Below are 144,179 nucleotides of genomic sequence, written 5' to 3' on the forward strand. Positions count from 1 at the left end.
CATGTATGTATTCATTCAATTAATATGTTGATTTATTATGATGATGCGTGAATACAGTTTATTTAGTAACAAAGCAGATATTTATGACTACCTTGTAATTAGTTTGGCTTGTTATAAAAATCATGAATAATATTGGATCTTAAAAAGCAATATGAATGGATCCAAACAAAATAATAATCAGCTATTACAGGGGTTTTATACTACAGTGAAACTCGAATTGTTTCATGTTAAACCCTATGTGTATGTGAGCCATACACAACTGATAAGGGCTTGTTACATGACCTCTGGGTGGCACAAGAGGCTCAAACAGTGACTCATCTCACACACACACATACACATACAAACAGACACACACACACACACACACTCACACACACACACACACACACACACACACACACACACACACACACACACACACACACACACACACACACACACACACATATACATTTATATATATCCCTAACCCTAAATATTTGTTAATGTTTACATACAATACATACAATACTTACTATAATGTAACTTAATGAAACAAGGAACATTTCTTTTTGATGGGGTTTTGTAAGTATTAAGACTGGACACTGCAGTGATCCACAATAATTGTTTAGAATATTTGATAATTAACACAGTAACCATCTTAGTTTATATAGAATTTTAGTATTCAGCCTTGACTGCCGCTACTTTGTGGATGCACCATGATTGTGCAAGGTCGTTAACTTACAGTACAGAAACATTGACAGACAGATCAATCTTGGGATGCAATGTATTAAATAAACACCAGGAAGTGCTGTTCTAATTACCAATATCCCTATTTGAAATAACTGAAATTGCAACAGTGATATGTCTTTATGATCCATTTTATCAAAGCAAGTCACAGCAGCATTAACATGTCCATTATTTACTGAAATTAATGCATGTGATAAGAGGGTTAAATCATGAGCTTCTCTGTTTGTGACCAAAACAACCACCTCTGAAATACAAACTGTAGTCCATTAAAAAGTCGAATTTCTCTGCAAAAATTCCCCCTTCTATTTACTATGTGATTCTATCCACAGAATGTATAGATACAGTATTTTAGATTAACACTGACAGCAAATGTGAACGACTCTGAGGTAAATAAATAAATAAGAGGACTGTATTCACAATGGTATTATGAGACAGATTTGTAAAACATTATTCAGTTACCAAAAGGCATTCTGAGAAAATTTATTAAGAGGCCCTTGTTCAGAGGCAGAACCCAAATAATATTTTTTTGTCAACATGACTCATTAGGAGCTGGATAAACCAATGTTACATTTTACTGCCAAAGATCCTCCTGGTACTCCTGTTTCATGGCAAATCCTCCATTTATATAAGAAATATTTAGGGATATTTTTTTTTTCATTTACCTTTTTATATATAATGATACTATGTTTGCCATAGTAAAAGTAAAATATGGGCCTTTTTTTCAGAACCAGGTGTCAGGGATTGCCTCCCATCTTCCAACTGGGTGCAATAAAATGGTATTAATAGGATGTGCATTGGCTGTATCTAGTTTGACTGTCAGGGACATAAAATAATTTAGACATGAAATTACCACCAAAATGTTTAAGGATTACAGCTAAAAAGAGTTGGCATTCTTGTTTTTTATTTCTATCAATCCTTCACAGTGTGACATACATTATCTCAAGAATATATAATATAATAATAACTATGCGTTCATGTGCGATCTAGACCGGTTCTAGTATTTCCAACTTTCCAACTGCCATGAAGGCGGCTACAGAGAGAGAGAGAGAGAGAGAGAGAGAGAGAGAGACAGAGAGAGAGAGACAGAGAGAGAGATCCAGTTGGCGTCCAGTTAGCGTCCACATTGAGACCTGACGTTAAACGCTGCCTTTGAGCGACAGATTAAAGCTACATTCGATCATTTGATATGAGTGTGTTTGAAACGACTTAGATATGTGTCACTAGCTCGCTAGCTTAAGCAGCACAAACGGAATCTTCAGATGGGAGTTAGTGTGTAAACGCTGGTGAACCATCACGGTCAAATAAAACGCGCCTGTCCTCTGCTGAGCTGAAACACCAGCTCCTGGCCCCGGTGACGGCAGGAGAGAGGAGTGCAGCCAAGAGTCAAGATGAAATTCACAGAGCATCTCTCTGCTCACATCACTCCGGAGTGGAGGAAGCAGTACATACAGTATGAGGTAAGTTAGCTTCATGTTAAAGCCGCTCTCTGATTGCTACTAGCTAGCTGACTAGCTACAGGATGTGGATTTCCACTTTCTCACCGGTTATTTGTGTTCAGAATCATATAGGCATTTTGTTTAGGCGGTGACTTCCTTGTATTTCGCTGCTCTAATAACGACGAAACGAGCTGATTCAATTGTTACGGCCGCAAACCAAGCAGCAGTTAGCCCTGTACTACTGCGTTAGCTAACACGGTGTTAGCTAGGTTTGTGTTTTGGCTCTGCAGGTGCGAATTCGGTTACATCCAGCAGGGGCCTGCAGAGTCCTGTGTTCCCCCCCCCCCCCCCCCCCCCCCCCATGCGTTTACCAGACAAAAGGTAATCAATCAATCAATCAAATTTTATTTGTATAGCCCATATTCACAAATAACAATTTGTCTCATTGGGCTTTAACATGGTGAGACATCAAACCCTTTTAACAGGGTAAAAATACGTGGAAACCTCAGAGAGAGCCACATGTGAGGGATCCCTCTCCGAGGGACAAGTGCAATAGATGTCAAGTGTAGGAAAACATCATCATAAAGTTTTTTTTTTTCTTCATTGTTTTTATTGCAGTTTTTTGTTTCCATTCAACAAACAAACAGTGTCTACAAAACAAATCAACAGAAAAATTTACATGACAGCTCTTACATTACATGTCATTTAGCTGACGCTTTTGTCCAAAGCGACTTACATTTTTAGTACACAACATTTCTGAGGGGCCATTTTAGGGGTTCAGTATCTTGCCAAGGACACTTAGGCATGCAGATGGGAAAGAGTGGGATTCGAACCAGCAACCTTCTTGTTGCAGAACACCAGCTCTAAGGCCACGCTCTACCCATGAGGGATGAACATATGGCATGATACAAGAGGTGGTGAATCTCACAGTACCCAAATGTCGTTCAAGTCCACAGCAGTCCCTTTAATAGGGTGGAGGAAAGGTCTGGACCGATATAGTCCAAAAATGGGCGCAACACTCTGTAGAACTGATCTACACTGTGATGTATGACGTTAGTAAGATATTCTAAAGGGATCAGTTCAAAAATTCTTTTGCGCCAACCACAGACAGAAGGGACCTTGTCACTGACCCACTGCAAAATAATATTGTTCCTAGCTGCAAACGTTAAAATATTATACAATCTTTTGTTGACTGCTGTTTTCAAAGAGTCACCTGGGAGACCTAGAATCAGGGATATGGGGTCCATTCCTATATTAATAGGAAAAATTCTCTCTGTTTCACTTATAGCTTCAACCCAATATCTTTGAAGTTTATGACAAGACCAGAAACAATGAGTTAAAGTTCCCACATCAGTTTTACACTTGAGACAAGGAGGGGAGAGAGAGCGGTTGAAGAAATGCCTGCGGTGAGGGGAAATATGTAATCTGTGTAAAATCTTAAGTTGTATTGTTTTTGTCCGAGTGCAAAATTAAATCTTTTTTGCAAAAGACCAAATGGTATCCCACTTGTCTTCATCTATGGTCACAGACAACTCCCTCTCCCACACACCTCTGACCCCCTCCGCACCAGTAGTAGAAAACCATTAAGTACATGGTAAAATGAGCTCAGAGACACTTTCAATTGTTGATGAAACAGAATCCTCTCAACAGCAGATATTTCAGGGTGATCAATAAGGGTTGTGCTATGAGTGATATAATGCTGTATTTGCAAAAAGCGAAAGAAATCTTGTTTGGACAATTTGTATTTGTTAGTAAGCTGTTCAAATGACATAAGCTTATCATCTGACAATAGGTCACTGAGGGATTTAATATTCTTATTAGACCATTGTCGAAAACCAGGGTCCGAAGAACCTGGGGGAAAAGCAGGATTATTAATTACTGGGGTGAAAACGGATGTTATATTTGATCTTCCCTCAAGACGGCGGACAAGCCGCCATCCTTTTAGAGTGTTGATTGTTACAGGGTTTGCACAGAAAGCTTTGATTTCTTTAAAAGTTTAAACAAATAATTAGGGATGCACCGATATGGAAATTCTTGGCCGATACCGATACTGATATTTAAAATAACAATCTGGCCGATACGATACCGATATTTGTTTATTTTCTTTTTGTTGTTATTCATTCACCCTTTTGTGCCAGAAAAATAATTAAATAATTATTTAAAAAGCACTATTTAAAAAAATGTCAGCCCTTCATCAATCTTATCTTTTAATGAGCACAAGTTGAATCAGGTTTATGAAACAATCTTTGATTTAACTAAACTTTATTTAACAGAGACATATTATGCCCATTTTACCGCAAGTTGAAATGGTTCTTTGGGATCTTAATGAAATGTCTAACATATTTTGGTCAAAATACCACAAGGATAATTTAAAACATCACCTTTTTACCCTGTCTAAAACAGCCCTGTTAAAGTATCATTATAGAGAATGCTCTTCTCATTGATTTACGGTAGCAGTATTGCCCGTTTATTAGAGGTGTTACGGCTTCTGTGTGTATGACGTATGTTGTCAGTTCCCTTGTTACCTGTGCATGAGACGGATGAATAGAGCCGATGCACATGAGAATAAAGTACTTAAACAGACGCTACGCTCATACTTTTTACGCCAAGTTACACTGCGTGAGTCAAGATAACTTAACAAGCCCTCCTCAGTTTTACCTGTTTTTAGTGTTGGGCAGAAATCACATCGCGTCAACACCCACCGTAGCCCTTCGCGATGCTTGTTTTAATTAAACAGTCGGATTCCCCTGGTCCGCACCAGTTCTCAGTCAGCTGCTAGGCGCCATTCGAGGCGCACCGCAGGGTGCCCCCCCCCCCTCCGCTCGAACAGAGGGTTCCCCCAGCGGTTGCCGTAGCTGAGGTGATCCGCGAGAAGGGCCCGACACGTGTCCAGAGGAGCCGCCGCTGACCGCGTTTCCAGTCCCCTCCAACGGCCCGCCTTCCGCACCGGCGATTGACACCGCCCCACGGTCCAAGAGAAAGAAAGCCCCCGTACCAGTGACGCCGTGAGGTGCCACCGGATGAGGACCTCCCGGTGCCGCACACTGAGCCTCCGGCGGCGCGGAGAGGAGGGCGATGGAGCGACTGCTCCCCCAGCCGCGGCACGTGCCCAGCGGTTTTACCACAAATATGAACATCGGCCAATGATATCGGTGAAAGTCAACTTTATTACCGATAAGCCGATATCAGTAAACGAGGCGAATATCGGCCGCTACCGATGTTCGGCTGATAAATCGGTGCATCCCTACAAATAATAGATCACTTAGCCTGCACCGAGATAATGCTGTCTCAATATCCATCCAGATTGAAGTTTTACCCTTAACCCAGTCGTTTACAAATCTTAAATGGGCACAAAGTTGGTAAATTTTAATATTAGGTAAGTCCAGGCCACCCATTGAACTTGGTAGATGTAATACTGCCATCTTAAGTCTCGGTCTACGCTTGTTCCAATTAAAAGAGCTGAGCCACCCATTTATATCCTTCAACACCCTTTTAGAAAACAAAACAGGAATCATTTGGATAGGATACAATAACCTAGGCAACACATTAATTTTGACCAGGGCAATGCGTCCTAGCCAGGAAACAGGAAGTGACATCCATCGCTCTAGGTCCTGCTTAATTTTACAAAATAAGGGTGCAAAGTTGGCTTTATATAATTGATCAAAGGATGGTGTGATGAAGATTCCTAAGTACACAAACCCATTGGGAGACCATTTGAAAGGAAATTAAGGTACAGTAGTTGGTATTGTTGAAAGGGTACCAAGGGGCATAGCCTCTGATTTAGCCAGGTTGATCTTATAACCAGAAAAACAACTGAATCTGTCAATCACATCAATAAGACCTGGTACAGATGTTTCAGGGTCGGTCAGAAGAATTAGAACATCATGGTTATTTTGTGACACATCTGTCAAATCTCTAAAGTGCGTATTATGGGTGTCACCCTTATGGCCTCTGCAAGTGGCTCTATGGCCAAAGCGAATAAGAGGGGCGATAGAGGGCAGCCCTGCATCACCCCTCTGTGAGTATTGAAGTTTTCAGACCTGAGTCCATTAGTCGAGACTGCCGCCTGTGGTCTAGTATAAATAATCTTGACCCATTTTATAAAGTTCTCCCCCAAACCAAATTTACCCAGTGTATACAGTAGGAAAGACCATTCAATTCGGTCAAATGCTTTCTCTGCATCGAGAGAAAGCACCAGACCATTAATAGACTCCTGTTTAAAAGCTATAATAACATTCAACAAACGTCTAACATTGGTAGCTGAATTCCGACCCCTTACAAAACCTGTCTGATCTTCCTTTACCAGTATAGGTAAAAGATTTTCCAAACGAGAGGCCAAGATTTTAGAGAGCAGCTTCCTATCCACATTTAGGAGGGCTATGGGCCTGTAGGATCCGCAAGAGTCAGAACACTTCCCCTTCTTTAAAATTAAGGATATATTGGCCTCCTTCAGTGTCCGTGGAAATTCTCCTGTAGTGAAGGAGTGATTGAACATATCAAGAAGAGGAGCTACAAGAATATTTTGGAACTGTTTATAAAATTCACAACAGAAGCCGTCAGGTCCTGGTGACTTTCCATTTTGTAATTTATTAATAGCTTTAAGCACTTCAGGTTTAGTTATGGAACTATTAAGGGCAGCCTTACGCTCTTCTGACAAATTTGGCAACTCCAATTGAGCAAAGAAATTGTCCATCAGTTGCTCTCCCTCTGGAGCTTGTTCGGAACAGTGTAGGTTTTTTTAAAAATCTTAAAACTAGGGATGGGCATAATTAATCGACGATCGATTAATTGATCATTAAGAATTCCCTCGATGAAATAATTTTTTCATCGAGGAATTCGCTAATTACACATTTGACCACGGGGGGCAGTGTTTGAAAAAAACGCCACAGTCCTACTCAGTTACCTGCGACTGGCTGCGAGTTACCGTGTAGATCCATTTCTGAAGTAAACATGAAGTGGTCACGGCGAAGTGTTGCATGGGACCATTTTGAGTTAAAAAATGACTTGGTTCACTGCCAACACGGCGAAGCTATCCCAGAGGCTGGGGGAGACAAGGAGCCTGCGTTGTCTGACACGGACAAGGGGAGCGCAAACACCGGAGCCGCGGCCAGGCTAGCCAAGTCAGCACGGAGCTACCTGTGTATTACTGCGACGTTAGTCCCCTCAGAGCGAGTTTTTCGGCGGCTTGACTGATGGTCACCAGGCTGCGGTCGCGTCTGACCCCAGAGCATGGTATCATGCTCATCTTTCTCAACACAAATCCGTAGGCTGGTGCTGAAGTTGTATGTGAGTTACTGGTTATTTTTATGAAGCTTTCTCGACTCAGTACCTTGTTTGATAGTTTTGAGTTACATTTGGCAAAACCTGTCAGACCTAAGTATTATATATTTGTAGTTGTTGTTTAACATTACGTTTTTTTATATTATTATTATTTTATTTTGGAGGGAAAAAAACGAGGGTCAGTTGTGTTTAGTAGCACCGGCTTCTAGCTGTCGGCTCCGCTGCTTAAGACTACGGCAGCGCATATTTCGTTCATCTTGTAATAAAGATCTCAATGAGGAAACACGCGTTTTTTTCCCACTGCATTTTAATGTAGCTTATAAATAGTGAATTTTTTAACTTGAAAATATTAATGATTAATCGAAAATTCGTCATTAACTCTCCCGACGATCGACGAAGACAATTTAATCGAACGCCCATCCCTACTTAAAACAGTTATTTATCAGTTTATTTTCGTATACCTTATGGCCATCTTTATCAGATACAGCTGCAATAGTTTGGGACTCTGCACGCTTCTTAACATAATAGGCCAGACTTTTGCCTGATTTATCTCCGTGCTCATAAAACCTCTGTCTAGTATATTTCATTTTGTTATATGCATCCCTGGTAAGAAGGCAATTTAGAGCTGTCTGATTGCCATGATTTCTTGCCACAATGGTGGTGATGGAGAAGCAATATGCTTTTTCTTTATCCGTCAATTCACTCTCTAAAGATTTTTGTTTCTCCTGTCTTTGGCGCCTTTTTGTTGCAGAGTACGAAATAATTAAACCTCTGGCATAAGCTTTGCATGTTTCGCATAAGACGGAGGCATTGCTGGCCGATGAAGTGTTGATTTCCAGAAATGCTTTAAGTTCAGTAGAGAAGTTGGAAGTAAATTCCTCATCTTTAAGAATAATGGTATTAAGTCTCCAGTGATGAGACTGATGTAACGCTGTTTTGAGATTAAAGTCCATAATTACTCTTGCGTGGTCGGAAATAATTATACTGGTTTTGTCGCATGATAAAACTGAATATAAGTCAGTTCTTGGCAGAAAAAAATAATCAATCCTGGTTTGACACTTATGTGGGGCAGAGAAAAATGTATATTGTTTATCAGAGGGGTGGGTGCATCAATAAGCCCAAACTCCTCACATAGAGCATGGAGCGTGTTGGCCTGAGGAGAGGGGGGTGCGTTACTATGTGAAAATTTGTCAATAAGCGGATTTAATATAAAATTTAAATCACCGCCAACAATAACAGTGGAATTAGAAAGGAATGGAGCCAAAAAAGTCCAAAAACATTTTGGTAAGGAAGGTGACTGGGTGGGCAGGTGGAAAGTAGACGTTCATCATTACAATATTTTGACCTTGCAAAATTCCTTTGATTATCACATAGCGACCATTAACATCCTTAACACAGTCAGATACTATAAAAGGTAGGTTTTTCCTAATCAACACTGCTACTCCCCTACTTCTTGTTGTAAAGGATGAGAAAAATACTTTTCCGAATGGCCCTTGTTGCAACTTTAAATGCTCTGTGTCATCAAGATGCGTCTCTTGTAACATAGCAACATCTATATCATCCTTCTTTCGACATGTAATTATTTTTCTCCGCTTAATAGGGCTGTGGACACCCCGTACGTTCCAGGTACATACTCGCAGCTTATTCATTATTGGTATTATTCATGTATCATACAAAGCATATTGAGCCAAGAGATCCACCACACACTGGGTAAGAGAAAAATAAGCAAATAAAGAAAGAAAAAACAAAGAGCTGTACAACAAAACATTCAAAAATAGAAATTTGGCAACGACCCTACTAAACATGTAGGGAAAAACCGTCCTCCTGCCTGCGGCTGAGAGTCGACAGGTGTGACATGCGCTTGACACGCGCCTATTCATAGACATAAACACACTACTGTACGTCAAGAACACGGCGAAGTAGAACATTTCACCTAGTTGATTATAAGCAGCAGTAGGAAAGGAAAGGGGCATAGTCACACACGCCTGAATTTGGCAGATACTCACATATGACACAGTCCTGGCGCAATGTTAAAGAAAAGGAATAGTCCGGTGGTTACAGAGATTTAGGGCAGCGATTCCACGAAAGTCGCAGCTGCCTCCGGCATGCCAAATCTCTTCACCACACCGTTGACAGACAGCCTCAGCGTGGCGGGGTATAGGAGGGCAAACTCCACGTTCTTCCTCCTCAGACAGCCCTTCACCTCATCAAAAGCCTTGCGTTTCCTGGCCACCGCCGCCGAGTAATCATTGAAGAAGGTTACTCTGATCCGGTCCGCTGGCTGGTTCGGCTCCGCACCAAGGCGCCGGGCTGCAGCCATCACTCGTTGTTTATCAGCGAAGTTGTGAAGTTTCATGATGATGGGTCTGGCGCGCTGGTGAGTGCCCGGCCTCGGTGCTAGGGAGCGGTGAGCGCGGTCCAACTTGATCTTCCCGGATTTAGTTGTGAGATTGAGATAGGAGGGGAGCCATGTCTCCATGAAAGTGACCGGATCCTTTCCCTCCGTGCCTTCGGGCAGCCCAACCAGACGAAGGTTACATCTTCGGCTGCGGTTCTCCAAATCATCTATGTAATCTGCCATGTCGGTTATTTGTTTCTCGAGTTTTGTCACTTTGGCCTGCAACACGTCCGTTGTGTCTTCCACGCCGGAGATCCGTGTCTCGGCATCACCGACCCGCTTTGCCAAAGCCTGGATCTGAGATGTTTGTTCGCGTATAGCAGCGAGCACAGTGTTAACTTTAACATCCAATGGCTTTTTAATGTTGTCCGTTATCTTGCTCAAAGCCAGAAGAATACTTGAGTTAACAGCGCTCCCGGGTTCCTCGACCTCGGCAGCCGCTTCCACCTCTTTAGCATCTTCAGGCTCACCCGCAGCAGGCTCCATAGCGTCGCTAGCATGCTCCTCAAAAGCAGTATTTTTCTTGGGTTGGACTGAGGCATTCTCAGAAAATATTCATCCAGGCTCATTATAGACCTACTCCTACGCTCGCTTATAACCCTTCACCAGGTGAACACGTATTTTAGACGGATATTTCAGTGAACCTCACCTGAGCTCAACAGGCGAGGTGTTCACACTACGACGCCATCTTGCCCTTAAGATAAAGGTTTTAGCAGCAAGGATGAGGGTAAACATTTTGAAGGATAACTTCAATACTATATGTTAAGCAGTCCTGCTGCAATCATATCTATGGTCAGCAGCCAGCAAGATCATGATCCACCATCAAGATCGGATGCCACTATAGTCCACAGTCATTGTCCACTGCCGCCAGTTAGGATCCATCATCAGCTGCCAGCTTGGTCTTGGTCCACCACCATTATCTGACGCCAACGCGACAAAGGATCCGCCATTCCCACTACAATCAGCCGGCACGACATAGAATAATAAGGAACAGGGACCCCGGGGAAGGGGTCAAGTCAGAAACACGTATTCCATCATTTTATTTTATTGCCCAAGTAAGTTTGCACAAACAGGGAATTTGACTCGGTAAAGTGGCTGTCAGTGTGCTTACACAGAATACACATCACAAAACAAAACGATACAAACAGTCCGAACAGTGCGACGGTCTAAGAAAAGAAGTGCAGGTGTGCGTATTACAATTATACAGTGAGGGTGAAATAAGTACACATGATTATAATTTATAATTTCGGGGGTAACTGTAGTGGTTTTTATAAAGATCAAGGGTTATTGCACAGTGCCACAGTGGGTTGGCTGTTCAGAAGTGAGACGGCGAGGGGGTATCAATGATGTGATACGAATTACTTTGATGTGATAAGGATGGAGAAGAGGAAGGAGAAGCTAGAAAGAGAAGCTCCATGTGTCATGAATTCCCTTTGCACCATCACGTGTTTTTGCCTTGTAATCAATGATACAATGATAGAGGCCAAACTTGAGGGTACACTGAGGCTCAAGGTAAATCTGACTGGCTACTGGTTTGTATGGCGGTACTATGAAGGCCATGTGGCCCATTCAGCAGATCAGACATCAGTACCTCTATGCCTTTTCGAACTAAACGCTTCCTATTTTAGAACAAAGGTTAAGTTACGCTCTGCCGCACTTATTGATGCATTCCGCCAGTTGATGTTATCAACCTTCTAGACCTATAGCAGCATAACTAAGTGCAGGTCTAAGACAAGCCTGGACCAGCTCTAACTATAAGCTTTATCAAAAATGAAGGTTTTAAGCCTACTCTTAAATGTACAAATTATTCCACAGGAGATGGGCTTGATGGCTTAAAGCTCTGGCTCCTACTCTACTTTAAGATAATTTAGGGACGACAAGTAAGCCTGAATTCTGGGAACAGAGTGCTCTAGTGGGTTGATAGGGTACTAACAGCTCTTTAAGGTAAAATGGCGCCATATTATTACGGGCCTTGAAGGTGAGGAGGAGAATTTTAGATTTTTCTAGATTTAACCGGAAGCCAGTGTAGTGACGCTAATACTGGAGAAATGTGCTATCTTTTCTTGGTTCTCTTCAGGACACGTGCTGCAGAGTTTTGGACAAGCTGCAGAGTCTTTAACGACTTACTGCTGGAGCCTGATAATAATGAATTACAATAATCCAGTCTTGATGTAACAAAGGCGTGGACTAGTTTTTTTGTATCTTTTTGCAAAAGGACATGACTGATTTTTGAGATTGAGATTACGCAAGTGGAAAAAGGCCGTCCTAGAAATTGTTTTGTGAGAATTAAAGGACAAATCCGGATCAAAGATCACTCAAGTTCCTGACTGTTTCAGTGGAAGCTAGGGCAATATCGTCTAGCGCAGCTATATCGTTAGATAATGTATCTCTAAGGTGTTTCGGGCAAAGTATTATAACCTCTATTTTATCTGAGTTTAATAAGAGAAAATTGCGGGTGATCCTGGTTTGTATGTCCTTGAGACATGCTCGAAGTTTAGTTAATTGATTTCCTTGTTCAGGTTTTATTGACAAGTATAACTGGGTGTCATCCGCATAGCAATGGACATTTACCGATTGTGTCCTGATAATGCTTCCTAGTGGAAGCATATATAATGAGAATAAAATTGGGCCGAGCACAGAGCCCTGTGGAACACCATGGTTAACTTTGGTGCGCACTGATGACTCGTCATTAATTTGCACGAATTGGGAGCGATCAGAAAAATAAGATTTAAACCAGTTTAGGGCAGTTCCTTTAATGTTAATAAACTGTTTTAGTCTCTGTAATAAAATGTGATGATCAATTGTATCGAATGCTGCACTGAGATCTAACAGAACGAGGACAGACATAAATCCCTGATCTGAAGCTATTAGAAGGTCATTAGTGACTTTTGCCGAGGCTGTCTCTGTGCTGTGATTGGCTCTGAACCCAGACTGAAAGTCCTCATATATAATTTTTCTGTAGAAACGCACAAAGCTGATTGGATACAACTTTTTCTAAGATTTTAGACAGGAAGGGGAGATTAGATATTGGTCTGTAATTGGCTAAAACCTCTGGGTCTAGGGTGGTTGTTTTGAGAAGGGGTTTTATTACTGCTTATTTAAAGAACTGTGGTACATATTTTGATGATAATGACAGATTGATTGTATTAAGTAATGAACTATCAATTAGGGGCAGAATTTCTTTAAGTAATTTTGTTGGAATCAGATCTAAGATACAGGTAATGGTTTAGAACCTGAGATTATTTTGGTAAATTGATCACGGGTGATCAGAGAGAAGCTGTCTAAATAAGGGGTAGGATTCTCAGCCGTTTCTGAGATCTCTGTTGTTGGTAGGGTTATAGTGCCAATTGAGGGAAGGAGATGGTTGATTTTATTTCTAATAGTTACAATTTTATCATTAAAAAAGGTCATAGAGATATTGCTATTTAGGGATCGAGTAATACTGGGTTCGGTGGAGGTGTGACTCTCTGTCAGCCTGGCTACAGTGCTGAAGAGAAACCTGGGGTTGTTTTTATTCTCTTCTATTAGTTTTGAATAGTAGGCGGCTCTTGCTTTGTGGAGAGCCTTTTATCTCCAGTCTAGGAGATTTTCAACACTGTTGCTGGAGCACAACTTCCTTTCTATTTTTCTTGATACTTGTTTTAACTCATGTGTCTTGGAATTATACCACGGAGCTAATTTACTATGTTTGAAATGTTTCTTTTTTAGAGGCGTTATTGAGTCTAATAAGGTGGTCGATCTCAATGGAGCTCGGGTTTTTAAGGAATTTGTTGTTTATATCGACGGTTAATACGGGTTTAAATGCAATCGGAATTATTTCCTTAAATTTAGCTACAGCACTAACAGGTAGACCTCTAGAAAATTAGTTTTTTTATTAGTTGCATATATTCAGACAATGAAAAATTGAAGGTTATTAAATTATGGTCAGATTGTGCGGAAATTCATCATCGTCATTAAGAATTCATTCGATAAAAAATCCAAGCCTAATGAATAATCGTTCTAGTCCCGCGCATTATGAGAACAACATCTTCCGATATCTTGCACGAGCGCGAGTTCCTACAGCAGATGAGTGTAACGGGTGGGGGGAGTAGATTCATTTAGACTGACATATTCATTCAGGATGCAGCCACGTCTCAGTGAGGGACAATAAATCTATGTTGTAATCTGAGACTAGTTCATTAACTAAAATAGCCTTTAATGACAGTGATCTAATGTTTAAAAGACCACATTTAAAAGTCTTAGTTTCCTGCGTTGCTTCAGAGGTTGTGTTAATTAGTATTAGATTATTGTGTGGAATTCTTGCTCTGTTATTGTTTAATTTAATCGGGCGGTGGACAGACACAATCTCTATGGGGTTGTGTGTAGGGCTGGGCGATATGGAAAAAAATGTTATCACGATATGTTTTTCCATATTGATCGATCTCGATTCTTATCACGATATGTAGTTTTTGCAGATGCTGCCAGTGTGAGGGGCATCCTGAAGCTTGAAGAAACAAGAGATTCACTGAAACTTTACAATAAAGTTTATTAACATAAAAAAAAATGAATATGCCTTCCAATAACGAGCACAAAATGTTTTTGTGAAGGTCTTCATGCTTCCTTTGATCAAGAGAGCATCAGGGACCATAACTAGCAAAAGAAAATTCAGAGCAGCGCTCTTAGCTCATACAGTCGTATATGCTTAGTGCAAACTAAGTGACTGGTCCCTTTTCACTATATTTAGCATTTTTTGATTTAGTAAACAACTTTTAAAAAAACAAGTAAACATGTGGGTTAGACCCTCTGACACATTCAAGTGCTAAACTGTGAGCTCGTACCTGGGGTCTAACACTTTGATCAGTTTCCTGAAGCCGTCCCTCTCCACTGTGCTCAGGGGCATCATATCTTTAGCTAAGCAATAAGTATTAGCGCTCGTTATATTTTTGCCCCGCTTCGATTGTTTTTAATATGGGGCAATGGCTGCAAAACACGACTGGATGGACTGTTGTTTTGCTAACAGAACAGAATCGCTCCCGTTAGCGATGCTAACGGGAGACGTAGTGGTCTTGCCTGTCTCTTTGTTTGGTGTCGTGAAAACTTGAGCCCGCAGAGTCAAACTCTCTGTGTAATCACTGGGATGGTGCCGTCTCAGGTGATTGAAAAGGTTTGTGGCGTTTCCCGTCCTGGCTGGTACCGACCGCCGGCATATTTTGCAGACCGGCTTCGTCTGCTCCTCGTCATTTTTGCCGTATCCAAACCACGTCCACACACCTGACGTCGCGTTACCCTTTTTTTCGACAATGTCTTCGGTTTCGGGTGATGTAGTGATGTCGCTTTCACATTCGGCATTATTTTCGCTGTCCCCGACTTCAGTTTCACTCCTTTTTTCTCATTTTTCCAACTTCGTTCTCTCTTTTTCTCTCTCTCGCAACTGCAGCTACTTTCACGATGGGAAGTGGGCGTGTCGTGTCCTACCTGCAGACGGCAGACAGCAGACTCCGACACTGTTGTTGCGCTTACTTTTGCCACGTGAGATCGAATACATGTCACAATGAGATAATCGAAATCGATCAACATTTTATCGCGATCCCGAATCGAGATCGAAAAATCGCCCAGCCCTAGTTGTGTGACTGATCGAGAGGGAGCGCAGAGAAGTGTTTAGCACTGCAGCTCTGCTTCCTGGTCCCAACTCTGGGTTGTCATGTAATAGACTGAGTAATATTCCTAGATTAGAGAGATGCTCCATCCCAAGTGGGATTAATGCCGTCTCTCCTAACAAGACCAGGTTTCCTCCAAAAAGTTCACCAATTATCTACAAAGCCCACACCGTTTACAGGACACCTACTCGACAGCCAGCGGTTAAAAGACAACATGCGGCTAAACATGTTATCCCCTGTTGTGTGTTATTCAGCTGACTTATCATTTATTGAGCTGGTTAATCTTTGCACCCTCCCCCCCCTCCCCCGACTGTCCTCAAAAGCAGATTCAGCTCCCATCATGCAGGGTCAGGGTGGAGGGGGTCAATGAGGGGTGCTGTCAACTCAGTCTTCAACCTTTGATCCATTAATGCCATTAGAGCTTTATGATGCTTTAATTCTTACTTCAAATTACAGTGATCAGGGTTGTGTACTGGGATTGCGCTGTGTATGTTTCTGATCCTAAGAGAAGCCATATACTGAAGGCATATATCCAGCTTAAAAGGGTAAACAATAGCTGTTACACTGCTGGTCTGTGTGATGGACTCATTTCATTATCACTAATCAATCTGCAATCAGTCCACATGAATCAGTAATGATCATTAACTTAAAAAGCACACATAGTCAGTTGGGAAAGAGGCCATGAGGGTGAACTATCACTGAACAACACCAGCATTATATCTGCAAGGGCAGGTGAATTGAGTCAGTTCAATGGCATTTTCCCAGTTTGAAACCACTATCAAATCTGTGCATCATTCCTTCTTTTCGTATTCAATTAGAAAACCAAAATCAGAAAAAAAAAATTCAAGTAATTATTTCGTTTTTTATATATGGATCTGATACCAAAAAAAACATAATAAAAAATACGTATGACAGTAAATTGACAGTAAATTAAAACTAGTCTGATGACGGCGCTCAGATAATTTCTTCAGGCGTTATGTTAATCTAAATGGTTACTTTCTTGCTTGAAATAAATGGCTTTTGCGGTCCAGCCAAATATAGTCAAGATAGGCAGGACATTAATGAATTCAAATTGATATATATATATATAAGATCATGTCTTTTTCGCTGAAGGTCATGCTTAACACATCTTTTAACACTCATTTCAGAGCATTGTTGGCTGTTTTGTGCCAGTTCACAACATCAAATAACATCAAAAAAAATAAATCTTTATTGGATTGGACCAAAGCACAGTAGCTGTGCTTCTTGGTAAACCTGGGCAGCAGTCGTAACACTGATAGAAAGGCAACATTACAAAAGAAAACCCAAACGACTCATCTTAGAGCCTTAACAGACATGTTCAATGTCTTTAACCTAACCATGTAAATTAGTAGTAACTGAGATAGAGGCAATGTTGAAACTTTTTGCCTTAAATACTGGAGTTTAAATTAACCAAACAACACTTGGACGTATTTGTGGATAATCAGAAGCAACGCTCTAATTGTCCCTGTAAACTAATGTTACATCAATGATTGTCAACTTTAAGATCTGTGATGAATATTAATCTCTCATATATTCCATAACGACACAGTTGAAATCAGTAGCAGTTGAACCATTTGTGGATAATAACGTTTTGAGCTAATTGTTGTACGGCTTATTTATTTGAAACCTAATGACATACTTCATAAAAGTCATGTTAGTCAGCTTTACCTGTTTCTAAAGTGAAGCCACACTTCTGACAGTTTATCGCTGCTCATCTTAGCAGCGTTAGCCATGCATGCTAGGTCTAAACAAATGGACAGGCTGTTGCATTGTGTGTGACCGAGTCACGTATTGGCAGATACATACGGCGTCCCTGCAGTTTAGGAACCGATAAGCAGTACGAAAACTGTATATTTTTTTACGGGAACCCTGTACTTGGCATTTTGGATTCGGTCCATTTGGAACCTTTGAAAGGTAACATTCTGATCTTCCCTACCCAACAGTCAGAATAACTATAAGTGCTACTGGCATTGAGTAATAGCAGTTGGCACACAGTGAGGTAGAAGGTTTTTATTTTCGCCTGAATATTTTTGGTAAACAGATGCCTGCTGCTGACTATAGCTGGGACTTATGAGCTGGAAAACCCAATGGGACCCTAGCATGAAGCCTTGACTAGCTCAAGTTCAAATTTGAACACAATACCAAAGAAAATGAATATTTTACAGATGTTTTACTAAGGGCATGTCTTGGCGTTTTCCAAAAAGGCCATTTGGAGGCTCCAAAAGACCCTTGGTACCCATGGTAACCAAATAGGCTAAAAAGGCTACTTTTACACTAAAAATCATACTTTTATATAAAGGAGACAAAACTGGTCATATGGTTAAAAATTTATTCAAATATACATCTTTCGTATTTTTGGATACATGCCAGCCATTGTAGCAGTCACGACCGGGGACGAAACACAAAGGCACACCGCAGGAGGAGGCTTGTGGAGGTCTTTGTAGTGCCCTATCAGGATGTCACCACCCATGCACATCGATGGATCTATATGGGAAAAGAAAAATAAGTCGGAGCAATTAGAAAAGCCTTACAGATGCGGTACTTATCTATTCATGATAATTAACATAAATAATACTTAGCTTTCACATGCTTTGGCAACATGAGAGCCATTGTAGCAGTCACCCATGCACCTTGATGGACCTATATGGGAAAAGAAAAATAAGTCGGAGCAATTAAAAAAGCCGTACAGATGCAGTAAATATCTATTCATGATAATAAACATAAATAATACTTACATTTCACAGGTTTTTGGCAACATGCCAGGCATTGTAGCAGTCGCGACTGGGTAAAAAACACAGAGGCACATCGCAGGCGGGGCACTTCGTTGGTGTCTTTGCATGGCACAGCCTGCACTTCAGCCGACCATTGGTGCTGTGCCCAGAGATATAAACCATCCTGTGGTGTGTTGTGACTAGAGCAGGAGGTGGTACGGTTCTGGCTGTGGTGGGAGATCCCGCCTCTGCCAGCTCCATGATGAGGGTCTCTCTGAAAGTCTTCTGGGCCATAGGTAACTTTCCTCTACCTCGTGCAAGGTCTTTTTGGAGGAGAAAGGCATTCACTATCCCGATGTCCATGAAGTGATAGAAGAACGTCTTGTACCACCTCATCGTCTTGTGGAGGACTTTGTAATACCCTATCAGGGCGTCAGAGAGGTCCACTCCACCCATACACCTGGTTGGACAGAAAAACACAAGATTGAGAAAAATATACTAAAACTATGAAGCACACAAATTATTACATTTCAAAGGGCATAAAACATCGGTAAATATATAATATGTACCTGTTGTATTCCTTCACTGCTGGTGGAACCGGGATGTTCTTCAATGACCACTGCCCATCTGCACCTTTGACTCTCCTCTGCACTGTCTCCTCTGCATGTGCCGTGTGGAGTGTTGAGCACATGGAGACGTCCCTCGTGTCTCGCCACTGGACAAAGAGGAGGGAGTCCTTCCTGATCCAACGGATACTGCCACGGGGAGACTTCGAGACCAGAGCGTTGACTTTGCTTTTTGGGAAACCAATTCTGTTTGTGCGGATGGTTCCACACGCCCAAATCCTCTTCTGAAGGAGGTCGCGGAAAAGGATGGGACTTGTATAAAAATTGTCCACAAAGAGCTTGTAGCCCGATCCCAGCAATGGTGTGTCAATGAGCTTCATAACAGAATCGTAACTCAGCCCCTTGCCAGTAACTCCCTGTAACTTCCCCTGATAGACAAAAAAGTCCCATGTATAACCGTTCCTGGAGTCCGCCAGAACGAAGAGTTTGTAACCCCAGCGAACAGGTTTGTTCCTCATGTACTGTTTCAGTCCAATGCGGGCTTTGGAGGCAACCATGCGCTCATTGATGGAAATATCTTGGCTCGGGTGATAATTCCTTTTGCAGGCGTTTCTTATGTCCTCGTAGATCGGTTTGATTTTGCAGAGTCGGTTGAAGTCTGCTGTGCCTCTGTTCTTCTCGTTAGCAGCATCCGCCAGCAAGCTACTGAGGTGAAGTGCCCGGGAGATTCTGAGGAACTTCCTACCACTCATTACATGTCTCGGGAATGGCAAATTGTACAGTTGGCTCTGTCGCCAATAGTCGTTAAGTCCACAGCATTTTACAATACCCATGTAAATAACCATGGACATGAATGAATACATGTCGTGTATTGTCAAAGCAATCCATGGTTTGGTGGGTGTGGAGTAGTTCTTCGAGCCAAAGTCATTTGTGTTATCAAGGACTGTCATTAAAATCGAGTTGGTAAAATACAGTTGAAAAAGCTGCAGGACTGTGTACGTCGCTGTAGAGATGAGCTGGGGTCCTGGTGTACGTGTGGGTCTGAAGGTGGGCTGTGGTGGTGTCACATCTGCATCATCAACATCATTCCGTCTCTCTCCAGATGGGATGGCTGACACACCGGCTTGACTTCGGCTGCTGCCGCTTCTCCCTCTCGCCCTACCTCTCCCTCCTCTGCCTCCTCTGCCTCGTGGTCTTCTCCTGCTGGCAGAACCTCTCTGAGGAGTTGGGGGATTGGACTCCTCTCCTTAGGAACTGTCCGGCTGCTCCACTCTACGTGGCCGCTTGCTGGCTGGACACGATGTAACCGGCTCCCAAGCTGTATCTGAATCAGATGATTGCCTATTTTGTGAAAATAAAGAAATAACGCTCATTTACAAATCTAGATAAAACTTGTATACATTCTACACAAACACACACCTTCCCCCACATCTAAATACCACACCTATTTACATTCCAATCGTAAAACAAAGAACACACAACTACCCCACACCTATATGCATAACTGTTCACATTACAATCGACATACAAAGGCAAACTCATCCCGCCCTAATCTATTAGCACATTGCAATCGTCAAACAAAGACAACATCATCTCTCGCACATCTAAATCCACACCTTTTACTAATCAACAGTAAATCCTAAAAACTTTAGGATTTACTGGTTTTAGGATTTACTGTTGATTATTAAACCCACACACACACACAGTAATTTATAAGTTATATATTATAATAAAATACGTACTTGTCAAGAGTAATGTCTCGTCCTTCCTGAAACATGGCCTCTGCCCCGGAGTCAAACGACTGGTCGCTGTCTTCATCTGATACATCATCATCAGACTTGTCACTTGCACGCCGATAACACAGATCCCTGGCTTCTTCGGTCGTGAAGTTTCGTTTCTCTCAACGTTTCACCATACCGAGCTTCAAAACGCTCCAAAGCAAGACTGGATTCTGCGCACGGATCTCACAGCAACGCTCTCTGACTTTTACGCACGGGTCTCAAATGCACCGCTCACTTACCGTACTTTTACGCACAGAGATGAGATGCTCTGGAACCAGGTGTTCGCTGTTGTGCAGTGACTTGCTGTGTGTTGTTATTTATCTATCAGGTCGCGGAGGACAGGTAGGTGCTGGAAAATGTAATTGGCTAAACGATAAGTCAGTCATAACAACAGTCGATTGCAGTTGGCTGAGTCTGTAAACGTCAGAGGAAGGGCGCGCACTGTCTGTAAACGAGGGCTCTCGTTGGCTTTTGCCGGCTATGGACAACCCCTGCCTTCTCCAATTGGGTCGAATGAGCTGTCCATCTAAAGGTCATAGTGCCGACACCATTTTGAAATCCAGAGAGCTGCTTTGTTTACCTTCTAATAGAAGTTAGGACGGAAAAAAAGTCAAAGTTGGCACTTAGCTGCTGGCTACTCAGAATCAGAAGAATCTTAGCTTTCTGGCATTAGTACCTAGCTGTACGACACAGTTATTTAAATACAGGCCGCGATTGCATAGGTAGTTAAGCATGCAATTGATATGGGTTGATCAGAAATTGTTATATTTATTGCTGATTAGAAAACTATTACAGGACAGCATCAGCATTGAGCTTCAGATCAATGATTTTGATCACAATAGCAAACGAACTATTTACAGAACAAGCTTTGCAACAATGAATACAACACATGCTGTTGCAATTATGAAGTGAAATGTAATAAGTGTTTTCATACTCAAGATGACTTTCTTTTTAACTTTGAAATTTTTTTTATGATTTTTTTTAAATTTATTGTGTGTGTGTGTGTGTGTGTGTGTGTGTGTGTGTGTGTGTGTGTGTGTGTGTGTGTGTGTGTGTGTGTGTGTGTGTGTGTGTGTGTGTGTGTGTGTGTGTGTGTGTGTGTGTGTGTGTGTGTGTGTGTGTGTGTGTGTGTGTGTGTGCGTGCGCTCTCTGACGGTGTAAAAAAAAAAAACTCCAACGACCGGCAGAGAGAGTAGTCAGACACTCAATGCGTGAGGTAAAAAAAAAACTGTTCAAAAAAAATATCTCCGACAGGCAGAGACGCAACGCGAGTCGCTTTCTACCAGCACTACATCTGAACGAACCCACGTTTAACAGAACTCTACTGGTTAATAAGTAAGTACAAACTGAAATAAAAACAAACTTCAAGCTGAAGAAACCCTAAACGTTAACGGAAACGACCCGCGAACCTGAGAGACAGAGAGCTGTTCTGTGAGTGAGCAGAGCGGTGTGTGAAAGGGAGGAGCGCTGTGACGCTGTGTGAGGATTTTCATTCAGTCCAAGCACAGATATTGACTCGTATTACTCGTATAATACTCGTGCTCGGCAAAAGTGCTTTATCCGTACTGGATACTCGTTTCAGCCGAGTATCCGGCTCATCTCTACTTTTGACTTTGTTTCATTGATTTTTAAGTAATCAGAAAGTCCTTTTTTAGTTGAGAAGGCTCAGAAAATGTGGACCAACACTTGGTCACAGACGCAGTTATGTTGAGTGCACATTGTTTTCTCTGCTCCTGTATAGAAAGTGTGGTGTTGATTTTGTCTTCTACCTATGTTCTTGAGGAACCACATGGGCCTAGCAGATACAAAAAAAAAAGTTTCCTTTCTGTTTTTATGTAGTTTACAACCATAATTAACTTGAATTAAATTACCTACAGCTAAAAAACTAAAATTAAACCAGAGAAAACTTTTGTCGATATCAGTTACTTATTAGAATCAGGTTACCAGAAAGATTTTTGCGTTGTCCTTAGCTAACACAAAAAATAGCAAAAAAAGAGAACCCATTGCTAACCCTAACCCATTGTTGATTAATCTTCACATTGGGCTACAAAATGTAAGAAAATAACAAATGCTTATTGCAAATTTCCTATCACTTATGTATTTAAATTGCTAAATTTGTATACACCTAAAGATACGCAATTTACAATTCATTAAAATGTTTGTATCTGTATAGTTCCTAAATGTAACACTTTTCATAGTAAGGTTCCACTTATACTTCTATAGAGAGAGTCACTATCGCATGATAAAAAGAAGAGTAGAAGATCTTCGTCTGAGCAGCCACAAGTGAATGTTTGGCATTTTCACCAACTTAAACGTCTCATTACAGTTGCAGATTTATTTTCAGTTTGAATTGATACAGGCCTTTAAAATTCTAGTTATATTTCAAGACTGAGGATTTATTCTGAGAGTTGTTAATTTTTAGTTGAGTGAATATGTATTGGTGTGTTTGTAATCAACCTAGAATCATCCAAAAGGCTTATATACTGGAATTCCTACCTAAAGTGAATGTACTGTGTTGGACTATCATGCACATATCTTGTTAATCAAGGAAAGCTATTTTTGTTTACAATTCATTTTTCGCTGAGAAATGTGCGTCCTGTGTGAACAGCCAGGCCATTCTGAAGCCTACGTGCTTCAGAATGCGTCCGATGTAAACCCGGCGTTACGTAGTCATACATTTGTTATAATGAATTGAAATGAAACGTTTTAGAAATCGAAAAAGGTAAATTCATAATTTCTGTGGGTCTGACGCGTCAGTTTAAAATATTGATGTCGATGCATTTTCAGAGTCTACGTCATTGATGACGTCGACTAATCACGGCAGCCCTAATAAAGTTGCATCAGGAGGTGTAGTATTCTCTGTTTCGATTACCGTGAGTGCAGATGATGCTGATGGAAGTAGCTGAGGATTGAGCCATCTATGAAAGTCGCGCTTATGCAAAAGCGACAAAACATCTACCAATGGCGAGGTCCGTTGCAACTAGGGATGGGCATAATTAATCGACGATCGATTATTGATCATTAAGAATTTCACCTGACAATAATTTTTTCATCTACGAAAACTGGATTTCGTTATATGGCAGAGGTCGTCATATCCGAGTTGCTTGATACATCACAGTGATGATGTTAGCAGCTGGAAGAAGAAGCCCGCAAGTAGCCTCCGCTGCTCGGCTTCATGTGTGCACAAGGACCCTCAGTCCACGGGGAAGGGAACCCGGATAGACCCGGGTTAGGGTGCATCAAATTGCAATGCAAAAATTTAATCTCAACATATCAAACTGTCTGGGGTTGCATTTTGTTCGGACACACATAAAAATGACTTATGCAAAGTTTTGGGAAAATTCATTGAGATTTAGAGGTGGAACACAGCATGTCAAAAATTTGAAGGTGGGCCGTTTTAGGTGTTTTCCTAGGCAATTCAAAAATGCGCAAGAAATGGTTTTTGAGACCATTTATTTTCAATAGAACAACATTTATTTATTTAAGAACAAAAAGAACAACATTGAAATTGAGTCCTAGTCCTGGTCTAGCTTGCACTTGCAGTGGCGCAGATTTGACTGTTTAGAGCAGTCATGCTCAACTGCCTGCAGCACATTCTCCAGGTGCTCCTCGCTCCTGGATGCTGCCACAAAGTCTGATGTGAGTTTGACGCTACGCTCAGCACAGTCATTCACAACATTGATGGCGCGTACATTCACAGCACCCATCTTGAATGCTTCACTGGCAGCCCAATCCTCTACATCCAGTGAGAGAAAAACTGGATCGATGTGCAGCTGGTGAATGCCGAACCAGCAGTCTGGGTTGGCTGGCTTGGTGCTGAAGAGTGCCAAGGGCAACATCTCGCCTATCAGGTACCATAGGTGCCGCTCCAGGGCCTTGATCGCTGATGCTATAATACGCTCGTCAACAGACTTGTACGCGTACAGGTGATGGTAGACTGTGAGGTCATTCCATGCGGCATCTACGGCCGTGTCACAGGTCAGTCACCACGTTGCGAAGAGGTGCGTAATGAAGTTGGCAAATGTCCAAATCTTCCGCACCTGCTGCCACGTTGTGATGGTCTCCTAAGGAAGCGACTCAATGTGCTGCTACATCGAGGCCAGTTTGAGAGCGCCTTGTGCAGTGCTCCTGGCCGTTGGAAGGTAACTGGAGTGTGTGCTGCATCGTCTGCACCCAGATGCACAAGACACATCTGCACGAACTCCCTGTAGTCGCCTCGCTTGTAGTCGAGCACTCCTGAAGTGCACGCAATGAGTTCAGCATGCAAAAATTTGTCCAGGAACGGTGGTTCAACCTCGTTAGGAATGTAGCGGGACAATGGTCTGCTGTCCTTATGTGGCACCAGGTCCCAGTGGTCCCGTAGCCATGTAAACAATGTAACATCTGGCGAGCTTGACGTCTTCACCTTGAGGTCAGTGAAAATGTGGCTGAGGAGTGGCTGAGGAGTACCTCGCCGATGTGGTGCCGGCACCCAGACCAGAGCAGTGGTCGACCCAGTGAGAGCTGGATGGCAATACAGGCTGCCATGAGATAGCCAGTGTTTGACGCGGTGGTGTCAAATGCCATGTTGACAACCTGATCGGTTCCGCACCACCCCTGCAGCAGCTTGCATGTCAGCCGGGTGATGATCATTCCTCATGGTTTGTTAGTTCCCTTCATGTATGCTGCCACACCAAGCAGTTCCGACCACCACTGTCAGTAGCTCCTCCAACTGGCGCACATTGGTGAGCATCGGCATCAACTTGCTGTCCCAGTGCAGGGTGCACATGGGAGGTGGTGTTCCTCACAAATGATGGCCTGCAGCGTGTTGCGGCGTGCTCGGTCTGCTGTCGCGTAGGATGTGGAGACCTTTGCCCAATTGCAAATTGACTCCTCGATCAGGCCGCGGGTCACAGATCACACCAAGGCAGCCGTTGCGTGGCATCAAAGTTTGATTAAACTCCATCAAAACATGAGATTCTGTATCTCGGACATACATTGTTTAATCGAGTCCAAACTAGACATGTAAGACAAGAGTCCCGGCTTGATGACATCTACATAGGAATTATGACTTGAAATCACAGCGCCCCCTGATGGCAACAGGAAGTGACATGTTTTATACTTTGATGACTGCTCCTGTCTGCTTTACAATATACAGCTCAAAAGAGCTAATTTAAGTCATAGGATAATGTTATAATAACTCCACTGTGCATTGTCCTATCACTATCAAACTTCTGTCACATGATAAGAATACAAGCCTGAACAGCTCTGTGTCAATATTTCCTCAGTGTCATAGCGCCACCTACTGATTCGCCATGAAACAGGAAGTACTTGGTAAATCCACTCTGCATTATCCATCCGGCTCCGAACTACTGACCTATGATCACAATCCTGACCTGAACAGCTCTATATAAAAATATTAGTTCAGGGTCATAAGTTGTGGTAACATTGTCCAATTGACACAAAATTGCTAACGCTAGATCAGAGCGCCTACTTGAACCAGGGTTCGTACGGTCATGGAAAACCTGGAAAAGTAATGGAATTTTAAAATGTGTTTTTCCAGGCCTGGAAAAGTCATGGAAAAAAATAATCTCCCAAAATTTTGGAAAAGTCATGGAATTTTGTTATATTAATATTTTCATGTTGTTCATTTTAGGGATGGACATAATTAATAGACGATGAGTTTCGTCGATGACATTATTTTTTCATGGATGAAAACTATTGCATGTTCGCTATGTGGCAGGACGTCGGAATATCCGAGTTGCCTTGAACGCAGCACAGCGAGGATGTTAGCATTTGGAGAAAGCAGCCCGGAGCTTACCTGCGCTGCCCGGCTTCATGTCCGCACACGAACCGTCAGTCCACCTGGAGGGGAACCCGGACAGACCCGGGTCTGTGTCAGGGGTTCCGGGAGTTCGGGCGTGACAATAACTTGACTGAGAGGTCGAGAACAGTCAAATTCAGCTAGCTCCAAACGGGGCTTAGTTTAAAGTACAGCAGCGCATATTTTCAAGTGTTACCAGTGAACAGATCCCATTTAACTGCCACAAGAGCTGTTCATCTTCGAATAAAGATCTCAATGAGGAAACACGCTTTGTTTTTTCTATTTTCACTGCATTTTAATATAGCCTATAAATAGTGAATATTAATATGAAAATATTAATGATTAATCGAAAATCGATCGTTAATTCTCCCACCGATCGATAAGGACCATTTAATTGAATGCCCATCCCTAGTTCATTTACGCTGAGTTTTAAATAATTCATATGCTTTTAAAGAAATACGCTAAAATATAAGCAGGCATACTTGGGTTTGTGTAATTTAAAGTATACTGTATGCCTTGGAATTCTCATTGTTAGTTTGAATACTGCATTGTCACTTTTTCGCGAATACACCGAGATTTCACAAAATGTTCGGTCATGGAAATTTGGTTTAAAGTCATGGAAAAGTCATGGAAATCCACTGGTCAAAATGTGTATGAACCCTGTTGAACAGATCTATATGTCTGTGCATAATAATAGTGATGGCGCCACCTACAGGCAACAGGAAGTAAGCTTTGTTTTACAACTATCATTCTATTTACATAAAATGTTCCCAGTGTGATGTGCAATTGATAGCGTGGACCGTAATGAGCAATTAGCAGGCAAGGATCAACATCACGTGACGGACGCAGGAACTGAAGCGTTTATCCTCGCCGCAGAGCGCAAAACGCATGCAACGCGGAGACGTGCGCTTGGTCATCGATCACTCTCCACTGACCACAACATGCTTCAACGTGCGGGTGCTCGGGCCCGCCAGTGCTACAACGTAGCCCTAGTTGTTGTATGTAATCCGTTCGATGGAGGGGCTCTGGGGTAAATGATTATGGTCCTCATAGCCATCCCCCACCCCTTTCTTTCTCTCTCTCTCTCTGTCTGCTTGTGTGCTTGTAGTGGGAGGGCAGATGGTGACATTTAATAATGAGAGAACATTTCAAAGTTCTCAGTTACAAAGTTTTTTTTTTAGAGAGAAATACTGAATAAATGCATCATGTTTTCAAACTCGGAAGTAATCGTTTGAATAATCGTGATTTCAACATTGTCCAAAATAATTGTGATTATGATTTTCTTCCATAATCGAGCAGCCCTAATACATGTACATGTCCAAATACTGTATGACCTGAACTGTTTAATGATCTGAACTGTGTATGACCTGAAAACTGTCAGACCCTTTTTATCACTTATTTACTCTCCAACGAACTGAATTTGTCTTCTTATCTCCAAAGGAAACGTATGTAAATCAGTTGTCTGTGTTTAGATTCCTCTCTCAAACTGCGCCTACAGAACCAGTCTGAACTGGCCCCTTAGTTCTCCTATATAAGATCCTTGCATTTGACTGTCCTGCAGTAGAGATCCCTGTGACTCTCTGTGTTGTTCCTTTCTGCAGAGAGCCCCTATTAAAATACACAAAGACAAATATGGTGTTCAAGACTCTTGTATATCCAGATTTTCATCACATAAGTTAATAGGAATATATTTATATTACATTATATTTATTATATTGTCTTTTCATATAATTTGTGTTTTTGAGCATCCTAACAAATACAAGATCTGTCTCACTTAAATTGCATTTCATTGAAGCACCCAAATTATAACCAATGGCAATATGAAGCCTTTGGCCAAAAAAAGGAAGCCTCTTCCAGTTGTTGATTCGTAGTGCACTGACGTAAGCCCCACTGTCTGTGGTCATGCAATCCATGCCGCAGCGACCATGAAGCCAGCGCATCGTTCAGACCTTGCGGAATGATGTTGCCAGTGTGGTCCTCTGGGAAGTAGGATGTTAATAAACAGTAGCTTTGCAGTTCCCAGGTTTGGTTGATGAAATGTACCGTCAAGGAGAGGTATGGCTTGAGGGTTCTGCTTGACAATAAATCTGTTGTTGTTGCAAAGTATAAAACATTCTGCAGTTTATTTTGTAATGTTTGGTGAATGAATCATATAATTTCGGCAGAGCTTTGTGTATCTTGGTTCTAAAGTAATCAAAAGTTGCTTGAAACCATCTCTCTCAACCAGTTGTATGGGCACCATGACTTTCACGATGTAACTGTTGAAAGCATTCATTATATCCTGCCATCTTTACTCTTCTTGCGGTTTTATTTTAAATTGTTGAACTCATTAACGTTAGCTCGCTCATGTTAAAACAACAATTAAGATATAATCGTATACGGTTAATATCGCACACCCCTATAGGATTCTGGCCCTTCAGGCCTCGTACCATAACAATAGGGTTCTAGCTAGACAGATGTTTTCTGGCGAACCCTCTGGCGCTGCAAACCTCAACAAAATTTTCAATTTGTTTTCATATTTTTTTCTTATATATGTCCCAGTAACTTGTTAAAAGATATCATAGCAAATTTGGAGTGGGAGACTACGACAATCGGCTTTTACCCTGGCAAAGACTTTTTGGGTCAGTGATATAAAGTTTTTTTTTACTCTTGTTGGGGGTTAAGGGCATAGGATGTCACACCATTTGTAAAGCCCTCTGAGACCATTTGTGAATATAGGCTATACGAATAAAAATTGATTGATTGATTGATATAAAACTGGTCTTAGCGTAAATTGCCTTTTGTTATAGTGAATGGGGTAAGTGTGAAAATCCTTCTGTTGCTTATTTCCACAGCAGTTTCACATAGAAGTGTCTTCCAACTCCTGCAGGGTGTGGACACGGACCAGATGTAGCTTGTTGTTCTGTCCAGCTGAATTCTGGCCCTGGGCCCAGTTAGTTTTAGTCCTCTGAAGATGTAGGACCCAGGCCTCTGAGGTTTGCGGAGCCATGCTGTCGAGAACTGTTGCATGCTTGTTCTGTTTTCTAATGACAGCTGTGTTTGGGTCAGACACTAAACAAAGGTGTACCCTGAGCTGCTGTGATGCGATGGGCGCTAAAGTAAAGACTGTCAGCGTCTTTGTTTTCATGCTGGCCTGGCCTCTTTCAAACATGCCATGATTTATAACAGCTCCAGCTCAACTCAGGGCGTTGACATTGTAATGGTATGCAGATATTTTTTCCTTAATCCTGTGAAATATTCAGATTCAGTGTGAACAATAGAACACACTCAGACTTTGTTGATACTAGGCTAACCCTAACTAGCTAAAAAGACTGCATGGTTGTAGCACTCACAGAGCAAACACAGATACTGGGGTTGTTAGCAGCGTTTAAGCAGAAAGAACATAACTTGTAAGATAAATGGACTAGTTACAAAATGGTACTAGCAAGTAGGTATGTGCGATATATATCGTCTACGATCTACATGATCATTTCTAAACTGTTGCTTTAACGATGTGCAAGCTCACGTTATCGAGTGTTATCGATAATTATGATCATGCGCCACACATTAACGCTCTGCATGTCAATATAATTGGCCGCTTTAGATGATAAATGAAAGACATTCAGATTCTCTCTTCTGACGTCTCTGACTCGCTACAGTTTAAAAGTTGATTTGTTTCGCCACATTGTCAACAGTGATCATCACATAATGATTAATTATTTTATTAATGAGTTAAATGGTGGTCTCTGTGTACATTAAATGAAATGCTCATAATAGTTGCAGAATCATTTTATTACAGCCGAATAGACAGTGGAAATTATCATTAAGCACAGTTTAAATGTCTACCTGTTGAATAAGTCACAACATAAATATTTGCAACACTTTCTGTACCCTTCAAAGTAAAAGCATTCTCACATTTTTATTTACTGCATCCATCAAGGTTTTTATGTTATTTTAGTACGCTTTGTAAACATGTGTTGTGAGACAGCATCCATCATTCCAGTCAAGTTAGCCTAATAGGGAAAAAAATATTTCAGCCGGCATGGTTTATTATTGAGCCATGCCACACCCCAGCTGTACAAACACAACTACTCTTTTTCCACAGATCCTTCTCTGTGAGATCACCTCTCTGATGCAGTTTCTGTAAATCAGCCATAGGAGTGTGTGGTTGATCTGAGTCACAGTATAGGAAAATATCAGTATTAATAAATTCCTGTTTTGCTTCAGCTTTAACAGCTGCATCTGCTCTGGTGTTTCCCTGGTAAACCAGATCAGTTTTAGAATTGTGAGCTTCGCATTTACACACAGCAATCTGCTTGGGGAGTATAATAGCATCCAGCATTTGTGAGGCGAGAGAGTGATGTGCAATAGGCTTGCCTGACCATGTCAAAAACTGCTATGTTTCCAAATTGTTCCAAATTAATGCACTATGCCAAATGCATATCTTTGTAAATGTTCACAGTTTTGTCTTTGGCTAATTTGCATGCTCCTGTAAGAGCTGTGACTTCTGCTGCCTGTGCAGCCAGTGAAGCATGAAGTAACGTGTCATGTGCAGTAACCACTGACAATCCAACTTGATTCTTTCCCATGTCAGGGTTGAATGATACTGATCTATTCACAAATAGGGCTGCATCAGTCGATTTAAATCTTTCGATCGTGTGAGGCTTGCTCTCCTCTAAAAGTAGTTATTCCCCCGCTGCAGAAAAGATTCACTCTGGCGGGGTCGATGTTGCTTGCCACGGAGTACACATCTGCTTCTTTTGCAGAAAGCCATCCACGGTACCTGTTAGTGATGGGCATAATTAATCGACGATCGATAATTGAACATTATGAATTTCGTCAATGAAATAATGTTTTCATCGACGAAAAAAACTGGATTTCGTTGTGTGACAGGAGGTCGGAATATCTGAGTTGCCCTGAACGCAGCACAGTGAGGATGATAGCATCTGGAGGAAGAAGCCCTGAGCTGGCCTCCGGTGCTCGGCTTCATGTCCGCACACGGACCCTCAGTCCAGGGGGAAGGGAACCCGGACAGACCCGGGTCTGGGAGAGGGGCAATAACCGGACTGAGAGGTCGAGGACCGTCAAATCCAGCTAGCTGCTGCTCTCTCAGCGGGGCTTAAGAGTACAGCAGCGCATATTTTCAAGTGTAACCATTGAACGGATCCCGTTTAATTGCCACAAGAGTTGTTCATTTTGTTATAAAGATCTCAATGAGGAACAAGCTGTGTTTTTTTCTCTTTTCACTGCATTTGAATATAGCCTATAAATAGTGAATCTTAATATCAAAATATTAATGATTAATCGAAAATCGATCGTTAATTCTCCCGACGATCAATTAAGACAATTTAATCTAATGCCCATCCCTAGTACCTGTACTTCTGAGAGCCCTTCTTCTAATAGCAAATAAAGTAATAACAGCCTACTGGGTGAAGCCACAGCCCCCCACAATAACCGAATGGAGGGATAGAATTAGAGATATGTACAGGATGGAAAATTTGACTGCTCTATTACAACTGAAAACAGAGGTATTCATAAACAACTCTGATATGCCTGGATCCTGATGGCTTGGGCCCAAGCTATCCATGGACAGTTAACCCCACTAGGCTAAGACTTGTACCTGTGGCATCTAATTTCATTTAAAAAATGATGTGATGTACTGTATGACTGCATTTGATAAACGGAAATAAAAAGAAGTTAAAAAAAAAAAGAAGAAGTTTGTCGGGCAAAATAATTACATTCCGCTTTCAAACACAATTTTGCCAATAAAATAATATATATATATATAAAATAAAAATCTACATTCAAACTATATTTTGGAAATGCAATCTAGAATCCTGCACACAGGAGAGACATACTTGTCTTGGCTTTTAACATTATCTGGTGTTAAAAGCCAAGACAACTCCATCTATATATAGTAAGCTAGATGAAAGCTATCAAGCTATCTTACGGTGGAAAATCTGAATCGTTGACGTTCAGATGTCCAACGTGACCCTTAACGCTAACCCTTGTGTATAACTGACGTGCCACCATGGAAAGCAAGGTCTGTGTACTTGGTTTTGGGATACTTTGAATCGCTACAAGTCTTATTGGGTTGAGGGATTTGACATCTGCTGTGATCACGTGACCCAGAAAATGTTACATGTAGTTTCACAAACTGCGGTTTAGACAAGCTAACTTTGTGACCTTGTTAAGCTAGGTGTTCCAACAGTGTAACTGTATCTTTCTCAAACTGGGCTTGAACAGGTGCAGCTATCATGATGTTATCAACGTACTGTCAAAGTGCAGTACCTGGTGACAACTTTATTGAGCTCAAACTGTCTTTTTACTCCTCATTGTAGATAATTGTATATTCACAAAATCCTTGACACAATTGTTTATATGTGTAGTTTTTACTATTAAAGGAAAACGCAAACCAAAACTGATTGTCTGCATGAACTGAAACGTTTATTTTCCAGATCAACTACTGAAAACTATTTACTGCCAGGTGATACCTGAGAGAGAATGGTGTATAGATTAGGAACATTTGGAGCGCGTTGTTGCACAGCCTTATTTACTTGCAAGTCCTGAACAGAAACTCCATCCATCCGGTTCACCTTTATCTCTTATTTTCTTTACTGGGAAGATTGGAGTGCAGAGACTTATCACAATGCACTATTACCCCTGCCTTCAACAGGATTTGAAAACTGTTGTTATTCCTTTAACTGACTCAGGTTTCAATCTATATTGTTGTTGACATGGTCTACAGTCTGTTTTGGGTGTGATCCCAATTGGCTGCAAACACTTTATTAAACCTACATCATGCTTCCCTTGAGCTTACAACGACTTAGGGAAGTCCTGTAGGGCTGGATTATTTATGGCGTGTGATGCTTATAGGCAGATATGTGTTGTGTTTTTGATACCAACTGAACAGATCTGAGTGTGTGAACAAGGAAGTATGTTGTTGCCTATGCACCTTTAACCCAGGAAGATATAAGAACAGTAGGATCAGATGTTGCTTCCCATTTATCAGCATTAACACATTCCTTAACCCATGGATCTAAATCTTTCCATCTGTCATTTCCGTTCTTAGCAAATGACACAGGAATCAGGAATGTTAAGCAATAAATCCGAATGCAAGTCATTTTTAGGAAAATATTGTGATAGGTCATTTACAAAGCTACTTTTCCCTGTTTCCTTTAGGTCAGGCATGGTCACTGAAACTGCACATGCAACTTAGCGTCAACCTTTCTCTCAAACAACCCTCTTGAACCATGCCTTCTCAAATTCTGCATCCTTTTCTTTTCATTGTGTGTGTGCTGAGCAGTAAATCTCCAAGAAATGTCAACTGTTTGATTTACCAAGAGTGTGTATGTGGGCATACCCTCATAATCATCATAATCAAATTCAACATATGCCTATTGGTAGTGTACTTTCTTCTTTCTGTTTCTTTTCTAGCTGATGTATTGCATTTTCAATCAAAGTCAAAATGTGTTTGTGTTATGCAATCACCAGTCTGACGGGTAGGTTGTCTCCCATTGTGCGTCAGTTTAGTCAAAGTTCCTCATTTCTCCCCCTCCTCAGCTGCCGCCTGAAGTAAATCTGCTTCCTGGACATTTTCTTTGAACATTTCCTTGCCCAATATCCTTTTTTACAACAGTTATAGCAATCATCAAGGCCAACATGGTATTGTCCTCTGAAACCTCCTTGTTGGTTTCCTCTGAAACCTCCTCTGCCACAAGCGTGACTTTGCCTTCTGGCATAACCCTGGAACATTGTCAGCATGGCCATGTGCAGATCCTTCTCGCGCCTTTCTCCTTTTGTCTTCTGGCCATTTCTAATGATTTTCTCAGCTTGCACAGCATGTGCTTCAATGAGGCATAATTTGCTTGAGTCCCATGTGATGAATGTGTGCTTCAGAATTGTGGAAATGTCTGTATTCATGCCATTCATATAACTGTTTCTGAGTTGAGCGTCCCACAGTGTGACAGCGCTATCATTCAGATTTGCTGGACGTGGCAAACCGCTGTGTCATGTGCCTCAATCAGATGTGTGAGGTTTTTTAATCATCTCGTCTCCAAGCTAAAATTTTGCACGTCTATTCTTACCGTCTCTGAGTGTTTGACAAAGATCGGTGATGACCACTCTAAAGGGACTATTGTCACTGTGATTCCACTAAGGGTTTGTCAGGTGGACATCATTAACTGGACATCCCGTTGAGATTTTGGCCCAGTAAAAAACTATCTCTACCATTAAGAGTCTTTTGAGTTCAGAGGTTGTTGATCTAAATTCTCTGCAAAACACAATTACTTTTTCCCCATCGACAGCCGATGGTGATGAGAGGTGAGTCATTGCCTGTTTAATATCTTCCAAGGTCTTAAGTCAGCCGCTGCTCTGAACCAATATTGTTAGTTTTTCTTGCATCATTACCATAGCCTAGGGCTGGGCGATAAAGTTACATATCGATTTGTCTGTCAGAGTCTGCTTCCTCCTCACTCCCCCTCTGACCTGCGCTCACTATACACCCTAACAATAAACACCAGCACTGATTAGAAGTTATAAGGACACATACAGGACTGACGTTTACTTTGTGTTTGTTTAATTCGCTCAAGAGTTTATGAGCCACGTGTTTAAACCTGCGACATAAGACGTAATGTGACATGCACAGACGGGACATTAGTGTCAGGGTCATAATCTGACACATCACTTAATAAGTAAATACATGTGATTATCAGTTTGTGTGTGAAGAGGGGCTGAGACGAACAGGCAAACTTACCTGCAGACAGACGTTCCTCCCGCAAATTATGAAGCACCGCTGTTTTAACTTCCTTTGCTGCAGAAGAAGCCACGGCCCTTTTATCCAGGAACATAAATATGAATTAAGCAGGTTTTTATAAAGATTGGCGGGGTAATGCACCTCAGTGCATTGGTGCTGATTTAAGTAAACATTTGTTTAGCAAAATATGAATATGTTTGTACTTAAGAAAAAACATTTGTACATGAACACAAATTTGCAACATTTTTATTTTCTGGTTATTTAAATTGTACCGTGATATTTGTTGATATTGACTTATGTGAAATAAATTATCATAAGATTTTTTTTCCATATAGCCCAGCCCTATTATAGCCATGATGCCTTCGTCATCCCTATTTGACCTGAGAGCGGATGCAGCTAAATGTCTCCTCATATTTCGTAATGCATCTTTAATTGCACCTCTAAAGTTATTTATATTCTACAAAATTTTTCAACACATGGTTTGTTGGGGACAAAAATAAGTATCAGGCTGTGGTCTTGACCACAAACAGTTCATGCTGTTTGTGGTCAAGAGAGTTTTAATACTTCAAATGAAGAAAGTACACATGTCATGGTAGGGTTGCACGATTATGGCCAAAATCATAATCACGATTATTTTTGATCAATTTTTAGATCTCGATTATTTATCACGATTATTCATACATTTTAGGGACAACATCTTTTTATTGCACTTTCATGGTTAAATGAAAAAGGACACTGATTCTACTTCAATTGTTGTGCTACATTCTAGCTAATGTACACGTCTTTGCATCAAAATATAACTTATAAGGTTCTTATTCACCTGAAGCAAAATATAAACAAACATTTTACGCAAAATAAAAGGGCTTAATAAAAGTAAATATGCCAAATGGAAACAATTCAGGCCTATACAGAAAAGGCAATAACAAGGTGTTATTGATAAATTATACTTTAACTGTTACAGTATAATTTATCACCCTTAAACTGAAGCATCATAATCTCATCTAAAGGCTTAATTTTAAAAGAAAGCTACAGTTATTGTTACTTGGCAAATTAACTGTTGGACACATGTCTTTGGCCAAATGAAATGCGATTGCATCCGTTATTTCAGTGTGTCTTTGGGATATGGATGGATACGCTGTTGCGCTATGCAGGGTCGCTGTTATGGTTTTCTGGGTTGACGTTGGACATTGATTGTGGTTTGTGGTGATTTTTCTGGTGGTTGAACAAGTTAGTTGTATTGCTATGCGGCGCCGATAAAACTCTAACACACTCGGTGCACATGATTTGTTCGTTAAATCCCCAAAAACTTTGAGACAACGGATGATGATCCTTTTCGAGGGACTAGCTCCTCGCCTTCTGCTCCTGACATTTGATTTACCTTTCACACGACACCCGTGACCGTCTACTCTCTGTTCTGTCTCTCTTTTTGTTCCAGATATCATATGTCATCTTTAGATGTCTTGTCAAGTCCATCCTAACAGTTCTGAGCTGTTTTGTTGGAAATAACAGCTTAATATACAGGCATGGTCATAATGCACTTAGTGTCAAATAAGGATGTAAACCCTTTGGATGAGATAATTTTGTGCATTAATTGGTCATTGTCATTGCGTGGTCATTTATCCTAAATATGAGAAGAGACGAACTCGCTTTGGTTCAATCAAGTATTTATTTAGGAAGCAATGACAGGGTATGAAAAGTTCAGCAAAGCAAAGGGCATCCAACACACTGCCCGGCACTCTAGCAGTACCGGACAGTCTCGAGTCGCATCAGAACGCATCAAACAGCCGGCGTCTGTATATCTTATAGCAGTAGGTAGTCCATCCTCTTGGCATTGGAATAAGGAGGTGACCAGGAGCCACCTTCAGTCACGCTCCTCTGATAGTTGCTAGGCCAAATGTTCACTTCTTGAAAGGCCTTGACACAGCTGATGCCATGTGGGCCAGTGGTGTTGACAATTGGAGTTAAGAATATTATATTCCTGCTATAACGTTCTGTTTGTATAGACAGATTCAAAACAACTAAACCAAAACAACAATGTGAAGCACACACATTCTAATTTCAAGATTAAACATTAGGAAAGAAAAGGGTTATTATTAATAATTAGTTTGAAGACATAATATCTGGATTACATTTACTCACGTTACTCTAATTGAGTAGTTTTTTTGTGTACTTTGTAATTTTTTGAGTAGTTTTTGAAATGGGTAATTTAACTTTTACTTAAGTAGATTTTGACTGAAGTGTTGTACTTTGCTACATTGGAAATTACATCCGTTACTGAGTAAAAAAAAAAAAACATAGTTCAGGGCGCAAGGCAATTCTCACTGCAGTGGTAGATGCTGCATAGAGTGGATGCGATTCCCTAAGATGCTTGTTCAACGTATGAAAACGTATCGTAAAGTTCACTGTTCGCGAAAAATATGCGCGACATGCAGAACACTGCACAGGGAGCCACTGCAGAACGGCTGAAGAGCTGCGGGTTCCGACCCCTGGCTATGGCGAAAGAGCGATTTGTTTACTGCTCCGACGTTGCGGACGTCAACACATTAGTTCGGCAATAATATTAGTTCCGCCTTGCATTTTCCCCTCCCGGTCGCGCGCCCCACCTGTTATGCCTCCGCACCACACAGTTTGAGAATCACTGCGCTACACAGGGCCGACCCTAGAAGATTTGGCGCTCTATGCAAGCTTCACTCCTGGCGCCCCCCCCTTTATCTTTTTTTCAAATGATTTTCCACAAAAACGGAATTGTAACTTTCAGACTGTATTTTGCCCTCTAAGACTGCTTTATTTTGAAATAAACACAACAACAATCGCAACGACATGGTGCAAGCATTCGATTTAGACAGCGTCTCTCCTCAGGAGAAGGAAAACATTCTGTAACGTATTAGCTAGATAATACCTCAGACAATATGAACGTGTTCACCGTTCAAATTCATTATTGGTCAATAAGTTGCGTTCAGTTCAACGTTCTCATCAAAATGAACGTGTTTAATGAACGGGTTCTTTTGAACAACACTGCCTGAAACTCAGTAGCCTACTGGCCTATCTGCCTCGGCCGCCTGCGAGCGAGTCTTCGGCTGTGCTGGATGCTGTTCACTGCTGTTCAAACTCAACAAGAGTTAGTGCTCTAAAGGTGGACCAAGGTTTAACCAAAAGTTTAAATATACAGTGGGACAGCAGCATTTTAACTTTTTTATTTTAGCTGTCATGTGGTTCATGTCTTGACATGTCCTCCCAGAACTTCTTAAATGTTGTGTTGACATGTTAAATGTTTAGTGTTTGACATTTTTAATGTCATTGCACTTATATATGTAAAGATTCTCCTTTAATTAAAAATAAGTGTCTTTGGATTGGATTTATGACCCCTTGTCCTTTTTGCACTGTACAGGAGCGGCCCCCATCAAGTTGTTGGAAGTTACTAGAGATGAGCCGGATACTCGGCTGAAACGAGTATCCGGTACGGATAAAGCACTTTTGCCGAGCACGAGTATTATACGAGTAATACGAGTCAATATCTGTGCTCGGACTGAATGAAAATCCTCACACAGCGCCACAGCGCTCCTCCCCTTCACACACCGCTCTGCTCACTCACAGAACAGCTCTCTGTCTCTCAGTCACTCAGGTTCGCGGGTCTTTTCCGTTAACGTTTAGGGTTTCTTCAGCTTGAAGTTTGTTTTTATTTCAGTTTGTACTTACTTATTAACCAGTAGAGTTCTGTTAAACATGGGTTCGTTTAGACGTGGTGCTGGTAGAAAGCGACTCGCGTTGCGTCTCTGCCTGTCGGAGATTTTTATATATATTTTTTTTTTTACTTCACGCATTGAGTGTCTGACTACTCTCTAGCGTCTGGCTACTCTCTCCCTCTCTCTCTCCCTCTCTCTGCCGGTCGTTGGAGTTTTTTTTTTTTTTTTAAACCGTCAGTTGGCTCTAACCAGTTTTGTTTTACTTCACGCACTGAGTGTCTGACACTTTCTAGGTAGTAGTGGTATAAAAAATATTACAATTTAAGCTACACACACACATTATATATTATATAAATTATATTATATTACATTTCACTTCATAATTGCAACAGCATGTGTTGTATTCATTGTTGCAAAACTTGTTCTGTAAATAGTTTGTTTGCTATTGTGATCAAAATCATTGATCTGAAGCTCAATGCTGATGCTGTCCTGTAATAGTTTTCTAATCAGCAATAAATATAACAATTTTTGATCAACCCATATCAATTGCATGCTTAAAATAACATACTGGTTAAAGCCCCGCCCGTTTCAAGACAACCCGGCCTACTTCCGGGTTAAATCCAGCCCACTTCCGGGTTAAATCACACACACTTCCGGGTTAGGCCCCGCCCACTCCGAGTACGGATACAGATAATTCATATGGTTTACAGATACAGATACAGATAATGCTGTACTCGCTCTTCCCTAGAAGTTACTAAGAAACTTTTACTTAAAGTACATTTTAAATTAACTACTTTTTACTTTTACTTGAGTAGGTTTTTGGATGGGTACTTTTACTTGAGTACAATATTTCAGTACTTTTTACACCTCTGCTGTCCGTGGTCTCTGCGTCCAAAGCCAGGGACTGTTTATTTACCGTTTGTGATGGAAATTCATATTGAGATTTTAAATAATGAAATTCTCAGACTTGAGTTGCTTTGCAAGCTCTGCAGAGTTTATACAACATGCATGGGTGCTCAAAATGGAACTGGTCGCAAGTTCACAAAAGCCAGAACAAAGAGACGTTACATAAGACATAATATGAAAAAAAGAAGACATGAAAGAAATAAAATCATCATCTGTTTCTTATCTGCTGTGTCCGTCCGTCCGCGGTACCAGTTGGAAGAAAATAATCACCCAATAAGGGTTCCATCCTGTCAGGTAGACAGTATCACAGCAGTGAGATACCTAGTCAGGGGATTTCTAAAATCTTAGACACCGATCAGTGGAATTTTCCATAACACACTTGTCTATCGTCAGCACAATATTAAACAACGTTATCACATATCCTATGTTTTCCTAATATCGTGCAGCCCTAAAATACACTAAACTATAAAGAGCTTTGAGCGGTCATCAAGACTAGATAAGTGCTATATAAATAAAGACCTATTTACATCCCAGTCCAATACAGACAGTAGTTTGTCATTAATACTTTAAGAGCAACAGAACAAAAACAATTCGAATTTTGGGCCTAAGCATCATTCAGACTCCATGCAGTTACATCCAAATTACTGATCCATAGAGAAGATTTGCTTATTCATATTGTATTTTTGGTCTTAGTGAAAAGCAAAGAGCAGTACATACGCTCTGAGATTATTTCAGTTTCTATTCTGTGCACACCAGTGTTTTAATGACTGAGCATCTTCAAGTAATGAACCTTCGTTAATGTTCTCTGTCATTATGACATGTATCTGAAAAAAATTAAAAAATAGCCCCTGGGTTAGGCCTGCCGGTCTCTATCTCAAGTTGTGACTTGTCAGTCAGGTTGTTTGTCTCGTATCATGATATGTCCTTGATTGGTCAGTAGGGAACAGTACCTGTAGGAAATGACAGCTTTAGATGGCTTTATTACAGGGCCGGCCAGTCCCAACTTTTTTTGGAAATACTGTGTGTTGCAGGAATCAAATTTCATGAGGTAAGATATGGTTTAATTGTATTGTAATATTGTATAATTGTACTGTATTGTAATACAGGTTAAAGATCATTTATAAATCGGCTGTTCTCAGTTTTCATTCTAAATGAAACATTCCAACTTTTTCTGATTTGGGGTTGTAGTTTGCCTGAAGACTCAGTGGTCTCAATTAGTTTTTCATAAGAAGAAGACACACCATCCCCATTCTTGCTCTTAAAATTATAGTAGTGCTTATTGAATGAGGCAAAAGAATCCACTCTACTTATCAAAACGGACAATAGTTTATTGTAGTTTAATTAATTACATCAACAGCATCACAAAAATGTTCATCCCTCAGGTTCAGACACCTTTTTAAGCTAACTGATGAGTTTGTGTGTGATAGACTTTATTCTGCCTCTCTCTATTTAAATCATGAAGACAATACAAGTTAAGGTATTCATAATATTACCTGGAAATAAAGGCAGTTATGTGATTCTTAAGGTTTTTCTGATTGGTTTTGTGTTTCCCACACAGCATGTTGAAACGTTGATCCCAAGTTGAAAAATTATCTAAGTAAAAAACAGGAGGCCTGACTTGGGCGATGGCTTCTACTCGGCTTGTGCATACATTTTGTTTGAGTGAAATGAAACTGTTTGTATAGTGAAGGCTGTGGAGCTGTTTGGAATGCTTGCTGAAGTATATGGGGCTCACAGCAGTAGACTTGACTCCCTCCTCTCCTCTCTGTGCCCTCTACCTGCTGAGTGCTTCATCTCAGTTTACACTGACAAACTGTTTTGTATTGATCCTGAGTTCTCTTCTCAGATTGTAGCTCTGGTTTTATTGTTACTCAATTAAAACACAAATAATTTATCATAAGTATGTGTGATAAGTTTATCACTGTGGCACATTGATTGTATTTGCAGCTTTTTTTGTCTCTTTATGTAAGACATGGAAAATTGCTTTTTCCATGTGCTCCCTTAAAGCCATTACGTCGCCATATATGTGACTGTCAACCTCTCAATGCCTCAGCTTTTTGAATGAAATTAAATTATGTATATCTATTCATTTATTTAATGTTTGCTCGCTCTCTCTCTCTCTCTCTCTCTCTCTTTTAATTGAATGAATGCCGCAATAACAACACTGATCAATGGTTAATGATCTATGTTTTTTTTTAAACAGTCAAATCTTTCTTCATAGTTGCGCATTTATTATTTTATTCATCCCCCGACTCTGTGATGAGAAGCGCACACACACACACACACACACACACACACACACTATGCATCTGATACATATGTAAACTCAGACTGGGTAAAAACAACATATTTTGCACTTCACTCAGACAAATGTCCTTTTTGCACACAGAGTGGTGTGTGATCCGATGCCAAGTGGTCACAACAAAGTTGTGGTTGTTCTTGTTGATCACGATAATCCCGCCCTCAGACATAGGAAGTACTTCCTTCTAGACCAACAATGAGTTGGTGCAACTCTCGAACCAGTTTTTCTGGCCAAGACCCAGTTATTTTGCTGTCAAACTCGAAGAACTTGTTCCAGATTAGGCACTGCGTCTGAACCAGCCCTGTAACTGCCTTGGTGGAACAGGTCTTCCTGTCGTCCTGTTAGTTGCAGTGATATCTAAACAACATGAAGAAAGTTGTTTCCTCTTATGTTTATGAGGAGAGGGTTAAATCATCTAATGGGATCTAAATGTTTCTTTAGTGAGGCAGACACACTGAAGGATGGGAGATATCATACTGCCATCACTTTGATTTATATATGATATTTGCTGTTGCTTGCCCTGTGTGTGGAATTGTTTTGTTGTTTACATTGCTGTGGTAAAACGGTGGGTATAAACTGACTGTGTAGGCAATAGGGATGGGACTTTACAGGAGTTTTCATGTTCGAATATTCATAATGTTACTGAACAATTAATCAATTATTTGCTAAGGCGCGCGGGGGGGGGGGGGGTTGCGAAGAACCAGAGGAAGGCTATCGAGTCTGAGCGAGTCCACGGTGATTCGCACGGCATAATCAAGTATGTTGCGCTCTCCACGCTCTTTTCCCTCCTCCCCTCATGTCTCCTCCTGTGAGTACTCTGCCGCTGACTTTCTCCAGGGCAGCACTGGGCTTGAAGTTAGCTCCTGCTACTGCTCCTGCTACGGCTACAACGAAACATCTCCCCTACCGGGTGCCCGATAAGTGAAATGGACGCTGTTGACTGACTTTACAGAGCAAAGTGCGTGGCATGAACTCTATGGACAATTTCATTGCAATATCTGGACTTCATGCCCACCGTGGTGCACTTAAATGACGTGTTGAAGTAATATTTGGTTAGTCTCTGTTTGCTGATACAAAATTCGAATATATACTGAAGTTCTATTTTGTTGCTTGAATTGAATTGTGTTAAAGAGGCTCACTGTGAAAATATATGTTCCATTATCTGAATGATAAATAAATATACATATATACAATACACCTCTCCTGGAACCGTCACCTTATCGTGGTGGAGAGGTTTGCGTGTCCCTGTGAACCTGAGGGCTGTGTTGTCTGGAGCCTTGTGCTCCTGGTAGGGTCTCTCATGGCAGAGTGGTCTCAGGTGAGGGGCCAGACTAAGAATGGTTCAAAAACCCTCAATGAATATCGACGGAAGAGGAGATGTGACCCGGCCCGGAGGAAGCCCGGGACCCCCGTCTGGAGCTAGGCCCAGACGGAGGGCTCGATGGCGAGCGCCTGGTGGCCGGGTTTGCCACGGAGCCCGGTCGGGCACAGCCCGAACAAACTACGTGGCACCCCCCCTCTCTTCATCTCATGGGCCCACCACCTGTGGGAAGACCCGTTGGGGTCGGGTGCGCAGCCACATGGGTGACAGCGAAGGTCAGGGGTCTCGACGGACCAGACCCGGGCGGCAGAAGCTGGCTCTGGGGACGTGGAACGTCACCTCGCTGTGGGGAAAGGAACCGGAGCTTGTGAGGGAGGTGGAGCGCTACCAGTTAGATCTGGTGGGGCTTACCTCCACGCACAGTCTCGGCTCTGGTACCGTACTCCTGGATAAGGGTTGGACTCTATTCTTCTCCGGAGTTGCCAAGGGCGTGAGGCGCCGGGCGGGTGTGGGGATACTCATAAATCCCCGGCTGAGCGCCGCGGTGTTGGAGTTTACCCCGGTAGACGAGAGGGTCGCCTCCCTGCGCCTAAGGGTTGTAGGGGGGAAAACTCTGACTGTTGTTTGTGCGTATGCACCAAACAGCAGCTCAGAGTACTTGGCCTTCTTGGAGACCCTGAATGGAGTCCTGTATGGGGCTCCAGTAGGGGACTCCGTAGTTCTGCTGGGTGACTTCAACGCCCACGTGGGCAACGATGGAGATACCTGGAGAGGCGTGGTGGGGAGGAACGGCCTCCCTGATCTGAACCCGAGCGGTCGTTTGTTATTGGACTTCTGTGCTAGTCATGGATTATCCATAACAAACACCATGTTCGAACATAAGGGTGCTCATAAGTGTACCTGGTACCAGAGTACCCTAGGCCGAAGATCAATGATCGATTTTGTGATCGTGTCATCTGATCTGAGGCCGTATGTTTTGGACACTCGGGTAAAGAGAGGGGCGGAACTGTCAACCGACCACCATCTGGTTGTGAGTTGGATCAGGGAATGGGGGAAATTTCCGGATAGACCTGGTAAGCCCAAACGAGTAGTGCGGGTGAACTGGGAACGTCTGGAGGAGGCCCCCATCCTAGGTATCTTCAACTCACACCTCCGGCGGAGTTTTTCTGGCATTCCTGTGGAGGTTGGGGACATTGAGCCGGAGTGGGCGGTGTTCAAAGCCTCCATTGCTGAAGCTGCGGCGGCTAGCTGTGGCCTCAGGGTCTTAGGCTCCTCAAGGGGCGGTAACCCTCGGACACCGTGGTGGACACCGGTGGTCAGGGAAGCCGTCCGATAGAAGAAGGAGGCCTTCCGGGATATGATATCCTGGAGGACTCCTGACTCGGTTGCAGGGTACCGACAGGCCCGAAGGGCTGCTGCCGTGTCGGAGGCTAAGCAGCGGGTGTGGGAGAAGTTCGGAGAGGTCATGGAGAAGGACTTTCGGTCGGCACCAAAGTGTTTCTGGAAGACTATCCGGCACCTCAGGAGGGGGAAACGGGGAACCATCCAAGCTGTGTACAGTAAGGATGGGACTCTGTTGACCTCAACTGAGGAGGTCGTCGGACGTTGGAAGGAACACTTTGAGGAACTCCTGAATCCGAATAACACGCCCTCTATGTTGGAGGCAGAGCTCGAGGTTGATGGTGTTTCGTCGTCAATTTCCCTGGTGGAGGTCACTGAGGTAGTCAAACATCTCCGCAGTGGCAAAGCCCCAGGGATTGATGAGATCCAGCCAGAAATGCTAAAGGCTCTGGGTGTTGAGGGGCTGTCATGGTTGACACGCCTATTCAACATCGCGTGGGAGTCGGGTACAGTGCCAAAGGAGTGGCAAACCGGGGTGGTGGTTCCCCTGTTCAAAAAGGGGGACCAGAGAGTGTGTACCAATTATCGGGGTATCACACTTCTCAGCCTCCCTGGTAAAGTCTACTCCAAGGTGCTGGAAAGGAGGGTTCGGCCGATCGTCGAACCTCAGATTGAAGAGGAACAATGCGGTTTTCGCCCCGGACGTGGAACTACGGACCAGCTCTTCACTCTCGCAAGGATCCTGGAGGGGGCCTGGGAGTATGCCCATCCGGTCCACTTGTGTTTTGTGGATCTGGAGAAGGCGTATGACCGGGTCCCCCCGGAGAAACTGTGGGAGGTGCTGCGGGAGTATGGGGTAAGGGGGTCTCTCCTCAGGGCCATCCAATCTCTGTACTCCCAAAGCGAGAGCTGTGTTCGGGTCCTCGGCAGCCAGTCAGTTTCGTTCTCAGTGGGTGCTGGTCTCCGCCAGGGCTGCGCCTTGTCACCAATCCTGTTTGTGATATACATGGACGGGATATCGAGGCGTAGTCGTGGTGGGGAGGGGTTGCAGTTCGGTGGTCTGAGGATCTCGTCACTGCTTTTTGCGGATGATGTGGTCCTCATTGGATCATCGGCTTGTGACCTTCAGCACTCACTGGATCGGCTGGCGGCCGAGTGTGAAGCGGCTGGGATGAGGATCAGCACCGCTAAATCTGAGGCCATGACTCTTAGCAGGAAACCGATGGATTGCTTACTCCGGGTAGGAAATGAGTCCTTAGCCCAAGTGAAGGAGTTCAAGTACCTCGGGGTCTTGTTCGCGAGTGAGGGTACTATGGAGCGTGAGATTGGTCGGAGCAGCGGGGGCGGTATTGCGTTCGCTTTACCGCACCGTTGTAACGAAAAGAGAGCTGAGCCGCAAGGCAAAGATCTCGATCTACCGGTCGATCTTCGTTCCTATCCTCACCTATGGTCATGAGGGCTGGGTGATGACCGAAAGGACGAGATCGCGGGTACAAGCGGCCGAGATGAGTTTTCTCAGAAGGGTGGCTGGCGTCTCCCTTAGGGATAGGGTGAGAAGCTCAGTCATCCGTGAGGAACTCGGATTAGAGCCGCTGCTCCTTTACTTAGAAAGGAGTCAGCTGAGGTGGTTCGGGCATCTGGTAAGGATGCCCACTGGGCGCCTCCCTTGGGAGGTTTTTCAGGCACGTCCAGTGGGGAGGAGACCTCGGGGAAGACCCAGGACTAGGTGGAGAGATTATATCTCAACACTGGCCTGGGAACGCCTCGGGATCCCCCCGTCAGAGCTGGTCAATGTGGCCCGGGAAAGGGAAGTCTGGGGCCCCCTGCTTGAGCTGCTCCCCCCGCGACCCGACCCCGGATAAGCGGATGACGATGAAGATGAAGATGAAGATATACAATACATAAATGTGCTTATTCTACAGTTAAGGAACCCTGGTCTGTGAGTTTACGGGAAGGGATGGGCCGGTTAGAGTGAAAACATATTTTCTTTAGAAATGTACACATCACTGACCTGAACTAATAGTCCGTTAAGATATCTGACGGGGATTTAGCACCCGTTACACTCATCTGCTGTTGTTAGTCGCGACTAATCAAATATTCATTACCAACCCTAGCAGGCAACAACATGACCTTGACTTGCTCTGCTGTTGGCAGCAGAATCTGATGTGTCCCACTGAGCTGTTCTTTAACTGGCTGGTAAGCAGGGTGGCACACAGTTAGGCCATTGTGGTCTTCTGCTCTGTTGGCCTTCTACAACACCAACTCACCTCTTCTATTTAAACCTTGATCGAGAGCGGATGAAAAAGGCCTTCTCTGTCCTCCTGTCTTACCAGCACTCACTGAGACTGAATGACTGTTGTCCATTTGTCCTCTTTACAGCAGAGACAAGCTGCAGTATACACTGCAGACTCATTAACAGAGAGCATGATGTAGACAGTCATTGCATTAACAGAGGGCAGAGTGAGCGCGTCACAGACAAATGCATCAAAATAATTATCTTAAAACAAGGGCGGGAATATCATTAGTCAACACTAGAGCTGGTATTCTATTGGTTGGAGAATTTTGACAGAATTGCATAAAATACCTAGCCTGGATGCCAGACGAACTTAGCCCCGCCCACAACATTTGAGGTCGGGAAGTTCTGTCTGGAGTCGCTCCGTTGGGGAGAAATTATGCCCGGTTCGAAATCGACCGGACCAATCAGATTGTCAGGGCGGGTTTTATACGATGATGGACAGATGATCAACGGTAACGTAATCAACTACGTCATCCAAGAGCGCTTGGGTTGACTTTGTTTTCCACAAACATGCCTGCCGCTGGAGAGCTGAGATGTGTAGATGCTGCCATTGAGTCTGTTTTAGGAGACATCGACAGCGCATTCATTTTGAAAGAGGAACAGAGAAGGCATTTGTAGATCGAAAAGATGTTTTTGCCGTCCTTCCTACGGGATTCGGAAAAAGTTTAATCTGTCAGCTGGCCCCGATGGTCGCGAAGAAGATGGGACACGGGAATGTCTCGTTCCAACCGTGTTATTAAGTTCTTACAGGACCGACAAATGCGATACGATTAGTTTGATGTGTTGTGGAGCTGTAATCCTAAACGGAGAACTTGTTCGTACGTGCATTCACCTTTACTGTAACTGACTGCTACACCTGCCACTTTATGCATACTGTTATTCTGTTATTTTGTGTTGGGCTTATTTTGTTTTACACGTAGCGACTCCCCTCGCATAAATACCTGCAGTTTAAGGAGCAGACCATGTTAATAGACGCACCAGATCCCTCGCTTGCGGACCGGTGCAATAAAACACCTGCCGTACAGCTCCGGCACAAGGATAGGAGCAAGAACAACGACCGGACGCGGGCTGTGCGGCATTTCTCAAAAACTATAGTTTAACACCCCTCGCCAGCGGAACGAGGTAAGGAAGCTGGTCCCATTTACTTTGCTGCAGGTAGCGCGGAACGGGAGTCGCTGTCACGTTAACACATCAGACTTGTCTCTTGGTGATTTGTTTGTTTATTGTATTTTAACGTTTGTGTTTGGTTTTATGGATTAAAATATCGTATACTTAATGTCATTCTAGTTATATGGTGTATTTACGGCTACGGTGAAGTGAACAATAAAGAGCCGTGTGCCATCATTAGAGAAACTCTGCGCCATGTTCGGGGGGGGGGGGGGGGCTGTTAAATTAACTGTTTCTCTCAATTTTTTTTACAACCCCGGCAAAAATCGTTTTTATTGATCTTCTACTTCTTCCAGCGTGCGTGCAGTTGAGTTCTGTTGACAACAACTATGCATCGCTTTACATACGTCACATACTACGTTGCTCTGATTGGTTGTAGGTCTATCCAATTGAGCGAAGAGGAATTTTATTTCCTGGTTCGGTTGAAACACGCCCCATAATCACAGCCCAATGGAGCGGTATCAGACTCACATTCTGACTAGAATTGTGAGTATGACAACGTCAAGCTATAAAATACCCAATAGCAGAGGAAAAATCTGTTGGGTGCATAAGTATTCACCCCCCTGTGTCAATACTTGGTAGAACCCCCTTTCGCTGCAATTACAGCTGCAAGTCTTTTGGGGTATGTCTCTACCAGCTTTGCACATCTAGAGATGGAAAGGTTTGTCCATTCTTCTTGGCAAAAAAGATGAAGCTCAGTCAGATTGGATGGAGACAGTCTGTGAACCGCAATCTTCAAGTCTTGCCATAGATTCTCTATTGGATTGAGGTCTGGGCTTTGACTGGGCCATTTTAAGACATTAACATTCTTTAATCCAAACCATTCCTTTGTAGCTCTGGCTGTATGTTTAGGGTCATTGTCCTGCTGGAAGATGAACCTCCGCCCCAGTCTCAAGTCTTTTGCAGACTGCATCAGATTTTCTTCAAGGATTTCCCTGTATTTGGCTCCATCCATCTTTCCCTCTATTCTGACCAGTTTCCCTGTACCTGCTGAAGAGAAGCATCCCCACAGCATGATGCTACCACCACCATGTTTCACTGTTGGGATGGTGTGCTCAGGGTGATGGGCAGTGTTGGGTTTTCGCCACACACAGCGTTTTGCATTGAGGCCAAAAAGTTCAATTTTGGTCTCATCTGACCAGAGCACCTTCTTCCACATGTTTGCTGTGTCTCCCACATGGCTTCTGGCAAACTCCAAACGGGATTTTTTTTGGATCCCTTTCAACAATGGCTTTCTTCTTGCCACTCTTCCATAAAGGCCAGATTTGTGGAGTAGACGACTAATAGTTGTCCTGTGGACAGATTCTCCCACCTCAGCTGTGGATCTCTGCAACTCCTCCAGAGTAACCATGGGCCTCCTGGTTGCTTCTCTGATTAATTTTCTCCTTGTCCGACTCTTCAGTTTGGGTGGACGGCCTCCTCTTGGTAGGTTTGCGGTTGTGCCATATTCTTTCCATTTTCTTATGATGGATTTTATGGTGCTCAGAGAGATGTTCAAAGCTCTGGATCTTTTTTTATAACCTAACCCTGCTTCATATTTCTCCACAACTTTATCCCTGACCTGTTTGGTGAGCTCCTTGGTCTTCATGATGCTGTTTGTTCAGTAGTGATCTCCAACAAACTCTGAGTCTGTCACAGAACAGGTGTATTTATACTGAGATTAAATTGCAGACAGGTGGACCCTATTTACTAATTATGTGACTTGCAAATGTGACTTGTGAATGCAATTGGTCGCACCAGATCTTTGTTAGGGGTTTCACAGTAAAGGGGCTGAATACATATGCACTCAACACTTTTCAGATTTTTATTTGTAAATAATTGTGAAATCCATGTAATATTTCCCCCCACTTCCAAATGATGCACTATTTTGTGTTGGTCCATTACATAAACTCACGTTGAAATAAATTTTAATCTGTGGTTATACCATGACAAAATGTAGAAAAGTCCAAAGGGGGTGAATACTTATGCAAGGCACTGTATGAGTCCAAGTGCACAGTTTGAATACAAGCAGAGCAAATCTTAGAACAAGCAGGAGCCATTTGAGAGTGACCACAGTGTTTTGAGTGAAAGCATAACAAAATCTGAAGGTGAAATCCATAGACCCTGCTCTCAAACTGAAAGACCATGAAAGACATTAAAACTCCGACAAGGACTTTTAACTAGCGCCAGTCAGGCTGGAAAAGCCCATGTTTAGGCGGAGGGAGTGGAAACCAAATCGGTGGAAGCAAGCCAGGCTACATGTTAGGCTAAAGGCTTGTCTAAGGGCTAGGCTAAAGGCTAAGCTGAACAGACCAGCACTCCTGATTTTGTTCCTTGCCAACTCAATGTGATTTACAAACTAGATGGATGAGATCTAAATGAAAATTATGATACATGACATCCTTGCTATGCATCATAGAGGTGTGGAAGTTCCTGAATGAAGACGTGTGTGACTCTGCATTGATGCAGAGACAGAATATAATCGATTAATGTTTACCGCTACGTTCATTGTTTGAGCCATGTCCTGCCGCTGAATAATTATAACCCCACTGCTTCAGGACAGACGCTCATTAAAGGTCTGCTCATCCTGTGTCAGAAACTCTGTCGGAATCTGCTTCCTCCTCACTCCCCCTCAGACCTACGCTCGCTTTAAACTTTAACAATAAACACCATCACTAGTCACAAGTTATTAGGACACGTACAGAACTGACGTTTACTTTGTCATCGTTTGATTCGCTGTAAAGTTCATGAAACACACAAAGGTTTTTATGACAGGTGACAGTGGAAATACTTTCGCAAATGTTCACAGAGCTGCCAAAATCATTGCAATGAACAGTTTTTTGTAGTAGCTTTAAGATTGGGGGAAAAAAAGATATACCTTGTCAGTGGATTTGTTTGTTTGTGCATGTGCATCCTACCCCCAACATGCATCAATTAATTCTGTGGGAAACACTGCAAAGAAAGTGAAAAAAATCCGGCTTCTGCTAATTTATTTGAGTTTTCACTAAAGTTAAATGGATTCCTTCCTTGCCCACCCCTTCCGATAATTCCATGGAAATCCATTCAGTAATTTAATCCTGGTAATTTAAAAATACTTTTGTAGACATAACCTTCTTGACGAAGGTAATGAACAACACAGACAGTCAGTAACGGTCCATCGTCCTGTCCCCGTCTTTCCTATATCCTCCTGTCTCTTCTACTAATGCAATAAGGTTTTAAGTAAAAAAAACAAAACAATCATAACCCGTATTCCATCAGTTAGACTAAAGACAGACAGCTTTCATTTGAGCTTTTCCGTAACTATCTACTATTAGCTCAACTAGTGCACTATGTATGCTGAGTGATGTGCTGACTAGGGCTGGGCGATATGGCCTAAAAAATATTGCTATATTTTTTTTCTGAATGCACCTCGTCATCATACATCAGTGCACATTTAGGATTAAAATACAGTGTAAATTACCTTGTTTGGAGTCGAATATGAATGGGAGGGTTTGCCTTCTGATCATTGAGCAGCTGTAGATGTTTGTCTCCACTGTGTGTGTGCGTGTGTGCGTGTGTGTGTGTGGGTGCGGGTGCGTGTGTTTGTGTGTGTGTTGGGATAGCGCAGTGACAGTCACTGACAGTTCTATGTTCTGGGTATGCGTATCATATATCATATATTTGATAATATAAAATATCCCACTAATGTATTAATTATAGGACCTGATTCAAAAAGATTATGCAATCAATGTAATTGTTTAATTTCTCCCTCTTGCAGGCTTTCAAAGAAATGCTGTATGCTGCTCAAGACCAGGCACCATCTATCGAAGGTATTACATACTGTATGTGTTTCCTTGAATGTATGTGTGTTGTCCTGGGTCTATTAACTTGAGCATTTTATTTTGAAAATTTCAATAAGAAAAATATTATATAATTTAATACATGATACTGTGGGAAATTACTTACACTACCAGAGGGTGTAGGCAGATGACATTTATTTGGATTAGATTTGTCATACCGCTGCTATGGTATCTTAAAGGATTTTATTTGAGCCACATTCAGACCTTGATTTAAATGATTACTGAAATGAATATAAGATTAAAATGAACAGTATTTGTTTGTCACTGTCACAAATTCACAAATTTGAAGGCAATAGGAAGTAGGGCATCGTGTCATCAATAAGAAGAAATGGGGAAAGTCAGACATGTTTTGATCAACTGCTACTAGAATTTAAACAGTGTTTTATATTCCTCCAGAAAGTTGCTTGAATTTTACTACAGTTTTCATTTATTTTGTTTTTTTGGACGGCATAATGTAGATTGATATATACCTTGTGCTTCAATGGATTGAATGGACTATTTTTCTTTTGGAGCGATTTTGTATGGGACTTTAAAAGGCAAATTCGCATTAAGTAAGTTTTTTTGTGATAAATTCATTATTATATTAGCGGAGTTAAAAAAAAGAATCGTTAGATGCATTGAAAAGATTATCGCTAGATTAATATAAAAAATAATCGTTCGATTAATCAACGGCCTCTTTATTAGGTACGCCTTGCTGGTACCGTGTTGGACCCCCTTTTGCCTTATGAACTGCCTTAATTTTTCAAAACATAGATCAGTGATTTTCAACCTTTTTTGAGCCGCAGCACATTTTTTACATTTCAAAATCCTGGGACACACCACCAACCAAAATTAGCCCCCAGCGGGCGCCGTAGCTGAGGTGATCCGCGAGAAGGGCCCGACACGCGTCCAGAGTCGCCGCCGCCGACCGTGAGGCGTCGCTGGGGCCTCCCCCCCAAAAAACCTTGAGGCGGCCGCACACCGAGCCTCCGGCGGCGTGGAGAGGATGGCGACGGGGCGACTGCTCCCCCAGTCGCGGCACGTGCCCAGCGGTTTAACCAGAAATACCAATGAACATCGGCCAATGATATCGGTGAAAGTCAAGATTATTACCGATGTGCCGATTTCATTAAAAGAGGCGAATATCGGCCGCTATCGATGCTCGGCGGATACATCGGTGCAACACTAGATATGTGATAATTTCCCACGGCACACCTGACGATCTCTCATGGCACACTGGTTGAAAATCACTGTCATAGATTCAACAAGGCATGGCATTTAAACAATGCTCAATTGCTACTAAGGGGCCCAAAGTGTTTCAAGAAAATATATATATATATTGCCTCCTCATTCACACATTTGTGTATGTCTGATCATGCCCTTATAATATATTTTTCACCTGGTCTGAATGGGTTAATGTGAATGTTAATTAATTTGTCTTTGTGAAAATACAGTCAGAGTATGACAAGAATTTAAGGCTTCATACAGACTTAGAAAATTCTTAAAATCCATTATCAGAGACCTTATTTTTCATATCTTTCATGTTATATTGACATTGAATTTGACCAGAGCCTCAATCTATCTAAAATGTTAAGCACGTAACTCATTAAAATAACAAATGACGCTATGTCCACGGCATCGATACCGTTGGTTCTGTTATAGTAGGGGGACATGTTACAGGTTACGGTTTACATGTGCTATACACACACAAATAAAAACTGGAATGCAAATGAGGCATTTGAGCCTCTTCAGGAGCAGGGGTTTCTTAGAATGTTAATGGAGAAAATAATCTGAGAAGCGACATTATTGTAATGCTTTGACCATTGCACTACTACCCAGAAAATTTCTAGACATGTCCTAGAGGAGCTGTATATGAGAAAAAAAATGTCCAAATCAGTCAGAGATTACATTTAACAGACCCTGCCTGTAGAAGGACGCTGTAATTTCCAGTTAAACTGTTGTGTGAACTGAGATGGTTGTTGTCTGGTGATGAACCATCCTAGTACAAACACTCTGGTTTATTAGCCAATATGTGTGTGGTAGGATTTACACTGTATAATATTTACCTTTTCAATGTAGAGCCTCTTCTAATCATTTTTTAAATATATTTAGATTAAATTTGATAGATTTCAGGCCCCGTTCTATCGTTCTAACTCACTGTATTATCATCATCAGCAGTGTATTTTCTTTGACATCACTGCTACGGCCACCAAACAACCTGTCTTTCTTCACCTCCAACTTTAAAAAAAACCTTGATGTCGTTGTCAGACAGTTTCACTTCTTCTTCTCATAGCTTGATGTCATGATTCACCATAGAAAACCATTGGTCAGCATGCTAATTTAATATTTATGATGTGCTTTGCATTGACCATTTATGGTTAAATGTGGGCGTGCAGAGGGCAGACTTTGAGGCAGATTCACATGGGTACATCTTCAGGTAGATGTGACTAATAAAGGGAACATTGCCTTGAGGTGTGATTGCGCCAGTTTTATAAATCTGAAACTTTTTTGCATATGCCATTTGCGCACATACAATTTTAGTATGAATCCTATGTACGTATAAATGAGGCCCCAGATGTGTGGACATTGTCTAGAATTCATATGAGAAAATGGCCTTGGATGGTTGGTCCACTTGAGCTCCTTGTAAAATATATCAACTAGGACCGCACCTATCGATTCGTTTTTTTTATCGATTATTGTAACACTTATTTTTTCGATTAATACACACTGAACTGAAGTGCGAAAATGTGAAGTGTACTCTTAATAAATTAAATATTATTTTCTCATTTCAAGTACATTGTATTAAGGGCTGCAATTAACAACTAATCTGATAGTCGATTAATGATCAATTATTGAAACGATTAATCGACTAATCGGATTATGAATGACACAAATTCTCAATTGCTCTTATTTAGCCAACAGCTTAACTTAGCTTGACGTTGTTCGAGGCATGTGATGACTGAAAATAAAGACAATAAAGATCGATACTTCATTCAAAAATGTCTTTTAATAAACTTTGCTGCATATTAGGGTACTGTTGACACAAAAACAAAGAAAAATCTAGTTTTTTTCCATTTTAAACCAAGGACAGGCAAAGCACTTATATAAAAAATAATATTTAAATTCAAATACCCCTTTTTCCTGTGAACCAAGTACAGGCCAAGTGCTGATAGTAAAAAATCTATTAAAAATCAATTATCCATTTTTTACACAAAAGGACAGGAAAAGTATCCGCAAAAAAAACATCAACAAACGAAACTACAGTCTTATTCGGACTGCAAAATTGTGATTAAAAAATACATTTAGATAGATAGATAGATGGATACTTTATTAATCCCGTGAGAAATTCAGAATTGTCAGGCAATCGGATAACATTACGCTTTTAAACTCGTACACACCATATTTGTAATGGATTCTAGAATCCTGCTCACAGGTATATACGTTTATATATAACATCTTACCGAGGCGATCCATGGAGAGCAGGTCCGCCGTACAAGTATTGCAGGTAGTTTTTTTCGGGCTATGTTAAGAGTGAAGTTCTCCCATAATTTTGACTTTCTAGTACGCAATGCTGTTGCAACGGACACCGCCATTGGTCCATGTTATGTTGATATTGCACATGCGCGACTTTCAGAGATAGGAAGGGAGCGAGATGGCTCACTCCTCAGCTACTTAATCAGCACCTCTGGTAAAACGACGTTTATAAAAACTATGACGTAACCCACGAATCATTGACGAGTAAATTCGTCGGCGGCTATTGATGTCAACAACGTTGATTAATCCTTAATTGTATTATGCATTAGTTGTGCTTTTGAGAATGAAAATAATGTTAAAAAAAGAAAAAAGGAACCTGGATGTTCGAGTGAGAGCCTCCAGAGTTTCTGCAGACTTTCACTGTCAGGCCTCCATAGTATAAAGTCACTTCTGTATAAAGTGCAGGAACTATGGAAAAGTCGAAGTGAGAACACAGCGGTCCTCCTTTGTATGGTTCACCTTGAGAAAACAAGCAATGGATTTATCCTTAAAATATCAAAGCTACATGCCCAAAGCTACCAGCATGCCTGTCTGTGTCCGCACAGACAAGGCTACATAATCAAGTCCTGCAGCTCTGAAAGAACAGTCCGCACAGGCATTGTCATATCTTGCATTTCACTTGTAATATATGCACTTAAACACATCCAAAGTGGTTTTTGTTTGCCTTGAGCTTTGCCAAAAAATGGTGACCTGTACTAAATACTGTGCTTGATAGCAGCTTCCAGTGTAGACACAGACGAAGAAGTAAAACAGCTTCTGCACCTTCTGTATAGTCATAGTGTTCGGTGCGTTATATACTACCATACTCCCTTCTTCTTTTTGTATCAGTTATGGTATGACTCATTGGCTGAGTAATTAACAGCCTGGCCTTTGTCTCTCTAACCCTAAGTATATGTTCCATACAGAAGTCTACAGTCACATGCTGTCACTCAATATGACCATGTGATTCAAAGTCTTTTCCATTTAATTTTTCTGACTAATGAATAAATCCACCTGACTGTCTGGCTGGCTTTCATTTTGTTTCATTTCTTCTGATTGACTTTGGTTTATTTTCAGATTTGACTCAAAGTAGGGCTGCTGGATAATGGAAAAAATCATAATCACGATTATTTTGGACAATATCAAAATCACGATTATTGAAACGATTATTAATATGTGCCCTTATTCGGAAGTCTATGCTTTATTTTTTTAATCACTTCCGGTTCCGGTAAACACCGATGACGGCTTTGTGTTTTATTCCTCCTGAAACAAGGATATCGGTGCCCGGTTATTCAGAGAATAGCGGTGCGCGGCGAATCCGCTACATGGTGTGCTGCTGCCCTCCCTGCTTTTCCACTCGCGCCGTTTTTATCACCGCCGGTCACCACACACACAACTCGCCTTCTTCACTTTACTGCTTTTTCAGAGTGAGAGCTGGGCCGCTGAATGCTTTGGGAGAAGGACTGAATTGCGCATGCGCGTCTCTTTAAAAAAAAAAGCCAAATAAACGTTTCAGCTCGATTTATAGTAGTTTGGAGATCGTTTCACCCCATAATCGTAATCACGATTAAATTTCGATTAATCGAGCAGCCCTAACTCAAAGGTATAGTTAATAGCTGGAAATGTTAAATGTATTGGTGTATATTGTGCAGTGAAATATCAGTTTAATGGCCCATTCTCACAATTATGAAACGTTAAAATACACAGTGTAAAATAGCCACTAAATCCCAATGGCTGACTTTCTGTTGCACTAATCAAGTTAGTGGCAGGGACTTTTTTCTTCCCTCTGGCCATGATACACGTGTGTACCAAATTTTGTGAAGATCGGTTAACCCAGACAGAATTGCTGTGTTTCAGGGGGCGCTGTTGAGGTATTTTGCCACGCCCATTTCCAATTTCTCCAGAATATGTATATTATTACGATGCCTGATGAGCCTGCAAAGTTTGGTGAGTTTTTGAGTATGTTCAAGCCATAAAAACTTCAATAAGTTTGCCAGAATAATTCAACGAAAAGCGATAGGGACATCGCACTGTCGGTGCTCGGGCAACGATCGGTGCACATCTCAGTGAAAATCTCAAAATGATAGTGGCTCTAACGTCTTTAAATAGAATAAATGTACATAAAGCAGGGAACTAATTTAGGAGACGGTGGACTTTGAGACACAAGCAGATTTAAGAGATGTTGGCTATTATTGCATCACATGAACAGAAGGTTGTTAAATCAATCCCACTAACCAACTATCATTTCATTATATCCCTTCACCTTGTACTATGCTGTCCCTCATGATCTACATGTTTTCCTCTCTCTCTCTCTCTCTCTCTCTCTCTCTCTCTCTCTGTCTGGCTTCAATCTGAACTGACAAAGTTATTTTGAACACAGCAGCTTGATGCACAATTGCTTGCACAGCATTTGAAAAACAGGGTGCCTGCAATAATCCATTGAAGATTGCTGCAGTTTTTTGTAAAAATGTGACTGACGTTTACTAATGATGGGGAAAGAGTGCAGTTTTCAATTAAAGCTGAGGCAATGATAATTTAATTACACGGTTGTTTGTTTTGAATGTTAGTTGTACAGTATGTCTCATTTACTGTCTTTTGGAGTAGTAATACATTTAATTGGCTGACAACAACTTAGAGGAAAAAAATGCAACTATGCCATATACTATGAAGGGTACTATATGAATAGTCTGGTAACATAAGTCTTAATTCTGAGATTCTTAGATAATCTTTGTTTTCCATTTCACTGTTATGAAAGGCTCATAATTCTTTTAGGCTAATCCCTTGTCACCAGATAATGTGTCAGTGTTCCCTCGGCACAGTCTGTCTGCTGGTTGCCTGTTGAACCTGCATCACTGTGTCTGTAAGTCTGCGTTTAAGTTCCATCTTAGGCCTGTGTAAATGAGGCCTCACAAAATCTGTCAAAGTAGGTAACCAGCAAGAAACATCCAGACTCTCCTGACTATTTGGGCAATATTCAGGCATGAACAGCCAAAATACACACAGCACTTCACTACCCCACCAGGGAGGAAAACATACAGGACCACTGCTCCAGCCTATTGAAGGACTACAGCTCAGTTACTTGTTTAGCATTGAGACTCTGATCAATTTCTGGTTAATCTTTTCCTGCTTTATAAACATTCCACAATAACCCCAGTTCCCAGTCCCAAACAAAAGCCTCCATCACAGGACCCGATGTCCCAATAACACTTTTCCCTTCCTGATACGGAATATGATACCTGGACATTTTTGTTACTAGTGCAAAAATACAAACATATCTTAACAGTATGCTACTAACCCTGTGTGGATGTGATGTTTGCTATCATTGTTGTTTGACCTGGCACAGTTTAAACCCTTTGAACATCAAATACATACAGCGAATGAATGTCATGGCTTTTTTTATTATCTAATTAGAGAGTCAAAACTGAATAAGACAATATATATATATATAAACAAACAATATAAAACAACAGTGCCACTAAATGTTCTATGAAGCAGTAGGGTGGATATTCCAAAAAAGCTAGGACAAATTAAACCAGCCTTTATCATTTTAAATGGCAAACTATGTCCTTGTCTAACTACTGCAGCGCCATGATGGCGGAAAACACCTCTGCAAATGGTGGTGAAGTGAGAGCAAAGGGGGTGTTGCTGAAAAACAAAAAAAACACCAATTGACCAGTGGAAAGTACAGCCTATTACTGAGAGACAGACATGCCATAATGGTACTAATGATAATAATCACGATGGCATGAGCTGAGACACAAATAAAAGAGCAGAATAAGGCCAAAAAGGGATAATGAGATTACTGTAGTCTGACTGTGGTGGCTGTTTGTGTGCTGGTAGGAAAGGGGGAGGGAGGGCCGAGGGAGGCAGGGAATTGCTGGGACACTCCAATTTAGTTAATTTGGTGTCTTGTTTAAAAGCAGCCAGTCTGAAACGCAGTGAATCACGGAGTGTGCACAGCCTGACTCAAATCCGCCTGCCTGGTCTGTTGTTTGGTTGTTCTTGGCGTGAAAGTGGGTGCATGTTAGTGGTTGGACACACAGTTTCTCTGTGTCCACCGTTCAATTAGTGTTTATCAGACTCTAGACTCTCTACCAGCAACAGTCTGAAATCAAAAAGTTTACAGGATTCTGTAAAGGCATCTTAATTGCTTAAACAGCACTTATACCTTTTGCCATACCACTGGAGTACATACAGTGCCTTGCATAAGTATTCACCCCCCTTGGACTTTTTCCCATTATGTACTGTTACTAACTGGAATTCAAATAGACTTAAATAAACTTTTTCCCGTTTGATCAACAAAACATGCATAGTACTTTGGAGGTGCAAAATAAATTTTATTGTGACACAAACAATAATGAGAACAAAAAAGTTGACATCTGTTGGGTGCATAAGTATTCACCCCCCTGTGTCAATACTTGGTAGAACCCCCTTTCGCTGCAATTACAGCTGCAAGTCTTTTTGGGTATGTCTCTACAAGCTTTGCACATCTAGAGATGGAAAGGTTTGTCCATTCTTCTTGGCAAAAAAGATGAAGCTCAGTCAGATTGGATGGAGACCGTCTGTGAACCGCAATCTTCAAGTCTTGCCATAGATTCTCTATTGGATTGAGGTCTGGGCTTTGACTGGGCCATTTTAAGACATTAACATTCTTTAATCCAAACCATTCCTTTGTAGCTCTGGCTGTATGTTTAGGGTCATTGTCCTGCTGGAAGATGAACCTCCGCCCCATTCTCAAGTCTTTTGCAGACTGCATCAGATTTTCTTCAAGGATTTCCCTGTATTTGGCTCCATCCATCTTTCCCTGTATTCTGACCAGTTTCCCTGTACCTGCTGAAGAGAAGCATCCCCACAGCATGATGCTACCACCACCATGTTTCACTGTTGGGATGGTGTGCTCAGGGTGATGGGCAGTGTTGGGTTTTCGCCACACATAGCGTTTTGCATTGAGGCCAAAAAGTTCAATTTTGGTCTCATCTGACCAGAGCACCTTCTTCCACATGTTTGCTGGGTCTCCCACATGGCTTCTGGCAAACTCCAAACGGGATTTTTTATGGATCCCTTTCAACAATGGCTTTCTTCTTGCCACTCTTCCATAAAGGCCAGATTTGTGGAGTAGACGACTAATAGTTGTCCTGTGGACAGATTCTCCCACCTAAGCTGTGGATCTCTGCAACTCCTCCAGAGTAACCATGGGCCTCCTGGTTGCTTCTCCGATTAATTTTCTCCTTGTCCGACTCTTCAGTTTGGGTGGACGGCCCCCTCTTGGTAGGTTTGCGGTTGTGCCATATTCTTTCCATTTTCTTATGATGGATTTTATGGTGCTCAGAGAGATGTTCAAAGCTCTGGATATTTTTTTTATAACCTAACCCTGCTTCATATTTCTCCACAACTTTATCCCTGACCTGTTTGGTGAGCTCCTTGGTCTTCATGATGCTGTTTGTTCAGTAATGATCTCCAACAAACTCTGAGTCCGTCACAGAACAGGTGTATTTATACTGAGATTAAATTGCAGACAGGTGGACCCTATTTACTAATTATGTGACTTGCAAATGTGACTTGTGAATGCAATTGGTCGCACCAGATCTTTGTTAGGGGTTTCACAGTAAAGGGGGTGAATACATATGCACTCAACACTTTTCAGATTTTTATTTGTAAATAATTGTGAAATCCATGTAATATTTCCCCCCACTTCCAAATGATACACTGTTTTGTGTTGGTCCATTACATAAACTCACGATGAAATAAATTTTAATCTGTGGTTATACCATGACAAAATGTAGAAAAGTCCAAAGGGGGTGAATACTTATGCAAGGCACTGTATAAGTATGGGGAGTAAATATAACTTTATTATCTAAAATCTTAAATATTGAAATTTGGATCTGATCAGGGCGGGACTATGATCGTGTGATACAGTTTTGAGGCTGATTGAACAATGCACAGAGGAGTTATTATAAATCCCTATTTTTTGGCAAATCATCACAATACAATGCCACACCACGTTAACAAGTTTTGACACTCATTGAATCTAAAGTTGATCTGAGGGAAGCTCTAGGCGGAGTTTGTTCAAATACAACAAGTATAAACGGTCAAAAATTGCAACTATACACAATGCTCCTTGAGACGTTTTTGTTAGTCTAGTCATGATGCTCTTGTGTACCGATTTCCGTGAAGATCAAGGAAAAGCAAACTCAGGGGGATCAGGTCACATTTTAAGGCCCCGTTAGCCGGGGCAGTCTGAGAGGACAGTTGATGGAAATGGTAAGTTTCAGCTGTGTTTACAAACGGAAGCATGTTGTGGAGCAGTGAAATTTGGCCCCTTTCTGTACACGTCAAGAATATTGGAAAGCTGTGACTGGTTGGGATGTAGAGAGAAGTCTCCACGTATCTGATAAAATGCCTATCTCAAATGACAAAAACTATTATGTTGTCTTGATCCCAGCATTAGAAGTCCTAATTACAATGTTTGACAGCCTGCTAGTGTTTATTGTGTGACTCTGACTACCTGTTAAAAATAGTTGCCCTGTTTGGTGTCCTACCTTTTGGGAACTCACTACCATCTTACTTCTGTGAACTTGTGGCCTTTCTCTCACTTTTAGCGAGGCGTGTTATCTTGCTACATTGGAAGAACTCTCACCCTCCTTCCCGCTCTCAATGGCTTAGAGATGCCCTTCATTTTATGACACTAGAAAAAATTAAGTACTCTTGGTGTGGCACCTCTTCTAAGTTCTGTAATGTCTGGGAACCCTTCTTAGATCACGTCAGGTCTATCCAACTAGATATTGCCACCATTTATTGATACGCCCCAACAATGCACCAGTGCCCCGTTTTATCTAGCCTTATTGGTAGCACATATTAGCAGCATGCAGCATTTTTTTTGTATTATTATTTATGTATATGTTTTTGTTTCCTTATTTATAATCTTTACATTGCTCAATTAATGCAAGTGGATGTGCTTGTGTGTGTGTGAGTGGATGTGTGTGAGTGGATGTGAGAGAATTGAAGGTCAGAGAAGGTGGGATAGTAAGAATGAGCATAAGCACATGTGTATACAATACTATCTGCCACTGCAAGCATTTAACAGGCAGTTGTTGTTGTGTTTTGTTTGCTTTCGTAATTTTTCTTTTCTTCTCTGTTTGTGTATCAAATTGCTTTAGTTGTATATTTGTTTGGGGAAGAGGAGGGGGGTGGGGGGTGCTGTAATGTGTATCCTCACCATTTGGCTGTCTGATATGTTATCCTCTCATTTCTTATCTGTGAGGACTATTGTACATTAAGTCTTGTTTTGAAATTTCTACAAATAAATCATATATAAAAAAAATTTAAATAATGATTACAACCCTCTTTCGTCTCAGATCTTCATCATCATTTTTTAGATGTTGTTATATGGCTTTATTCATATGGGCTTTTTCAGATAGCTTTAGATTATTTGTGTGTGTGTTCCACAACAAAAAAGTCAGGCGTTAACAGAAGCAGCAATGGATAATCTTGAAGCAGGAGAACTGCTGCTGTGTCTCTTCTCCACCTGCTGGTCAGACCAGGACGTTTCAGGGCTTTGCTGTATGAAGTGTGATAAAATAAGAAGAAGACACACATAAACAGGACTAAACACAGTCCCCTGTTTATTTATCATCTAAAATCAAGTCCATTAAAGTCTTGTCATGAATCTAACGACTCTTATCTTCTCACAGTCACAGATGAAGATACCGTTAAGAGATACTACGCCAAGTTTGAGGAGAAGTTCTTTCAGACATGTGAAAAGGAACTGGCCAAGATCAACACCTTCTACTCTGGTAATGACTGCAACTGATTAGCTTTGGGATATGGTAGAACTGGAGTTGGACAGCATGAATATGCAATTGAAAAATATGCAAAAATATTGTAATCCAGGAAGGAAAGTTTCTAACATCTTTAAGAATCCAGAGCAAACGGATGAACTACCCAACATTAGTGGGGCATTTAAAAAAAAGTTCTGTTATTTTAACTGTGTTAAATTGATATCATCCTTTCTGTCTTTTAAATCGTTTTCCATTACTCTATCTACAGAAAAGCTAGCTGAGGCTCAGCGGCGTTTCGCCACACTTCAGAATGAGCTGCAGTCTTCACTGGATGCCCAGAGAGAGAGCGCAGTTAACAGTAGTGGACTGAGGAGGAGGAAGACGGTGTTCGCCCTGTCCCAGCAGGAACGATGTAAACACAGAAACATCAAGGATCTGCAGCTGGCTTTCTCCGAGTTCTACCTGAGCCTCATACTACTGCAGAACTATCAGGTACATACGCATGTGCACGCGCACACACCCACCCACACACTCACACACAGACACACATCATCTCTACACACATAAATAACCAAACACAAGGGACACATTTTTACTGCTTTGTTTCAATTTTCCAAGGGTCAATGAAAGCAAAAACTGCGTTTCTGTTCATAAACGTATACATACAACATAATAATCATTAATATTTAAATAACTCAATTAGTACAGACAGGTTGACACATAGTTAATATTATTTATTCTTCATAATTATGGTTTGAGATGCACCAGTTATGGTATTTTAGGGCCAATCATTTGTTTTGGTCCTTTCCTCATTGCTAAAACAGGTGTTACCATAACTCAAGAGAAAATATCAACTTCTTATTTTCAACTCTTTACTCAGTTTGTCAATTAAAATAAACCAATTGGTCATTTAATCCGCTTTTTGTTATTAAAATAAATATGTGTAATGTAAGGGGTGTGATTGTCATTGAGGACTAGCACCATCATCCACTGCTCACCCCTGCCTATCACCATAATACAGACGTGGACAAAATTGTTGGTACCCTTCCATTAGAGAAAGAAAAACCCACAATGGTCACTGAAATGACTTGAAACTGACAAAAGTAATAATAGATACAAATTTAGTGAAAATGAGCAAATGAAAATCATACATTGCTTATGAATTGTAGCTCAACATTATCATTTAAAAAAAAAAAAAACTAATGAAAATGGCCTGGACAAAAATTATGGTACCCCTAGAAAAGATTAAAAATTATTTGACCATAGGGGCATGTCTAAGGTGTGTCCTCAGCACAGGTGTCTTCAAACTTGTTATCAGTCAGTCTGCCTATTTAAAGGGTGAAAAGTAGTCACTGTGCTGTTTGGAATCATGGTTTGTACCACACTGAACATGGACCAAAGAAAGCTAAGGAGAGAGTTGTCTCAGGAGATTAGAAAGAAAAGAATAGACATGCATGTTAAAGGTAAAGGCTATAAGACCATCTCCAAGCAGCTTGATGTTCATGTGACTACAGTTGCACATATTATTCAGAAGTTTAAGGTCCAGGGTACTGTAGCCAACCTCCCTAGACGTGGCCGCATGAGGAAATTGATGACAAAATGAAGAGACAAATAATAGGAATGGTAACCAAAGAGCCCAGAGCAACTTCCAAAGAGATTAGAGGTGAACTCCAAGGTCAAGGTCCATCAGTGTCAGATCGCACCAGCCGTCGCTGTTTGAGCCAAAGTGGACTTCATGGAAGCAGACCGAGGAGGACACCACTGTTGAAAGCAAATGATAATAAAACGAGACTGGAATTTGCCAAAATGCATATTGACAAGCCACAAAGCTTCTGGGAGAATGTCCTTTGGACAGATGAGACAAAACTGGAGCTTTTTGGCAAGTAACATCAGCTCTATGTTCACAGATGCAAAAATGAAGCATACAAAGAAAAGAACACTGTACCTGCTGTGAAACATGGAGGAGGCTCGGTTATGTTCTGGGGCTGCTTTGCTGGATCTGGCACAGGGTGTCATGAATCTGTGCAGGGTACAATGAAATCTCAAGACTATTAAGGCATTTTGGAGCTAAATGTGCTGCCCAGTGTCAGAAAGCTTCATCTCAGTCACAGGTCATGGGTCCTCCAACAGGATAATGACCCAAAACACATAGCTAAAAATACCCAAGAATGACGAAGAGCAAAACATTGGACTATTCTGAAGTGGCCTTCGTTTGTTATTCATGCTTCTCCAAGCGTTGCGCCTGTTGCAAAGCAATTCACCGCCAGGACACTAGGCGGAGTCAGTAACATCTTTTGTTGAAAACGACTTTAGAGACGCCTTCTTTGTGTGTGGCAGTCGTCGTTGACTGTTTATTTACATCGCCACTGCTGCTCCTCATAGCCTTTTTCTGGCTGACAAATCCGCCAGTCAGAGACGGGTTATACAAGTGGTCATACCTTCGGATCTCTTCTGCAAAACGCTCTTCTAGGGCTGCTCGATTAATCGAAATTTAATCGTGATTTCGATTATTGGGTCAAACGATCTCCAAACTACTCTAATCGAGTTGAAACGATTATTTGGCATTTTTTTCGAAAGCGCCGCGCGGATGCTAAATTCAGTCCTTCTCCCAAAGCATTCAGTGGCCCAGCTGACTGGCACTCACTCTCAAGCAGCCGTAAAGTGAAGAGGGCGAGTTGTGTTTGTGGTGACCGGCGGTGAAAAAAACAGCACGAGTGGAAAAGCAGAGAGGGCAGCCCCGTCTGATCAACAAAAAGGGTTGAGAAGGTTCGAGCAGCAGCACACCATGTAGCGGCCGCGCCGCGCACCGCTATTCTCAAGCGCGCTCCCACCTGGCTGTTCAGACCGGTCAGACCGGATTTCTCCGCGCCGGTCAGCCGGTCAGAGAGTGTTGCCATCATTAAGGGTTTGGATAACCGGGCACCGATATCCTGGTTTCACGGAGGAATAAGACACACAGCTGTCATGGGTGTTTACCTGAACCGTAAATGATTCACTTTATTGCGCACGCTCCAGTCATTTAAAGAATAAAGCATAGACTTCAGAATAAGGGCACATATTAATAATCGTTTGAATATCGTGATTTCGATATTGTCCAAAATAATCGTGATCATGATTTTTTCCATAATTGAGCAGCCCTAGGCTCTTCTATTTGGTACATATTCTTTCTGATAAATCTTCCATGGTTTCTGCCGGTATTATGGGGCATGAAACTGGAAATGCGACTCCGGAAAGGATGTAGTTAGCAGACCAATCACAGCCTTGCGGGCTGCGTGAGGCTTGCAGAGCTTTACATTATAGTTAGACAATTTGGTCGACGCACGCAAGCACATAAGAAGGGGTACGTAAGCACGTAAGGGGCCCGCAAGGGCTCTTGCGCTTGCGGGCCCCTGAAAACGCAGAAGCATGCGCCAGCCTTTAGGGTACCATCAATTTTGTCCCTGTGTGTATATGCCAGGGATTAGCTGGTGAACGTAATGAAGCATTCAGCAGGGACGTTGTGGAGACCAAACCAGACCAAATAACTACAACTTCTAATGTTGCTCTGCAGCTGCTGGATGTGTGAATACACTGCTATGAGCTAAAATGTTCACCATATTAACTTTATAATGTAGTTGTTCACAGCTTGTTCTCACTCAGTCAAAGGCAATTTAAACTGTTTTAAGTAATGAAAGGAGGTTGTGCTTACATGTGTAAATGAAACCGCTTTTAACCCCACTGTTCAGTCAGTGAAGAACAAGCATATAATTCACATCCAGTCTTCATTTCATCTTCTTACAAATCACAGCTGGACCATATGCAGAGCTCTTACTCCTCTTTAGCTCATTTCACATCTTTCATCAAGTGTTTCATTAGCTCGTATTGATTGTTCTCTTCTTTTTTTCTTTTAACGCTGTTCTGTCTCTCCCTCTGTGTCTCTACAGAACCTGAACTTCACAGGTTTCAGGAAGATCCTAAAGAAGCATGATAAGATTTTGGAGACTTCGAGGGGGGCCGACTGGAGGGTGGCCCACGTTGAAGTGGCTCCGTTTTACACATGCAAGAAAATCACACAGCTCATCTCTGAAACTGAGGTACACACACGATTGTTTATATGTAGAGTTTAATACAAAAATCTGAGTAAAGAATTTTGTTGAGTGTACAGAGCACCTAGAGAATGACTTAAACTGAAGCACAACACAGAACAGGAATGCATCAACAGCATATCTAAGAGCAAACAGATTTGAGCAGGAGCGGAGAGAATCTGCCCATGATCAGGGGTTGTTTGAGAGAGAGGACAAGGGTATGAGGGAAATCATTAAAAAATCTGAACAAAGAACACTCAAAATAAAAGAGCACACTCTTGAATAAAGTAAATAATGCCAGAGTTTGCACTTTTTCGGTTCATCCGTCACATTTTCATGAACGAGGGGGCCTTGAGGGAATTTCATCAGTGTTGACAGAAACGTTTATTTGGTCTTGAGGATGAAATGTTTACAGTGTGGTGGTCAAAGGTCACTATGACCACGAAATATGTTTCTGATCATTATTTAACAAATCATAGAAATGAAGGGAGCAGCTGTTTACTGACACTTGGCTTGTTGCTGTTGATTCAGAAATATAATTGTCTTCGACATTTGTAGCCCAGGTGAGTAGCTGTCATCAAGATTTGACAGGGAAAGATACATTTTCAGACTCTTTGTGTGACCACTCAGCAAACATAGGCTCAAAGCTCACTGACTAAGGGTCTGAACATAAAGCTGACTGATGCTATAAAGCAAGAAGAGTCTTCTAGACTGAAATCTCAAAGTTAATGTGGAAACCTATAACACATAGAGATGCAGCTGAGAGAAGCTGCAGGTCTGCTAGACCAAAAGAAAATCCCTCATATGACTTCAGAGGAGTTGACACTTCAGAAATAACACAGAATTAATGTCCTTATAATAGAGTCTTATGTCCCATGAGGAAACCTCATATGTGACTTAATCACAGAAGTCAACTGACTGACTGCAGGACAATTACATGTATGTCCTACAGTCAGTCCAGAAAGTCAGTGTGAAAATGCAGATCCACAGGACATTGACCCATAGCTGAAGCTAGAACTCCACCATGCACATATTCAATAAGCAAGCTGAAACTTCCGAAAGGACCCTCACAGTACCGTGAATTAACATTTTTGCTGCAATGTTTGGTATCATCTCTTTTCACAACAAAAACATCAAGTATAGAATTTCTCCAGGTGCGCATACATGTCATCTTGCTCATATTCACGTTTATACATATACCTGATTGCTGCAGCAGGTTGTATGAGATCTACAGTGTTACGATTCTGAAAGAAGTTGGTATGATCATAGAGGAACAGGACAAATCTCTGTTTCTCAGGCACTGGTCACAACAGAGTTGGAAGGTGGTGACAGGCAGAAGGCCATGAAGAGGCTGAGGGTACCTCCCCTGGGAGCTGCACAGGTCAGATGCAAGCACACACATACACTTTTTAATTTGTCACTGTACTGCCTCTGTGAATGAATAGAGAGCCAATGACTGCTAACCCATGCTCCAAAAGTAATTTATTGCATCGTCTGCCTATCTGTTTCTGTCAATATGTAACACATTTTTAAACAATAAAAACTAAATAATACGGTATGGATATGAACAGCCACACCACAAAATGATTACATTCTCAGTGTATTAATAATTTGCTGGACTGCATCCCCCTTACAGTTGTCAAGTTATAATAATGTCATCATTATGTCAATCAGTAACATTCACCAATGCTTAAAAGCTCAAACTTTTACTACTTATACATATTCAATAAGCAATAAGTGCTTCCCTGTTAAAATGTATAAGAGTGTAACATCTCTCTCTCCAGTCTGATAAGAAGTCTTTTGAACATGATCACAAAGATGAGATATGGAGAAAGTCGAAGCGCAAAATGTCACTCTATATTTATATCGATTACAAAATTATACTCCCAGTGTATTGCTACCTCCCTTAACCTCTGCTTCTCTGATCAGTTCATAGAACAGATGCTTAAAATTGAATGAGGTTCACTTCAACTCTACATTACTGCCAAAGCAAATTACATGTTATTAAATATATATGCAAAGATACCGTTTTTGAAGACATAATGAAATAACAGAAAACTGCAGTAGTGCTTCTGCAGAGATACAAGAAGATAACATAATATAATGTCCCCATACATATTAAGGTGGATGGGTGCGGGAGTTGGTGGGTGGATGTTGTAGCTATTGTTATGGACATTTTCTGGAAGCTGGTCAAAGGACAACTCAGGAAGGGGCTGATGTCTTATGCAGAAGGTTTTAATGTAGACTTGAGAGGACAAGGAGACCAGGAGGAAACAAATAACAGAAAAACAGGAACAATATACAAACGCTAACAGAGTAACATGAGCTATTGTCACAACCAAGTCTGAAGATGTCTCTCACAGCTTCCCCATATATCTTCCCCATTCCAAAAGCACATCCATGTCAACATGTACGTGTTCGCATCCTATTGGATTGTTAAGCCTAAAGTATGCATTCCTAAATCGCATTGTGTCCTTACGTCTTGCCACTGGTGAAATACGCAAATGAGTTCAAGTTGGTGAGAGTTGGTACCTCTCTGTCTGGTGCATCTGAGTTAGATTTGAATGTCCCTTAGCCAGCAGCCTAGACAGGCACTATAATTGTAATGGTGTACCGTTATGATGTAATCTACACTATAAGCATAATATATAATGGCATATACAGTAATGTGTGAGGATGTTCAAAAACTCCTCAACAGCTACCTGTGTATAGAAAATGCTCAGGGGACCAGTTATGTGAGATATCCGCACACTGGTTTACAGTTCAGAATATTTATAATACCTATATAGATCATATTAAATATATATACAATACCAGTCAAAAGTTTGGACACACCTTCTCATTCAATGGTTCTTTATTTTTCTTTCTTTCTAAATTGCAGATTAATATATAAGACATCAAAACTATGAAGGAACTAATATGGAATTATGTTAAGTGTTAAACAGCCAGAATATGGTTTATATTTTAGATTCTTAAAGTAGCCACCTTTTGCTTTGATGACAGCTTTGCACACTCTTGGCCTTCTTTCAATCAGCTTCATGTGGTAGTAACCTGGAAGGGTTTTCAATTAACAGGTTTGCCTTGTCAAGAGTTAATTTGTAGAATCTCTTGCCTTCCTAATGTGTTTGAAATCATCAGTTGTGTTGTGCAGAGGCAGGGTTGGTGCACAGTTCTATACAGTGAATAGGCCTATTCGACTACAGTTCTTATCCATATCATGGCAAGAACCAGACCATCATTACTTTTATACGATAACCATCCAACGCTATGATGAATCTATCGCTCATGAGGATCGCCCCAGGAAAGGAAGACCAATAATTACCCCTGCTGCTGACCATAAATTCATTAGAGTTACCAGCCTCAGAAACCGCAGATTAACAGCACCTCAGATTAGAGGCAACATAAATGCTTCGCAGAGTACCAGACACATCTCAACATCAGCTGTCCAGGGGAGACTGCGTGAATCAGGCCATCATGATTGAATTCCTGCAAAGAAGCCACGACTGAGGAAGAACAACAAGAAGAAGACATTTGCTTGGGCCAAGAAACACAAGGAATGGACGTTAACCCAGTTGAAATCTTTACTTTGGTCTGATGAGTCCAAATTTGATATTTTTTGTTCCAACCGCCATGCCTTGGACGGACGCAGTAAAGGTGATTGGATGGTCTCTACATGTGTGGTTCCCAGCGTGAAGCATGGAGGAGGAGGTGTGATAGTTTGGGGGGGGCTTTGCTGGTGATATATTCAAAATTTAAGGCATACTTTAACCAGCATGGCTTCCAGAGCATTCTGCAGCGACATGCCATCCCATCTGGTTTGCGCTTAGTGGGACCAGCATTTGTATTTAAACAGGACAATGACCCCAAACACACCTCCAGGCAATGTAAGGGCTATTTGACCAAGAAGGAGATTGATGGAGTGCTGCGTCAGATGACCTGGCCTCCATAACCACCTGACCTAAACCCAAATGAGATGGTCGGGATGAGTTGGACCACAAAGTGAAGGCAAAGCAGGCAACAAGTGCTCAGCACCTCTGGGAACACTTCAAGACTGTTGGAAAACCATTCCTGGGGTCGGATTTATAACCGTTGCGTATTATTATTTTTTTAATAACGAGCGTACGCCACTTCTCTCGCCAAAGTTGGGATTTATTAAAACGAACTTGACGGGAAAATGTGTGCATTTTTCCCGGGGGTCGGATTTATAACCGTTATGTACGCACAAAGCGGGGCCTGAAACGTGCGTATGCCACTTTTCACGCAAACGTTGGGATTTATAAAAACAAACTTGATGGGAGAATTTGCGTATTTCCACGCAAACTCTGACCCATGCGTACAAACGTTTTGGAGACGGGAAAGTGGCGACGCAGACGTAAGGTGGTGAACTGAAGCCAGATTATTGATCCAATCCATCATTTACATTAAAACCAACTGCTCAGTTTGGCTCGCGCGACATATCTGTTCCACACGAGCCTTTTAATTAAAAAATATATGAAACAACTGAGAGCAAATTACGTTCAGATTAGATTTAAGCGCGGAGTTACGGAGCTGAGTCATTAACAGGTTTAATAATATCTTCTAACACTCTGCGTTTATCAATAATTCAGTGCAGGCAACGTGACTGAGCCATCAGGCGCACAGAGCGACCCAGCGCACATAGAGCGCAGAAGAGATCACTTACAAGAAATGAAGAAACTTTCCAGTTAATATCCCAGAGAGGAGGTGAGGATCCACTGATGTGAGGGAATCGGTCCGATGCTCTAAATGGATAAATACTGCAGTGACACCGGTGTGGGGTTCTGCTCGATGTGTGCATGCGAATGGAAGGATGAGGAGGAAGCGAGGTATCAGTGTATTTTCTTTATTAGTGACATCACTGCTGTCCCATAAAGTCGCTCTTCACCTCACTAACAGATTTCTCGATATCAGTGTCAGAAAGTTTCACTTCCTCTTCACATCGCTTGATGCCGTGCCTCCGTCAGGACTCAGGACGGTGGAAACCCACTGGTCAGCTTCATAATTTAATATTCGTGACGTGCTTTGCATTGACCATTTATAGTTGAAATTGGGCGTGTGGAGGGCGGATTTGGAGTTCAGCTTTGCGTGCGCACGGCTTTATAAATCGGAATGAGCTTTGGCGTATGCCATTTCCGGCTTTTGTGCGTACGCAAACTTTTAGTAAGAATCCTACGCACTCTTTTATAAATCTGACCCCAGGTGACTACCTAAATAAGCTGGTTGAAAGATTGCCAAGAGTGTGCAAAGATGTCATCTTTGCAAAAGGTGGATACTTTGAAGAATCTAAAATATAAAACATATTTTGGTTTGTTGAGCCATTTTTTGATTACCACATAATTCCATATGTGTTCCTTCATAGTTTTGATGTGTACAATATTAATCTGCAATGTAGAAAGAAAAAAAAAATAAAGAAAAGAAAAGAGAAGGTGTGTCCAGACTTTTGACTGGTACTATATATATATATATATATATATAAAATGTTTTAACAATTTAAGTGTTTTATGATATTGCTTGTGTTTCACTCTGTATCATCATATCATGATATCCTGCTAAGATGCTGCATGTGTCTCTACCTGCAGCCTGCACCTGCTTGGACCACGTTTAGAGTTGGACTTTATTGTGGAGTATTCCTTGTCTTAATGGTTACAGTGGTCATTACAGGTAGAACAAACACACGCACGCATACACACAGACCAAAGGATCTGTTATCTTTGTGATTTTAAAGGTCTGATACTTAAACATGTGGTTAGTGTAGGTCACAGCAGGGAAAAAAATGAATCAAAACAATGAGGATTTGTTGTTTTTTTCCTTTGTCTAACAAGAGTTGTAAAATTTTTCAGAAAGATTTAAACATGTTTTTATAGTTTAATTTTTCTATACTTCCAAATGTATGTAGGGCTGGATGAAATGAATAAAAAATCCTATCAGGATAATTTTTTCATATCAGTTGATATATATCCCGATATAAATAATGTAACCAGAAAATAACTTTTGTTCACATTCGTGTTTATGTACGATGTTCTTATGTACAATTTTTTCCCCTTACTTATATCATTTCATACAAACACTACACTGAAAAGGGGTATACAATGTACATTCTCAGCTTTTTCTTAATTTAATCATAATTTTTTTTTTTTTATTCTATTTCCTTTTTATATTTCTTTATTCTTTTGTGCTCCACATTCTGAAGGGCCCTCTGCTGTAACAACATAATTTCCCAAGTGTGTGGATTAATCAAGTTTGATCTTATCTTAACTTAAATCAGCGCCACTGCACATTGGCGCAATTCTCTGCTGGTCAACAAGTGACCCGCTCCTGTGATGTTTTCTAATCATCACACTTGAACTGATCTTTATAAAAACCTGTTGAATTCATATTTATGTTCCTCGATAAATGGGGCGTCGCTTCTTCTGCAACAATGAAGTTAGAACACCGCGATGCGTTGTAATCTGGGAGTTCTATCGATGCTATATCGAACAGTCTTAAATCTCTATCAAGAAAAAGTTATATCGCGATAATCATCAATTTCAACCGTTTTATCGCCCAGCCCTAAATGTATAAATTTGACACTGTGAATGTTAGTTTATATGACTTTGCTAGAATTATTGAATATCCCTTTTGGTCCACCTTTGTTTAGACACTTTATTACTATAGCAAAAAGTATTTGGAAAATATCTACTGCTGAAATATGTCTTTCATTTCATATGTCACTCATTAGGAGCTGTGATGATTCGTAGTCCTGATGTGTGGCCCATGGTCAGGATCTACAGAGGAGGTTTCCTCTTGATAGAATTTCTCTTCCTGTTAGGTATTCACACACATACACACACACACACAGAGTTGCTCCGATGTAAATTTTTGAGTTGAGCTGAGGACAAGGACATTTCTCAGTATTAAAAAACAAACCTAGTTGAACCTGAATATTTGTGTTCAGTTGCAAAATAATATCCACTGCCACGTTAATGTGACAGAAGTCAGTTAGGCAGATTGATGTATGCACATGTGTAGGCAAAACACAAAAACAACTTGAATGGTTCCTTGTCCGACTGTCTCTCTTCTCAATGATCAGACAGCACGCAATCTCCTCCACCAGTCTTACTGTTTACTGTCTTCATGTTCCAGGCATCAACACGTATGGGTGGAGGCAGGCAGGAGTCAACCATGTCCTCATATTTGAACTCAACCCCAGGAACAACCTGTCCCACCAACATCTGTTTGAGGTCTGAGTGCGCACACACACATGCACACATGCGCAAAGACACTCGTAACAAATTAAACAAATGGTTTAGAATATGTAGTAAGTTTCTTGGCTAAATTTTTTTTTTTTAAATAGTTCCTTAGCGGGTCTATCATTTAACACGCCACACACTGTGGCAACCTTTCTTGAGGTGGGGCCAGTTAACCAGCCAATGGCGTGCCTTTTGTAGCAGTAGTTGATTGGCTCCATTTCCCCTTGCAACTCTCAAAGGACAAGTGGTATGGATGTTGTTTGTTCATTTGTCACTCTGTTTCTCAGATTGCATTGATGAACATTGTGTGTGTGTGTGTGTGTGTGTGTGCGTGTGCGTGTGCGTGTGTGTGTAGATTGCAGGTCTGCTGGGTGTGCTGTGGTGCATTAGCCTGCTGTCCTGTCTCTTCAGCGACAGCATCCTGGTACCAATGCAGGCAAACCCTCTGGCTCTCTACGGCTTCTTCCTCCTCTTTCTCATCAACCCTCTCAAGACGTGCTACTACAAGTCAAGATTCTGGCTGCTCAAACTCCTGGTAACTACTCATTAAATAATCACACATACTTCATATTGTCCTTTGTATCAACACTTTTTTTTTTTAAGTGGTTGGCAATTTTAGTGATCTAACATCATTCTAATATTTACGGTAAAAACATCCCTACCTTTATCTAACTTGACTATTAAACAACTAGTAGGTCAGACATAAGATATAATTCATCTTCCCTTTCTTTTCCATATGAATTGGGGAGGTCAGGGGTGAATATCTGTGGAAAATACTTTAAACCAAAGAGAAGATGTCTGTTAAAGGCTTTCCTTATTTTTTCTTGCGCCTACAATATCTTTAAAGGGCCATAACTGTAGAACGATTTTAATGAACATTTCACGAATGATTAATCTGCCAATGTTTCATCTTTATTTTGCTCATTTTCTCAAAAAAAAAAAAAAATTGATTGAGAACATTGATTTGGACTAGGATTTGATTTTGGGACGCAAAGGTCAAGGTCTCAGTGACCACACATTCCTGTGAATATGATATTTAATGACGTTTCACCAGTCGGGAATTTCAATAATATCTGGCACCCTTCACCTGGATTCATAGATGAGCTGTATTATAATTTTTCAAATTTTGCACACATGGTTAGTCTTCTCTAGTCCTGATAACCACGCAAAGCCCTTTACACTACAGTTTTACATTCACCCATTCACACACATTCATACAGTGCCTGCATGTACAGCACTTTCTCTTTTAGAAAGGTCAAATTGGGGTTAGTATCGTACCCAGGGACACTTTGGCATATTTAATTGGACTCAGTGATTAAGTGATCAAATTTTATTAGTCAAATGTCAGGGTCACAGTGGCCTCAAAAAACCCTTTGGCATATTTCAAGACCGCCTTGAGAGAATTTCTTCAACTTTTAATCCTTTGTCACTTTTTTAAATGTAGAAATATGGAGACGAAACTGCACTGGTTGACAGACGCATACAACCACTGTGCGGTAATTCTAGTTCACCTCTGTATGGTGATGTAAATTTAATATTTTCACCCATCAGGCAATACTCAATAACCCATTATTACAAAGTCAAAACAAAACTGAAATCTCTTATTTACCACTGCTCTGATATACAAGTACTAATATTCAGTGCATCTTGCCCTGTAAGGTTATGGCTGGTTTCAGCCCTTCTGTCAGAATAATTGTTTACACTTTCCACTATGGTCGAAGGCACACTGAGACCTTGACTTCCACCTACTGTTTATACCATGCCAAATGGATATGTTGTGAAAACTCCTAGTTTAGTTTATTTTGTAAAGAATCTGATCTTTCTCATTTTGTTGACTCCTCCACAGTTTCGAGTGGTGACAGCTCCATTTCATCATGTTGGCTTCGCTGACTTTTGGCTGGCTGATCAGCTGAACTCTCTGGTAGTGGTTCTGATGGATCTGGAGTATATGATCTGTTTTTACAGTTTTGAACTGGACTGGACAAAACATGATGGACTAATCAGCAGAGGTGGGACTGTATAATAAATGCTACTGAAGGCTGTGAAGACTGATCTACACGTTATCATGACCACACTCCTTGCATGTCATTGTTTGCAGATAAAAGAGTGTGCAACTCCTACTCCTATGGTGTCCGTGCGGTTATCCAATGCCTTCCTGCTTGGTTCCGATTTGTCCAGTGTCTGCGACGTTACCGTGACACCAAACGGGCCTTCCCTCACTTGGTTAATGCGGGGAAATACTCAACGTCTTTCTTTGTCGTCATCTTTGCTGCCCTGTACAGTACACACAAAGGTAAAGCTGTTCTCAGTGTACAGATGACATAATGTACACACAGGGCACTCCAGACCTTTATATCAACTTTATTTATAATTATTTAGTATAATTTCCTACAATTTAGGAATGGTATTACGTTAACTTCCTTCCTGTTCTGTCTTAAATGGCCCATATTGTGTAAAATACATTTTCTGGGCTTTTACCATCCATAATGACTTGAAGGGGGTCAGTAGGTATCGTATTGAATCTCCAATTTGTAAACTCCGTACTGTAACTTGGGATGTTACTCGTATACATTGGCCAACTGTCCTGCTAAAACTTGAATAAACATGAGGATGGTGTAACTTACTGTTCAGAAACATCCTGGTGTAACCGACTGTAAATATGTGGCTGGTCTTCTATAGCGGTATCCAAACATAGCGTGACTTTCAGATGTGATTACCAGAGAGAGTGAATTCGCCAGAATGAGACCAGTGATAGGCCTGGCCAAGTGTCACTCAAAGTGCAGTCAGACAATCAGAGAAGGGCTCAAGAGGCAGGCAAAAACAGCCTGTTCTGTCTTCAGCTCCAGAGAAAGGCAAAAGAAAAGTCAGGAAATACACATTGCAGCAGTCTTCAACTTTAAACCACTGATATATCATCTTAGGGGTACCAATACCTCAAATTATATCCCAGAAAGGTGTAAAATATGAAGCCTTTAATAATTACTTGTTATTGTGCATTTTTATCAGTTTGAAAGCAGAGTCATGTCATAGTCCCCACTCTGAAAGTGAAATAAATAATAACAAAACAACAAGATTTTTACATTAAAAGCATTCTGTTGCATCTCAAAGAGCGCAGTGCCTCTGGGTGGTTCATGAGTTGATCAAAATAACATACAGCTGTTGTCCAGGTCACCAGACACCATCACTCTATTCTGAATTCTGCTGAGTTTACCATATGCTGTTTATCGTCATTTTTGACAGCTCAATTTTCTCACTTTTCAGTGTTTTGTACTTTTTCTTATGCTTTTATTTGATTAATAATAATGTAACCCTACAGATTTTATTCTGTTAATGATCTCAGATGCTATGCCTGTAATGTTTTCCCATCATTAAATCACCCCACATCATAAGCAGGCAACAATTCCGCATGAAATAAAAAAAAAAAAAGTATTTATTTTCTTAGGCTTAATTAGTAATAAGAAGCTTTCCGCTGCTTTTTGTCAGAGGCCACAGTAGCAGCAGGTTAAGATTCAGAAAGAATTTTGTGTAAGTATCATTAAACCCATGAATCTGATTCTGGCTAACCTCATGCTTCATCTTGTTTCTCTCTTCCTCAGCTGAAAAACACGATGACAACCAGATCTTCTTCTACTTGTACATCAGCTGTTTAGTGGTCAGCTCATGTTACACACTAGTCTGGGATCTGAAGATGGACTGGGGCCTATTTGACCGAAATGCAGGAGAGAATACCTTTCTGAGAGAGGAAATAGTCTATCCTCATAAGGTATTTCTCCTCCACACAGGGAGGAACCTGCACATGCTGACACTAGTTTGAAAAGGTTCATTATCGGAACATCAGCGGTTATGTATGATTGTGGCCGTAGACCATGCCACAGGGCTCTCCCAGACACAGCCAAAGACGAAACTTTTTTTTTTCAGCATCTTTATTGAATTAAACAAACACAGAAAGTCAAATTGAAGTGCCAGCAGTTTCTGCTGGTGTCTCAGCTTTGCAGCTCTACAGCTGTGGCCAAAAGTTTTGAGATTGACACAAGTATTGGTTTTCACAAAGTGTGCTGCTTCAGTGTTATAGATCTTTTTATCATATGTTACTATTTTATTGACAATTACAGTTTTATGCAAAGAGTCAATATTTGCAGTGTTGATCCTTCTTTTTCAAGACCTCTGCAATTCACCCTGGCATGCTGTCAAATAACTTCAGGGCCATATCCTGACTGATGGCAGCCCATTCTTGCATAATCAATGCTTTGATTTTGTCAGAATTTGTGGGTTTTTGTTTGTCCACCCGCCTCTTGAGGATTGACCACAAGTTCTCAATGGGATTAAGGTCTGGGGAGTTTCCTAGCCATGGACCCAAAGTGTCGATGTTTTGTTCCCCAAGCCACGTAGTTATCACTTTTGCCTTATGGCAAGGTGCTTCATCATGCTTGAAAAGGCATTGTTAGTCACCAAACTGTTCTTGGATGGTTGGGAGAAGTTGCTCTCAGAGGAAGTTTTGGTAACATTCTTTATTCATGGCTGTGTTCTTAGGCAAAATTCTTAGTGAGCCCATTCCCTTGGCTGAGAAGCAACCCCACAGATGAATGATCTCAGGCCGCTTTACTGTTGGCATGACACAGGACTGATGGTAGCGCTCACCTTTTCTTCACCGGATAAGCTTTTTTCCAGATGCCCTAAACAATCGGTAAGGGGATTCATCAGAGAAAATGACTTCACCCCAGTCCTCATCAGTCCAATCCTTGTACCTTTGGCAGAATATCAGTCTGTCCCTGAGGTTTTTCCTGGAGGGAAGTGGCTTCTTTGCTGCCCTTCTTGACACCAGGCCATCTTCCAAACGTCTTTGCCTCACTGTGCGTGCAGATGCACTCACACCTGCCTGCTGCCGTTCCTGAGCATCCCCGGCACTAGTGGTGCCCTGATCCCGCAGCTAAATCAACTTTAGGAGTCTGTCCTGGCGCTTGCTGGACTTTCTTGGGCGCCCTTAAGCCTTACTCACAACAATTGAACCTCTCACCTTGAAGTTCTTGATGATCCGATAAATGGTAGATTTAGATGCAATCTTAATAGCAGCAATATTCTTGCCTGTGAAGCCTTTTTTGTGCAAAACAATGATGACTGCATGTGTTTCCTTGCAGGTAACCATGGTTAACAGAGGAATAACAATGATTGCAAGCACAACCCCTCCTTTTAAAGCTTCCAGTCTGCTATTATGTCAGCATGACAGAGTGATCTCCAGACTTGTCCATGTGAACGCTCTCCCCTGTGTTAACAAGTGAATCACTGACATGATGTCAGATAGTCCTTCTGGGGCAGGGCTGAAATGCAGTGGAAATGGCTTTTGGGGATAAAGTTCATTTTCGTGGCAAAGTGGGACTTTGCAATTAATTGCAATTCATCTGATCACTCTTTATAGCATTCTGGAGTATATGCAAATTGCCATTATAAAAACTGAGGCAGCAGACTTTTTCTGAAAATGTATATATGTGTCATTCTCAAAACTTTTGGCCATGGCTGTACTCGGTGTCTCTCAACACGTATATCCGTCCATCCTCTAGAGCAGGGGTGGGCAACTTTTTGACTCGCGGGTCACAATGGGTTCTAACCTTTTACAGAGGGGCCAAGCCAGGACCAGATGGATGAAGTGTTTTTGTGAACTAATTTAAATGACATGGAAAAATCATTACATGAAAGGATTTGGCCTTTAACAATTAGCAAAGCATTTATTTGCAAGGCAATATAACAAAATCTCCTCTTTGGAGAAAGGCTTGCTAGTCTTTGCTATTTCAAATGCCACCAAAAAACTTGCCTCGGTAGTTGACTCTTGAATCGCAGTTTGTCTGTGATTTTTTTTTTTGCTGAGTCTGTAAATTACCTCTGAGCCGTAGCCTTCCGTTCTTGTATTGACTGCTTGCTAGCGTAGTTAGCATGCTTTGTAGCAAAGACAAGCCTTGAAAACTGGGACAGTTTCTCGGCATATCAGGCATACAGCCTCCGATTGGACTATAGTGAAAAAGTATTTTGTTTTCCACTCCGTGTTAAACACTCGGCAGTCATTGTCCACTTTTCGTTTCGTTGATCCGCTCATTTTACAGAAGGGCTCACAGGGCAGAGCGAAAAAGTGAAGGGAGATCATGTGCCCTTTTGAGCCCTATACACCACACTCCCGGTCAAATTTAATTTAGCTGACACTTTTATACAAAGCAACTTACAATAAGTGCATTCAACCCCCTAGGGAACAAACCCAGAACAACAAGAAGCAAGAAAGTACAATTTCTTCAAAAATAAAGCAAAACTACAAATACTACAGATACTCTCGTACTGGTGGAGGTGCTCTCCCGGCCACCTCTACAATGATGTTAAGCCCTTTGAGGCAAAGATGGATTTTTAAATGGGTGCCATTTAAAAAAAAAAGTAATTTGATTGATTGTTTTATTGACTAATTTATTGATTAATGTGTTCTGTCTCTCCCCACAGGCCTATTACTACAGTGCTATAGTGGAGGATGTGCTGCTGCGTTTCTCATGGACCTTGACTGTCACCCTCAGCGCTTTGTCTGGGTTTACTGGCATGTCTGATATTCTGGCTACTTTGCTCGCCCCAATGGAAGTCTTTAGGTGTCTATCAATCAATCAAATTTTGTTTGTATAACCAATATTCACAAATCACAATTGGTCTCATAGGGCTTTAATAAGGTTTCGTACTTCTCTTATTTTCCCTATTTCCAACCCTTGCCCAGATTTTACACGTGAAGATTTAGTTCAGATTATGCCTGTTTATAACAGAAAGAAACTAATTTCACAATCACGTCAATCAGGTAGTGAGTGGAGCCTTTTGATATTTTAGTTCTCACAGGAGTATTACGACTTCAAGTAAGTTTGAGGGCAACAAATATTCTGCTCGTATAGTTTGTATGGGTGCTAAGGGATATATCTTCTCATGTTGATATTTGTTTCCAGTATAGATTTATCAATTTACGATTACAAAATCTCTTTGAACCAGGGCAAAGTCTTAAAATGGTTTATTTTGTACTTTCAATATTCAAAAACTACAAAAATAGTCAACATTTGGAAAAACTTGAAACAGCAAATACTGATATTTTTGCCCAAGAAATATCTGATTGCAGTTAATCTATTACAGTTAATGATTCAGATGCTGTGCCGTTTCAATGTTGTTGCACAGGCAATAAAGCATTTCCTTTATCAGAAGCAAGTCCATTTCATTTTGTGAAAAATATAAACAAAAAAGTGATTTGTTTTTACATTTGAAATCTTTTATGTTTTGTTTAAATGTGGTAAAAGGAAGGAGGATTAAGAGTAAATGCTGATAGTTAGTGTTTGTCATTGGCAGGCGTTTTGTGTGGAACTTTTTCCGGCTGGAGAACGAACATCTCAACAACTGTGGTGAGTTCAGGGCTGTCAGAGACATCAGCGTAGCCCCGCTCAATGCTGATGACCAGACCCTGTTGGAGCAAATGATGGACCAGGAAGATGGAGTCAGAAACCGGCAGGGCAAGAAGAGCTGGAAGAGGAGCTATAGCATGAGTCTACGTAGGCCAAGGCTTGCCTCACAGTGAGTCTTCAAAACAACAGCTGCAGCCATGTGATGGATCTTAAAAGGATCCTGTACCCTAAAGTGTGACTGACTTACTTGACTGGAATGAATGGTGTTCATGAAATGTGTTCATCTCTAAACCTCTGTTATTCATTCGTGTTGATGGTCTCTTTATTTAATATGTAGAGTGCAGTTCAGATTCCCAGACACATAAACAGTCATTTATTTTTCTGTTCTAATGGACACATTAGCTTCACGCAGCATTTAACGGGCCCTCACACCACTTAACATAAATCAGTCAATCTTATTTATTCCGTATAGCCCATATTCACCTATCACAGTCTTTTTCCCATAGGGCTTAACAAGGTGTAACATCCTCTTCCCTTAACCCTCAGCAAGAATGAGGAAGAACTACAAAAAAAGAATAACTATTAACAGGGGGGAAGAAACAACATAAAACCCTCAGAGAGAGAGCCAGATGTGAGGGAGCCCTCTTCCAGGATTGAAAGAGGTGCAATAGATTTTAGTTTTGTGTAACAGCACATCAACAAATGAGATAAGAGCTTCCAACAAACATGTATTTTATTGATGTGTATACCGTGAAGACCAGACCAGACCACAAACATGTCATGCAACTGGAATGATGTAGGTGGAAGTCGTTGGAGTTATGACTAAATATTAGCTTTTAGATGTCTTCAGGTACAGACTTTAATCAATCGTGAAGTTTTGGCGAGAAGCTATAACCATTTCCTGTGTCATTGCTAAAGCTCACCATTTCTTTCCATCCTACGGACACGCCGTTAAACAAAAATTTAAGATTTATTTCTCATAGAAGTCTCCTGATTACATACAGCAATTAGTTATGATCAATTAATTGAATCTGATTAATTCTGTTGAAGGAGTTTGTTAGATACAAAGCATGTGTGTGTATATATATATATATGTATATATATATATGTATATATGTATATATATATATGTATATATGTATATATGTATATATATATGTATATATGTATATATATATATGTATATGTATATATGTATGTATATATATGTATATATATGTATATATGTATATATGTATATATATATATATATGTATATATATATATGTATATATATGTATATATATATGTATGTATATATATGTATGTATATGTATATATATATATATATATATATGTGTATATATATATATATATGTATATACACACACACACACACACACACACACACACACACACACACACACACACACACAACTGGTCACAGAGGCTCTGTATGTAACACATCAAACAACAGCGACAGTAAGATGAATTGGATTACTTGAGGCATACAGCCATCCCACTGTATCAATCCACTGATCATTGCTTAAAACTAACACTGATAACAAGTTATTGGGATCTGTAAAGTTTTATTGTATTTTGAGTGTTTTATTCACTCGAGAGTCCATGAGACACGCACACACAAAATCCTGGGTGAAACACTGTAATACTAACCTAAAAGCTCATGTAATCCTAACCATCCCATCCTGTTCACTGAGCTGCTGCCAAATGTTAAATAATTATTCAATAGCAATTGTTGACAGAGCCAGAGAGTCCATTTTCTTGATTGTGATGGTTGTGTGTGATTTATGTTTTATTTATTTAGATATTTTAACATATTTAATTCTAACTCAAATGTCGGACCAAATATTCTTTAGAATTAAGTTTGTTATTCTTAGGCAGCTATAGATTATGGTCATCAATGGTTTCACAATGATGACCATAATATTATTTATTACAGTTATTTCTGGGACAAAATATCATCCGACTAAAATGTTATTGTGACAGGCCTACATTAAAAGAATAGTTCACCCAAAAATCACACTCTCCCTTTTCACCTATAGGTCCAAGACCCGTGACACCAAGGTTTTGATAGAAGACACTGACGATGACTCCTGACATCAGGCCACACCCCTCGCCTGGGTCCAGAATTTGTTCAAAGGAGGGAATTCCACCTCCTAACCTAGGAATTACCCAGCGAGTTGGGCTGTGAACTCTCAACCAAGGATGAGTTTTAAACTCTCATGCCGACATAATCTGTTTTCAGGAGTCTCTGCTCGGGTTCAGAATTATTTCAACTTAAGCAAACTTGTACAAACATCATAGCCGAAATGCCATCAACCTCCTACTGCAACCTTCAATAAGACCCAAGGGTGGGCTTATCACTTACACTCTACTTTACCCAGCAGCGGGGGACAAACCTATCTCCCTGACACCCAAAACCACACAGAGGTGGACTCCAGAACTACACTCACTCCTTCACCATTGCTTTCGTTCTTCTCAAAACCTCAGCCTAGTATGAAGAATGCAGCTAAATGGAACGCAAGCCGATCGCTCTGACTGAAGTGTCCCCGCTCCCTGTCCGTGCCACATAACTCAACACAGGAAGAGACTCCTTCAAGCTGACTGCTGTTAAAATGTTGAAAAGTTTTACTTCCTGCCCTATAGCTGTTAGTCTCCTACTATACTCCGAGCGTCCAGATAACAAGGCCTTGAATAAATGATGTAACACGTCAAGTTCATCTGTAATTTGGACCCAGGAGTGAATCTGAACCCCTTTCTTCTAGGAGAATAAACAGAGTTCTAAAGTAAACAGACCCTTGGCGTTTACGCTGGCCAGCAGAATATGCAGACGCACATTTTGACTGTCAATGCATTTCAGCTTGTCGCATCATCACAGAGCTGCCTATCTACACCTTACATGCTTTAGAAACACACAGAAACATGCACTTTGTAGGAAGAGTCTATTGTAATGCCTGTTGTTTTCACTCACACACACTCATAAGCAGTGATTTTAATAGTTTTATTGAACCTAGGTTGAAAGGAAACACACGCACACAAGAATAAACACAAGCTGTAGATTAGTTGTAACCATGGTTGTTGTAAATATGAAATGGACCAAAGCAGGAGGTGGTGTGAAAATATAACGAAAAATGTAAACCACTGTATTGAACAGCAGCTGGAATGACTGTTCAGCCAAAGAGCTGAGAAGGAATTTGGTTTGTATCCTGCAGAAACTCCCAGTGAACCTGTGTAATGAAAGACCATCCGTTGGAAAAGTAAAACCATTTTTGTTGAATATATGCCAACTTATTTATGTATGGATGTGTGGGAGCGATGCCCAAATACCACCAGTCATCCCATTCAAGCCTATCACTTTTCAAAAATGAAATAGAGTGAAGGTGAATCCATAGGGAATTTTAATTCTGTGCCTTTAAATCTTGAAAGAAAGATTGAAGACTGTGTGACTGTAAACTGCTGGTTTATGAAACTTATTGTCATCCGTCAAACTTGTTAACTGAAATGTGATGCAGGTGATGAAGAGGGGGGAGGTTGCCTGTCAGTCGCATGCTAGATTTTGTCAGTGTGCGTGCATGCATGTGTGGTTTTCTTGGCAATTTGTTTTTCCCTACACACAGACAAGTTTTTTCTTTAGTTTAATAATGAATAGGCTGGCCCATAGGCCTTATCACTCAAAAGTGTCCTCTCATTGATGGGTTTGATGGTGTCAAATTAATACCAGTCAGGAAAAATGGAAGAGTTGCAGCTTTGATATGCACAAAATGAAAAATTTGTAAAAACACTAGTCCAAATCAGTTCTGTGGAAATTTATTTACTTACTATGTGTAATTTATTACATGTGAGCCATTATTCTTGGCTTCAGGGAATGTGATCCCCTCAGTGTTTTTCTTATTTTTCACCAAACCATTGTGGTTTAGCCTCTTTAGTTTGAGTTTCCATCAACAGCATCACTGCAGGCACTAATTGCAGTGTTTGTTGCCAATTCCTCAGAGCCATAAAACCGAATCCTCTAATCTGGTTTTATAGAGACAGTTGTGTTTACACTGGAGAAACTTTTTTAATAAAGAGTTCAGCTTCTTTTATTTTCACCTTCCCAATAAGATTCAGACTTCTTAAAGGAAAAACTCAGATGTTTTTAGCTGGTATTGTCAACAACTGTTGTGGCCATTTAGAACATTCAGAATGCAACAGCAGAATAAACCCTGTCAATGAATCAATCAATCAAATTTTGTAAAGCCCATATTCACGAAATTCATCTCATAGGGCTTTAACAAGGTGTGACATCCTCTGCCCTTAACCCTCAACAAGAGTAAGGAAAAACTACTAAAAATAATAACAGAATAAACCCTGTCAACAGCTGAACTAATCTGCATCTCTTTTGTGGAACCAGGCCTTAGAGGTCCAGTATGTAAGATTAAGGTGAAGGGATATATTGACATATTTTACGTAAAATAATTCTAGTGATGTTTTCATGAGTGTGAATACTTTATATTTACATTCAAGTATTTATTTAGAAGCAATGATAAGGTATGAAAAGTTACAGCAAAACAATGGGCACCCAACACACTACCCGGCCCTCTAACGGCACCGGGCAGTCACGAGTCACACCAAACAGACGGCGTCTGTAATATTTTATAACAGTAAATAGAACAGGATTGGTCAATAACGAGGGGAAGTCTTCGTTGGTTCTTCCTCGATTGTGCGCAGGCGTAGTCCACCTTTTTTGCATTGGAATAATGATATGACGAGCAGCAGCTCCCATCTCAGTCCTCCTCTGATAGTTGCTAGGCAAACTGTTCACTCTTTGACTAGCCTTGACACAGCTGACGCTTTGTAGGTCAGTGGTGTTTTTCATTGGAGTAAAGGATATTGTGTTCCTGCTTTATCGGCTGTATGTTCTGTTTGTGTAAACATTCGAAACAAGGAAACAATGTCACTCTGTCCGTTCCCCAGAACCTGGGAGAGCTTCTTGAACTCTGTATGATGTCGAATGAAGCTAAGGGAGATATGCTTTAATATAAAAAGTTAGAAATGAGAACAAGTAAACGATTCATGATTAACACCAAGCAGCAACGGTTAATAAAAGTAATTTGTGTGAAGGCCATATATCTGGCCCAAACGGCTCCTGCCCCCCCACCTCCTTTCTTTTATAGTTTAGAGTGCAGTTTCATAAACATCTTCACAGACTCAGGCACACGGACAAGCTAAAATTTAAAATCCCAGCAGAGGCCGCCATAATACTTGTAGTAGCCCAGACTGGAAAAACTAAACACCCTTTGAGTTTTTATGAAAACTGAAGCTTACCACATGTTTTTTTCATGTTTGGAAGGGGAGGATGTGGAGAGGGGTATTCAGTTGCCACTAGCAACTTCACTTTATGTATTGAGCAGGCTGATAGTTTGAAGTGACTCTTTTGGCAGCACAGGAAGTAGCACAAGAAACTTTGTGTCACGGTAACTTCAAAATTTATGCTAATCTTAAACAAAACATAATGCATTATAACCAGTTTTTTAGGTTTATACATGAAATCTCTTATTAGTAAGTAGTGTAAAATTCATCTGCAGCTTTTTTTTCAGGTTTTTCAGTTTGACTATACTACTAAAAACACTGCCGGTCATTTGATGCTAAACGTCCTTGTAAGAATATTTTCAGACAGCAGTTAGATCTCTGCAGGTCTGGTACTGACACACACACACAGACAAAATGTCACCATTCATTGACTTACATACATTCCTTTCCTGGAGACAAACTACAACTTGCCTTGCTCCTAGCTACACCTAACCTTCTCTTAACCTCACCCTAACCTTACTATAAACTTAAGCTGAACTTAAACTTACTCTAACCTTCACCTAAACCGGAAGTTAACCTAACCCTAACCGTACCTTAATCTTAGCCCTACCTTACCATAACCGTAATCTAAACCTATCCCCTGACCATACATAACTTCCCCATGTTATTGGGACTTGCGTTTTGTCCCCACATTGTGACTGTGTGAACAGATCAAGGTTCCCACTAGTTTCTGTATTCAACTAGAGCTTTGAAATTAGGCTGTTGTCCTCACTGCTTCTGTCTTCAAAACATGCTATCACACACAATTGTTCGACCCTGAGATAACTTGAGTTTTTTTAAATGCACAACTTCTCCTTCCTCTGGGTTTCATATGAACAAGTCTTAATTTAGAAGAAATGTGATTAGAAACCCATCCCTGTGTAATTAACGACATTCCAAAGTGACACTAAGATGAAATCTCAGTTCTCAGCTGGTGCGTTAGGTTGTTCATTCACAAGCTAGACTTAAGCTTCTTGACTCTTTAGCTTAGCTAATGAAAGCTATAAATTTGCGTCCAAATCCAGGAAAAAACAATTGGGTGATCCCTCTGTATGACAACCAAGCCTAACAGCATTAGATGTTTACTTATTATGATTCTGTTCATAGTTTTAACAGCAGCATTTGGTGATTTGGACCTTGTGTAACTGGAGTTGTTATTTTTGTTCTCTTTCTACATTCCACATTTTGCCTCAAACTCCATCACACACAAGCCCAATCGTCTGTAAAGATGTTTTGAAACTGTGACAGAGAGGTGAAACAACCTCCCCTTTGCCAGCCATCAGTCAAGTAAAATCCATCAGTTGAGGGTTGGGCTGGGTATCTAGCCCCAATATGTTTTTTGGCACTAACACTAATGGGAATGCCTCACAGAGTATATCATGACCTTAAAGTGAATGTCTGGTTAAATTTATTATTTAATTTTAGATGTTTATAGACAGTTATGAAACAGCTGCTTGATAACATTTAATACTTCAAAAGTTTGACTTATTCTATCAAATGAAAAGTGAGGTGTAGAAGTTTGTGTTTATAATTTGCCAAAGAAGGAACCAAAACTCTAGATTCCCAGCTGTAGTCCAGACTGGTGGAATCTACTTGATCCAAAATAATTTCTTTCAGAATCTTTTGAGGATTTTATGATGATAAATATGACTCTCTGTTGTCAACAGGCTTATTTCCCAAGATTTCACAGTGCACCACTTGTATGTGACCAGGATCTCATTATTTGTTTCACAACAAAGCTGCACATTTGGCCTCATGCGGGAAATTCTCTGTACTCTGTACTCTTAACTCAAAACTTCACTTTTATTTTGCAAGGTTTGTCCGTCTTCAGATTCACAAAATCCCTTTACTGGACTCACGTGTTGTAAATAATTTGTTTAAAGCTGATTGACGATACCTGTTCATATTCATGAACCTACCTTATCATGGCCCTTAAACTATTAAACATCATAAAGGAACATTTCTGGCTTTTATTTTCAGATCATCTTACCACGAATAACTTCACTTATCGCATAAGAAATAAGAGATATCCCAGCATTCAAATTCAAACTCCCCATAGCATTGTTTTATGTAGTTTGAAGAGAAGGTACATATTGCAGTGTCTATAATACATACAATGATAAGTTTTTTGTTTTTTGTTCTGTCCCCATCATCCAAACATTTCAGAGTTCTTAGTTCTGACCCAGTGTAACATTTAGTATGTCATTTTCACTGACCAGGTTAACATTTAACTTAGTATTTTCTGTTTGTTGAACTTGTTATGTCCAGTTAAATCAGTAAACTCACATTTCAAAGAGTGATATATTGGCAGAAATTGAATATAAAATAATCCTAGTGATGTTTCGCTAGTGTGTTTCATCTAATTTGTATGAATTGCCGTGTACTTTACCCTACAATGGGCCCTTATTTCTGTAAAGACGCCGCCATTGTCTTTTTACAGTTGCCAACCTGGGCAAACTAAAGACCTTTTGAGATTTTTATGATAACTGAAGGCTACCACAGGTTCTCTTTCATGTTTGGGAGGGGAGGGTAAGGTGAGGTGTATTCAACATGCAACTTCACCACTAGATGTCACAAAATTCTGCACACTGCCCCTTTAAACCTGTTTAATATTAATCTACTTTTGCCAAAGAGATGACTGATTTAACTGTTTCAGTGTAGTAAAACATTTAGAAAATATCCATACAATATTAACACCGACAGCAACATGTTATCATTAGTTTTTTTTAAATAATTGTTTTACCATGGTTGGTACTTGAATTGAAAGACAGGTCTGGAACACTTAACTCTAAATACAGAAATGGATTAATGTCACACATTTTTTTAAATCACTTGATTCATGTTAGAGCAAATGTGTTTGTATGAGAAGTTACTGCGAGAGACCTAATGTCTTGAATTCCTCAGTCTTGATTGATGGACCAGAAAGACTTTTGTCCAAGTCTTAGTACATTTGAACCAGGACAATATTGAAAGCTTTATTGAAGCAGTTTTAAAGGTTCCGATCAAAGATCAAGTGGTGTGATCGAGTATGAAGTCCTCATTTGGAAACAATCCAAGTTATGTTGAAGTATCTGGTTCTTCCAGGAAGTGACAGGCATCACCAGGGCTTCTGGCCTCAGATCAATCTGATCTGCGTTAACAGGAACACAGGGTTGCTCCGAGACATCCCTGGTGCTATGTTGTTGCAAAACTCTTTCAGGATTTGTTTTTCTTCTCAAGTGAACTGATATGAATTTAAGAGGTCTGATCTTTAAAGATATTTGGTGTTCGTTGAGCCCCGCCCTGTGAGCTCTATATGCACAAAAACACACTGGTCATTATCCTGCAATCGTCACTGGACTGCCTGGCTTGGAGCATGGAGCCTCTTAGAGGATGAGGATCCAGTGACAGGGTTTATTTTAGACACAAAGCCATGCTGTTCATTCACTCATATTGTCTTTGTATATTTTAAGCGTGCCCCTTTTTCTTCTTTTTTTTCTTCGGATTAACTCGATAAGGTGAAGATGTCTGAGGATCTGAGACTCTTCATGCTTACTGGCCCAAAGCTTCTCAGCATGGAACAAACCATCCTCAACCTGGATTAGAATCCTCTGATATCCACACCGTGTGACCCGGAGCTGTTGATTATACAATACATAATATACTGATATAATATATTGATTAGAAGCACTGTATAATGAGTGACTGTGCCGTGGCTGTTGTCTCGTACTTACAGTAGCAACGTGATGCTACAGAGGTGCCTGGTTCACCAACCCCTGTTACAGTTTTTCAGTAAAAATCTGCTCAAACATGTATGTGACTCTTGGTTCTCGTCTTATCTCGCTTATCATTATTACTATTTATTACGATGACGCGTGATACTGATGTTAATGTATGTGTTTACCACACACATGAACTTCACCATTCAGGTGACATATTCCTTCAAAAAGTAGCACATAGAACACAGTGGCACCTTCAGTCTCATTTTGGGACTCAGATTGGATACATGTAAGCAGGGGTGGAACTTGTAACTAAAAGTACTGTGTTTAAGTACAGTTATGAGATACTAGCAATCTACTGTGTTGTGTTGTACTCTTTACAGGTATAGTTACTGATTACTTTTCAGATCAAGATGACAGATTAAGACTTGACAATAAACTTGTGTCCACTTGGGGTCACTGGTCACATTTCAGGGGAGTTAACCTTCAAGATATTTGTTCTGATGATTTTGATGTAAATAACTATAAAATGGTCTATATTTGAAGAAGCAGCCGTCTATGATAAGGTATGATTATGTAAATGTTATGTCTTTTATTTCTACATTTGTATAAGTAATTTACTCTGAGAAATCTTTATATGAATTGATTCATTTGAAAGTTGTAATCATTCATTTTAAAAGCAGATTGAACTGACGTTTCCTGTGCTCCTTTGATGAAGATTAATTTCTGAAGGTCCATATATAACAAAAATCTTAAGGAGTCCTCAATGAAAAAGGTGCAATTTTGTGGTTTCTCCTGTCTTATGTGCTCAAAGTGAATAAAAACGCTGAAAGCGGTGAGATAAGTCTAGGGGGTCCAGAGGGGGGCTTGTGGAGCTCACTGACTCATGCTCAAGTGGAGGCGGTAGGTACGTAGGGGATCCTGGAGCTCACTGACTTAGGCAGTGGAGGTGGTCTGTAGGGGCTGCTCCCGGAGCTCGGATTGACAGAGGCCCAACTTGATAGTTAAACAACAGCAGCAGCTGGATGAGTTGCACATTCATCTAACAACTGTCCTCTTTAAGTGGCTTCGTGATAGGGATACAGTCACTAATAAATACAATTTATCAATAATTTTGTCCTATTGCCTATTCATTCACCATGCCTATTGAAATCTAGAAATACAAGAGGCTGGAACCCTCTTTTTTTCTTCTAAATTATGTATTTAGAACAAATTGTTGAAAGTTTTGGAGTCCCCAATGAAAAGGTGCAATTTTGTGGTTTCTCATGTCTTAGTGCAGTTCCTACAAGTGTCCCAAGTATTGCAGATACCTATCCACAAGATTGGGACATTTCTACTCATTTTGCTACTATGATAAGTCACTAAAAGTGTCCCAAGTGTTGCACTTACGTAACCACTAGTTTGGGACATTTCTAGGAATTTTGCTTTAATGTAAAATGCCTACTAGTGTTCCACGTATTGTACTTCCCAATTACCAAGAGTGGGACATTTCTAGGCATTTTGCCTGAATGATAAGGGCCTAGAAGAGGCCGGCTCATTGTGATTGGTCGGGACATTTCTAAGCATTTTGCTACTCTGATAAGTGCCTAGAGGAGTACCAAGTATTGCACTTTTGTAACCATTAGTTTGGGACATTTCTAGGCATTTTGCTTAAATGTTAAGTGCCTACAAGTGTCCCACTTATTGTACATCCCTGACCACATGTGTGGGATAATTCATGGCATTTTTGCTATAATGTTAAGTGTCTACAAGTGTCCCAAATATTGCACTTCCGTAACCACAAGTGTGGGACAATTCAAGGCATTTTGCTGTATTGCATACGCACTGTTGTTTGTGCGTATGCACCAAACAGCAGCTCAGAGTACTCGGCCTTCTTGGAGACCCTGAATGGAGTCCTGTATGGGGCTCCAGTAGGGGACTCCGTAGTTCTGCTGGGTGACTTCAACGCCCACGTGGGCAACGATGGAGATACCTGGAGAGGCGTGGTGGGGAGGAACGGCCTCCCTGATCTGAACCCGAGCGGTCGTTTGTTATTGGACTTCTGTGCTAGTCATGGATTATCCATAACAAACACCATGTTCGAACATAAGGGTGCTCATAAGTGTACCTGGTACCAGAGTACCCTAGGCCGAAGATCAATGATCGATTTTGTGATCGTGTCATCTGATCTGAGGCCGCATGTTTTGGACACTCGGGTAAAGAGAGGGGCGGAACTGTCAACCGACCACCATCTGGTTGTGAGTTGGATCAGGGAATGGGGGAAATTTCCGGATAGACCTGGTAAGCCCAAACGAGTAGTGCGGGTGAACTGGGAACGTCTGGAGGAGGCCCCCGTCCTAGGTATCTTCAACTCACACCTCCGGCAGAGTTTTTCTGGCATTCCTGTGGAGGTTGGGGACATTGAGCCGGAGTGGGCGGTGTTCAAAGCCTCCATTGCTGAAGCTGCGGCGGCTAGCTGTGGCCTCAGGGTCTTAGGCTCCTCAAGGGGCGGTAACCCTCGGACACCGTGGTGGACACCGGTGGTCAGGGAAGCCGTCCGATTGAAGAAGGAGGCCTTCCGGGATATGATATCCTGGAGGACTCCTGACTCGGTTGCAGGGTACCGACAGGCCCGAAGGGCTGCAGCTGCTGCCGTGTCGGAGGCTAAGCAGCGGGTGTGGGAGAAGTTCGGAGAGGTCATGGAGAAGGACTTTCGGTCGGCACCAAAGTGTTTCTGGAAGACTATCCGGCACCTCAGGAGGGGGAAACGGGGAACCATCCAAGCTGTGTACAGTAAGGATGGGACTCTGTTGACCTCAACTGAGGAGGTCGTCGGACGTTGGAAGGAACACTTTGAGGAACTCCTGAATCCGAATAACACGCCCTCTATGTTGGAGGCAGAGCTCGAGGTTGATGGCTTTAGAGTGGCTTCCCAGGCTTGGTTGGTGCAAGACAATATTTTCTACCATGTATTGTATTTTTCCCTTACAAAACGTGTGGGACATTTCAAGGCATTTTTGCTATTATGTAAAGTGCCTACAAGTGTCCCATGTATTCTAATTTTTTTTTTAACCTAACACAAAGAGTGAGACATTTCTAGTTATTTTTCAGCACTCAGGGTTGGGCTTTAGAGTGGGTCCCCGGGCTTGGCTGGTGCTGGAGAATTTGTCCTACCATGTATTGTATTTTTCCCTAACAAAACATTAGGGACATTTCTAGGCATTCTTGCTATAATGTAAAGTGCCTATAAGTGTCCCATGTATTTTTTTACATAACACAGAGTGAGACATTTCTTAACAAAACATTTGGGACATTTCTAGGCATTCTTGCTATAATGTAAAGTGCCTACAAGTGTCCCATGTCATTTTGTTACATAACACAGAGTGAGACATTTCTAGGCATTTTTCAGCACTCAGGGTTGGGCTTTAGAGTGGCTCCCCAGGCTTAGCTGGTGCTGGAGAATTTTTTCTCCCATGTATTTCATTTTTCCCTAACAAAACGTGTGGGACATTTCAAGGCATTTTTGCTATAATGTAAAGAGCCTACAAGTGTCCCATGTATTATAATTTTTTTTTTACCTAACACAAAGAGTGAGACATTTCTAGGCATTGTTCAGCTGTCAGGGTGGGGCTTTAGAGTGGGTCCCCGGGCTTGGCTGGTGCTGGAGAATTTTTTCTACCATGTATTTCATTTTTCCCTACCAAAACGAGTGGGACATTTCTAGGCATGTTTGCGATCATGTAAAGTGCCTGCAAGTGTCCCATGTATTTTTTTACCTAACACAAAGAGTGAGACATTTCTAGGCATTGTTCAGCTGTCAGGGTGGGGCTTTAGAGTGGGTCCCCGGGCTTGGCTGGTGCTGGAGAATTCTTTCTCCCATGTTTTGTATTTTTCCCTGACAAAACATTTGGGACATTTCTAGGCATTCTTGCTTTAATGTAAAGTGCCTACAAGTGTCCCATGTCGTTTTGTTACATAACACAAAGAGTGAGACATTTCTAGGCATTTTTGCTATAATGTAAAGTGCCTAAAAGTGTCCCATGTATTTTTTATTTGTTTTAACCTAACACAAAGAGTGAGACATTTCTAGGCATTTTTCAGCACTCAGGGTGGGGCTTTAGAGTGGGTCCCCGGGCTTGGCTGGTGCTGGAGAATTGTTTCTCCCATGTATTTCATTTTTCCTTAACAAAACGTGTGGGACATTTCTTTTTTTTTTTAACAATATTTTTTATTGAAGTTTCAAGTGCATATATAACTTTATGACGAATTTACAACCATTTTCATTTATATCCCCTAGAACAGTCACTCATTCACACAGACAAAGAGAAAATAAATAAATAAAATGGACACTGACAACAGACAAACTAATGGAGTAAAATAAATAAATAAATAAGGATAAGATGTACAGAGAGAGAAAAAAAAAAAGCAGAATCATTTCATAACCTGTTATTCAGTCAGTGTTATCCGTTTCATTGGTCAGAAATGACATAAATGATTCCCAAATGCAAGCAAACTCCTCCTGTTTACCTTTAACAATGTATGTCAGTCTCTCCAGTCCAAGACATGTCATTAACTCCCTCTTCCATATTGCCAGTGATGGTGGTTCTACATTTTTCCAATATAATGCAATCACTCTCCTTGCATGGAGAAGTCCAAAGTCAACCATCTTCGATTGCTTTGTTGTTCTGATGTCTTTGGGGTAAATTCCAAGTATACAGATTGTTGACGTCAAAGGAATGCTACACTCAACCATCCGTGATAAACATTTAACTACATTTTCCCAAAATACCAAAATCTTAGGGCATTCCCATAGGCAGTGAATCAAAGTTCCCTTTTCAGTCAGACATTTAATACAAACATCCGGGATATCCGTTATATAAACCCTCATTAACCACTTATACTGAATCAATTTTAACCTTGTGTTAATTGAATTCTTTTGCGCTTTTAAACATGCTCTTCCCCAGTCTTCTTCACTAATATTTTCTTGGGTGTCTGTTCTCCACGCATTTAATTTATCTGATGCTGATTCTGTTGAGTACTCCGCTAAAAGGTTATAGAATCTAGATGTATGTTTTTTACCATTCAAATTTTTAATCACCGTTTCCTCAATAATCTATAGCGGGGGTGTGGCCATGAATGTCTCAGATTTTGATTCTATAAAACTTCTTAATTGCAAATATTTGAAAAAATGTTTTTGAGGAACTCCGTATTTATGGCAAAGTTGATCAAACCTGAGAAGGGTACCTTCAAAATAAAGGTCAGAAACGGTCCCAATTCCTTTCTCTGCCCATAACTTGAATCCCCCATCCAATCTGCCAGGTTTGAATTGTCTGTTGCCCAAGATAGGAGTAAATTGTGACAAAGTTAATGTTTCATCAACAAAGTTATGTGCTGCATACCACACTGATATTGTATTTTTAACAAAAGGGTTTCTTGTCTGTTTTTTTAGCGTCTTGATATCCGAGGAATATAAATACTGCTTTATGGGCAGATCTGACACTGATTTTTGTCCAATATTTACCCAAGCAGGTGGTGTGGATGAAGAAAAATAGTACATTGCAGAACTTAATTGAGTAGCCCAATAATACCATTTCAGGTTTGGGACACGAAGTCCTCCCCTTTCATAGGGTAAATATAGTAACTTGAGCCGGATTCTACCCTTTCTACTGTTCCAAATGAACTGGCTAAATATACTATCAGTTTTTTTATAGAGGTTGCTTGGTAATGGAAGCGGGAGTGCTTGGAAAAGATATATAAATTTGGGTATAATAGACATTTTAATAAGATTTATACGACCAATCATTGATATCGGCATGTTAGACCACCGGTCCAACTTTTCTGTCACTTCGTCTACGAGAGGGTTATAGTTTATAGGGACAATGTCGCCAAGTTTTGGGGCAATCTTAATACCCAGATATTTAAATCCATCTTGCGTGGTCATAAATGGTCTACTTACTTTTGGATTGCATCTTTCTTCTTCATTTAGGAATAACAATACTGACTTAGATTTGTTTATTCTATATCCAGAAAACTCGCCAAAGTTTTCAAGTAAAGTAGTCAAATTTGGAATACTGTTCCTCAGGTTCGTTAAGAAAAAAATTATATCATCAGCATATAATGCTATATGATGTTCTATGTCCCAAATCCTGATGCCGGATATATTCCTACGTGTCCTTACTGCGATCGCGAGAGGTTCTTTTGCTAAAGTGAAAAGCAGAGGAGACAAAGGGCAGCCTTGCCTGGTTGAGCCTTGTAAACTGAAAGGTTTAGAAATTGTATTATTAGTCAATATTTCTGCTGTTGGGTTTGTATATAGTAATTTAATCCATTTGAGAAATGTTTCTCCTAAACCAAATCTAGGCAGCAGATCAAAAAGTTATTTCCATTCTATTCTATCGAATGCTTGGCTAGCATCAACTGACAACATTGCAGTGTCCTTGGCATTGCTTTTCTCAAATGGTACATTTAAAACTCTCCTGATGTTATGAAAGCCTTGCCGTTGTAGTATAAAACCATTCTGATCATTACTAACCAATTGAGGAAGATATTGTTCTAATCTTTTAGAGAGTGCTTTGCACAATATTTTTGTATCACATCCCATTAAACTAATGGGCCTGAAAGATGAACAACTGGTTGGTGATTTGTCAGGTTTTAGTATCACAGTTATCATAGCTAATCTTAGCGATGGTGGAAGAGTTCCTGTTTTATATGATTCGTTAAACATATCTAATAAAGGTTGCGCAAGTTTCTGTTTAAACTTCTTATAAAATTCTATAGGTATCCCGTCGGGACCAGGTGCTTTCCCACTATTCATACTGCTCATGGCGTCATAAAGATCTTCAACTGTTAATGTCCCGTCCAGTGCCTCCTTTTCATCTTCAGATAAGCTCTGGAACCGAAGCTGATCGAGAAATGCTTGTTGTTGTGTAGCTCCTGCATATTCTGATTTGTACAATAGTTCATAAAAGTTTCTGAAGGTAGCATTAATTTCAATTGGGTCTGTTGTTAAATCGCCTGACGTTGTCTTTATACTATTAATTGTTCTTTCGGCTTGCATTTTCTTAACCCGCCAAGCCAATAGTTTGCTTGGCTTTTCACCCTGATCATAGTATGCTTGCTTGGTCCATAAAAGGTTTTTAGCAACCTTGTCAGTTGTGAGTTTATTGTATTTAGCTCTCATTACTGTTAATTGTTGCTGTTTGTCCTCGTCATTATTCTCATAAAGATCTAATTCCAGTGTTTTAATCTGTCCCTCCAATGTTTGCATTTCCTTTTTATTCTTTTTAGTCTTTGAGCTTGTATATTTAATAACTTCTCCCCTTATATATGCCTTGAATGCTTCCCACCTTACACTGGCGGTTGTTTCATCCGTGTTTAGTAGGAAATAGTTATCTATGCAGGCTCCTATGAATTTAAGAAAGGATGGATCCTGTAACCAATATATCTGGAACCTCCATCTTTGAGAATGTTGAGCAAACATGCCTAAGCATATTTCCATTGAGGCAGCTGCATGATCACTAATCACTATGCTGTCATACCAGCAGTTTGTGACATTAACAAGCAGTTCAACAGATATTAGGAAATAATCAATACGTGAATACGTTTTATAAGTAGAAGAGTGACAGGAAAAATCTTTTTTGTTTGGATTTTTTTCTCTCCATACATTGACTAGCCTTAGATCTCTTATGAATTCAGTCAGTTTTTTCCTTGTCTGTATGTGCGAGGTATCAGTTCCAGTAAGTCGATCCATTACTGGGTCTAACGTACAATTAAAGTCCCCCCCCGAAAATATAGAGGCCTTCTAAGGTAGACACAGTCAACAGTAATTTTTCAAAGAAGGACGGCATGTCCTCGTTAGGACCATAAATATTAATTAGATTAACTTTATGTGACATAATGTTTACTTGTGCAATCACATATCTACCAGTTGGATCTTGAATAGTTTGAGTAATTTGGAATGGAACGGACTTGTGTACGAGGATAGCAACACCTCGAGCATAATTATTATAAGAGAAAATCACTTGGCCTGGCCATCTTTTTTTTAAACAAGGTATATCAGAGGCCATCAAATGGGTTTCTTGTAAGAAAACAATTTTAGACCTGAGATGTTTCAACCTATTTATAACTTGTTTCAATTTAGTCAATTTTTTAAGCCCCCTAACATTCCAACTAGTGATCTTAATTTCGGAAATTATTCACAGACATAGTTTTTTGTCATCGATAACACCTTCTGACATCCTGGTGAGGTTGTAAAAGTTGCTGATTCTGCCAAAACCATACACAAAAATATAACACACATTGGGAGAGGAAGAGAAAAAACACAAGAACAATTACAACAGTAATAACCAAAACGAGAAAAAATCCAATACCACCCTCTGGCATTTCCACTGAAATGGCTTCCCACACCCCCTTCAATAAACCAGCTCTGAAGGATGCTGATCCTCTAATACTGAGGAGCAGCTAGTCCACGTGCCCTTGACCCTGGACAGAACAGCTATGAGTCCAAACAACCCTAATGTCTCGTATTTTAACATTAACCCCTTTCTCTGTATTCAGTTAAAGCCAACCCTGTTCGTGAAATAATAAAACGATTGATTGCATTAAACAATGCTGTACCAGAAGTAACGTTGGCTTATGTGTTGCACCACAGAAAATAATAAAATAAGATAATTTAGCAAAATTATCCTGATTTAAATTTTTTATCATATTAACTATTTGAATTTCTGACCCCACCTAAAAGTCTGAACCGATCTTTATTTTTCCAGTATAACATTTAGTAACACTAACACAAAGAAACAGTCTTTATAAGACTCTGTATATCGTTTATGATACCTGACTCAACTGTTGTTTTCCTTCTTGGTGCGTTCAATGTCCGTCGTAACTTCAGGAACTGTGCATCACGTCCGTACGGTCTGTACAGTGTTTATGCAGGTCGTGTCATGCCTTGGTGGAACTTCTCGGCTTCTTGCGGTGTTGAAAAGAGATGAATTCTTCCATTGTGAAGCACCCTCAGCTTACATGGATTGTGATGAAATCCACGAAAGTTTCCCGTGTCCACAAACTGCTTCACAACCGGGGCAAATTCTCGCCGAATGCGGACCGTTTCTGCAGACAGATCCTGAGAGAAAGAAAGCTTGCCGTCGTCGTGCATGATTTCTCGCTTCTTTGCTTCGCGATACACAAATTCCTTCTCCTGGAGCCTCAAAAAGCGGACAAGAACTGCTCGGCTCTGGTTAGGTTTGGCCGGTGCCAGTGTGCGATGAGCTCGCTCCAAAGTGAAAGTTTTATCAGGACAGCCAAGCCATCGCGGTAACATGTCATTGACAAAGTCGAAGAGTGGCTTATTTCCTAAGCTCTTTCATGTAGACCAAAAATCTGCAGGTTTTCTCTTCTGCCTCGATTTTCCAAATCTACTGTTTTTGATTCAAGATAGGCAATTATTTTAGTGGCTGAGGCGAGTACCTCTTGAGTGTGCTGCAGCCTGTCTTCTGTTGTTGCTACACGTGTTTCTGCCTCTCCGATACGCGTTGCATTTGCAGCCACGTCCTGTTCCACGTCTGAAAGTTTACCTTCAATCGCCACAATTGAGTTTGCCACATCCGACAAACGGTTATCAATGTTGTCCAGTTTCGATCCAAAGTCCGAGCGGAGGGACTTCAGCTCTGCCAGAACATCAGATATATTAGCCATGCTGTTAGCTTCAGTACCCACCGTCGTCACTGCCGGAGAAGTTGTTGCCTCGACGATAGTTGCTTTGCGTGCTCTGGTGAAAATATCGTAGGGTTTCGATTCGGATGATCCTGACATATCAAGAGGCGCTCTGTTTGCTCGAAAATTATCGGTGCATTTGTGGGGTTTTTCTAAAGTTTTAGTTCGGTTGTGTGGAGCTTCCAGGCTACGCCGCCATCTTGATCCGGTCCTCCGAGAACTCCGCTGGGACATTTCTAGGCATTCTTGATATAATGTAAAGTGCCTACAAGTGTCCCTTGTCATTTTGTTACATAATACAAAGAGTGAGACATTTCTGGGCATTTTTCAGCACTCAAGGTGGGGCTTCAGAGTGGGTCCCCGGGCTTGGCTGGTGCTGGAGAATTTTTTCTCCCATGTATTTCATTTTTCCCTAACAAAACGTGTGGGACATTTCAAGGCATTTTTGCTATAATGTAAAGTGCCTACAAGTGTCCCATGTATTATAATTTTTTTTTTAACCTAACACAAAGAGTGAGACATTTCTAGTTATTTTTCAGCACTCAGGGTTGGGCTTTAGAGTGGGTCCCCGGGCTTGGCTGGTGCTGGAGAATTCTGTCTCCCATGTATTGTATTTTTCCCTAACAAAAAATTTGGGACATTTCGAGGCATTCTTGCTGTAATGAAAAGTGCCTAAAAGTGTCCCAAGTATTTTTTTTTTTTTAGTTTTTACCTAACACAAAGAGTGAGACATTTCTAGGAATTTTTCAGCACTCAGGTTGGGGCTTCAGAGTGGGTCTCGGGCTTGGCTGGTTCTGGAGAATTTTTTCTACCATGTATTGTATTTTTCTCTAACAAAACATTTGGGACATTTCTAGGCATTCTTGCTATAATGTAAAGTGCCTACAAGTGTCCCATGTAATTTTTTACATAACACAAAGAGTCAGACATTTCTAGGCATTTTTCAGCACTATGGGTGGGGCTTTAGAGTGGCTCCCCAGGCTTGGCTGGTGCTGGAGAATTTATTCTCCCATGTATTTCATTTCTCCCTAACAAAACATTTCAGACATTTCTAGGCATTCTTGCTATAATGTAAAGTGCCTAAAAGTGTCCCATGTATTTTTTATTTGTTTTAACCTAACACAAAGAGTGAGACATTTCTAGGCATTTTTCAGCACTCAGGGTGGGGCTTTAGAATGGGTCCCCGGGCTTGGCTGGTGCTAGAGAATTGTTTCTCCCATGTATTTCATTTTTCCCTAACATAACGTGTGGGACATTTCTAGGCATTGTTGATATAATGTAAAGTGCCTACAAGTGTCCCATGTCATTTTGTTACATAATACAAAGAGTGAGACATTTCTGGGCATTTTTCAGCACTCAGGGTGGGGCTTCAGAGTGGGTCCCCGGGCTTGGCTGGTTCTGCAGAATTTTTTCTACCATGTATTTCATTTTTCCCTAACAAAACGCGTGGGACATTTGTAGGCATTTTTGCTATAATGTAAAGTGCCTATGAGTGTCCCAGGTATTATAATTTTTTTTTTTAACCTAACACAAAGAGTGAGACACTTCTAGTTATTTTTCAGCACTCACGGTTGGGCTTTAGAGATGCTCCCCAGGCTTGGCTGGTGCTGGAGAATTTTTTCTCCCATGTATTTCATTTTCCCCTAACAAAACATTTCGGACATTTCTAGGCAATCTTGCTATAATGTAAAGTGGCTAAGAGTGTCCCATGTATTGTTCTTTTTTTTTTTACCTTACACAAAGAGTGAGACATTTATAGGCAATTTTCAGCTCTCAAGGTGGGGCTTTAGAGTGGGTCCCTGGGCTTGGCTGGTTCTGCAGAATTTTTTCTACCATGTATTTCATTTTTCCCTAACAAAACATGTGGGACATTTCTAGGCATTTTTGCTATAATGTAAAGTGCCTACGAGTGCCCCATGTATTTTTTTAACTAACACAAAGAGTGAGACATTTCTAGGCATTTGTCTGCACTCAGGGTGGGGCTTTAAAGTGGGTCCCCGGGCTTGGCTTGTGCTGGAGAATTCTTTCACCCATGTATTGTATTTTTCCCTAACAAAACATTTGGGACATTTCTACGCTTTCTTGCTGTAATGAAAAGTGCCTACAAGTGTCCCAAGTGTTTTTTTGTTTTTAGGGCTTTAGATTGGGTCCTTGGGCTTGGCTGGTGCTGGAGAATTTTTTCTCCCATGTATTTCATTTTCCCCTAACAAAACATTTCGGACATTTCTAGGCATTCTTGCTATAATGTAAAGTGGCTACAAGTGTCCCATGTATTTTTTTACATAACACAAAGAGTGAGACATTTCTAGGCAATTTTCAGCAATCAGGGTTGGGCTTTAGAGATGCTCCCCAGGCTTGCCTGAAGCTGGAGAATTTTTTATCCCATGTACTTCATATTTCCCTAACAAAACATTTCGGACATTTCTAGGCATTCTTGCTCGAATGTAAAGTGCCTACAAGTGTCACATGTATTATTATTATTTTTTTACCTAACACAAAAAGTGAGACATTTATAGGCAATTTTCAGCACTCAGGTAGGGGCTTTAGAGTGGGTCCCTGGGCTTGGCTGGTTCTGGAGAATTTTTTCTACCATGTATTGTATTTTTCCCTAAAAAAAAATTTGGGACATTTCTAGGCATTATTGCTATAATGTAAAGTGCCTACAAGTGTCCCATGTATTTTTTTACATAACCCAAAGAGTGAGACATTTATAGGCAATTTTCAGCACTCAGGGTGGGGCTTTAGAGTGGGTCCCTGGGCTTGGCTGGTGCTGGAGATTTTTTTTTACCATGTATTGTATTTTTCCCGAACAAAACATTTGGGACATTTCTAGGCATTCTTGTTGTAATGAAAAGTGCCTGCTAGTGTCCTAAGTATTTTTTTTTTTTAGTTTTTACCTAACACAAAGAGTGAGAGAGTGAGACATTTCTAGGCATTTTTCAGCACTCAGGTTGGGGCTTCAGAGTGGCTCCCCGGGCTTGGCTGGTTCTGGAGAATTTTTTCTACCATGTATTGTATTTTTCCCTAAAAAAACATTTGGGACATTTCTAGGCATTCTTGTTATAATGAAAAGTGCCTACAAGTATCCCATGTATTATTTTATTTTTTTTACCTAACACAAAGAGTGAGACATTTATAGGCAATTTTCAGCACTCAGGTTGGGGCTTTAGAGTGGGTCCCTGGGCTTTGCTGGTGCTGGAGAATTTTTTCTCCCATGTATTGTATTTTTCCCTAACAAAACATTTGGGACATTTCTAGACATTCTTGCTATAAAGTAAAGTGCCTACAAGTGTCCCATGTATTTTTTTACATAACACAAAGAGTGAGACATCTCTAGTTAATTTTCAGCTCTCAGGGTGGGCTTTAGAGATGCTCCCCAGGCTTGGCTGGTGCTGGAGAATTTTTCTCCCCTATATTTCATTTTTCCCTAACAAAACATTTCGGACATTTCTAGGCATTCTTGCTATAATGTAAAGTGCCTACAAGTGTCCCATATATATATATATATTTTTCAACCTAACACAAAGAGTGAGACATTTCTAGTTATTTTTCAGCACTCAGGGTTGGGCTTTAGAGATGCTCCCCAGGCTTGGCTGGTGCTGGAGAATTTTTCTCCCCTATATTTCATTTTTCCCTAACAAAACATTTGGGACATTTCCAGGCGTTTTTGCTATAATGTAAAGTGCCTACAAGTGTCCCATGTATTTTTTTTACATAACACAAAGAGTGAGACATTTCTAGTTATTTTTCAGCACTCAGGGTTGGGCTTTAGAGATGCTCCCCAGGCTTGGCTGGTGCTGGAGAATTTTTTCTACCATGTATTGTATTTTTCCCGAACAAAACATTTGGGACATTTCTAGGCATTTTTGCTACAATGTAAAGTGCCTACCAGTGTCCCATGTATTTTTTTTACCTAATTCAAAGAGTGGGACATTTCTAGGAATTTTTCAACACTCAGGGTGGGGCTTTAGAGTGGGTCCCCTGGCTTGGCTGGTGCTGGAGAATTTTTTCTACCATGTATTGTATTTTTCCCTAACAAAACATTTGGGACATTTCTAGGCATTCTTGCTATAATGTAAAGTGCCTACACGTGTCCCATGTATTTTTTTACATAACACAAAGAGTGAGACATTTCAAGGCATTTTTGCGATCATGTAAAGTGCCTGCAAGTGTCCCATGTATTTTTTTACCTAACACAAAGAGTGAGACATTTCTAGTTATTTTTCAGCACTCAGGGTTGAGCTTTAGAGATGCTCCCCTGGCTTGGTTGGTGCTGGAGAATTTTTTCTCCCATGCATTTCATTTTTCCCTAACAAAACATTTCGGACAATTCTAGGCATTCTTGCTATAATGTAAAGTGCCTACAAGTGTCCCATGTATTATTTTTTTTTTTTTTACCTAACAAAAAGAGTGAGAAATTTCTAGGCATTGTTCAGCAGTCAGGGTGAGGCTTTAGAGTGGGTCCCCGGGCTTGGCTGGTGATGGAGAATTGTTTCTCCCATGTATTGTATTTTTCCCTAACAAAACATTACGGACATTTCTAGGCATTCTTGCTATAATGTAAAGTGCCTACAAGTGTCCCATGTATTATAATTTTTTTTCTACCTAACACAAAGAATGAGACATTTATAGGCAATTTTCAGCACTCAGGGTGGGGCTTTAGAGTGGGTCCCCCGGCTTGGCTGCCAAGCCATGTATTGTATTTTTCCCTAACGAAGCATTTGGGACATTTCTAGGCATTCTTGCTATAATGTAAAATGCCTACAAGTGTCCCATGTATTTTTTTACCTAACTCAAAGAGTGAGACATTTCTAGGCATTGTTCAGCAGTCAGGGTGGGGCTTTAGAGTGGGTCCCCGGACTTGGCTGGTGCTAGCGAATTTTTTCTCCCATGTATTTCATTATTCCCTAACAAAACATTTCAGACATTTCTAGGCATTCTTGCTATAATGTAAAGTGCCTACAAGTGTCCCATGTAGTTTTTTTACCTAACAAAAAGAGTGAGACATTTCTAGGCATTTTTCAGCACTAAGGGTGGGGCTTTAGAGTGGGTCCCCGGGCTTGGCTGGTGCTGGAGAATTTTTTCACCCATGTATTGTATTTTTCCCTAACAAAACATTTGGGACATTTCTAGGCATTCTTGCTATAATATAAAGTGCCTACAAGTGTCCCATATATATATATTTTTATTTTACCTAACACAAAGAGTTAGACATTTGTAGGGATTTTTCAGCAATCAGGGTGGGGCTTTAGAGTTACTCCCCGGGCTTGGCTGGTGCTGGAGAATTTTTTCTACCATGTATTGTTTTTTTTACCTAACAAAACGTGTGGGACATTTCTAGGCATTTTTGCTATAATGTAAAGTGCCTACAAGTGTCCCATGTCATTTTTTTACATAACACAAAGAAAGAGACATTTCTAGGCATTTGTCAGCACTCAGGGTTGGGCTTTAGAGTTGCTCCCCAGGCTTGGCTGGTGCTGGAGAATTTTTTCTACCATGTATTGTATTTTTCCCTAACAAAACATTTGGGACATTTCTAGGCATTCTTGCTATAATGTAAAGTGCCTACAAGTGTCCCATGTAGTTTTTTTACCTAACAAAAAGAGTGAGACATTTCTAGGCATTTTTCAGCACTAAGGGTGGGGCTTTAGAGTGGGTCCCCGGGCTTGGCTGGTGCTGGAGAATTTTTTCACCCATGTATTTCATTTTTCAATAACAAAACATTTGGGAGATTTCTAGGCATTCTTGCTGTAATGTAAAGTGCCTACAAGTGTCCCATGTCATTTTTTTAAATAACACAAAGAGTGAGACATTTCTAGGCATTTTTCAGCCCTCAGGGTGGGGCTTTTGAGTGGGTCCCATGGCTTGGCTGGTGCTGGAGAATTTTTCTACCATGTATTGTATTTTTCCCTAACAAAACATTTGGGACATTTCTAGGCATTCTTGCTATAATGTAAAGTGCCTACAAGTGTCCCATGTCATTTTTTTAACTAACACAAAGAGTGACACATTTCTAGGCATTTTTCAGCACTCAGGGTTGGGCTTTAGAGTGGGTCCCCGGGCTTGGCTGGTGCAGGAGAATTTTTTCTACCATATATTATATCTTTCCCTAACAAAACGTGAGGGATAATTCTAGGCATTTTTGCTATAATGTAAAGTGCCTACAAGTGTCCTATATATATTTTTTTTTTTATTTTACCTAACACAAAGAGTTAGACATTTGTAGGGATTTTTCAGCAATCAGGGTGGGGCTTTAGAGTTACTCCCCGGGCTTGGCTGGTGCTGGAGAATTTTTTCTACCATGTATTGTTTTTTTTCCCTAACAAAACGTGTGGGACATTTCTAGGCATTTTTGCTATAATGTAAAGTGCCTACAAGTGTCCCATGTCATTTTTTTACATAACACAAAGAAAGAGACATTTCTAGGCATTTGTCAGCACTCAGGGTTGGGCTTTAGAGTTGCTCCCCAGGCTTGGCTGTTTCTGGAGAATTGTTTCTCCCATGTATTGTATTTTTCCCTAACAAAACGTGTGGGGCATTTCTAGGCATTTTTGCTATAATATAAAGTGCCTACAAGTGTCCCATATATATATATATATTTTTTTTTTTACATAATACAAAGAAAGACATTTGTAGGGATTTTTCAGCACTCAGGGTGGGGCTTTAGAGTTACTCCCCGGGCTTGGCTGGTGCTGGAGAATTTTTTCTACCATGTATTGTTTTTTTCCCTAACAAAACATTTGGGCCATTTGTAGGCATTCTTGTTATAATATAAAGTGCCTACGAGTGTCCCATGTCATTTTTTTACATAACACAAAGAAAGAGACATTTCTAGGCATTTGTCAGCACTCAGGGTTGGGCTTTAGAGTTGCTCCCCAGGCTTGGCTGTTTCTGGAGAATTGTTTCTCCCATGTATTGTATTTTTCCCTAACAAAACGTGTGGGGCATTTCTAGGCATTTTTGCTATAATATAAAGTGCCTACAAGTGTCCCATATATATATATATATTTTTTTTTTTACATAATACAAAGAAAGACATTTGTAGGGATTTTTCAGCACTCAGGGTGGGGCTTTAGAGTGGGTCCCCGGGCTTGGCTGGTGCTGGAGAATTTTTTCTACCATGTATTGTTTTTTTCCCTAACAAAACATTTGGGCCATTTGTAGGCATTCTTGTTATAATATAAAGTGCCTACGAGTGTCCCATGTATTTTTTTTCCTAACACAGAGTGAGACATTTCTAAGCTTTTTTTCATCAATCAGAGTGGGCTTTTAGCGTGGGTTCCCGGGCTTGGCAGGTGCTGGAGAATTTTTCTTCCATGTATTGTATTTTACCCTAGCAAAACATGTGGGAGGATGTGCGCCGCAGGATGTGCGCCCCAGAGGATGTGCGCCCCACAGGATGTGTTTGCACAGTTTTTTTATAAAGTTGATTTAAATATTTCTTTTTAATTTTAAATATTTTTTTTATTTAATGTGCGCAGCAGAATGTGCGCCGCAGGATGTGCACCGCAGGATATGCGCCCCAGAGAATGTGCGTGCACAGTTTTTTATTTTATTTTATTTAAATAATTTTTTTTAATTTTAAATATTTTTTTGATTCATGAGAGCAGCAGGAAGTGCGCTGCAGGATGTGCCCTGCAGGATGTGCGCCGCAGCATGTGCTCCCCACAGGATTTGCACCCCACAGGATGTGCAAGCACAGCTTTTTTATTAATTTGATTTAAATTTTTTTTTTTAATTTTAAATATTTTTTTTATTTATGTGCGCCGCAGGATGTGCGCCCCACAGAATTTGCGCCCCACAGGATGTGCAAGCACAGTGTTTTTATTAATTTGATTTTTAAAAAAAATTGTAAAAATATTTTAATATTATTTGTATTCATGTGCGCAGTAGGATGTGCGCTGCAGGATGTGCGCCCCACAGAATTTGCGCCCCAAAGGATGTGCAAGCACAGTTTTTTTATTAATTTGATTTAAAAAAAAAATTGTAATTTTTTTTAATATTATTTTTATTTATGTGCGCAGCAGGTTGTGCAACGCGTGATGTGCGCCCCAAAGAATTTGTGCCCCACAGGATGTGCAAGCACAGTTTTTTTATTAATTTGATTTAAATATGTTTTTTTTTGTAAAAATGTTTTAATATTATTTGTATTTATGTGCGCAGCAGGATGTGCGCTGCAGGATGTGCACCCCACAGTATATGCGCCCCACAGGATGTGCAAGCACAGTTTTTTTATTAATTTGATTTAAATATTTTTTTTTGTAAAAATGTTTTAATATTATTTTTATTTATGTGCACAGGAGGATGTGCGCCGCAGGATGTGCGCCCCACATAATTTGCACCCCACAGGATGTGCAAGGACAGTTTTTTTATTAATTTGATTTAAATATTTTTTTTTGTAAAAATGTTTTAATGTTATTTTTATTTATATGCGCAGCAGGATGTGCGCTGCAGGATGTGCGCCCCACAGAATTTGCGTCCCACAGGATTTGCAAGCACAGTTTTTTTATTAATTTGATTAAACATTTTTTTTTTGTAAAAATGTTTTAATATTATTTTAATTTATGTGTGCAGCAGGATGTGCGCCCCACAGAATTTGCGCCCCACAGGATGTGCAAGCACAGTTTTTTTATTAATTTGATTTTTTAAAAAAAATTGTAAAAATGTTTTAATATTATTTGTATTTATGTGCGCAGCAGGATGTGCGCCCCACAGGATGTGCAAGGACAGTTTTTTTATTAATTTGATTTTAAAAAAAAAATTGTAAAAATGTTTTAATATTATTTGTATTTATGTGTGCAGCAGGATGTGCGCCGCAGGATGTGCGCCCCACAGAATTTGTGCCCCACAGGATGTGCAAGCACAGTTTTTTTATTAATTTGATTTAAATATTTTTTTTGTAAAAATGTTTTAATATTATTTTTATTTATGTGCGCAGCAGGATGTGTGCCGCAGTATGTGCGCCCCACAGAATGTGCGGCCCATAGGATGTGCAAGCACCGTTTTTTTATTAATTTGATTTAAATATTTTTCTTTGTAAAAATGTTTTAATATTATTTTTATTTATGTGCACAGCAGGATGTGCGCTGCAGGATGTGCGCCCCACAAAATTTGCGCCCCACAGGATGTGCAAGGACAGTTTTTTTATTCATTTGATTTAAATATTTTTTTTTGTAAAAATGTTTTAATATTATTTGTATTTATGTGTGTAGAAGGATGTGCGCCGCAGGATGTGCGCCCCACAGAATTTGTGCCCCACAGGATGTGCAAGCACAGTTTTTTTATTAATTTGATTTAAATATTTTTTTTGTAAAAATGTTTTAATATTATTTTTATTTATGTGCGCAGCAGGATGTGCGCCGCAGTATGTGCATGTGCGCCGCAGTATGTGCGCCCCACAGAATGTGCGGTCCATAGGATGTGCAAGCACCGTTTTTTTATTAATTTGATTTAAATATTTTTCTTTGTAAAAATGTTTTAATATTATTTTTATTTATGTGCACAGCAGGATGTGCGCCGCAGTATGTGCGCCCCACAGAATGTGCGGCCCATAGGATGTGCAAGCACAGTTTTTTTATTAATTTGATTTAAATATTTTTTTTTGTAAAAATGTTTTAATGTTATTTTTATTTATGTGCGCAGCAGGATGTGCGCTAGAAGATGTGAGCCCCACATAATTTGCGCCCCACAGGATTTGCAAAAACTGTTTTTTTATTAATTTGATTTTAATATTATTTTTATTTATGTGCGCAGCAGGATGTGCGCTGCAGGATGTGCGCCCCACAGAATTTGCGCCCCACAGGATGTGCAAGCACAGTTTTTTTATTAACCCTCCTGATGTTTTTGGGTCCAATTGACCCAGGTTTGGTGAGCTAGACCCCAGGAGGGATGAATTACACCCCAGGAGGGATGAATTAGACCCCAAGTGGGCTGAAGTAGACCCCAGTTGGGGTCTAGTAGACCCCCAAGTGGGGTGAAGTAGTCCCCAGTTGGGGTCTAGTAGACCCCAGCTGGGGTTGATTAGACCCCAGCTGGGGTTGATTAGACCCCATGGAAAAGATAAAGCTGCGTCCAAATTCCCGCGTCAAACACACTTACCAACCATGTCATTCAATCCGTACGTCAGGCTCGAACGATTGAAACAGATATTTCCCTCGGATATCTCCTTTCAGCCTGAAGAGGAGGCACGAGCGAAAGACAGAGAAGCAGACGGAGAACCAGATGGAGTACCAGACTGGGAAAAAGACAGAGACGACCTGGAGGACGATGACGAAGACAAAGACAGTGACTACCACCCAGTGTCATCCTCGGACGAAGAAAGAGAGACCTTCAACTCAAAAAACGGGGAAATAATCTGGTCTTCGACGGCGTACGACGAGCGGTAAGCTGCTGCTCCTCCACTGTTGATATGGCTGTGAGCGGGCTCTCTCTGGGCCCAACGATGCAAGCGAAGTATGGCGCCGGTGACATAGCCTCGACGTTCAGCCTGTTCATCACGCCAATGTTAGAGGACATCATCCTGGAGAATACGAACCGGGAGGGTTGTCGAAAATACGGTGATGAATGGAGAGGGATGTATGAGGTCGACCTGCGTGTCTACATAGGGCTGCTGATCTTAGCGGGCGTGTACAGGTCCCGAGGAGAGGCCGCCGCCAGTCTCTGGCACCCCGAAAACGGCAGGGCCATATTTCGTGCCACCATGCCCCTAAAACAATTCCACACCTACTCCAGACTGCTGCGCTTCGACGACCGCGAGACGAGACCCAGGAGACGAGCCAGCGACAAATTAGCTGCCATAAGAGAAGTGTGGGACTTGTGGGTGTCGCAGTTACCCTGTCTCTACAACCCAGGGCCCGAAGTGACCGTGGATGAGCAACTGGTTCCGTTCAGAGGCCGGTGTCCTTTCCGTCAGTACATGCCAAGCAAGCCGGCGAAATATGGGATCAAGTCGTGGGTGGCCTGCGATTCAAAATCCAGCTACGCTTGGAACATGCAAGTATACACCGGAAAGCCGGACCAGGAACACCCAGAACGGGGCTTGGGGTTGCGGGTAGTGCTCGATGTAACGGAGGGACTACACGACCGTAACGTCACGTGCGACAATTATTTCACCTCCTACGAACTCGCCCAGCAGCTGCTGGAGAGAAATCTCACCCTGGTCGCCACAGTACGGAGGAACAAGCCCTGGCTCCCACGCGGGCTGGTCACAGTCAGGGGAAGGGAGGCCTTATCCTCCAAGTTTGCATTCACGCCCAGTGCCACTCTTGTCTCTTACTTCCCGAAGAAAAACAAGAACGTGTTGCTCATGAGCACGCTGCACACCAAGGCCGACGTCAGCGTCCGCCCGGACAAGAAACCGGTCATCATTCTAGACTACAACCGCAGCAAAGGTGGCGTGGACAACCTGGACAAGGTGGTCGGAACATACAGCTGCAGGAGGATGACCGCACGCTGGCCGTTGGTGATATTTCACAACATGATCGACGTCTCCTCCTACAACGCATTCGTCATATGGAGAGAGCTATACCCAGACTGGATGCAGGGAAAGCTGAACAAGTGGAGATTTTTCCTGGAGGAGCTGGGAAAGGCTCTCGTTTCTTCCTTCATAGAACAGAGAGAGCGTATCCCCCGCACTGAAGCGTCCATTGCGGTTGTGAAGGCTGTGAAAGCCGCCGCCTCACCAAGACCTGCAGGTCCCATATCATCCATGGAGCATCCCCCAGCAGCAGCAGCACCCCCAGCAGCAGCAGCAGCATCAGCAGCCGGAGAAGAAGCCCCGCTCAGGGACAACAAGAGGAAGAGGAAGAGATGCTACAATTGCCCCAGGAGAAATGACACTAAAACAGGCACCGTCTGCTGCCGGTGTGACAAATACATATGCAAGGGATGCTCACATATCTATTGCCCCTCCTGTATGTCATAATATGCAGCAAATTATAATAAATCATTCATCCTGATTCTTTCTGTGTAGAGAGTTTTATTTGTACCATTGATGCATTTCAGCCTGAATTTTTATCCGAATATAAGGCTTGATTCTCGGGTACAATTGTCTCCGGTTGGAGGCTCCACTGGCATGTTATCATGGAAGTATTACGGGCTCCAAGAAAACCCCATCCACTGGCCCACATGAAGCACCGGCCGTGCCCGGGGACCCACTCTTAAGCCCCCATCCTGAGTGATCACCCATGGGCCTGGCTCAAAGAGCCTCGCGCCCCTGGCGCTCCATTCCACACTTAGTCACATTTCACTGACCCGGGGCTCCATGGAGAGACCCAGCACCAGCACCGGCCGTGCCCAGGGACCCACTCTTAAGCCCCCATCCTGAGTGCTGAAAATGCCTAGAAATGTCCCACACCTTTGGTGTTAGGGTAATACAATACATGGGACACTTGTAGGCACTTTACATTACAGCAAAATGCCTAGAAATGTTCCACTCTTTGTGTCAGGGAAAAATACAATACATGGGACTTTTGTAGTCGCTTTACATTATAGCAAAAATGCCTAAAAATGTCCCAACCAATCACAATGAGCCGGACGCTTCTAGGTACTTATCATTGAGGCAAAATGCCTGGAAATGTCCCACATCTTTGGTGTTAGGGTAATACAATACATGGGACACTTGTAGGCACTTTACATTACAGCAAAATGCCTAGAAATGTCCCATACTAGGGGTTACGGAAGTGCAATATTTGGGTCTCTCTCTGAGTAATTCAAAAGGAAACATTCCTATGATCCTCTTTAAAGGAAACACTACTATGCTTATCTCCAAAGGATCCTTGGTTCCCGTTCTTACCCATGTTGCCTATGGTTATCTCCAAAGGAATCAAAGGAAACATATGTATATCAGTTTCCTGTGTTTAGATCTCTTTCTTAGTCACATTTCACTGAACCGGGCCTTCACGGAGAGACCAAGCACCAGCAACGGCCGTGCCCGGGGACCCACACTTAAGCCCCCCTCCTGAGTGTTATCACCCATGGGCCTGGGTTAAAGTGCCTCGCGCTCTTGGTTCTCCATTCCACACTTAGTCAGATTTCGCTGACCCGGGCCTCCAAGGAGAGACCAAGCACCAGCACCGGCCGTGCCTTGAGACCCACACTTAAGCCCCCGTCCTGAGTGCTGAAAATGCCTAGAAATATCTCACTCTTTGTGTTAGGGAAAGATACAATAGTTGGGACATTTCTAGGCACTTTACATTATAGCAAAAATGACAAGAAATGTCCCACACTTTTTCATGGGGAAAAATACAAAACATGGGTGAAAAAACCTCCAAATATTGCTGAGCCCGGGGACCCACTCTAAAGCCCACACCCTGAGGGCTGAAAATGCCTAGAAATGTTCCACTCTTTGTGTCAGGGAAAAAGACAATACATAGGACATTTGTAGGCGCTTTACATTATAGCAAAGATGCCTAAAAATGTCCCAACCATTCAGAATGAGCCGGAAGCTTCTAGGCACTTATCACTGAGGCAAAATGCCTGGAAATGTCCCACACTTTTTTATGTTAGGGTAATACAATACATGGGACACTTGTAGGCACTTTACATTACAGCAAAATGTCTAGAAATGTCCCATACTAGGGGTTACGGAAGTGCAATATTTGGGACTCTCTCTGAGTAATTAAAAAGGAAACATTCCTATGATCCTCTTTAAAGGAAACACTCCTATGCTTATCTCCAAAGGATCCTTGGTTCCCGTTCTTACCCATGTTGCCTTTGGTTATCTCCAAAGGAATCAATGGAAACATATGTATATCAGTTTCCTGTGTTTAGATCTCTTTCTTAGTCACATTTCGCTGACCCGGGCCTCCAAGGAGAGACCCAGCACCAGCACCGGCCGTGCCCGGAGACCCACACTTAAGCCCCCGTCCTGAGTGTTATCACCCATGGGCCTGGGTTAAAGAGCCTCGCGCTCTTGGTTCTCCATTCCACACTTAGTCAGATTTCGCTGACCCGGGCCTCCATGGAGAGACCCAGCACCAGCACCGGCCGTGCCCGGGGACCCACACTTAGGCCCCCGTCCTGAGTGCTGAAAATGCCTAGAAATTTCTCACTCTTTTTGTTAGGGAAAGACACAATACTTGGGACACTTCTAGGCACTTTACATCATAGCAAAAATGCCTAGAAATGTCCCACACGTTTTCATGGGGAAAAATACAAAACATGGGAGAAAAAACCTCCAAATATGGCTGTGCCCGGGTACCCACTCTAAAGCCCACACCCTGAGGGCTGAAAATGCCTAGAAATGTTCCACTCTTTGTGTTAGGGAAAAATACAATACATGGGACATTTGTAGGCGCTTTACATTATAGCAAAAATGCCTAGAAATGTCCCAACCAATCAGAATGAGCCGGACGCTTCTAGACACTTATCATTGAGATAAAATGCCTCGAAATGTCCCACACTTTTGAATGTTAGGGTAATACAATACATGGGACACTTGTAGGCACTTTACATTACAGCAAAATGCCTAGAAATGTCCCATACTAGGGGTTACGGAAGTGCAATATTTGGGTCTCTCTCTGAGTAATTCAAAAGGAAACATTCCTATGATCCTCTTTAAAGGAAACACTACTATGCTTATCTCCAAAGGATCCTTGGTTCCCGTTCTTACCCATGTTGCCTATGGTTATCTCCAAAGGAATCAAAGGAAACATATGTATATCAGTTTCCTGTGTTTAGATCTCTTTCTTAGTCACATTTCACTGAACCGGGCCTTCACGGAGAGACCAAGCACCAGCAACGGCCGTGCCCGGGGACCCACACTTAAGCCCCCCTCCTGAGTGTTATCACCCATGGGCCTGGGTTAAAGAGCCTCGCGCTCTTCGTTCTCCATTCCATACTTAGTCACTTTTCGCTGACCTGGGCATACATGGAGAGACCCAGCACCAGCACCGGCCGTGCCCGGGGACCCACACTTAGGCCCCCGTCCTGAGTGCTGAAAATGCCTAGAAATGTCTCACTCTTTGTGTTAGGGAAAGACACAATACTTGGGACACTTCTAGGCACTTTACATCATAGCAAAAATGCCTAGAAATGTCCCACACGTTTTCATGGGGAAAAATACAAAACATGGGAGAAAAAACCTCCAAATATGGCTGAGCCCAGGGACCCACTCTAAAGCCAACACCCTGAGTGCTGAAAATGCCTAGAAATGTTCCACTCTTTGTGTTCGGGAAAAATAGAATATATGGGACATTTGTAGGCGCTTTACATTATAGCAAAAATGCCTAGAAATGTCCCAACCAATCAGAATGAGCCGGATGCTTTTAGGCACTTATCACTGAGGCAAAACGCCTGGAAATGTCCCACACTTTTTTATGTTAGGGTAATACAATACATGGGACACTTGTAGGCACTTTACATTACAGCAAAATGTCTAGAAATGTCCCATACTAGGGGTTAGGGAAGTGCAATATTTGGGACTCTCTCTGAGTAATTAAAAAGGAAACATTCCTATGATCCTCTTTAAAGGAAACACTCCTATGCTTATCTCCAAAGGATCCTTGGTTCCCGTTCTTACCCGTGTTGCCTTTGGTTATCTCCAAAGGAATCAAAGGAAACATATGTATATCAGTTTCCTGTTTAGATCTCTTTCTTAGTCACATTTCACTGAACCGGGCCTTCAGGGAGAGACCAAGCACCAGCACCGGCCGTGCCCTGAGACCCACACTTAAGCCCCCGTCCTGAGTGTTATCACCCATGGGCCTTGGTTAAAGAGCCTCGTGCCCTTGGTTCTCCATTCCAAACTTAGTCCGATTTCGCTGACCCAGGCCTCCATGGAGAGACCCAGCACCAGCACCGGCCGTGCCCGGAGACCCACACTTAAGCCCCTGTCCTGAGTGTTATCACCCATGGGCCTGGGTTAAAGTGCCTCGCGCCCTTGGTTCTCCATTCCACACTTAGTCAGATTTCGCTGACCCGGGCCTCCATGGAGAGACCCAGCACCAGCACAGGCCGTGCCCGGAGACCCACACTTAAGCCCCCGTCCTGAGTGTTATCACCCATGGGCCTTGGTTAAAGAGCCTCGCGCCCTTGGTTCTCCATTCCATACTTAGTCACTTTTCGCATACATTAAGAGACCCAGCACCAGCACCGGCCGTGCCCGGGGACCCACACTTAGGCCCCCGTCCTGAGTGCTGAAAATGCCTAGAAATGTCTCACTCTTTGTGTTAGGGAAAGATACAATAGTTGGGACATTTCTAGGCACTTTACATTATAGCAAAAATGCTTAGAAATGTCCCACACTTTTTCATGGGGAAAAATACAAAACATGGGAGAAAAGACCTCCAAATATGGCTGAGCCCGGGGACCCACTCTAAAGCCCACACCCTGAGTGCTGAAAATGCCTAGAAATGTTACACTCTTTGTGTCAGGGAAAAATACAATACATAGGACATTTGTAGGCGCTTTACATTATAGCAAAAATGCCTAAAATTGTCCTAACCAATCAGAATGAGCCGGACGCTTCTAGGCACTAATCATTGAGGCAAAATGCCTGGAAATGTCCCACACTTTTTTATGTTAGGGTAATACAATACATGGGACACTTGTAGGCACTTTACATTACAGCAAAATGTCTAGAAATGTCCCATACTAGGGGTTACGGAAGTGCAATATTTGGGTCTCTCTCTGAGTAATTCAAAAGGAAACATTCCTATGATCCTCTTTAAAGGAAACACTCCTATGCTTATCTCCAAAAGATCCTTGGTTCCCGTTCTTACCCATGTTGCCTATGGTTATCTCCTAAGGAATCAAAGGAAACATATGTATATCAGTTTCGTGTGTTTAGATCTCTTTCTTAGTCACATTTCACTGACCCGGGCCACCAAGGAGAGACCAATCACCAGCATCGGCCGTGCCCGGGGACCCACACTTAAGCCCCCGTCCTGAGTGTTATCACCCATGGGCCTGGGTTAAAGAGCCTCGCGCTCTTGGTTCTCCATTCCACACTTAGTCAGATTTCGCTGACCCGGGCCTCCAAGGAGAGACCAAGCACCAGCACCGGCCGTGCCCGGGGACCCACACTTAGGCCCCCGTCCTGAGTGCTGAAAATGCCTAGAAATGTCTCACTCTTTGTGTTAGGGAAAGACACAATACTTGGGACACTTCTAGGCACTTTACATCATAGCAAAAATGCCTAGAAATGTCCCACACGTTTTCATGGGGAAAAATACAAAACATGGGAGAAAAAACCTCCAAATATGGCTGAGCCCAGGGACCCACTCTAAAGCCCACACCCTGAGTGCTGAAAATGCCTAGAAATGTTCCACTCTTTGTGTTCGGGAAAAATAGAATATATGGGACATTTGTAGGCGCTTTACATTATAGCAAAAATGCCTACAAATGTCCCAACCAATCAGAATGAGCCGGATGCTTTTAGGCACTTATCACTGAGGCAAAACGCCTGGAAATGTCCCACACTTTTTTATGTTAGGGTAATACAATACATGGGACACTTGTAGGCACTTTACATTACAGCAAAATGTCTAGAAATGTCCCATACTAGGGGTTAGGGAAGTGCAATATTTGGGACTCTCTCTGAGTAATTAAAAAGGAAACATTCCTATGATCCTCTTTAAAGGAAACACTCCTATGCTTATCTCCAAAGGATCCTTGGTTCCCGTTCTTACCCGTGTTGCCTTTGGTTATCTCCAAAGGAATCAAAGGAAACATATGTATATCAGTTTCCTGTGTTTAGATCTCTTTCTTAGTCACATTTCACTGACCCGGGCCACCAAGGAGAGACCAATCACCAGCACCGGCCGTGCCCGGGGACCCACACTTAAGCCCCCGTCCTGAGTGTTATCACCCATGGGCCTGGGTTAAAGAGCCTCGCGCTCTTGGTTCTCCATTCCACACTTAGTCAGATTTCGCTGACCCGGGCCTCCAAGGAGAGACCAAGCACCAGCACCGGCCGTGCCCGGGGACCCACACTTAGGCCCCCGTCCTGAGTGCTGAAAATGCCTAGAAATGTCTCACTCTTTGTGTTAGGGAAAGATACAATAGTTGGGACATTTCTAGGCACTTTACATTATAGCAAAAATGACAAGAAATGTCCCACATTTTTCATGGGGAAAAATACAAAACATGGGTGAAAAAACCTCCAAATATTGCTGAGCCCGGGGACCCACTCTAAAAGCCACACCCTGAGGGCTGAAAATGCCTAGAAATGTTCCACTCTTTGTGTCAGGGAAAAAGACAATACATAGGACATTTGTAGGCGCTTTACATTATAGCAAAAATGCCTAAAAATGTCCTAACCATTCAGAATGAGCCGGACGCTTCTAGGCACTTATCATTGAGGCAAAATGCCTGGAAATGTCCCACACCTTTGGTGTTAGGGTAATACAATACATGGGACACTTGTAGGCACTTTACATTACAGCAAAATGCCTAGAAATGTCCCACACTAGGGGTTACGGAAGTGAAATATTTGGGTCTCTCTGTGAGTAATTCAAAAGGAAACATTCCTATGATCCTCTTTAAAGGAAACAGTCCTATGCTTATCTCCAAAGGATCCTTGGTTCCCGTTCTTACCCATGTTGCCTATGGTTATCTCCAAAGGAATCAAAGGAAACATATGTATATCAGTTTCCTGTGTTTAGATCTCTTTCTTAGTCACATTTCACTGAACCGGGCCTTCACGGAGAGACCAAGCACCAGCAACGGCCGTGCCCGGGGACCCACACTTAAGTCCCCCTCCTGAGTGTTATCACCCATGGGCCTGGGTTAAAGAGCCTCGCGCTCTTGGTTCTCCATTCCACACTTAGTCAGATTTCGCTGACCCGGGCCTCCAAGGAGAGACCAAGCACCAGCACCGGCCGTGCCCTGAGACCCACACTTAAGCCCCCGTCCTGAGTGTTATCACCCATGGGCCTGGGTTAAAGAGCCTCGCGCTCTTGGTTCTCCATTTGAAACTTAGTCAGATTCCGCTGACCCGGGCCTCCAAGGAGAGACCAAGCACCAGCACCAGCCGTGCCCTGAGACCCACACTTAAGTCCCCGTCCTGAGTGTTATCACCCATGGGCCTTGGTTAAACAGCCTCGCGCTCTCGGTTCTCCAATCCAAACTTAGTCAGATTTCGCTTACCCGGGCCTCCAAGGAGAAACCAAGCACCAGCACCGGCCGTGCCCGGAGACCCACACTTAAGCCCCCGTCCTGAGTGTTATCACCCATGGGCCTGGGTTAAAGAGCCTCGCGCTCTCGGTTCTCCAATCCAAACTTAGTCAGATTTCGCTGACCATGGGCCTCCATGGAGAGACCCAGCACCAGCACCGGCCGTGCCCGGGGACCCACACTTAGGCCCCCGTCCTGAGTGCTGAAAATGCCTAGAAATGTCTCACTCTTTGTGTTAGGGAAAGACACAATACTTGGGACACTTCTAGGCACTTTACATCATAGCAAAAATGCCTAGAAATGTCCCACACGTTTTCATGGGGAAAAATACAAAACACGGGAGAAAAAACCTCCAAATATGGCTGAGCCCAGGGACCCACTCTAAATCCAACACCCTGAGTGCTGAAAATGCCTAGAAATGTTCCACTCTTTGTGTTCGGGAAAAATAGAATATATGGGACATTTGTAGGCGCTTTACATTATAGCAAAAATGCCTAGAAATGTCCCAACCAATCAGAATGAGCCGGATGCTTTTAGGCACTTATCACTGAGGCAAAATGCCTGGAAATGTCCCACACTTTTTTATGTTAGGGTAATACAATACATGGGACACTTGTAGGCACTTTACATTACAGCAAAATGTCTAGAAATGTCCCATACTAGGGGTTAGGGAAGTGCAATATTTGGGACTCTCTCTGAGTAATTAAAAAGGAAACATTCCTATGATCCTCTTTAAAGGAAACACTCCTATGCTTATCTCCAAAGGATCCTTGGTACCCGTTCTTACCCGTGTTGCCTTTGGTTATCTCCAAAGGAATCAAAGGAAACATATGTATATCAGTTTCCTGTGTTTAGATCTCTTTCTTAGTCACATTTCACTGACCCGGGCCACCAAGGAGAGACCAATCACCAGCACCGGCCGTGCCCGGGGACCCACAATTAAGCCCCCGTCCTGAGTGTTATCACCCATGGGCCTGGGTTAAAGAGCCTCGCGCTCTTGGTTCTCCATTCCACACTTAGTCAGATTTCGCTGACCCGGGCCTCCAAGGAGAGACCAAGCACCAGCACCGGCCGTGCCCGGGGACCCACACTTAGGCCCCCGTCCTGAGTGCTGAAAATGCCTAGAAATGTCTCACTCTTTGTGTTAGTGAAAGATACAATAGTTGGGACATTTTTTAGGCACTTTACATTATAGCAAAAATGACAAGAAATGTCCCACATTTTTCATGGGGAAAAATACAAAACATGGGTGAAAAAACCTCCAAATATTGCTGAGCCCGGGGACCCACTCTAAAGCCCACACCCTGAGGGCTGAAAATGCCTAGAAATGTTCCACTCTTTGTGTCAGGGAAAAAGACAATACATAGGACATTTGTAGGCGCTTTACATTATAGCAAAAATGCCTAAAAATGTCCCAACCATTCAGAATGAGCCGGACGCATCTAGGCACTTATCATTGAGGCAAAATGCCTGGAAATGTCCCACACCTTTGGTGTTAGGGTAATACAATACATGGGACACTTGTAGGCACTTTACATTACAGCAAAATGCCTAGAAATGTCCCACACTAGGGGTTACGGAAGTGCAATATTTGGGTCTCTCTGTGAGTAATTCAAAAGGAAACATTCCTATGATCCTCTTTAAAGGAAACAGTCCTATGCTTATCTCCAAAGGATCCTTGGTTTCCGTTCTTATCCATATTTCCTATGGTTATCTCCAAAGGAATCAAAGGAAACATATGTATATCAGTTTCCTGTTTAGATCTCTTTCTAAGTCACATTTCACTGAACCGGGCCTTCAGGGAGAGACCAAGCACCAGCACCGGCCGTGCCCTGAGACCCACACTTAAGCCCCCGTCCTGAGTGTTATCACCCATGGGCCTTGGTTAAAGAGCCTCGCGCTCTCGGTTCTCCAATCCAAACTTAGTCAGATTTCGCTTACCCGGGCTTCCAAGGAGAAACCAAGCACCAGCACCGGCCGTGCCCGGAGACCCACACTTAAGCCCCCGTCCTGAGTGTTATCACCCATGGGCCTGGGTTAAAGAGCCTCGCGCTCTCGGTTCTCCAATCCAAACTTAGTCAGATTTCGCTGACCATGGGCCTCCATGGAGAGACCCAGCACCAGCACCGGCCGTGCCCGGGGACCCACACTTAGGCCCCCGTCCTGAGTGCTGAAAATGCCTAGAAATGTCTCACTCTTTGTGTTAGGGAAAGACACAATACTTGGGACACTTCTAGGCACTTTACATCATAGCAAAAATGCCTAGAAATGTCCCACACGTTTTCATGGGGAAAAATACAAAACATGGGAGAAAAAACCTCCAAATATGGCTGAGCCCAGGGACCCACTCTAAAGCCAACACCCTGAGTGCTGAAAATGCCTAGAAATGTTCCACTCTTTGTGTTCGGGAAAAATAGAATATATGGGACATTTGTAGGCGCTTTACATTATAGCAAAAATGCCTAGAAATGTCCCAACCAATCAGAATGAGCCGGATGCTTTTAGGCACTTATCACTGAGGCAAAATGCCTGGAAATGTCCCACACTTTTTTATGTTAGGGTAATACAATACATGGGACACTTGTAGGCACTTTACATTACAGCAAAATGTCTAGAAATGTCCCATACTAGGGGTTAGGGAAGTGCAATATTTGGGACTCTCTCTGAGTAATTAAAAAGGAAACATTCCTATGATCCTCTTTAAAGGAAACACTCCTATGCTTATCTCCAAAGGATCCTTGGTACCCGTTCTTACCCGTGTTGCCTTTGGTTATCTCCAAAGGAATCAAAGGAAACATATGTATATCAGTTTCCTGTGTTTAGATCTCTTTCTTAGTCACATTTCACTGACCCGGGCCACCAAGGAGAGACCAATCACCAGCACCGGCCGTGCCCGGGGACCCACACTTAGGCCCCCGTCCTGAGTGCTGAAAATGCCTAGAAATGTCTCACTCTTTGTGTTAGTGAAAGATACAATAGTTGGGACATTTCTAGAAACTTTACATTATAGCAAAAATGACAAGAAATGTCCCACATTTTTCATGGGGAAAAATACAAAACATGGGTGAAAAAACCTCCAAATATTGCTGAGCCCGGGGACCCACTCTAAAGCCCACACCCTGAGGGCTGAAAATGCCTAGAAATGTTCCACTCTTTGTGTCAGGGAAAAAGACAATACATAGGACATTTGTAGGCGCTTTACATTATAGCAAAAATGCCTAAAAATGTCCCAACCATTCAGAATGAGCCGGACGCATCTAGGCACTTATCATTGAGGCAAAATGCCTGGAAATGTCCCACACCTTTGGTGTTAGGGTAATACAATACATGGGACACTTGTAGGCACTTTACATTACAGCAAAATGCCTAGAAATGTCCCACACTAGGGGTTACGGAAGTGCAATATTTGGGTCTCTCTGTGAGTAATTCAAAAAGAAACATTCCTATGATCCTCTTTAAAGGAAACAGTCCTATGCTTATCTCCAAAGGATCCTTGGTTTCCGTTCTTATCCATATTTCCTATGGTTATCTCCAAAGGAATCAAAGGAAACATATGTATATCAGTTTCCTGTTTAGATCTCTTTCTAAGTCACATTTCACTGAACCGGGCCTTCAGGGAGAGACCAAGCACCAGCACCGGCCGTGCCCTGAGACCCACACTTAAGCCCCCGTCCTGAGTGTTATCACCCATGGGCCTTGGTTAAAGAGCCTCGCGCTCTAGGTTCTCCAATCCAAACTTAGTCAGATTTCGCTTACCCGGGCCTCCAAGGAGAAACCAAGCACCAGCACCGGCCGTGCCCGGAGACCCACACTTAAGCCCCCGTCCTGAGTGTTATCACCCATGGGCCTGGGTTAAAGAGCCTCGCGCTCTTGGTTCTCCATTTGAAACTTAGTCAGATTTCGCTGACCCGGGCCTCCAAGGAGAGACCAAGCACCAGCACCGGCCGTGCCCTGAGACCCACACTTAAGTCCCCGTCCTGAGTGTTATCACCCATGGGCCTGGGTTAAAGAGCCTCGCGCTCTCGGTTCTCCAATCCAAACTTAGTCAGATTTCGCTTACCCGGGCCTCCAAGGAGAAACCAAGCACCAGCACCGGCCGTGCCCGGAGACCCACACTTAAGCCCCCGTCCTGAGTGTTATCACCCATGGGCCTGGGTTAAAGAGCCTCGCGCTCTCGGTTCTCCAATCCAAACTTAGTCAGATTTCGCTGACCATGGGCCTCCATGGAGAGACCCAGCACCAGCACCGGCCGTGCCCGGGGACCCACACTTAGGCCCCCGTCCTGAGTGCTGAAAATGCCTAGAAATGTCTCACTCTTTGTGTTAGGGAAAGACACAATACTTGGGACACTTCTAGGCACTTTACATCATAGCAAAAATGCCTAGAAATGTCCCACACGTTTTCATGGGGAAAAATACAAAACATGGGAGAAAAAACCTCCAAATATGGCTGAGCCCAGGGACCCACTCTAAAGCCAACACCCTGAGTGCTGAAAATGCCTAGAAATGTTCCACTCTTTGTGTTCGGGAAAAATAGAATATATGGGACATTTGTAGGCGCTTTACATTATAGCAAAAATGCCTAGAAATGTCCCAACCAATCAGAATGAGCCGGATGCTTTTAGGCACTTATCACTGAGGCAAAATGCCTGGAAATGTCCCACACTTTTTTATGTTAGGGTAATACAATACATGGGACACTTGTAGGCACTTTACATTACAGCAAAATGTCTAGAAATGTCCCATACTAGGGGTTAGGGAAGTGCAATATTTGGGACTCTCTCTGAGTAATTAAAAAGGAAACATTCCTATGATCCTCTTTAAAGGAAACACTCCTATGCTTATCTCCAAAGGATCCTTGGTTCCCGTTCTTACCCGTGTTGCCTTTGGTTATCTCCAAAGGAATCAAAGGAAACATATGTATATCAGTTTCCTGTGTTTAGATCTCTTTCTTAGTCACATTTCACTGACCCGGGCCACCAAGGAGAGACCAATCACCAGCACCGGCCGTGCCCGGGGACCCACACTTAAGCCCCCGTCCTGAGTGTTATCACCCATGGCCCATGGGCCTGGGTTAAAGAGCCTCGCTCGTGGTTCTCCATTCCACACTTAGTCAGATTTCGCTGACCCGGGCCTCCAAGGAGAGACCAAGCACCAGCACCGGCCATGCCCGGGGACCCACACTTAGGCCCCCGTCCTGAGTGCTGAAAATGCCTAGAAATGTCTCACTCTTTGTGTTAGGGAAAGATACAATAGTTGGGACATTTCTAGGCACTTTACATTATAGCAAAAATGACAAGAAATGTCACACATTTTTCATGGGGAAAAATACAAAACATGGGTGAAAAAACCTCCAAATATTGCTGAGCCCGGGGACCCACTCTAAAGCCCACACCCTGAGGGCTGAAAATGCCTAGAAATGTTCCACTCTTTGTGTCAGGGAAAAAGACAATACATAGGACATTTGTAGGCGCTTTACATTATAGCAAAAATGCCTAAAAATGTCCCAACCATTCAGAATGAGCCGGACGCTTCTAGGCACTTATCATTGAGGCAAAATGCCTGGAAATGTCCCACACCTTTGGTGTTAGGGTAATACAATACATGGGACACTTGTAGGCACTTTACATTACAGCAAAATGCCTAGCAATGTCCCACACTAGGGGTTACAGAAGTGCAATATTTGGGTCTCTCTGTGAGTAATTCAAAAGGAAACATTCCTATGATCCTCTTTAAAGGAAACAGTCCTATGCTTATCTCCAAAAGATCCTTGGTTCCCGTTCTTACCCATGTTGCCTATGGTTATCTCCTAAGGAATCAAAGGAAACATATGTATATCAGTTTCGTGTGTTTAGATCTCTTTCTTAGTCACATTTCACTGACCCGGGCCACCAAGGAGAGACCAATCACCAGCATCGGCCGTGCCCGGGGACCCACACTTAAGCCCCCGTCCTGAGTGTTATCACCCATGGGCCTGGGTTAAAGAGCCTCGCGCTCTTGGTTCTCCATTCCACACTTAGTCAGATTTCGCTGACCCGGGCCTCCAAGGAGAGACCAAGCACCAGCACCGGCCGTGCCCGGGGACCCACACTTAGGCCCCCGTCCTGAGTGCTGAAAATGCCTAGAAATGTCTAACTCTTTGTGTTAGGGAAAGACACAATACTTGGGACACTTCTAGGCACTTTACATCATAGCAAAAATGCCTAGAAATGTCCCACACGTTTTCATGGGGAAAAATACAAAACATGGGAGAAAAAACCTCCAAATATGGCTGAGCCCAGGGACCCACTCTAAAGCCAACACCCTGAGTGCTGAAAATGCCTAGAAATGTTCCACTCTTTGTGTTCGGGAAAAATAGAATATATGGGACATTTGTAGGCGCTTTACATTATAGCAAAAATGCCTAGAAATGTCCCAACCAATCAGAATGAGCCGGATGCTTTTAGGCACTTATCACTGAGGCAAAACGCCTGGAAATGTCCCACACTTTTTTATGTTAGGGTAATACAATACATGGGACACTTGTAGGCACTTTACATTACAGCAAAATGTCTAGAAATGTCCCATACTAGGGGTTAGGGAAGTGCAATATTTGGGACTCTCTCTGAGTAATTAAAAAGGAAACATTCCTATGATCCTCTTTAAAGGAAACACTCCTATGCTTATCTCCAAAGGATCCTTGGTTCCCGTTCTTACCCGTGTTGCCTTTGGTTATCTCCAAAGGAATCAAAGGAAACATATGTATATCAGTTTCCTGTTTAGATCTCTTTCTTAGTCACATTTCACTGAACCGGGCCTTCAGGGAGAGACCAAGCACCAGCACCGGCCGTGCCCTGAGACCCACACTTAAGCCCCCGTCCTGAGTGTTATCACCCATGGGCCTTGGTTAAAGAGCCTCGCGCCCTTGGTTCTCCATTCCAAACTTAGTCCGATTTCGCTGACCCAGGCCTCCATGGAGAGACCCAGCACCAGCACCGGCCGTGCCCGGAGACCCACACTTAAGCCCCTGTCCTGAGTGTTATCACCCATGGGCCTTGGTTAAAGAGCCTCGCGCCCTTGGTTCTCCATTCCACACTTAGTCCGATTTCGCTGACCCAGGCCTCCATGGAGAGACCCAGCACCAGCACCGGCCGTGCCCGGAGACCCACACTTAAGCCCCCGTCCTGAGTGTTATCACCCATGGGCCTGGGTTAAAGTGCCTCGCGCCCTTGGTTCTCCATTCCACACTTAGTCAGATTTCGCTGACCCGTGCCTCCAAGGAGAGACCAAGCACCAGCACCGGACGTGCCCTGAGACACACACTTAAGCCCCCGTCCTGAGTGTTATCACCCATGGGCCTTGGTTAAAGAGCCTCGTGCCCTTGGTTCTCCATTCCACACTTAGTCAGATTTCGCTGACCCGGGCCTCCATGGAGAGACCCAGCACCAGCACCGGCCGTGCCCGGAGACCCACACTTAAGCCCCCGTCCTGAGTGTTATCACCCATGGGCCTTGGTTAAAGAGCCTCGCGCCCTTGGTTCTCCATTCCATACTTAGTCACTTTTCGCATACATTAAGAGACCCAGCACCAGCACCGGCCGTGCCCGGGGACCCACACTTAGGCCCCCGTCCTGAGTGCTGAAAATGCCTAGAAATGTCTCACTCTTTGTGTTAGGGAAAGATACAATAGTTGGGACATTTCTAGGCACTTTACATTATAGCAAAAATGCTTAGAAATGTCCCACACTTTTTCATGGGGAAAAATACAAAACATGGGAGAAAAGACCTCCAAATATGGCTGAGCCCGGGGACCCACTCTAAAGCCCACACCCTGAGTGCTGAAAATGCCTAGAAATGTTCCACTCTTTGTGTCAGGGAAAAATACAATACATAGGACATTTGTAGGCGCTTTACATTATAGCAAAAATGCCTAAAATTGTCCTAACCAATCAGAATGAGCCGGACGCTTCTAGGCACTTATCATTGAGGCAAAATGCCTGGAAATGTCCCACACTTTTTTATGTTAGGGTAATACAATACATGGGACACTTGTAGGCACTTTACATTACAGCAAAATGTCTAGAAATGTCCCATACTAGGGGTTACGGAAGTGCAATATTTGGGTCTCTCTCTGAGTAATTCAAAAGGAAACATTCCTATGATCCTCTTTAAAGGAAACACTCCTATGCTTATCTCCAAAAGATCCTTGGTTCCCGTTCTTACCCATGTTGCCTATGGTTATCTCCTAAGGAATCAAAGGAAACATATGTATATCAGTTTCGTGTGTTTAGATCTCTTTCTTAGTCACATTTCACTGACCCGGGCCACCAAGGAGAGACCAATCACCAGCATCGGCCGTGCCCGGGGACCCACACTTAAGCCCCCGTCCTGAGTGTTATCACCCATGGGCCTGGGTTAAAGAGCCTCGCGCTCTTGGTTCTCCATTCCACACTTAGTCAGATTTCGCTGACCCGGGCCTCCAAGGAGAGACCAAGCACCAGCACCGGCCGTGCCCGGGGACCCACACTTAGGCCCCCGTCCTGAGTGCTGAAAATGCCTAGAAATGTCTCACTCTTTGTGTTAGGGAAAGATACAATAGTTGGGACATTTCTAGGCACTTTACATTATAGCAAAAATGACAAGAAATGTCCCACATTTTTCATGGGGAAAAATACAAAACATGGGTGAAAAAACCTCCAAATATTGCTGAGCCCGGGGACCCACTCTAAAGCCCACACCCTGAGGGCTGAAAATGCCTAGAAATGTTCCACTCTTTGTGTCAGGGAAAAAGACAATACATAGGACATTTGTAGGCGCTTTACATTATAGCAAAAATGCCTAAAAATGTCCCAACCATTCAGAATGAGCCGGACGCTTCTAGGCACTTATCATTGAGGCAAAATGCCTGGAAATGTCCCACACCTTTGGTGTTAGGGTAATACAATACATGGGACACTTGTAGGCACTTTACATTACAGCAAAATGCCTAGAAATGTCCCACACTAGGGGTTACGGAAGTGAAATATTTGGGTCTCTCTGTGAGTAATTCAAAAGGAAACATTCCTATGATCCTCTTTAAAGGAAACAGTCCTATGCTTATCTCCAAAGGATCCTTGGTTCCCGTTCTTACCCATGTTGCCTATGGTTATCTCCAAAGGAATCAAAGGAAACATATGTATATCAGTTTCCTGTGTTTAGATCTCTTTCTTAGTCACATTTCACTGAACCGGGCCTTCACGGAGAGACCAAGCAACAGCAACGGCCGTGCCCGGGGACCCACACTTAAGTCCCCCTCCTGAGTGTTATCACCCATGGGCCTGGGTTAAAGAGCCTCGCGCTCTTGGTTCTCCATTTGAAACTTAGTCAGATTTCGCTGACCCGGGCCTCCAAGGAGAGACCAAGCACCAGCACCGGCCGTGCCCTGAGACCCACACTTAAGTCCCCGTCCTGAGTGTTATCACCCATGGGCCTGGGTTAAACAGCCTCGCGCTCTCGGTTCTCCAATCCAAACTTAGTCAGATTTCGCTTACCCGGGCCTCCAAGGAGAAACCAAGCACCAGCACCGGCCGTGCCCGGAGACCCACACTTAAGCCCCCGTCCTGAGTGTTATCACCCATGGGCCTGGGTTAAAGAGCCTCGCGCTCTCGGTTCTCCAATCCAAACTTAGTCAGATTTCGCTGACCATGGGCCTCCATGGAGAGACCCAGCACCAGCACCGGCCGTGCCCGGGGACCCACACTTAGGCCCCCGTCCTGAGTGCTGAAAATGCCTAGAAATGTCTCACTCTTTGTGTTAGGGAAAGACACAATACTTGGGACACTTCTAGGCACTTTACATCATAGCAAAAATGCCTAGAAATGTCCCACACGTTTTCATGGGGAAAAATACAAAACATGGGAGAAAAAACCTCCAAATATGGCTGAGCCCAGGGACCCACTCTAAAGCCAACACCCTGAGTGCTGAAAATGCCTAGAAATGTTCCACTCTTTGTGTTCGGGAAAAATAGAATATATGGGACATTTGTAGGCGCTTTACATTATAGCAAAAATGCCTAGAAATGTCCCAACCAATCAGAATGAGCCGGATGCTTTTAGGCACTTATCACTGAGGCAAAATGCCTGGAAATGTCCCACACTTTTTTATGTTAGGGTAATACAATACATGGGACACTTGTAGGCACTTTACATTACAGCAAAATGTCTAGAAATGTCCCATACTAGGGGTTAGGGAAGTGCAATATTTGGGACTCTCTCTGAGTAATTAAAAAGGAAACATTCCTATGATCCTCTTTAAAGGAAACACTCCTATGCTTATCTCCAAAGGATCCTTGGTTCCCGTTCTTACCCGTGTTGCCTTTGGTTATCTCCAAAGGAATCAAAGGAAACATATGTATATCAGTTTCCTGTGTTTAGATCTCTTTCTTAGTCACATTTCACTGACCCGGGCCACCAAGGAGAGACCAATCACCAGCACCGGCCGTGCCCGGGGACCCACACTTAGGCCCCCGTCCTGAGTGCTGAAAATGCCTAGAAATGTCTCACTCTTTGTGTTAGGGAAAGATACAATAGTTGGGACATTTCTAGGCACTTTACATTATAGCAAAAATGACAAGAAATGTCCCACATTTTTCATGGGGAAAAATACAAAACATGGGTGAAAAAACCTCCAAATATTGCTGAGCCCGGGGACCCACTCTAAAGCCCACACCCTGAGGGCTGAAAATGCCTAGAAATGTTCCACTCTTTGTGTCAGGGAAAAAGACAATACATAGGACATTTGTAGGCGCTTTACATTATAGCAAAAATGCCTAAAAATGTCCCAACCATTCAGAATGAGCCGGACGCTTCTAGGCACTTATCATTGAGGCAAAATGCCTGGAAATGTCCCACACCTTTGGTGTTAGGGTAATACAATACATGGGACACTTGTAGGCACTTTACATTACAGCAAAATGCCTAGCAATGTCCCACACTAGGGGTTACAGAAGTGCAATATTTGGGTCTCTCTGTGAGTAATTCAAAAGGAAACATTCCTATGATCCTCTTTAAAGGAAACAGTCCTATGCTTATCTCCAAAAGATCCTTGGTTCCCGTTCTTACCCATGTTGCCTATGGTTATCTCCTAAGGAATCAAAGGAAACATATGTATATCAGTTTCGTGTGTTTAGATCTCTTTCTTAGTCACATTTCACTGACCCGGGCCACCAAGGAGAGACCAATCACCAGCATCGGCCGTGCCCGGGGACCCACACTTAAGCCCCCGTCCTGAGTGTTATCACCCATGGGCCTGGGTTAAAGAGCCTCGCGCTCTTGGTTCTCCATTCCACACTTAGTCAGATTTCGCTGACCCGGGCCTCCAAGGAGAGACCAAGCACCAGCACCGGCCATGCCCGGGGACCCACACTTAGGCCCCCGTCCTGAGTGCTGAAAATGCCTAGAAATGTCTAACTCTTTGTGTTAGGGAAAGACACAATACTTGGGACACTTCTAGGCACTTTACATCATAGCAAAAATGCCTAGAAATGTCCCACACGTTTTCATGGGGAAAAATACAAAACATGGGAGAAAAAACCTCCAAATATGGCTGAGCCCAGGGACCCACTCTAAAGCCAACACCCTGAGTGCTGAAAATGCCTAGAAATGTTCCACTCTTTGTGTTCGGGAAAAATAGAATATATGGGACATTTGTAGGCGCTTTACATTATAGCAAAAATGCCTAGAAATGTCCCAACCAATCAGAATGAGCCGGATGCTTTTAGGCACTTATCACTGAGGCAAAACGCCTGGAAATGTCCCACACTTTTTTATGTTAGGGTAATACAATACATGGGACACTTGTAGGCACTTTACATTACAGCAAAATGTCTAGAAATGTCCCATACTAGGGGTTAGGGAAGTGCAATATTTGGGACTCTCTCTGAGTAATTAAAAAGGAAACATTCCTATGATCCTCTTTAAAGGAAACACTCCTATGCTTATCTCCAAAGGATCCTTGGTTCCCGTTCTTACCCGTGTTGCCTTTGGTTATCTCCAAAGGAATCAAAGGAAACATATGTATATCAGTTTCCTGTTTAGATCTCTTTCTTAGTCACATTTCACTGAACCGGGCCTTCAGGGAGAGACCAAGCACCAGCACCGGCCGTGCCCTGAGACCCACACTTAAGCCCCCGTCCTGAGTGTTATCACCCATGGGCCTTGGTTAAAGAGCCTCGCGCCCTTGGTTCTCCATTCCAAACTTAGTCCGATTTCGCTGACCCAGGCCTCCATGGAGAGACCCAGCACCAGCACCGGCCGTGCCCGGAGACCCACACTTAAGCCCCTGTCCTGAGTGTTATCACCCATGGGCCTTGGTTAAAGAGCCTCGCGCCCTTGGTTCTCCATTCCACACTTAGTCCGATTTCGCTGACCCAGGCCTCCATGGAGAGACCCAGCACCAGCACCGGCCGTGCCCGGAGACCCACACTTAAGCCCCCGTCCTGAGTGTTATCACCCATGGGCCTGGGTTAAAGTGCCTCGCGCCCTTGGTTCTCCATTCCACACTTAGTCAGATTTCGCTGACCCGTGCCTCCAAGGAGAGACCAAGCACCAGCACCGGACGTGCCCTGAGACACACACTTAAGCCCCCGTCCTGAGTGTTATCACCCATGGGCCTTGGTTAAAGAGCCTCGCGCCCTTGGTTCTCCATTCCATACTTAGTCACTTTTCGCATACATTAAGAGACCCAGCACCAGCACCGGCCGTGCCCGGGGACCCACACTTAGGCCCCCGTCCTGAGTGCTGAAAATGCCTAGAAATGTCTCACTCTTTGTGTTAGGGAAAGATACAATAGTTGGGACATTTCTAGGCACTTTACATTATAGCAAAAATGCTTAGAAATGTCCCACACTTTTTCATGGGGAAAAATACAAAACATGGGAGAAAAGACCTCCAAATATGGCTGAGCCCGGGGACCCACTCTAAAGCCCACACCCTGAGTGCTGAAAATGCCTAGAAATGTTCCACTCTTTGTGTCAGGGAAAAATACAATACATAGGACATTTGTAGGCGCTTTACATTATAGCAAAAATGCCTAAAATTGTCCTAACCAATCAGAATGAGCCGGACGCTTCTAGGCACTTATCATTGAGGCAAAATGCCTGGAAATGTCCCACACTTTTTTATGTTAGGGTAATACAATACATGGGACACTTGTAGGCACTTTACATTACAGCAAAATGTCTAGAAATGTCCCATACTAGGGGTTACGGAAGTGCAATATTTGGGTCTCTCTCTGAGTAATTCAAAAGGAAACATTCCTATGATCCTCTTTAAAGGAAACACTCCTATGCTTATCTCCAAAAGATCCTTGGTTCCCGTTCTTACCCATGTTGCCTATGGTTATCTCCTAAGGAATCAAAGGAAACATATGTATATCAGTTTCGTGTGTTTAGATCTCTTTCTTAGTCACATTTCACTGACCCGGGCCACCAAGGAGAGACCAATCACCAGCATCGGCCGTGCCCGGGGACCCACACTTAAGCCCCCGTCCTGAGTGTTATCACCCATGGGCCTGGGTTAAAGAGCCTCGCGCTCTTGGTTCTCCATTCCACACTTAGTCAGATTTCGCTGACCCGGGCCTCCAAGGAGAGACCAAGCACCAGCACCGGCCGTGCCCGGGGACCCACACTTAGGCCCCCGTCCTGAGTGCTGAAAATGCCTAGAAATGTCTCACTCTTTGTGTTAGGGAAAGATACAATAGTTGGGACATTTCTAGGCACTTTACATTATAGCAAAAATGACAAGAAATGTCCCACATTTTTCATGGGGAAAAATACAAAACATGGGTGAAAAAACCTCCAAATATTGCTGAGCCCGGGGACCCACTCTAAAGCCCACACCCTGAGGGCTGAAAATGCCTAGAAATGTTCCACTCTTTGTGTCAGGGAAAAAGACAATACATAGGACATTTGTAGGCGCTTTACATTATAGCAAAAATGCCTAAAAATGTCCCAACCATTCAGAATGAGCCGGACGCTTCTAGGCACTTATCATTGAGGCAAAATGCCTGGAAATGTCCCACACCTTTGGTGTTAGGGTAATACAATACATGGGACACTTGTAGGCACTTTACATTACAGCAAAATGCCTAGAAATGTCCCACACTAGGGGTTACGGAAGTGAAATATTTGGGTCTCTCTGTGAGTAATTCAAAAGGAAACATTCCTATGATCCTCTTTAAAGGAAACAGTCCTATGCTTATCTCCAAAGGATCCTTGGTTCCCGTTCTTACCCATGTTGCCTATGGTTATCTCCAAAGGAATCAAAGGAAACATATGTATATCAGTTTCCTGTGTTTAGATCTCTTTCTTAGTCACATTTCACTGAACCGGGCCTTCACGGAGAGACCAAGCACCAGCAACGGCCGTGCCCGGGGACCCACACTTAAGTCCCCCTCCTGAGTGTTATCACCCATGGGCCTGGGTTAAAGAGCCTCGCGCTCTTGGTTCTCCATTTGAAACTTAGTCAGATTTCGCTGACCCGGGCCTCCAAGGAGAGACCAAGCACCAGCACCGGCCGTGCCCTGAGACCCACACTTAAGTCCCCGTCCTGAGTGTTATCACCCATGGGCCTGGGTTAAACAGCCTCGCGCTCTCGGTTCTCCAATCCAAACTTAGTCAGATTTCGCTTACCCGGGCCTCCAAGGAGAAACCAAGCACCAGCACCGGCCGTGCCCGGAGACCCACACTTAAGCCCCCGTCCTGAGTGTTATCACCCATGGGCCTGGGTTAAAGAGCCTCGCGCTCTCGGTTCTCCAATCCAAACTTAGTCAGATTTCGCTGACCATGGGCCTCCATGGAGAGACCCAGCACCAGCACCGGCCGTGCCCGGGGACCCACACTTAGGCCCCCGTCCTGAGTGCTGAAAATGCCTAGAAATGTCTCACTCTTTGTGTTAGGGAAAGACACAATACTTGGGACACTTCTAGGCACTTTACATCATAGCAAAAATGCCTAGAAATGTCCCACACGTTTTCATGGGGAAAAATACAAAACATGGGAGAAAAAACCTCCAAATATGGCTGAGCCCAGGGACCCACTCTAAAGCCAACACCCTGAGTGCTGAAAATGCCTAGAAATGTTCCACTCTTTGTGTTCGGGAAAAATAGAATATATGGGACATTTGTAGGCGCTTTACATTATAGCAAAAATGCCTAGAAATGTCCCAACCAATCAGAATGAGCCGGATGCTTTTAGGCACTTATCACTGAGGCAAAATGCCTGGAAATGTCCCACACTTTTTTATGTTAGGGTAATACAATACATGGGACACTTGTAGGCACTTTACATTACAGCAAAATGTCTAGAAATGTCCCATACTAGGGGTTAGGGAAGTGCAATATTTGGGACTCTCTCTGAGTAATTAAAAAGGAAACATTCCTATGATCCTCTTTAAAGGAAACACTCCTATGCTTATCTCCAAAGGATCCTTGGTTCCCGTTCTTACCCGTGTTGCCTTTGGTTATCTCCAAAGGAATCAAAGGAAACATATGTATATCAGTTTCCTGTGTTTAGATCTCTTTCTTAGTCACATTTCACTGACCCGGGCCACCAAGGAGAGACCAATCACCAGCACCGGCCGTGCCCGGGGACCCACACTTAAGCCCCCGTCCTGAGTGTTATCACCCATGGCCCATGGGCCTGGGTTAAAGAGCCTCGCTCGTGGTTCTCCATTCCACACTTAGTCAGATTTCGCTGACCCGGGCCTCCAAGGAGAGACCAAGCACCAGCACCGGCCGTGCCCGGGGACCCACACTTAGGCCCCCGTCCTGAGTGCTGAAAATGCCTAGAAATGTCTCACTCTTTGTGTTAGGGAAAGATACAATAGTTGGGACATTTCTAGGCACTTTACATTATAGCAAAAATGACAAGAAATGTCACACATTTTTCATGGGGAAAAATACAAAACATGGGTGAAAAAACCTCCAAATATTGCTGAGCCCGGGGACCCACTCTAAAGCCCACACCCTGAGGGCTGAAAATGCCTAGAAATGTTCCACTCTTTGTGTCAGGGAAAAAGACAATACATAGGACATTTGTAGGCGCTTTACATTATAGCAAAAATGCCTAAAAATGTCCCAACCATTCAGAATGAGCCGGACGCTTCTAGGCACTTATCATTGAGGCAAAATGCCTGGAAATGTCCCACACCTTTGGTGTTAGGGTAATACAATACATGGGACACTTGTAGGCACTTTACATTACAGCAAAATGCCTAGCAATGTCCCACACTAGGGGTTACAGAAGTGCAATATTTGGGTCTCTCTGTGAGTAATTCAAAAGGAAACATTCCTATGATCCTCTTTAAAGGAAACAGTCCTATGCTTATCTCCAAAAGATCCTTGGTTCCCGTTCTTACCCATGTTGCCTATGGTTATCTCCTAAGGAATCAAAGGAAACATATGTATATCAGTTTCGTGTGTTTAGATCTCTTTCTTAGTCACATTTCACTGACCCGGGCCACCAAGGAGAGACCAATCACCAGCATCGGCCGTGCCCGGGGACCCACACTTAAGCCCCCGTCCTGAGTGTTATCACCCATGGGCCTGGGTTAAAGAGCCTCGCGCTCTTGGTTCTCCATTCCACACTTAGTCAGATTTCGCTGACCCGGGCCTCCAAGGAGAGACCAAGCACCAGCACCGGCCGTGCCCGGGGACCCACACTTAGGCCCCCGTCCTGAGTGCTGAAAATGCCTAGAAATGTCTAACTCTTTGTGTTAGGGAAAGACACAATACTTGGGACACTTCTAGGCACTTTACATCATAGCAAAAATGCCTAGAAATGTCCCACACGTTTTCATGGGGAAAAATACAAAACATGGGAGAAAAAACCTCCAAATATGGCTGAGCCCAGGGACCCACTCTAAAGCCAACACCCTGAGTGCTGAAAATGCCTAGAAATGTTCCACTCTGTGTTCGGGAAAAATAGAATATATGGGACATTTGTAGGCGCTTTACATTATAGCAAAAATGCCTAGAAATGTCCCAACCAATCAGAATGAGCCGGATGCTTTTAGGCACTTATCACTGAGGCAAAACGCCTGGAAATGTCCCACACTTTTTTATGTTAGGGTAATACAATACATGGGACACTTGTAGGCACTTTACATTACAGCAAAATGTCTAGAAATGTCCCATACTAGGGGTTAGGGAAGTGCAATATTTGGGACTCTCTCTGAGTAATTAAAAAGGAAACATTCCTATGATCCTCTTTAAAGGAAACACTCCTATGCTTATCTCCAAAGGATCCTTGGTTCCCGTTCTTACCCGTGTTGCCTTTGGTTATCTCCAAAGGAATCAAAGGAAACATATGTATATCAGTTTCCTGTTTAGATCTCTTTCTTAGTCACATTTCACTGAACCGGGCCTTCAGGGAGAGACCAAGCACCAGCACCGGCCGTGCCCTGAGACCCACACTTAAGCCCCCGTCCTGAGTGTTATCACCCATGGGCCTTGGTTAAAGAGCCTCGCGCCCTTGGTTCTCCATTCCAAACTTAGTCCGATTTCGCTGACCCAGGCCTCCATGGAGAGACCCAGCACCAGCACCGGCCGTGCCCGGAGACCCACACTTAAGCCCCTGTCCTGAGTGTTATCACCCATGGGCCTTGGTTAAAGAGCCTCGCGCCCTTGGTTCTCCATTCCACACTTAGTCCGATTTCGCTGACCCAGGCCTCCATGGAGAGACCCAGCACCAGCACCGGCCGTGCCCGGAGACCCACACTTAAGCCCCCGTCCTGAGTGTTATCACCCATGGGCCTGGGTTAAAGTGCCTCGCGCCCTTGGTTCTCCATTCCACACTTAGTCAGATTTCGCTGACCCGTGCCTCCAAGGAGAGACCAAGCACCAGCACCGGACGTGCCCTGAGACACACACTTAAGCCCCCGTCCTGAGTGTTATCACCCATGGGCCTTGGTTAAAGAGCCTCGTGCCCTTGGTTCTCCATTCCACACTTAGTCAGATTTCGCTGACCCGGGCCTCCATGGAGAGACCCAGCACCAGCACCGGCCGTGCCCGGAGACCCACACTTAAGCCCCCGTCCTGAGTGTTATCACCCATGGGCCTTGGTTAAAGAGCCTCGCGCCCTTGGTTCTCCATTCCATACTTAGTCACTTTTCGCATACATTAAGAGACCCAGCACCAGCACCGGCCGTGCCCGGGGACCCACACTTAGGCCCCCGTCCTGAGTGCTGAAAATGCCTAGAAATGTCTCACTCTTTGTGTTAGGGAAAGATACAATAGTTGGGACATTTCTAGGCACTTTACATTATAGCAAAAATGCTTAGAAATGTCCCACACTTTTTCATGGGGAAAAATACAAAACATGGGAGAAAAGACCTCCAAATATGGCTGAGCCCGGGGACCCACTCTAAAGCCCACACCCTGAGTGCTGAAAATGCCTAGAAATGTTCCACTCTTTGTGTCAGGGAAAAATACAATACATAGGACATTTGTAGGCGCTTTACATTATAGCAAAAATGCCTAAAATTGTCCTAACCAATCAGAATGAGCCGGACGCTTCTAGGCACTTATCATTGAGGCAAAATGCCTGGAAATGTCCCACACTTTTTTATGTTAGGGTAATACAATACATGGGACACTTGTAGGCACTTTACATTACAGCAAAATGTCTAGAAATGTCCCATACTAGGGGTTACGGAAGTGCAATATTTGGGTCTCTCTCTGAGTAATTCAAAAGGAAACATTCCTATGATCCTCTTTAAAGGAAACACTCCTATGCTTATCTCCAAAAGATCCTTGGTTCCCGTTCTTACCCATGTTGCCTATGGTTATCTCCTAAGGAATCAAAGGAAACATATGTATATCAGTTTCGTGTGTTTAGATCTCTTTCTTAGTCACATTTCACTGACCCGGGCCACCAAGGAGAGACCAATCACCAGCATCGGCCGTGCCCGGGGACCCACACTTAAGCCCCCGTCCTGAGTGTTATCACCCATGGGCCTGGGTTAAAGAGCCTCGCGCTCTTGGTTCTCCATTCCACACTTAGTCAGATTTCGCTGACCCGGGCCTCCAAGGAGAGACCAAGCACCAGCACCGGCCGTGCCCGGGGACCCACACTTAGGCCCCCGTCCTGAGTGCTGAAAATGCCTAGAAATGTCTCACTCTTTGTGTTAGGGAAAGATACAATAGTTGGGACATTTCTAGGCACTTTACATTATAGCAAAAATGACAAGAAATGTCCCACATTTTTCATGGGGAAAAATACAAAACATGGGTGAAAAAACCTCCAAATATTGCTGAGCCCGGGGACCCACTCTAAAGCCCACACCCTGAGGGCTGAAAATGCCTAGTAATGTTCCACTCTTTGTGTCAGGGAAAAAGACAATACATAGGACATTTGTAGGCGCTTTACATTATAGCAAAAATGCCTAAAAATGTCCCAACCATTCAGAATGAGCCGGACGCTTCTAGGCACTTATCATTGAGGCAAAATGCCTGGAAATGTCCCACACCTTTGGTGTTAGGGTAATACAATACATGGGACACTTGTAGGCACTTTACATTACAGCAAAATGCCTAGAAATGTCCCACACTAGGGGTTACGGAAGTGAAATATTTGGGTCTCTCTGTGAGTAATTCAAAAGGAAACATTCCTATGATCCTCTTTAAAGGAAACAGTCCTATGCTTATCTCCAAAGGATCCTTGGTTCCCGTTCTTACCCATGTTGCCTATGGTTATCTCCAAAGGAATCAAAGGAAACATATGTATATCAGTTTCCTGTGTTTAGATCTCTTTCTTAGTCACATTTCACTGAACCGGGCCTTCACGGAGAGACCAAGCACCAGCAACGGCCGTGCCCGGGGACCCACACTTAAGTCCCCCTCCTGAGTGTTATCACCCATGGGCCTGGGTTAAAGAGCCTCGCGCTCTTGGTTCTCCATTTGAAACTTAGTCAGATTTCGCTGACCCGGGCCTCCAAGGAGAGACCAAGCACCAGCACCGGCCGTGCCCTGAGACCCACACTTAAGTCCCCGTCCTGAGTGTTATCACCCATGGGCCTGGGTTAAACAGCCTCGCGCTCTCGGTTCTCCAATCCAAACTTAGTCAGATTTCGCTTACCCGGGCCTCCAAGGAGAAACCAAGCACCAGCACCGGCCGTGCCCGGAGACCCACACTTAAGCCCCCGTCCTGAGTGTTATCACCCATGGGCCTGGGTTAAAGAGCCTCGCGCTCTCGGTTCTCCAATCCAAACTTAGTCAGATTTCGCTGACCATGGGCCTCCATGGAGAGACCCAGCACCAGCACCGGCCGTGCCCGGGGACCCACACTTAGGCCCCCGTCCTGAGTGCTGAAAATGCCTAGAAATGTCTCACTCTTTGTGTTAGGGAAAGACACAATACTTGGGACACTTCTAGGCACTTTACATCATAGCAAAAATGCCTAGAAATGTCCCACACGTTTTCATGGGGAAAAATACAAAACATGGGAGAAAAAACCTCCAAATATGGCTGAGCCCAGGGACCCACTCTAAAGCCAACACCCTGAGTGCTGAAAATGCCTAGAAATGTTCCACTCTTTGTGTTCGGGAAAAATAGAATATATGGGACATTTGTAGGCGCTTTACATTATAGCAAAAATGCCTAGAAATGTCCCAACCAATCAGAATGAGCCGGATGCTTTTAGGCACTTATCACTGAGGCAAAATGCCTGGAAATGTCCCACACTTTTTTATGTTAGGATAATACAATACATGGGACACTTGTAGGCACTTTACATTACAGCAAAATGTCTAGAAATGTCCCATACTAGGGGTTAGGGAAGTGCAATATTTGGGACTCTCTCTGAGTAATTAAAAAGGAAACATTCCTATGATCCTCTTTAAAGGAAACACTCCTATGCTTATCTCCAAAGGATCCTTGGTACCCGTTCTTACCCGTGTTGCCTTTGGTTATCTCCAAAGGAATCAAAGGAAACATATGTATATCAGTTTCCTGTGTTTAGATCTCTTTCTTAGTCACATTTCACTGACCCGGGCCACCAAGGAGAGACCAATCACCAGCACCGGCCGTGCCCGGGGACCCACACTTAAGCCCCCGTCCTGAGTGTTATCACCCATGGGCCTGGGTTAAAGAGCCTCGCGCTCTTGGTTCTCCATTCCACACTTAGTCAGATTTCGCTGACCCGGGCCTCCAAGGAGAGACCAAGCACCAGCACCGGCCGTGCCCGGGGACCCACACTTAGGCCCCCGACCTGAGTGCTGAAAATGCCTAGAAATGTCTCACTCTTTGTGTTAGTGAAAGATACAATAGTTGGGACATTTCTAGGCACTTTACATTATAGCAAAAATGACAAGAAATGTCCCACATTTTTCATGGGGAAAAATACAAAACATGGGTGAAAAAACCTCCAAATATTGCTGAGCCCGGGGACCCACTCTAAAGCCCACACCCTGAGGGCTGAAAATGCCTAGAAATGTTCCACTCTTTGTGTCAGGGAAAAAGACAATACATAGGACATTTGTAGGCGCTTTACATTATAGCAAAAATGCCTAAAAATGTCCCAACCATTCAGAATGAGCCGGACGCTTCTAGGCACTTATCATTGAGGCAAAATGCCTGGAAATGTCCCACACCTTTGGTGTTAGGGTAATACAATACATGGGACACTTGTAGGCACTTTACATTACAGCAAAATGCCTAGAAATGTCCCACACTAGGGGTTACGGAAGTGCAATATTTGGGTCTCTCTGTGAGTAATTCAAAAGGAAACATTCCTATGATCCTCTTTAAAGGAAACAGTCCTATGCTTATCTCCAAAGGATCCTTGGTTTCCGTTCTTATCCATATTTCCTATGGTTATCTCCAAAGGAATCAAAGGAAACATATGTATATCAGTTTCCTGTTTAGATCTCTTTCTAAGTCACATTTCACTGAACCGGGCCTTCAGGGAGAGACCAAGCACCAGCACCGGCCGTGCCCTGAGACCCACACTTAAGCCCCCGTCCTGAGTGTTATCACCCATGGGCCTGGGTTAAAGAGCCTCGCGCTCTTGGTTCTCCATTTGAAACTTAGTCAGATTTCGCTGACCCGGGCCTCCAAGGAGAGACCAAGCACCAGCACCGGCCATGCCCGGAGACCCACACTTAAGCCCCCGTCCTGAGTGTTATCAACCATGGGCCTGGGTTAAAGAGCCTCGTGCTCTTGGTTCTCCATTCCACACTTAGTCAGATTTCGTTGATCCGGGCCTCCAAGGAGAGACAAAGCACCAGCACCGGCCGTGCCCTGAGACCCACACTTAAGCCCCCGTCCTGAGTGTTATCACCCATGGGCCTTGGTTAAAGAGCCTCGCGCCCTTGGTTCTCCATTCCACACTAAGTCCGATTTCGCTGACCCAGGCCTCCATGGAGAGACCCAGCACCAGCACCGGCTGTGCCAGGAGACCCAAACTTAAGCCCCCGTCCTGAATGTTATCACCAATGGGCCTGGGTTAAAGAGCCTCGCGCCATTGGTTCTCCATTCAACACTTAGTCAGATTTCGCTGACCCGGGCCTCCATGGAGAGACCCAGCACCAGCACCGGCCGTGCCCGGGGACCCACACTTAGGCCCCCGTCCTGAGTGCTGAAAATGCCTAGAAATGTCTCACTCTTTGTTTTAGGGAAAGATACAATACTTGGGACACTTCTAGGCAATTTATATTACAGCAAAAATGCCTAGAAATATCCCACACGTTTTCATGGGGAAAAATACAAAACATGGGAGAAAAAACCTCCAAACATGGCTGAGCCCGGGAACCCACTCTAAAGCCCTCACCCTGAGTGCTGAAAATGTCTAGAAATGTTCCACTCTTTGTGTTAGGGAAAAATACAATACATGGGACATTTGTAGGCGCTGTTTATTATAGCAAAAATGCCTAGAAATGTCCCAACCAATCAAAATGATCCGGACGCTTCTAGGCACTTATCATTGAGGCAAAATGCCTGGAAATGTCCCACACTTTTTTATGTTAGGGTAATACAATACATGGGACACTTGTAGGCACATTACATTACAGAAAAATGCCTAGAAATGTCCCATACTAGGGGTTACGGAAGTGCAATATTTGGGTCTCTCTCTGAGTAATTCAAAAGGAAACATTCCTATGATCCTCTTTAAAGGAAACACTCCTATGCTTATCTCCAAAGGATCCTTAGTTCCCGTTCTTACCCATGTTGCCTATGGTTATCTCCAAAGAAATCAAAGGAAACATATGTATATCAGTTTCCTGTGTTTAGATCTCTTTCTTAGTCACATTTCACTGAACCGGGCCTTCACGGAGAGACCAAGCACCAGCACCGGCCGTGCCCGGGGACCCACACTTAAGCCCCCGTCCTGAGTGTTATCACCCATGGGCCTGGGTTAAAGAGCCTCGCTCTCTTGGTTCTCCATTACACACTTAGTCAGATTTCGCTGACCCGGGCATACATTAAGAGACCCAGTACCAGCACCGGCCGTGCCTTGAGACCCACACTTAAGCCTCCGTCCTGAGTGTTATCACCCATGGGCCTGGGTTAAAAAGCCTCGCGCTCTTGGTTCTCCATTCCACACTTAGTCAGATTTCGCTGACCCGGGCCTCCAAGGAGAGACCAAGCACCAGCACCGGCCGTGCCCTGAGACCCACACTTAAGCCCCCGTCCTGAGTGTTATTACCCATGGGCCTTGGTTAAAGAGCCTCGCGCCCTTGGTTCTCCATTCCACACTTAGTCCGATTTCGCTTACCCAGGCCTCCATGGAGAGACCCAGCACCAGCACCGGCTGTGCCCAGAGACCCACACTTAAGCCCCCGTCCTGAATGTTATCACCCATGGGCCTGGGTGAAAGAGCCTCCCGCCCTCGGTCTTCCATTCCACACTTAGTCAGATTTCGCTGACCCGGGCCTCCAAGGAGAGACCAAGCACCAGCACCGGCCATTCCCGGGGACCCACACTTAGGCCCCCGTCCTGAGTGCTGAAAATGCCTAGAAATGTCTCACTCTTTGTGTTAGGGAAAGATACAATACTTGGGACACTTCTAGGCGCTTTACATTATAGCAAAAATGCCTAGAAATGTCCCACACTTTTTCATGGGGAAAAATACAAAACATGGGAGAAAAAACCTCCAAATATTGCTGAGCCCGGGGACCCACTCTAAAGCCAACACCTTGAGTGCTGAAAATGCCTAGAAATGTTCCACTCTTTGTGTCAGGGAAAAATACAATACATGGGACATTTGTAGGCGCTTAATATTATAGCAAAAATGCCTAGAAATGTCCCAACCAATCAGAATGAGCCGGACGCTTCTAGGCACTTATCATTGAGGCAAAATGCCTGGAAATGTCCCACACCTTTGGTGTTAGGGTAATACAATACATGGGACACTTGTAGGCACTTTACATTACAGCAAAATGCCTAGAAATGTCCCACACTAGGGGTTACGGAAGTGCAATATTTGGGT

The 144,179-nt window shown here is 42.5% G+C and overlaps 1 protein-coding gene across 1 annotated transcript; it reads left to right on the top strand.

The window, feature by feature from the left end:
* The first annotated feature begins 1,791 nt into the window (after positions 1-1,791).
* LOC128455317 (xenotropic and polytropic retrovirus receptor 1 homolog) lies at positions 1,792-91,629 on the top strand. Its single transcript, XM_053439026.1, has 16 exons — positions 1,792-2,186; positions 51,848-51,899; positions 63,113-63,214; positions 63,468-63,691; positions 67,123-67,272; positions 68,561-68,644; positions 72,861-72,942; positions 74,000-74,089; positions 74,404-74,501; positions 74,866-75,045; positions 76,357-76,519; positions 76,609-76,803; positions 78,107-78,273; positions 80,985-81,124; positions 81,858-82,079; positions 83,953-91,629. The coding sequence occupies exons 1-16, from the start codon at positions 2,118-2,120 to the stop codon at positions 84,005-84,007; spliced, it is 2,073 nt and encodes a 690-aa protein (XP_053295001.1). The 5' UTR covers positions 1,792-2,117; the 3' UTR covers positions 84,008-91,629.
* Positions 91,630-144,179: the final 52,550 nt, after the last annotated feature.

Source organism: Pleuronectes platessa, chromosome 13 (genome assembly GCF_947347685.1).
Source record: "Pleuronectes platessa chromosome 13, fPlePla1.1, whole genome shotgun sequence".
NCBI lineage: Eukaryota > Metazoa > Chordata > Actinopteri > Pleuronectiformes > Pleuronectidae > Pleuronectes > Pleuronectes platessa.

What these genes read in the sequence shown, in the direction of transcription:
- LOC128455317 (XM_053439026.1), top strand. Translation starts at nt 2,118, where the DNA reads ATGAAATTCACAGAGCATCTCTCTGCTCACATCACTCCGGAGTGGAGG. An exon ending in AGCTCATCTCTGAAACTGAG is followed by an intron (nt 67,273 to 68,560) that starts GTACACACACGA and finishes TCTGTTTCTCAG; the next exon opens with GCACTGGTCACAACAGAGTT. An exon ending in CCTGTACAGTACACACAAAG is followed by an intron (nt 76,804 to 78,106) that starts GTAAAGCTGTTC and finishes TCTCTTCCTCAG; the next exon opens with CTGAAAAACACGATGACAAC.